Raw genomic sequence first — 129,223 nt, forward strand, 5'->3', positions numbered from 1 at the left:
TGCCAATAACATTTTATTTATAAAAGCAGTTGATGGGCTGAGTATAGGTCAGGGTTCCTCAGAGAAATGGAACTAATAGGGATGTATGTGTGTATATACATATAATGTGTACGTGGGTGGATAAATAGATATTGAAATATAGATATAGGCCTGACCTGTGGTGGCGCAGTGGGTAAAGTGTCAACTTGGAATGCTGAGGTTGCAGGTTAGAACCTGGGGCTTGCGTGGTCAAGGCACATACAGGAGTCCTCCCCCCATCTCTCTCTCTCTCTCCTCTCTAAAATGAATAAAGTCTCTAAAATGTTTAAGAAATATGGATATAAATAGATAAAGATGAGCCAAAACTTTTGGTAAGCTCCAAATTTTTAAGACAGGTCAGTATGCTGAAAATTCAGGTAAGAGTCAATGTTGTAGTTTTAAGTCTTGACATCTGTAGGGCAGACAAACAGGCTGGAAACTCAAGCAATATTTCTATATCACGATCTTGAGGCTTAATTTCTTCTTCCCCAGGAAATCTCCATTTTGCTCTTAAGTCCTTTGACTGATTGGATGAGGCCCACCCACATAAAAGAAGGCTGTCTGCTTCACTTAAAGTCAACTGATTGTAAATGTGAATTGCACCTGTAAAACACCTGCAAAGCAACATCTAGATGAGTGTTGGACCAAATAGCTGGACACCATGGCCTGGCTAAGTGGACACAAAATTTAACCATCACAGGCTGGATTTGATCCACAGGCCATAACTTGTCATACCTGACGTATTAGTTTACCGGAGCTGCTATAGCAAAGACCACAAACTGTGTGGCTTAAAAAATAGAAGTGGACTGTAACACTGTTCTAGTGGCTAGAAGTCTAAAATCAAGGTCCACAACACTAGTTCCTTCTGAGAGCCATGAGGGAAAACCTGACTCAGGCCTCTCTACTTGGCTTGTAGATGGCCATCTACATGTTTACGTGGCATTCTCCACGTGTGCACATCCCTGTTCAAATTCCTCCTTTATACAGAAACACCAGTCATATTGATCATTAGGGCACATTCTAATGACTTCACTTTTAGCTTAATCACCTCTGTAAAGACCCCTATCTCCAAATACAAAGATCCTGTGGCTTAGGGCTTCAACATGGATTTTGGGGGACGCAATTTAACTCATAATACACTGTTATAAATGTGGGTGGTTCTCATTGCTGTATAATACTCTATCTTATGACTATACCTTATTTTTCCATCTGTTCTAGTATGTATGGGCATTTATGTAGTCTCTAGTTTGAGGTTTTTATGAATGAAGCTTCTGTGAACATTCTGGTGCTTGCCTTCTGGTGGACAGATGCGACCTTTCTGCGACAGACAGCTCCTCAGAAAGGATGCCACAGTCCAAACTCACGAGCGCGCGCGCGCACACACACACACACACATACATGCTCCAGATCCTCGCATCCCCACAACCATTTATCTTTCTCAGTTTTGTCTTTCTGGTAGATGTAAAGTTATGCCTGACTGCTGTGCTAATTTGCATTACTCAGGGAGCCCTGCATTTCTTTTCCAGCCTGGTGGTCTTTAGGCTTCTGTCCTCTGAAAATTGCATGTTCATACATGTTGTCCGCTTTGCTCTAGTGGTGCTATCTATCGTTTTTGCAGTTTTGCGAAGCAGGGTCACCATACAGCATACCTCCAGGGTAATCATTCCCATTGGGACATCTTGAAACTCAATTAGACTAGAGTGAGAATGACTCCCCCTGCAATATGCAATACAGCAGCCCTGGGTAAGAGTTTCTTGTATACTCCAGCTATCAGCCCTGCCATTACTTCTACCCTGTCATCTCTCTATTCACTCTGTTCATAGTGTCCTTTATTGGACAGAAATCTTTTTCTTAGTTGTTGAAAATAGATAAGAATGAACTTTAATTGTACAACTTACAAGTAAAGATAAATACCCTTCAAGTTACCGGTTCGACATGAAAGTTGGGATAATTAAACAGGAAAAGAAAAACAGCATAAATATATACATTTTAGAAACAAACACACATAATAAACTTGGGCATGTCAATGAAGTGATTTGTAAACAGAAATAACCCCCTCGCCCAGTATAAGCCAATTAAAATACATATTTCAAACATCCTAACAATAACTCTGTCTGACCTGACCATACTAGATTTGGCTATATGAATAAATAAATAGTAAAAGTAGGTAAGGAGGCACAATCACCAAGGTATTAATCTGGTAAAGGTAAGTGCAGAAGCCTAGTTATGTAATAGTCTCATACACATTCTTTTTTTTAATTTAAATTTTATTATTTTATTTTATTTTTTAAGACTTTATTCAATTTTCAGAGAGGAGAGAGAGAGAGAAAGGGAGAGAGAAGGGGGGGAGAGAGGAGAGAGGACGGGAGAGGAGCAGGAAGCATCAACTCCCATATGTGCCTTGACCAGGCAAGCCCAGGGTTTCGAACTAGCGACCTCAGTGTTCCAGGTCGATGCTTATCCCACTGCGCCATCACAGGTCAGGCCTAAATTTTATTTTTTAATTACAATTTTTAGTCGATATTATTTTGTATTAGTTTTGGGTATACAGCACAGTGGTTAGACAATCATATACTTTATAAAGTGCCCCCCCTGATATTTCCAGTACTTGCCCCTTACCATGCATAGTTATTACAACATTATTGACTATATTTCCTATGCTGTTCTTTACATCCTTGTGACTGCTTTGTAACTGCGCATTTGTAGTTCGTAATCCCTTCACCTTTTCCATCCAGTCGCCCAACCCTCTCCCCTCTGGCAACCATCAGTCTGTTCTTCCATTGAACAGAAATCTTTAATTTTAATGTCAGCACTTTCACACACCTTTTGCCTTCTGGCTGTGCTTCAGAAGTTTTGTTTGAGAAGTTCTTTCTCGCCCCCCAGGTCATAAAACTTCTACACTTTCTTCTATTAACATTCCCGTTTGATCTTTCACATTAAGGTCTCTAATTCAGGTGGCATCCACCTGTACAGGTGATTCAGCCAGGGAACCAGTTTGAGTTTTCTCATGAACGAGCCAGTTTTCGCTGATGCCATTGACCAAACCACTGTCTTTACATACAGCTATTCAAAGATGCATCTCTCAAAAAAATTTTTTTTAACTGGGCTCTCAAATTTTATTATTGATCCAGTTGGTCTATTTGATTATTATAAACATGTTGCCCCACCAGATGCTGTTTGCGAGGTCAGGATTCTTACAGTCTCCATTTGACAGGTGGATGGGGGGTGTTAACATATGTCAAGTGCCTGGTTGGTGCCTGTTAGAGAAGATGGAGGAATAGAATGGTGAGAGGGCAGAAGACTGACAGTTGAAAGGGCCAGGAAAGCTGTGCCCTGCTTGGCAAGACCATGGGGGCAGAAACCCCTCCTGCCCTCTCTCCCTGTTCTGTACCAGTCATGGAGCGGGCTCCCCAAGAGAAGTTGCTGGGTGGATTCAATCACTATCAGAGAATGTGGACTCTGAAGGCTGGGGACAGGTGGCTAAGATGGGACTGAATGGATTGTGAGGTGTAACACACATGGCCACCCTGTGGGACAGTCTGGGGCATATCTGGGGTCAGGACACCTCTATTGCTTCTCTCTCACCTCTGCGGACCAGACACCTGAAAGGGAAAGTGGGCAGCTAGGCCAGGGGTTGGGGGGAGTGCTTTTTCCAGCAGCTCCCTTGTCTAGTCCCACTGCTGCTACTTGGCCAAGGCTGTGACCTTTCTCTCAGATCCCAGAGCTGAGTAATCGTTACCGGAAAAATAACAGCCAGCCTAGTGGCTGCAGCACATCCTCCTGTATGTGTGTGTTTTAGGCCCTCAGGCTTGGTCCCCAGCCTGACCGCTAGAGACAACGGTGCCATGGCCACTGATGTGTGACAGGGCTGAAGTCCCTCCTTGGCTATCTCATGTTTTCCCTTGCATGCTGGTCCCAGAGGACCAAGTGTGGCCAGAAGGAACAAGTTAGCAACTTGGTTGGGAGCAGGGCTGAGTTTGAACCTCAGCTCTGTTGCTTTCTTTCAGGGTTACCTTAAGAAGGTGATCCTCCTTTCTGAGCCTCAGTTTCCTCCTTTGTAAAATAGGAGCGATGAAACCTTCCCCCTTCCTGGTTTTGAGACTCAAATGTGATACTGACTTTCTTTTTTTTTTTTTTTTTTTTGTATTTTTCTGAAGCTAGAAACCGGGAGAGACAGACAGACTCCTGCATGCGCCAGACCGGGATCGACCCGGCACGCCCCAGCACGCCCACCAGGGGGCGACGCTCTGCCCCTCTGGGGCGATGCTCTGCCCCTCCGGGGCGATGCTCTGCCGCGACCAGAGCCACTCTAGCGCCTGGGGTAGAGGCCAAGGAGCCATCCCCAGCGCCCGGGCCATCTTTGCTCCAATGGAGCCTCGGCTGCGGGAGAGGGAGAGACAGAGAGGAAGGAGAGGGGGAGGGGTGGAGAAGCAAATGGGCGCTTCTCCTGTGTGCCCTGGCTGGGAATCGAACCTGGGACTTCTACACACCAGGCCGATGCTCTACCACTGAGCCAACCTGCCAGGGCGATACTGACTTTCTGAGCACCCAGTATGGTCCTGAGTGGCTATGCAATACACATAAATGGCTCAGCTACCCATTCCCAAAACACATGCAGGTTGTCTCCCAGGGCCAGGTCCTGTCCTAGATGCTGGTGATACAATGGTGAACAAAACAAAGATACCCTTCCTGCAGAGCTGGCCTTCCAGGGAAACAGACAGACAACAAACGAAAAAACAGCGTGTCATGTCAAGGAGTGCTGAGCACCATAAAGAAAATTGAAATGATTATGAGAATTTATTATTGTGATTACTGTTGTCGACACCCCATCAACAATGTGAATAGCCCACACTCCAGCTTCCAAAGCCTTCCAAGGTGCATAAGTATTTAGTGCCAATTGTATACCATGCTTCAAAACCACAACCCGCTAGCCCATTTCCCAGAGAAGAAAGCAAGGTCTTCGGTTTGTCTAAGGTCACAAGCCAGCTGTGCAGGCAGAGCCTGGGAGTGGATCTGCCAGATGCTATGGTTTTGGACCCCCCCCCCGGCAGTGCTGGCACCCTCTCAGCTGCACCTACCACCACCCCCTCACTCCAATCTTCCCCAAACAGGGGTCCAGGAGGGCTGGGCCTCAGGAGGGATGTAGCTAAGGCAGGCACTTGGGCAGGGCAGGTGTGAGCAGGATGCCTGCCACCCACCCCCAGGGCTGCCTGGGAAATGCAAGTGCCTAATCCTGGCTCAGGAGGACACGTTGTACTAGAGATTATATAAACCAACCTCTCCCTATGTTTGTTTAATTCTTGCAGGCTTCCCCTCATCTGTCACTCCTTAATCTCCCTGTTAACGGGGCTGGGGGTGGGGCGCTTGGGGCCAGGCATTCTCAAGGAGGGGCATCTTCAGCTCAGTTGTCCCTATCCCCTGTGCCTCAGCTACCCCCTTCCAAATCCATGAAGATCCAGTGGGTCCAGCTGGGGGAAGGAGCAAGAAGCTGGCATGTCTGATGGGGTGTGGGCCAAGACCGAGAGCACCAGTCAGGCTCTGGCCCGCTCTCACCTCAGGCATGTCACCTCCTTGCTCTGCACCTCAGTTTCCTCCTCCAGAAAGTGGGCCCTGGTGGTCCCAGCCTCCAAGTCATTGAGAAGGCCACACAAAAAAAGAGGGCAGTGTATAGTAAGTGTTCAGTTATCGTGGATTATTTGCTGTTAAGATGAACTCCCAGAGGTGCTGGTGCGTACCCTCCCGCGCACATGGGGCACCCGAGCACAGATGATCCCCAAGTTTGGCCTTGGGACACTATGATCCTGGTGACCCTGACCAAGATTTGAGAGGACAATGAGCACCTTCTCCATCATCTAAACCTCAAGGAAGCCCCCACAGAGAGGCCTGGTTCACATCCCAGCTCCTCCTCTGCTAGCTGTGCCATCACAGTCACTTTGATGCTCTGTGCCTCAGTTTCCCTGTCTGTAAAGTGGGGATCATACTAGTGTCCCCTCTTCCTCCTGGGTCTCTGAGAAGATTAAGCTCATTCCTCTATATAAAGCATTTAGAATGAGTGTTGGCACAGGGGAAGATATGTCTACTAAATAAGAAAAAACTAGAACTAAAAAAGAGGTAAATAAATAATCCAGGCCCATTGCACAAATGAACAAATCTAGGCTGGGGTTTTCACATGGTGTATCAAGGACAAGGCTGTGAGTCAAGAAACCAAGTGGAAAGCCCCACCACCACTGCACCCCCATGGTGCCCAGTGGAGGGGTGTCTAGGGCAGATGGAGAAATGGGGTGAGGGTGTCCAGTCCCAGTGAGCCTGGATTCAAATCCCCACCTAGTTGCCTCAAACTAGTGGCCACCCTTCTCTGAACCTCCATTTCCCACCTCGGTCAGACAACTGAGGTGGGCAGCAATGTCAGGGTGCAACCCTCCCCACCTTGCCACTCTGCCTCTTTGCATAACCCAGCAGCAGCACAGCCGGAAATCGCAGTGCCAACAACTCCCTCCCTCTCCAACTGACTTCCTGCCGTTACCCACCTACCTTGGGTACCAGCCACCCACTCCCCACCCCTCCACCCTGGTCCCACAGGGGCAGAGGGTTGCAACCTCTCACCCCAAGGCTCCCAGCCCAAAGAGTGAATGCCCACCCACTTTCCCCACCCCGTGGCAGTGGCACATCCTCCTGGATTGGTTTGTGGGCTGCTGTGAGATTCTGGCACCCTTGGGCCTCAGTTTCTCTATCTGAAGAGAAAGACTTCAGAGAGATGGAAACAGGATTTGGGAGGCCAGCCCTGGGGACTAGCATGTGTGGGCAGGCTCCTGAGTTCCAGGCGGGGACCAAGCCCACACCCAGGTGCTCGCGCCAGGCCCGTGGGCAAGGGGCTGGGAGGAGGCCTCCTCATCACCCCTGTGGAGACTGGATTTGGTTCTGGCCACCACACTCCATGGTCTTGCTGTCCTCGAACATGCCAAGGTTAATCCCACCTCCAGACCTCTGCCGAAAGTCACACAGCAAGTGCCAAGACCAGGATTCCATCCCAGCTCAGCCCAGCTCCAAACCCATGACATCTGGAGACTTTTAAAGGATTCAAGGGCACCAGGTCCCCTGAGAGCCAAGGGTCCTGCTGCCCACGAGCAAGTGGCTGAAGCTTCCTAAGCTGCAATTGCTCTGTTTCCTCTAAAAGGGTAATCACTCACCTGCTCTTGGCTCAGGTTCACTTCAAGGACATGAAATCTATCCATAGGGGGGAGAAAGAATGGGTAAGTTTCCTGCTCCACAGATCTCCAATCCTGGGAAGTGCTAACAGGTCTCTTGCTGCTTTGCTTTCCTCCCAGCTGTTTAAAGGGCTGCAAGGAGGAGCCCAGAGGACCCCTGAGTATGTCAACAGCAGTACACACACCCCCCAGCAGCCTCTAAGCCTGGGACTGCGTCCCATCAAGATTCCTGGGTGCAAGTCTGAGGTGATCTGTGAACCTACATGTTGCATGAGGCCATGGAGCCCTAGAAGAGACATGTACCTCTCTGAGCCTCAGTTTCCCCCTCTGTAAAATGAGGACAATAGTGCTCTCCCCTCACAGTCAGCTTTGAGGATCCATGCATTGAGTGTGCAAGGATTAGCACAGGGTATGGCATCCAGCAAGCTCTCCTTGTTATTATCTATTCCTATTATGATATGAGAGAGTCTATCTACACCATATGCAGGTGTGCCACCAAAGCATTTAACAACCAAAACCTAGACTGAGAATAGATGCTGATTGTGGACCCTGGGAACAGCCTCTGGGTGCGTGAGCAAGTCTCAATTCTCATCTCTTTGTCCCAGGCAAGCATTGGAAGCCTGGGCCACAGGAACACCACCTCCTGTGCGCTCTTGTCAAACCAGGGCAGCCTGCAGAGGCGGGTACAGTGGTCATTGGGAAGAGGACAGAGAGCTCTGTGTAGGATCAGGCATTGGGGTGAAGGGAGCCTGAGTTGACCTCAGGCTCAGTGTGTGACCAGGGGCACATGCCTCAGTTTGCACATCTGTGAAATGGAGTGAGAAGCAATGGCCACATCTGGGTTGTGAGAGATTCATATGTAAAAAAGGCACAGGTGGTGCCTGACACACAGTAGGTGCACAATAAACCTGTCATGCTTTCACTGTCCTCACCTCCCAAAGCTGTCATGAGGATAAATGAAGCTTGCCCTAGAAGGGCCTGGCCCATGACAGCAGGCTGATAAATCCTTGCTGAGTAAATAACAAAATAACCAGGAAGCCCCACCCCCCTTTTTTGTGACAAAGACAGAAAGAGGGACAGATAGGGACAGACATACAGGAAGGAAGAGAGATGAGAAGCATCTAGTGACCCTTTGCTCAAGCCAGCGACCTTGCACTCAAGCACGGGACCTCAGGGTTTCAAACCTGGGTCCTCTGGGTCCCAGAGCCATGCTCTATCCACTGTGCCACTGCCGGATCAGGCAGCCAGCCCCTTTCTTACACACAATGTTCTCTAATTTCCAAACTGCAGAGTTTCTCCCCCTCTGCACTGACATTGGGGCCTGGGTCACTCTCTGTGGGGGCTGTCCTATATACTGTGCAGTGTGGCTGAGCATCTCTGGCCCCACCCACTGGAGGCCAGGAGCACCCCCATTGGGAAAACCACAGATGTCATCCAATGTACCCTGGGGGGCAGAACCGCCCTCCCTAGAACTCCTGCTTTATGGCCTCATTAACATCTACTGCAACAGGTCGAAGTTCTCTAGCAGAGGATAGAATTAAGGCTCAGAGAGGAGCAGGACTTGCTGGGGCACACAGCCCATAGGGTGGATCCCGCCCCTGCCCCAGGCTCCCTCACTGCGCATGACTCTGAGCCACGTGGGATGGGGTGGGCAGTCCACACCCCCAGCCATGCCAGGGTTCCAGGAACTGGCAGAAGGAACTCAGGGCATGCCACAGTTGCAACATCCGAGGGCGGCATGCTGGCATGCCTGGGCAGTGCCACCACCTCGGCCTTGTAGGCACTGCCAGGAAAGAGAAAGCAACTCAAAATTGGGCACCAGGACAAATGGTGGAACCCCAGACCTGCGGGTGGCCGCTGGAGAAGTGCCTAGTTAGAGACTACGCCTTGTTTCGTGGTCTAGTAGGACATAGCTGAGTTTTGTCCTGGCCAATGAGACAGCCCCAGCCAGTCAGGCCACACCTCCAGGTGAAACCCATTGGCCCAATGAAAGGGTTGAGGATGGGTCCCTTAGGTACCCCAAATCTAGCCCTCTTGGTCCCTTACTAGGATTCTCTGCTAGTGCTTAAAAGGTTGGTTTGAGAGCTCTCAGCTCAGATATGTGCCCTTGAGCTGTTATTATCTTATCAGAGCAATATTATGCTTAAAAGGTCAGTAAGTCATTCACTAAACATTCATTGAAGATGTGAAGCTGATTGGAGGGAAAGATTTCCAGGCAGAGGGCACAGTCTATGCCAGAGGTCCCCAAACTACTGCCCAAAGGCTGCATGTGGCCCCCTGACGCCATTTATCCGGCCCCCGCCGCACTTCCGGAAGGGGCACCTCTTTCATTGGTGGTCAGTGAGAGGAGCATAGTTCCTATTGAAATACTGGTCAGTTTGTTGGTTTAAATTTACTTGTTCTTTATTTTAAATATTGTATTTGTTCCCGTTTTGTTTTTTTACTTTAAAATAAGATATGTGCAGTGTGCATTAGGGATTTGTTCAGTTTTTTTATAGTCTGGCCCTCCAACGGTCTGAGGGACAGTGAACTGGCCCCCTGTGTAAAAAGTTTGGGGACCCCTGGTCTATGCAAAGGCCTGGGGGAAGACCAGGCCCTAGTATGTTAAAGAAATGGTGAGGAGGCCCGTGTGGCTGGAGCAGAGTGAGCAAGGGAGAGAAAGGGAGGAAGTGAGGGGCAGGGTGGAGATGGGGGCAGTTTGGGCAGAGTTTTGTAGGCAGCTTGGAGGAGAATGAATGTTATCGGGGCCAATGGGGAGCCTTGGAGGGTTTTAGACAGTGGGGAGATGTGATGTGATGTGTCTCCTAAACACTGTGGGATTTGGGGCAAGGTCCTTTCCTTCTCTGAGCCATAATTTCCTCATCCATCAAATGGGGAAACTGATATAAAGAAAAGGTCCAGCCTGACCTGTGGTGGTGCTGTGGATAAAGCGTCAACCTGGAAACGCTGAGGTCGCCGGTTCAAAACCCTGGGCTTGCCTGGTCAAGGCACATGTGGGATTTGATGCTTTCTGCTCCTCCCCCCTTCTCGCTCTCCCCTCCCTAAAAATGAATAAAGGTTTACAAAAGTTAAAAAAAAAAAAAAAAAAAAAGTCCAGCAAGGTGGTTGGACATAGTAGTAGATGCACTATCTTCATCTGATCCAGCCCTTATCATCGTCCTCCTGGACCAGTATAGTCCTCCCAGTCTTGGTCCCCCAGTTCACGTCCTCACCCCTCGTAGTCTATCCTCTCCACACTAGCCAAAGGACAACTGTGAGCACCGAAGTCAGGTCCCACCCCTCCTTCTGTCCACAGACCTCCAGGGCTCTCACCTTCCTCTGGATAAAAACTCAACTCCTTGTCATCCACGAAGTCTTGCACTGCACAACCTGTGTCCATCCCCTCTTTGCCCTCATTTCCTCCCTCTCTCTTCCTCACTTACTCTGCTCCAGCCACATGGGCCTTCTTACTCTTCTTCCAACATGACAAGCCTGTTCCTGCCCCAGGGCCTTTGCACAGGCTAGCTCCCTCTGGGACATTCTCCCCCCAAAGACCCACATGGCTCCTCCTTCTCCTTCTTCAGGTCTCAACTCCTTAAAATTGTACCCCCAACACTGATCCACACCTCCCCTCCCCCTCTTTCCCTAGCTTTATTTTTCTCAGTTATACTCACCTCTAGCAGCCCTCAACTGCTCTGTCACACTGACAGCCACTTATATGTCCACATGATTCTCTTTCTGAATTAAAAGGGGAGTAAAAGAGGTAGTGACCATGTTTGTGTTTGTGGGAAGTTTCTATGGTCTGGCCAGGCCTTGCTAAGCAGTTGGCTGGGCCTCAGTTCTGGCCATATTAGAAGGTGTTGCCTGGTTCCCAGGGGAACTGAGGAGACAGACCCATGTGGATGTGCACAGATGTGTGTAGGGGTCTCAACCTTCCACCCAGGCCAGACGCCCACCTTGGATCATCAGGGGCCACTGAGGTCCAGGCCAGCCCTCTCCTCATCCATTTCAGACCCAGAGGCCCTGCCATTAGCTCCAGAATCTCTCTGCCAACAAAACCCCAGTGCTGAGGTTTTCCATGATGAACAAACAGATGGCCTCAGGCCGAGGGGGGTGGGGTGTTAAGCTGAGCCCTGGAGAGGACCAGAGGTCCCTGTAGCAAGTCTGCTGTCCTTCCAGAGGAGAAATCAAGGCAGGGAGCATCCCTGTGCCACTGTGCCCAGGTCGGGGGGAAGGTGCCACTCTCTCAGGGTCCCAAGGTTTGGCCACGTAGCACTTGGCAGACCACAGCATGGGGGAGGGCGGAGACCTGGGCCTGCTGCCATGTCAAATTCCTCCCAGCAGCGGCGGAGGTAGAGGGAGAGGGTTTTTGTTTTGTTTTGGTTTTTTTCCCCAACAGAATCAAAAAGAGAGAGGGAGAGAGAAAGAGAGAGAGAGAGAACTGTTGGCAGGAAGAAGGTATTGAGCCAAGCCTAGGCGGGCTCTCTCCTGGCCTCTCCCTCAGAGCTCAGTGGCTGGGAGAGGGGTGGCAGGAAAAGAGGATGGAGAGGCTCATCTTCCATCAGCATCCCCACAATTTGCAGAAAAGGGGTGGCTTCCTTGAAGGACACCAGGCACAGCCTTTGAGGCCCTCTGGCGGTGGCTGCATCCTCTCTCCCACAGTCTTAACTGCCTGCACATCTTTTCGTAGTCTGTTCCCTTCTGCCTGGGATGCTTGTCCCATTTATCTCAACATCCCCCAGGCCACCTTGGATCTGATCTTCCATCCCCGTGAACCTACAGAGCCAATGGGTGCCAGGGTGGAGCCTAAGGTAAAAAAAAAAGAATTAGTAATACCAATCATGTCTTTATTTAAACATGATATTGTGTTCTTCATGGATTTTCTGCCTTCATTTGGATTCTTTAATATATGCATTAAAAGACTCATTATCTTGATGACTGAGGTTTTGGCACTCCCTTAAATGTTGCACCCTCCACAGTGAGTGCCTCATTTGCACCCCTTCATTTCAGCACTGGGGATCTAGTTAGTGTCAGGGCCAATCCAAAGCTGGAATGAGGGGAGGGATACAAGGTAAGAAATAGGAAGATGGAAAGGTCTGGCCCCACCCCTGGAGACAGACCCTTGGGGCTATGACCCAGCAGACCTGATCACACCAACTTACCCACTATGTGACCTTAGGTCAGTCATTTCCTTCTCTGGACCTGAGCTGATGCCTTGTCTATCAAACAAGCTAATAAGGTTTCATCTTCCTGCCTGTCCTGAGGGCAGTGTGTCCATCAAATGGGATAACAGCTCTAAATGGCTGCTTATACAATGTAAGCTGTTATTAGGGCTTCAGGGCCACCCATGGGCCTCAATTTCCTCATCTATAAAATGGGCATAATGATACCTGCTGCTGCTAACCTCCCAGGGCTCTGGAGGATTCAAGGGGTAATGATGGTTTGCAGAGGGGAGATCTGAAGACTAAGAAAGTTCAGACCCTCCTCACCGCATTCCAATTACAATAATACCTCCTGCAGAAACACTGAAAAAAAGGAAAAATGGCCAACACCATGTTGCAATTTTGACCTCTTTCCTCCTTGTCCATCCCTCCCCACACCCCTATTTTTCCTGCCCTTTTGTACAGCTAAGAACTAGAAGGCGAGACTGTCTGGGGTTAGAAAGATTGGCCCTGTGACCCAGGCTGCCCAGGTGACCTTGGGCAACTCCCTCAAACTCTCTGTGCCTCAGCTTCCTCCTCTGTAAATGGGAATGATGACAGTAACTTTCACAAGAGCTGTGGTCATCAGTTAACTTAGGGATCAGCAAACTATGTTACAGGAGCTGGATTTCTTTTGTTCAGCATGTGAGCTAAGAATTGTTTTTATATTTTTTAATGGTTGGAGGAAATCAAAAGAATATTTTGTGACCTGAAAAATTGTGTGAAGTCAAATAAAGTTTTGGGTTTTTTTTTAATTTTTTTTATTTTTTACAGAGACAGAGAGTGAGTCAGAGAGAGGGATAGACAGGGACAGACAGACAGGAACAGAGAGAGATGAGAAGCATCAATCATTAGTTTTTCATTGCGCGTTGCAACACCTTAGTTGTTCATTGATTGCTTTCTCATATGTGCCTTGACTATGGGCCTTCAGCAGACCAAGTAACTCCTTGCTGGAGCCAGCAACCTTGGGTTCAAGCTGGTGAGCCTAGCTCAAACCAGATGAGCCTGTGCTCAAGCTGGCGACCTCGGGGTCTCGAACCTGGGTCCTCCGCATCCCAGTCCAACGCTCTATCCACTGCGCCACCACTTGGTCAGGCCCAAATAAAGTTTTATTGGCCCAGGGTCCACTTGTTGGTTAACATGCCATTTTTGGTAGCTTTTGGCTTTCGAACTACAAGGGCAGAGTTGAATAGGTGGGGTAGAGATTATCTGGCTGGCAAAGCTAAAATATGTACTCTGTGGCTTTTTACTGAAAAACTGCAATTCCTGAGTTACTTTGTTTTTTTTTTTGTTTGTTTTTTTTTGTTGTTGTTGTTGTTGTTTTCATTTTTCTGAAGCTGGAAACAGGGAGAGACAGTCAGACAGACTCCCGCATGCGCCCGACCGGGATCCACCCGGCACGCCCACCATGGGGCAACGCTCTGCCCACCAGGGGGCGATGCTCTGCTCATCCTGGGCGACGCCATGTTGCGACCAGAGCCACTCTAGCGCCTGGGGCAGAGGCCACAGAGCCATCCCCAGCGCCCGGGCCATCTTTTGCTCCAATGGAGCCTTGGCTGCGGGAGGGGAAGAGAGAGACAGAGAGGAAAGCGCGGCGGAGGTGTGGAGAAGCAAATGGGCGCTTCTCCTGTGTGCCCTGGCCGGGAATCGAACCCCGGTCCTCCGCACGCTAGGCCGACGCTCTACCGCTGAGCCAACCGGCCAGGGTCCTGAGTTACTTTGAACAGAGCTGGGCACCAGATGAGCTTGGTGCAAGTGTGCTTGCTATTATTGTTAAATGTATAGTTCGTACAAAAGTCACATGCTATTTTTCCCCTGTAATCATCGTGTCACTAGAATTTCTTCCACAGGGTTAATGATTCTTAGAAGCCTACCTTACTCCCCAAATGTGAAATCTCCAGTCCCACCTTGTTGGGTACTTAGGTTGTTCCTAGTGGCAGAAGTGTGGTGAACAGCTTCAACTTCTCCAGCTGGGGTTTTTTTCTGTTTTTTGGTTTTTTGTGACAGACACAGAGAGAGTCAGAGAGAGAGAGAGACAGATAGGGACAGACAGACAGGAGAGAGATGAGAAGCATCAGTTCTTTGTTGCTGCACCTTAGTTGTTCATTGATTGCTTTCTCATATGTGCCTTGACCAGGGGGCTACAGCAGACCAAGTGATCCCTTGCTCGAGCCAGCGACCTTGGGCTCAAGCTGGCAGGCCTTGCTCAAACCAGATGAGCCTGTGCTCAAGCTGGTGACCTCGGAGTCTCAAACCTGGGTCCTTCACGTCCCAGTCCAATGTTCTACCCACTGCACCACCGCCTGTTCAGGCTTTTTTTTTTTCTTTTTCTTTTTTTTAATGTAACAAACACTTCTCTGTCACTCACTGGGTAATGGTCCTGTTCTAGGCATTTTGCAAATAAGTTATTTGATCCTCCCCATGACTACCATGTACCCCCTATTTTACAGATGGGCAAACTGAGGCCTAGAGAGTTAAGGTGATTTTCCCAGGGTCACACCACTGGGATTTGAACCCAGGCTAGATGGCTTCTGTCTTCGTCTTGGGCCACTCTCCTCATTCCTTGAGGTAAAGACCTGAAAGCTGAATCCTTATATCAAATGAGAAAGATTCAAGGATTCAATCACTAGGAAACTGCCCCCACTGGACATATATAAAGATCATTTAGGGCCAACTTGAAGTTTGATACTCGAGACTTAACTACAGCCTCCCAAGAGCAAGCCCTGGACTCAGTCACCATTAGAATTGAACGTCCCTGCCAAGATTGTTAAGTGGCAAACCCTGGTTAGAATTTAGGTGTAGTAGCTCTGCCCCAAATCTGTAGTCATTCCTTTTCCCTGGGCCTGGGGAGCGGGGCCAGCAAGTCTCTGCATAATCCAGCCACTGCAGGTCCCTCACTTGACCCACACCCTCACCCTCGCTGCCATTTGATTGGCACTCTTTCCATCACTCACTCTAATGATGCGATGTGTCTGTTTCTCCATTTGTTCAGTTTGGGCCACTGATGTGGTGCAGCTGGAACTCAGTCTCTGCTGGTGGGCGTGTCAAATGGTGCAACCACCTAGGAAAACAGTCTGACAGGTTCTTAAAAAGTTAAACACACACCCACCACATGGGATCCAACCTTTTACTCCTAGGTCTTTACCCAAGAGGAATTAAAGGCTATGGCCACTCAAAGACTTTTACATAAAGGCATTTAGCTATTCCCATGCTGGAAATTCACCCAAGAGGAATAAAAACAACTGTTCCTACAAAGGTTGTGCAAGGAGGCTCAGAGCCGCTTTAGTTGTAACAGTATGGCTGCCATATTACACAGCCATAAAAAGACGTGAACTATTGGTACACACCGCCACAACATGGATGAACCGCAAAGTAAGTATGCCAACTGGAAGAAACCAGATAGAAAGAATGTGATGGAGACATAGCCACACCCATTCCTTTACTTACTATGTCCACTTGTGTGCTACCAAGGCAAAGCATAGTAGTAAGTACTTTGGGTAGTTAATAGGTAACTCTGGGCCTCAGTCCCCCCATCTTCAAAATGGGGCTAGATGTCTGCTACTTTGTCCTGTGTGGCTATGTGTTTTCTTACATAAATGCTGGAAGCGTTATCATTCAGTGACTTGGGTTTTCTTTTTTTTCCCCTCCAAAACAAAGTATCTTAGAGATCGATTCATATCAATGCTATGTTTAAGGAAGCCTGGAGTGTTTGTGTGTGCACGCGCGTGCGTGCGTGCATGCGTGTGTGTGTATGTATGTATGATTCTTTTAAATATGTATATTTACCCTGGCCGATTGGCTCAGTGGTAGAGCATCGGCCTGGCGTGTAGGAGTCCTGGGTTCAATTCCCGGCTAGGGCACACAGGAGAAGCGCCCATCTGCTTCTCCATCCCTCCCCCTCTCCTTCCTCTCTGTCTCTCTCTTCCCCTCCCGCAGCCGAGGCTCCATTGGAGCAAAGTTGGCCCGGGCGCTGAGGATGGCTCCATAGCCTCTGCCTCAGGAGCTGGAATGGCTCTGGTTGCAACAGAGCGACGCCCCAGATGGGCAGAGCATCGCCCCCTGGTGGGCATGCCGGGTGGATCCCGGTCGGGTGCATGCAGGAGTCTGTTTGACTGCCTCCCCGTTTCCAACTTCAGAAAGAAAAAAAAAAATTAGAAAAAAAAATTAGAAAATTTAAAAAAATTAAATATGTATATTTACATATTTTATATACTTAATGTATACATATATTATATAGCACATATATTATACTATATACTATATAAGTATATATGTATATAAAATATACATGTGGCATATCTGACATACATACATTTTATATATCATGTATAACATATATTTAATAATTCATAATACATTTTCTATGTGTACATATTATATGTATCACAATACATATTTAATAGATATACATTTTATATAATACATTTTATATGTATATTTAATATATAGATATACACACATATATGATTCTTTTAAAATCAGATTTACAAAGCCTTTGGTTCCTCTGAGACTTTTATTGATTCCACAAATATTTATTGAGCATCTAATCTACTATGTACCACACATTGTTTTCAGTGTCCAGGAGCGCTGTGAATAAGACAGATTCTCCCCACCATACCCCTAATGGAACTGACACTCTATTCTTGGCACATTCTAATTTTGAGTTAATGATTTAGTTATGTATTTAGGCTTTAGATGTTGGAATGAGTGTAATCTCTGTCTGATTCACAACTTACTTTCATCATTGTTTCACTTATTAGTAAATGTAAAATTTTGCTAATAAAATAAATACCCCAAAACTCAACATCACCAGGATAAACAGAACTTTAGCAATAGCCCACACCCTAAAATACTTTTCCTCCATCCTGCTCTCTGGGATTCTCTTCCCAAAGTTAACCATACTTCTGAAACTGAAATTTATCTTTTCCTTTCTTGAAAATAATTGTATGTCCAATTTGTATTTCCCCAAAAATGTTGTTTCACTTTAGTTACTGTAACTTCATAAAGAGGGCATCATGCTGTGTGAAATATTTATAGCTTCTTGTTCCACTCCATGTTATGTTGCTAAATCCATCAATACTGTTTGCCAGTAGCTGAGAACACCACTGTGGCTGCTGGTTAATAAACCCTTGGGTGAGTTTCCCACAATGCACTTCTCCATTCTCTCAAGGATGGGCATTTGGGTTGTTTCTAGGTTTGAGGTCTTCTTCACAGTACAGTGATGGACAGTCTCGGATGTTTCATAAGGCAACAAGCAAGGATTTCTCTTTTTTTCCTTTTTATTGAATTTATTGGGCTGACACTGGTTGATAAGCAAGGGTTTCTTGTGACTATGTATCTGGGAAAGGAAAGGCTATGTTATGTGACACAGGAATGTTCAGTGTTGTGATTAATGTTAGTCTGTCTTTCAAAGTGGTTGCAATGTGAAAGCGTTCTGTGTATTTACCGCCTCTCCGACATTTGGTAATGTTGAACATTTTATATTTGGGGCAATGATACAGGTGATACAGGTGTAAGATGGGGCCTCATTGTGGCCTTGTCATGCATTTGCATGACCCCTAAAGAGATGGAAATTTCTCCATGTACTTGTTGGCCACCCATGTTACATTGTTCTCAATATGCCTGTTCATGCTTTTTGCATGTTTTCTTCTTAAGTAATTGTCTTTTTCTTATTGGAACTTTACTCTTTTTATTTTTTTCTTTATTTTCTTTTTTTTACAGGGACAGAGAGAGAGTCAGAGAGAAGGATAGATAGGGACAGACAGACAGGAATGGAGAGAGATGAGAAGCATCAATCATCAGTTTCTTGTTGCAACACCTTAGTTGTTAATTGATTGCTTTCTCATATGTGCCTTGACTGTGGGCCTTCAGCAGACCGAGTAACCCCCCTTGCTCAAGCCAGCGACCTTGGGTCCAAGCTGGTGAGCCTTTTGCTCAAGCCAGATGAGCCCGCGCTCAAGCTGGCGACCTCGGGGTCTCGAACCTGGGTCCTCCACATCCTAGTCCAACGCTCTATCCACTGCGCCACCGCCTGGTCAGGCAGATCTTTACTCTTTTTAAAGAATTCTATCATATTCCATCAGAAGGCTGTAATTCATTGCATGAATTTTAACTGGGCAAACATTTGTTCTTGCGGAGTGAAAAAAATCTTGCTCTTTTCATGTATGAAACACAGATATACATACAGTATGTAAACTAATATGCAATACTTTTATAGCATTAAATTTTCATGAGTGGTGAAAAAGTATCTAAAACTGCTCTGGGGGAATGATAATAAAAAAAGGGTGAGAAACTTTGATTTATAGCAATTTTCACAAGTATATGGCAATGGAGGTCTTTAAGAGCGTATATACCTTTTCCCAAGTTCAGGATAGACTCCTGGAAGTTGGACCATTTGATCTGAACTTGTCTTAGGCCTCTGCCATACTTGCCAAACTGCTTTTCTAATCCATATGCACACTCACTCCAAGCAATTTATGAAAGTGCTTGTTTCACTACATCTCACCAGCACTGGATTTTATTAATTTAAAAAATCTCTGCCCATTTTAATGTTCTTATTTTTTGTTATCATTTCTTTGGTCTCTGTAAAGCCGGAGATTTTTTTATATGTCTGCTAATCAGTTTGTCTTTGGGGAATTTCCTAGAATGGAATGACTGCAGGCCAACACATCTGGAGGAAACAGGATCCTTATTCTAGAGGGGCAGAAATTTAACTGAGTTGTGTCCCACAGTTATATGGGAAGCAAAACTTATAAGTAAGTGATGAACTTGGATATTTAGCAGAGGGGGATTTCCTGGTTTCTTCTTGCTGCTCATACTAAAATGGCAGGAGGGACTGTTAAGCAAAAAGAAAGCAGGATTTGATGATTTGGGAAATGCTCAGTCTATTCAGATCACAAATGAAGCTAAAATTAGGAGATCCACTGTCAGGAAAGCATCTTCCTGTCCATCGTCGCTTACGAGGTGACCTTGGTCAAGTGTCTAACCTCTCTGAACCTACTTTCCTCATTTGTGAAATGGGGACAGAGATAACAGCACCCACCACATAGGGATGTAAGAGGTGAATTAGTAGACTTGTGTAAAGTGCTTAACAGGATGCCTGCAGGCCTAGAGGTGGCCTCCTAGGGAAAATGATGGGTGCAGGACTGCTTCTGCGTCTCCACTTAGTGCCCTTTGGACCTCAATCCCTGTCTAACTGCTATCAAACTTTCCCTCCCCTCCCCTCCCCTCCTCTCTTCCTTGGTACCTAATTCCCTGAGGCAGGGGTGGGACAGATGACTCCTGCTGGAGATGAACAGAGGCAGATTAGAGGTGCATTGAGAGAAGGGGTCTCTATCTCCCTAACCCTTCCTTCGCCAGAGCTAGAGTAAAATACCCACACTGCTTCCTTTGACTTTGAGTTTGGGAGGGGGGAGGCCGCCTCCAGAACCTCCCCCACTCCCACCAGCGGAGGACCCTAAAGAAGGCGTTATGATTAGGTGTCTTGGGCTTCTGACATGCTGCTAGACCTGGACTTAAATGAGTTTCCCTCTCTGTGCCTCACTTTTCTCTTCTGAAAAATGGGCAGAAGAATGTGCAGATGAAACAGAAAACCTCTGCGTCCTAGAGTGAATGCCCCTGGATTGTTGAGATTGGTTACCCAGAGCCAATACTTAATTGAGCATCTACTATGTTGGTAGGGCTGTTGTCAGCACTATTTGTCTGAGATTTCCCAGTCCCTGAGGGGAGCCAGCATCGCACACAGAACCACAGAATCAACTTCCAGAAGCCCCCAGAGTCAGCCATGGCTCCAGAAGGGCGGTCCAGGGTCAGATTTTCTTCTCTTAGAGTGCTACCTACCCCCACCGTGAATCCTGGCGTCCTCCATGGGGGAGCTGGGAACCACTTCCCCAAAGGGGTCCCTGAATTCCTGGAGGGAACTGTGGTCGCAGGAGAGGGAAACCCAGACATAAGTACTATACAGAATCTTCTCCACCCCACTAGGCTCAGTAAAGCCCACCTCCCATTTTCCCCCAGCAGCGCTAGACGCAGAGTCGGGAGGGGGGAAAGGGGCGGCGCCTACTCTGCGGCTGCCTGAGGAGGGGGGACTGCGGGAGAGCGCTTGGGGGGGTACACTGCGGCACTGCGTCCCAGCCCGCAGCAGCCTAAGCGGCAGGGGCGGGGCACTGACCCTCCTCCGCCCGTCCCTTCCTCCTGCTGCTGGGACTTCGCCATTAATCCTAACCCCAGGGAAGGGGCGCGGTATCCCCCCTCCACCTATGGAGCCACCGTGAGCGCTCCCCGTCTACCGCCCCGCCTGAAGCCCCTGCATGACAGCCAGGGGACCCCCACCCCCTCAGGTCTGTCGCCCTCGGTGTCCAAGTCTCTGTGTCCCCATCTGTCCCTTCTCCCCGCTACGCGTTTGTGACTGTGTATCCAGGACACCTGCACTCACGGGGCAGGGTGGCTGGCGCGGTGGCCTAGAGGAGGGGTCTTGGGGACCCGTGTGTGGGCCCACAGGTATGGAGTGTCTTTCTATGATTGTCAACCTCTGTGTCGATGTGACACCCTGCAGGCTGAGTCCGTGTTAGGTTCTGGGTATCTAGGTGACAACCCAAAGGCCCAAAGGTTGTGAGCATGTGGGCCCCCGTGTGTCTGTCTGGGTGACAGTCGCAGCCTGTCAGTGTGAGTCTGTGTTGGTGGCATCCTGCAAGAGGTGTGCATCCTAGATACCCTATCGACTGTGCGTGGGTCCCCGTGTGCCTAGGTGACACCCGTAGGCTGTCTGTAACACGTTGCAAGCGCCCAGTGTACAGGTCTGCGCGCGTCGGTGTGAGTAGTGACCGAGTCGGAGCTGAGGAGGCCCAGGCCGCAAGTGTCCCCAGCCGTCTGCGGGTGTGTGGTGTGTATGTGTGTGTGTGTGTGTGTGTGCGCGAGTGCGAGCGCGCGCGCGCCGCGGAGAAGGTGGATCCACTCGGTCCGCCGCGAGCTCGTCCCGGGCTCCACGAGCCGTGATCGCGGCCCCTCGCCTGACCTCCCTTGGCGCGGGCCGGGCCAGGGATGGAGCTGCCGCAGCCGGGGCCCGGGAGCCCAGCAGCCTGAAGAGCCGGCGGCGCGCGGAGACGGGGGAGGCGGGCCGAGGGGAGGGTCCTGCGGACCCGGGGGGCGGGCACGGCGCACCCCCTCCCTCGCTCGCTCCCTCCCCCGCGCGCCCTCCCTCGCCGCCTCCTCCCCCCGCCTCCGGCCCCCCCTCGCCGGGGACCGAGCGCGCTCGCTCCGGCGCGGGCCTCGCCTCCTCGCAGCAGCGCCATGGTACGTCGCCACCCCCACTTTCGTTTTCGCTCGGGGAGTTTTTGGGGTGGTGCGTGGGCTCCGGGAGAAAGTTGCCAGGTCTGGGGGGTGCCGCCCCAGAAAGGACTCGATGCGGGGAGCCCCCATCCCGCCCACCGCCGCAGGACCCCCGCCCGCCGATGCCCCCCCTCGCGGCCGGGGGCGGAGCTGGCGCACAGGGCGCAGCAGGGGATCCTAAGTGGGGGGCCCCTCGCGGGCGCGGTGGAATTGGCGGGGAGGGCGGGGCTCCCAAGAAAAGGTCCCCCCAATCAAGCCAAGCCCCCGCCCCCTGTCCGGCAAGGCAAGAGGGCGCGGCTCGGGGTGCACGACCCCAGAGTGCGCAGCTCTTAGGGAAGCGCGGTCGGGTAGGGGTCGCCAGGCGGGGCGAGGGTCTCGGCGGCCCCCAGGGGTTCCTGGGCTAGGGCGAGCGCTGCGAGCCAGCTAGCGGAAAATGGCCGCTGCGGAGAGGGGCGGAGAGCGCGCCACGGTCGCCGCCGGGCGCCTTGAACTTGGAGCCGGGCGGGCGGCCACGCTTGGCGCCACGCAGGGGCAGCCCCGGGGCCTGCCCTCACGCCGCCTGAGCCCCGCCCACAGGCCGACCCCGGCCCCTCCGCAGCGCACTCCGAGTCTCAATCGGGAGGGGTCACCAGGTTTCGGTCCCGAGCGCCTCAGGCCGGCGAGCGTCGGTGCCTGCACTTGAGGTTTCTGGTGTCTGGTCCGCGGGTGTTGGTGGCATCCGCATTCGAGGGGTGCGTTTGGGGGCTCCAGTGCTTCCAAACGGGGCAGCACGGGAATCCGGGGATGCGTTCACGGGTCTGTGTGGCTAGGTGGTGCGTCCCTGTCCATAAGTCCATTGGTCCCGATGCGTCGGGTCCTCTTCTTTATGTGTCTGCGCATCCACGTGGCTGGGTGTGTTGTGTTGCTTGCGTGTGTTGAACATTGTGCAGCTCTGGGACAGTGTGCGTATGTTTAGGTAACTGGGAGACTGTGCCGTGTGTCCCTGTGGAATGGTGCTGTGAAGCTGTGTGGGTGCCAGTGTGTCTTCGGGAGTGTGATGTCCCTGGTGGACTGTGTGGGGTCTCCCTGTGTGTGTGACAGGAGGTTAGCAGTGAGTTGGGAACAGTGTCGTGTGCCTGTATTGTAGGGGACAGTTGGGTGTCTCTGTGTGCAGGTGACTGGTGCTGAGTGTCTACCTTGGAGATGGGTCTACACTCTCCTTCCTGCCCTTCCAGTTCTCTTTTTCCTGCCATGGGGCTGCTCAGTGGAGGGCGGGTGCTTTCTATACCTGGTCAAAACCCTGTCCCCTCATCTCACCTCCACTCTATCCCCTCTAATTCCCCCTTCCTTCGAGGTCTCCAGTGGGCTTGGACCCAAGTGGTCCCAGCTTCGGGTTCAAGCTTGAGATGGTGCGGGGATGCAATTACTGGGTGGCAATGATGTTTCCCACCAGGGACTGTGAGGGGTACTGTGGTGGGGGTTACCACTCTACTGCGGTGGAGGTCCTGAAACAGGGTTGGTTATAGTAGCACAGGGGTTAGTGCGGGGCCCCAAGGGTGTGGCCAATGCGACCCCCTCACCCCTCAGGCTGGGGGCATCCCCCCAGTCCCATTTCCCAGCACTTCCCCCAGACCAGGCCTGGGGTTGGGGGTCCAAAGTGTTGTTTTCTACCTTCCAGGGGAGTCCCTGCTGTATCCCCAACCCCTCTCCCCAGGTCCTCAATATAATTTTCTAAATATCAAAGCCCGAAGGCCAGGCCAAGTTTCTGCTTTTTACTTTAAACCTGCATCCCATTTTGGAAGGGCTGTTTGGGAATGAGAATGAAAAGGAGTTGCACCTTGACACAGGGGTGCATACACACAGCACTCAGGGTCACATGCTCCCATCAGCTCCCCACACTCAGGCTCTTCTACTGCATACTCGCCCTTCCCTACACCAGCTGCCCGCACTAGGACACAGCCTTCTCCCAGCACACTCCTGTGCAGTCACACATACCTGGTCTGCCCTACATCACAATCAACATCCCCACTTGTCTTCAGGTGCCCAGGGGGACACATTCATTATCACCTTCACAAGCATACACCCATGACACACCCTCAAGAGGCGCCCCGTCACAGTTACACGTGTACATAAGTTTGTGCACCCACAGAGGTGCGCACATAACCACTGGGACCCACACTGACACACAGTTACAAATGCACATACACTCACAGACAGGCACCTGCATTTGTGGGAGAGGGAGGGTCCCAGATGTGGGGGAGTTGGTGGGGACCACCAGGAGGGAGGAACAGGGATGTGGTGTGCTATGTGTCATTGCATGCAAGTGCATGCATGTGCCTGGCTATGAATACAGGATACTGTTGTGGCTGTGTGTACTTGTAACATGTGTCATGTTTGAGTGTGAGTGTATGATTATGAGTAAGTGTAAGTGTGTTATGCTTGGGGTTGTGTGTGCACTTGTGTGGGTCTGTGTATGTGTTGGTCTGTATGTGTGTGCATATATTATATATGGGTCTGTGTGTATACCTTTGTGGGTCTGTCTTCATGTGAATGTCTGTGCTGTGTTACTGTTTATGTGTCCATGTGTGACTGTGTCTGTGTATCTTATTGGATCTGTACGCCTGTATCTGAGTCTGAAAATCTATGTCTGTGTGGCATGTTTGTGTGTCTGTGTGAATCTGTGACCCTTTGTGGTATATTGTGTGTCTTTGTGATTGTGTCAGCCCTACTGTCATCTTCACTGCTCCTGACTGAGGATCTGAATGTCCCCTTTTAGAGCCTCAGTTTCTCATCTGTAAAATGGAAATGCACAGCACTTCCCCCTTGAAGGCCAGGGAGGATTGGCAGGTCAAGACAAACCATTCAAGAGGCCTGACCCCATGCTGTGTCTTCTGTTTTGCGGGTGTGGCAACTATGAGATACTTTGTGAATGCCACTCACTTTATCAAAGTTTACTTTTTAATTACACAAGTCATTCATAAATATCTAAGGAGAGTACAAAGTAAAAAATGGAACCTCTCTCATTTTCCTTATCCCAGTGAGACTCCTATCCAGGGAGGCCCTGTCTTCATCCAGCTTTGTTTTAGCAATTTCAGGTGAAACAGATATACATTTTTGTAAACGACACATGTATATTCTTATAAAGGATACATGTATATTCTTTTTTTAAAAATCTCAAATGAGATCTTGAGTCTTTTGGCTGAGTCTATTATAGCAGGGATTCTCAATGAGGGGTGGTTCTGCCCTCAGGGTCACTGGGCAATGTTTGGGGACATTTGTGGTTGTCATGACTGGGGGTATTCCTGGCATGTAGTGGGAGGAGGAATCTGGTCTAGACATTACTTTCCCCAGCATGTCTCTTGGAGAGGTCTCCATGTGGAAGCCCCTGTTCTTCTATGGAGCTGTGTAATATTCCAGCCTGTGCCCACATTGGCAGTGTTGAACTAGCCTCCCACGGACATTCACATGTGGCTGGCTCCAAATTATTGGCATTAGTATTATATGGTTGCTATCAACACTACTGTGCACCTGTATCTGGAACAGTCACAGAGAAGCCTAAGAGCAATTTCTAGGGAGAACGCATTTTAATTTTTTAACAAGTGAGCTAAATTGTCCTCCAAAATGCCAGGAACTAAATCATGCATTCCCCCCAATCCACACACAGATCCAAATCCACCAGTTGCTTTGTTAAGAAACTACTATGTGAAGGCACTGCGCTAACTCCAGTCCAAGCTCTCACTGATTTAACCACAACCCAGGGGTTAGGAACTATCATTGATCACCTCATTTCACAGAGGGGGAAACTGAGGCACAGCTGCTGGCTGGAGATGAAGATTCAGGCTGTAACCCTGCAACATGCAACATAACTGGCCTGCTGTGGACCTGCTAAGTGCACTGAAGGGGCCTCTCCTTCCTGAACTGTGGGATATATATATAAAAAAAGGGTGGGCAAGAGTAGGTTTACACTTGTGAGTAGTGAAACACTTTATTCTTATGTATGTATTAATTCTTGTATTATAACTATAAACCTACTTTGGCCAACATATACACACATATATGCTGGTAGTTGCTATTAGTGAATTTGCAGAAGGTTCTACTGTCCACCACAACTAATATTAACACAGTTCTCACACACATTATCTCAAAGACTCCAATTTCCCCAACCTTCCAAGATGCATCCTAATGTTGCCATTTCATAGATGTGGAAATTGAGGTTCCAAGAGAGCAGTCTGTGCTCCCCAAACTTTTCCTTGGAAAGGAACCTCAACTGCTACGTGAAGGTTGCAGGCAGGGCAGGGATGGGGTGGCAGTCTGAGGAGAATGCTCAGAAATCCACTTTAATTTTTAGATGTCTGTGAATTGGGGATTTGGTCATCTACGTGTTCCTGGAGTTTTAAAAATAATAAAATATTGTTTTGTGTTATGTTGATGTTTGGGCTCCTAGACACCTGCTTTCCCTATTTCCTCTTGGAGTTTGAAATGCCCACCACAGCTGCACACTGGGTTTCTTTTTTAACATTTGTGAAGTGCTCAGGATGTGCTAAGCACTGTTTGAATAACTGTCAGCCACATGCAGTGAGGAGCACAGGGTGACCAGGGAATATGTGCTGCGTATGAATCCTGCTTCCTCTTCATCCAGCAGTGGGGACCTGGACAAGTGGCCTCTCTTCTGTGGGACTTGGTTTTCTCTCCAGTAATACAGGGAAATATCAGGGTTGTTGACATACTTCATGCCCCTGGGCATGGGACAGCTGCCCCAAATTGGTAACAGTGTATCATTGGCCTCAGGATGTTCAGAGAGACTAGTCAAAATGGCCAAACTTTCTAACAATGTCTCCTTGCACATTTGATAGGAAGTCAAGGCTCTACTAAGTAACATCCTTATGTCAACTAACCCCATAGGGTGGGCCACTTTATAGAGCAAGACACCAAGGGATATAAGCGAGGATCCAAGCCCCCCTAGTCTTCAAGGTGGGAAGGAGAGCTTAGGCAGCCTCTGAGACAGATTGGGAGGATGCAGGGAGTGAATCCAGGAGTGGGAGAGTTGAGGCCAGGAGTTGGGGCCAAGGTCACCAGACACCCTGGGAGGGCAGTTCTGTGCTTAGTTAGAGAACAATGGACCTTGAAGAATGTGAGCTACTGGGCCAGATGGCCTGGCTCCAAGCCATTCACTGTGCCTCAGTTTCCAGATCTGTGAAATGGGCACATGGTTGGGGTATGTAGAAATCAGTGCATACCCCAGAAGAGGCTGTAAGGATTTATCTGGCCAGCCTGAAATTCTGTTTGTACATCTTCCTTCTGGGGTACTGGGGAGACATAGGGGGGTGGCTTTGGCCTCCCCCCTCCCCAGTTCCCCTTTGGTTCTGGCGAAGGTGGAAAGAATAGATTCCTGGAGGCTCCTGGGTTAGCCACCGCTCCTCTCGCCAGTGGGGTCTCAGTGGTAGCTAAGCCCCTCTGCCAGGGGGGGAGGAGCTGCACTGAAGCCCCTGTCTGTCTATACAGGGACCAGGGGGAGGTGGTGCAGGGGACCCCGTCTATACACCCCCGGGAAGTACATCTTTAAGGGGAAAGCGAGGCCTCTGCACACGTCACTGCTTCATTCTCCACCCCCCACCCCCGGCTCGTTTCTCCAACTTCCCGGCCAGCTCCAGGCGGGTTGAGGGGGGATCTTAAAAATTCACGTCCGGTCCCCAAATGTCCAGCAACAGCCCAGCTCCCCCACCCCACTTGAGTTGGGCAGGCGGTCCTGGGGGACCCTCTGCGGTCTCATTGAGTACGGCCACGGGTCTCCGTCCTATGTCCGGAGCCGAGCCGCTAGAAATTCGTAATAATAGCAATAATGGGGTTCATGAGGCATAAGGGGAGAGGCTCTCCTTCCTTGTTCGCGCTCTTTTTTTCCCTCGTTTCTTTCAAAGTTGGATGTTGAGAAGTGGGAGGTTCGGGTGGGAGGAGAGAGAAATTGGGGGAGAGGGGGGAGGTTGCCAGTGCCAGAGGGAGGAGAGACAGAGATACAGAGACGGAGGAGGGGACAGGGAGAGAAGGTGGGGGGCAGGAAAAGAAGAGAAAGGGAGAGAAAGACGCAGGAGAGAGGGAGGGAGAGAGCGGGAGGGAGGAGGGAGGGAGACCGAGGGAGGAGGCGGCGAGGAGCGCGCGCCGGCAGCGGCCGCGGTGGGGGGGGGGGGGGGGTTGGAAAAATGACTCAGTAAGTTCAGCGCGCCCGCTCCGGCCGGCCCTGCGCCTCCCGCCGCGCCCGGGATGTATTCGTCCCCGCTCTGCCTGACCCAGGTACGCCCCCCTGCCGCCCGCGCCGCCCGCGCCTCGGCCCCGCGTCCCCCGCATGCCAGCCCAGGAGTTTGGAAGCCCGAGGAGGCGGGACGAAAAAGGCACGCGTCCCTCTGGCCGTCCGGGCCGGAATGCCCAGAACAAGGACCAGGGGCCAGTGGGGGATGGGCTGGTTCGGGACCCCCTCCTAGACCCGACACTCACCTGGGACTTCTGCTCCGCGGCTCCCTCAGTCCCCTCCGACGCCCAGGACCTCCCCCCTCCCGGGCTTGAGGCTCCGGCTGCAGGTTCGCCCCCCGATGCAGGACGAGCTCCCCCACCCACTCGGGAAAGTCTGAGGGGCGCCCCCAAATGCTGGGCTCTGCGTGAACCCCGTGCCTGGACAGGGGTCTGCCTCTAAGAGGATTTGAGGGGGTTCTGGCTAGCCCCTGGGCTCCTCAGCACTCTTGATGTATTCCCCGGACCCTCTCCCTACCAAGGTTGCGCCCCGTCACTCTAGCCTGGGCCGCCTTTTCCCCCATTATTGGCCCACGTGTGCGTGGAGGGGGAGGGGGCGCGCGAACTTGGAGGCACCAACGGTAGGGGGAGGGGTGTTCGACGTCCCGGCTCGGTCTCCCGCTACCCTTCCAATCCCGAGCCCGGCCCCCCACACCATCCCGATGTTCTCGCCGCATCGATTTAGGGATTATTGAGCCGCCGCTGCCGGGAGGAGTCGGGAGGAGCCGGGAGGCCGGCGCTTTGGGGTCTGGCGGGCACTGCGGCGCTGCTCACGCCCTCGCCCGCCGGCACCTGCCCCTTCGTAGCCTCTCACCCCTGGCCGCGCTCCCAGGCTGAGCCCTGGTGCAATGACCGGGTGAGGGAGCTGCCCTTCCCCACGCTGCACCCGGGGACGTCCCAGCTCTCTCTTGGACAACACCCCCGCTTCTGCTGGTTTTACCTTCCAGCTTTGCCCCCTCCCCCACCGTGTCCTTGTGTGTCTGTAGGCCGTTGACATTCTGGCCTCAGTTTCCCCTGAGTTGACATGGGGCTAAGGCAGGTTCTGGAGAGAGCGAGAACATGGCCTCCAAACTGAAGTGTGGTCCTGCATGTCCTGAGGAGCACTGTGTGGAAGTACACTGATGCCCAGCTTGTGCCCCCAGAGACGGTCAGTTTCTGCCAGGGGCCCCCCTCATTCACAGTAGGATCTTTATTACTGGCCCCCTCCAGCACACACTGAGGGGCTTCTGTCTACAGGCACAGACAGTGAGGGCTGCTGCTGAAGGGGTCTCAAGTTTGTCCTACCCATGATCACCTGAGCGACCTTGGGCAAGTCCCTGCCCCTCTCTAGGCCTCAGTTTCCCATTCTGAGCAACTTTGGGGGGAGTCCCTCAAAGTAGTCATCGCTGACCCACCCCAGTCTCCCAGTTATCCTGAAGTTCCCCAATAAAAAACCAGGGTTCTAGTCCAGTTGCTGCATGACCTTGGGCCTCCCTCTCTTCAGCCTTAGCGGGTGGGCGGCCTGGGTGGTGCTGGGTGCCTCTGCCCCCTCTGCCCTTCCTGCATACTCTCTAGAGCAATGGAAGGGGGGTGCAGGCAGAGCAAGGCTATTCCAGGCTAGGAGGTTGGAAGGCCGCCTGTTGTCACTGCGCCCTGGAATTCCCCCATCACGAAGCCTCGGGAGACAGGCCTCCATCCACGTTGCAGAGAGGGGGTGGCGGGGAGAACCAGAGCCCTGGCATCAGAGTATTCATAAACTTGGGCACTCACTGGGCCTGGCTTTCCCCAGGAGCAGGGCAAGGATCAGCCAGGCGGGTAGAAATGTGAAATCACAAAAAATCAGAGGTTGGTGGGTGCAAACAGGGAGACAATGAGACTGAGACAGGCAGAGGGAACTAGAGCGCTCCCCACTGGAGTGGGGAGGGAGTAGCCCAAACACAGGGAGCTCCCCTGCCTCTATTTATTCTCCCATGTGCTTCTACTCTGGAGGGGAGTCGCCCTAACCGCCCTCCAGGTCATGCCCCTCCAGCCTCAGTTTAATCCCTTCAGCTCTTTGCAGGCTCAGCAGGGTCTGAAGTCTCCAGCTAGGGGACCTGGGAGGACCCTGACTGCCCTTGCAGGACCTCTGACTCTCTGGCTCAGTCTCCCTCTCTGACCCATCCCTTTTCTCTCTCTTTATCTCTCCTCTCCCTGTCTCTGTCTCTGCCTCTATCTCTCCTCTGTTTCTCCCTGTCTTTCTCTGATTCTCCTTGTCATTCCATCTGTCTATCTCTGTCTTTGTCTCTGTTGTCTCTCTCTCTCCATTTCTGTTTCTCATCATCTCTTTCCTCTCTTTGTGTCTCTCTCTCATCTCATCTGTCTCTCCCTGTATTGCTGTCTCTGGGCCTCCATCTCCCCCCTTGACTTGACTAATTTTACAACCTGAGTTCAGCCTAAAATAGCTCCCTTTTAGCTGATCCGACCCGGATCCTCCTAGGAGCTGAGATTTGCCTAGGGTGGGGGTGGGGGCAGCTCTGGTGCCAACCACCCTGTGCCCCCTGGCCCTGCCCACCTGAGGGGGGGGTGGCCCTGAAGGATTCTGGGAGCCCTGTCCTTGTTTCAATGGTGGTGACTCAAGCACTTTTTCACTTTTACTCTTAAGAGGAACTGTGTGGAGCAGCCGTTACTTCCATAAATCCTGCCGGCAGGAAGGCCGGCCTCCCTGCGCTTGCCCCGCTCTGGGCCTCCCTCCCTGCCTCCCTCCTGCATGCTGCCACCGCCACGTTAGTTATTCCGGGTTTGGGGCCAAATCCCTCTTGGCTGCAGTGCCCAGGATTCCCCAGGGCCACAGCCAGTGCAGTCACCAGGGCCCCCTCCCTCATTCATTCATTTTTTTCCTTCATTCCTTCACCTCAGTCCTTCTCAGGGAGGTACTCTTTTCAATGCCATTTCTTCAGCAGGGAGACTGAGGCTGGGAGAGGACCCCAACGTTTGTTTGATTTCAGTTGATCTTCATTAAGCACTTCTCATGGGGGTTGGGGAGAGGTAGAAGGCAATGAGTTTTAGGCCTGGTGTGGGCTATGCTAGGGTCAGGCTTCCTCAGCACATTTGGGCTGGGAAAGGGGCCAAGACCAGAGACAGCCGAGGCCTGCCCACTGCAGCACAGCATGGCTGATGAGACTAGGGGTTTGGGCCACTTCACACCGGGTTAGTTGGCCATACCTGGGCAGGTGGGCACTCCCTGTGTGCCCCACCCAGGGTCTGATGGCCTCTGATTAGATCCTGTAAAAGGTACAGCCTTGCTGCATGTCTGTCTCTGTATCTCTCCCCCTTCCTTCCCTCCGGGCAGAGGTGCCTCAGCACAGGGCCCAGCGCCTTGTAGCCTTGTAAATCTCAAAGCTGGAATTCTGGCCTAGTCAGCGTTCTCTCTCTCTCTCTCTCTCTCTCTCTCCCTCCTTCCCTCCCTCACTCCCTTCCTCCCTCTCTCAGTTCCTCCTCCCTCTGTCTCTCTCTCTCTCTCTCTTCCTCCTTCTCTCTCTCTCTCCTTCCTCTTCCTCTTTCTCCCTCCCTCCTATCTTGTCTGTGTCTCTGTCACTCTGTCTTTGTCTTTCTCTCCCTCTAGCTCTCTCTCTACCCCCTCCCTCTGTCTGTCTCTCTTCTCCCTCTTTCTCCCTCTATCTCTATGTCTCTCTTTTGTCTTACTGCCTGAGCTTTCCTCCCTTCCTGTCTCATGACAATAAATGTGAAATACTAAGTCCTGGGGCCTCCTGCCACATGCAACCCCTGCCCGCATTCAGGCACTTGGGTCCATGTTGACTTGCCATCAGTAGTGCAGGGGCACCCCCACACTCCCATGCACACTCATGAGACCTCATCTATGAGTTGGCTCCGTCCACCTCAGATGTACCCTAAGGTTGGGGGATGGGTAGCAGAAACTGAGGGTAGCCTCAGATCTGCATTCAAATCTGGTTCAGGAGCCTCAGAATGGAGTTTTTTCCAACTGTGTGACTCTGGGCAGGTGATCTAGCCCTCCCATGCTTCTGTGTCCTCCCAGTGCCATGAAGTGACTGGTAACCCTCAACTACTCAGACTGCCCAAGGATTCAGGGAAGCAGGACACCTCTGAGGCACAGAGCCTGGCACACAGTTAGTGCTCATAAATATTTATTGCATGAATGGATAGATGGATGAGTAAATGGATGGATGACTCTGCCAGTTGAGAGAAGACACTGAGTCTCTGTGAGCCTTAACCTCTCCTTCTATGTCCCCCAATGGGGAACACAATCATGCTTTCCTCCAATTCTTCCCCCTTCACACAGTGCCTGGTATACAGTAGGCACCAAATAATTGTAGATAGCAGTTGCCCATAAAAGCAGTTACCCCACGAGGGTTTTTCTGTTGACCTTTCCTCCCGGCCCATCCCTGTCCAGGGTCTTCCCAAGTTTGGCCGGACCAAGTGGGTACCAGCAGCCTTTGTCACAGGTGTGTGAATGGGGTCAACAGATAAAGAATGAGATTGTCCCATCACTGATCTGGATCCTGGAGACACAGCAATGAACAAAAAGTTCAAGTCCATCCCCTAGAGGGGCTACAGTTTAGGCAAGAGGATGGGCAGGAAACAAGGTACCAGGCAGGACCAGGCTGCCACTTTGGCTGGGGTGGGCTTCCCCAAAGAGGAGCTGGTGGCAACATGTGGCCCAGGATGGAGGGAGGGATGGGAGCCACACAGAATTCAGAGAGAACATACAGAGCGCAGAGTGGACATTGTTGGGGCCCCAAGGATGGTGTCAGGCCCCATGCTCAAGGGGCCCAGCAGTGGGGCTGATGAGGTCCACAGTCACAGACTTGGGTTGAAGTCCTAGCTATACTCCTTCCTGGTTCTGTGACTTTGGGCCAGTGGCTTTAATTCTCAGTGCCTCAGTCTTTCTTCCGGACAGTGAGCACAATAAATGCTCAGCCTCCAAAAGGCACAACCTTACCCCTTTTGTCTCTCTTGAACACCATGACCCTCTCGCTCAGTCCCCACCCTCTTCCCAGAGAGGGAATTCAGACATCCAGGGCTCATACTCACTTGTCAATTTGGTGGGGAGTTTTCACTGTCTAGTCTGTTTACCCTGTGGCCCAAAAGGCCCTTCACAGCAAACCTCAATTTCTTCTCTGCCTTCACCCCTCCACTCTCTCTCTCTTGTTCACCCACTTCCTCGCTGTTACCATAAAACATCAGGCATGGTCCTTTCTTCAGACCTTTGCATGTGCTGGTGCTGTTTTCTCCACCTGGAAAGCTCCTACCCTGGATTGTCATCTTTCAGGTCTTTGTTCAAGTGTCTTCTCCTATGAGAGGCTCTCCCTGACCACCTCCAGTTAAAAAAAACACCCAAGGGATTTCCTGACCCCCTCAAACTTCTTTAAATTTCTTCAAACCATTTATTCAATCTGGTGTTTTATTACATTCTTGTTGGCTTGTTTAATGTACATCACTGCCCCAGATCAGGATCTGGGTGGGGGCTGAGGCCAGGTCACTGCAGGTCCCCAGCACTGTGCATGGAGCTGGCACATAGTAGGTACTCAGTAAATGTTTGTTGAACAACGGAATGACTCTCCCCCTCATTAGATAAGAGCTGTTCATAAGCGATGATGCTCTGGGGTTGGAGGCAGGAGCAACCCTAGGTTAGGAACTCTAACTACTGCCAGATGGGTCTATGTTTGCATATGGGCTCTGCTGTTTGCCATTTCACACCTGGGCTTAACCTGGAGAAGGGGACATTGGAATCAGGGCTTTGAAGGATGCTAAGGAGTTTGGGATAAGCACTTAGGAGGTGAATAAGATAGATTCTCAATAATGTTTGTTGTTCATTGAGTGAATAAAGAAAAGAGAATCCTTCCTGGAACACTTTTGGGGTGGGAATTGGAGTTCCATGTGCTTGTGCTGGTTTGCTGCCCTGAACTGTCAGGGTGGGAGGGATATAGAGAGGCACAGGGAGGGGCACAGGCCAGTGTATAGTTGTCCAATCCATAGGGCCCAGCAAGGGCTGGGACCCCGATGCCTGTCTCGAAGCTGCTAACCTCTTTGGCCTTGAAGTCCCAGCGGGATTTCTGAGAAATGCCTAATCCTGCTCTACCCCCTCCCCTCCCTGGTTACCAGGGCAATAGACAAGTACCCTCTAATCCCCTACAGATCACAATGTCCCTTTTTCCCATTGTGCAAAATGAGAAACTGAGGCCCAAAATGGAGCAGTTATTTGTTCCTAGGTCATCCAGAAGGTGAAATGGAGGCTGATAACAGCCAGCCTCGTTCCCTCACAGGGTCTGCCTGGCAATGAGGGCCTCAGCTCTGGGACTTAGGGTTGTAGGAGGAGCAAGAGCTGGACTCAGACCCCACGGTTTGTGTGGTCCAAGCTAGGTCTGAGGGAACCCTGAAGAGCGCAGGAAAGGTTGCCTGAAGGAAAGAACACTAGAGATGGGGCTTTGAGGGATGTGTAGGAGTTTGGGAGGATTTTCAGCATCTAGCTTGCCTTGGCTGTCTCCTTTGCCCTATCAGCCAGTGAGGGCATTGGGAGGTGCCTGTGGAAGAGGCCTTAGTTGTTGCAAGTCTTGTTGGACAAAGACAGTGACAGGCCTGCCTTACCTCTGGCCTGACCTCCCAGAGAGGACAAGGGAGGATGGGGCAGCAGGTCCATGACCCAGTTACAGACTGTTTGTCTTCCTTCCTCCAGGACCAGTTAGGGTCACTGGTGACGTGGGCTCCCACCCCTGCTTGCCTACCTGGCACATTTCCCCTGGGGGGTGGAGAGGTCAGAGAAGGGGTGGGGGAGGAGAAGAAAGGAGCTGGAAAAGGTGTGGGGGCTCAGAAGGAGGAGCCCAGACCAAGAAAAGGGATTGAGGAAGAGGGGCTCAGAAGTGGGAAGGTGCTGAGAGGAAGGTGGTCAAGGAGAGGAGAGGAGTCTGGGGACTGTGGCTTGCCCCTGCTCGCTGACACTCCAGCTGCCTGTTCCCAGCTCCCTCTTATCAGGGCCCCAGTAGTCACCAGAACTTGGGTAGCAGCCACAGCCCAACATCCACACCATTGCCTTGGCATCCCCTCCACAGGACAGCGACCTGTGCCTCTATTGATTCCCCACCCCCACCACCCATTTCTCGAGCCAGATGGCCTGGGCTCTGGTCCCAGCTCTGCTGACCGGCGGCTGTGTGACTCTGCGCCAGTGGCTCCCCATCTCCGGAGCTGGCAGGCTGGGTGGTATTCAGGCACAGGACCGGCAACTCAGGCTGGACAGAGACTGGCAGGAGATGGGCCCCTCAATCTTCCCTTTGCCTCAGCAGGCCAGTGCAGTGGGGGCAGCAGAAAAGGGCTCAAGTCCAGTCTCTACAGCAGTTGTTCCAGTGACTCACGCTTCGGGGCACATTGGAGTGGGGAGCTGGGCGCACAAGCCCCTGGTGAGGGCGGGAGGCTATTTTCAGAGCCTCAGTAATAGGTGAAATCTGAGGTCATCCTCCTCCCCCAAGCACCCCATGGCCAGAGATGGCTCACAGGGAGATGAAACAGAGCAGGGAGGGTGTGCTGGTCGGGGGGATGCCATGAGCCTCCAGGTCTAGAGGTGGGACTGAGCCCAGCAGTGCCCATCTAGAAAGCAAACCAAGAGCCCAGAGCAGCTGTTTCTCTCTCTCTCTGAGACCCCATCCTGGTGGAGAGCAGGCTGTTCTGAGAAAGGGGCCTGATGGCCTTTGCAGGCGCTGGGCGTCCTGGGTTCTTAGCATCACACAGACCCTGAGTATGGGACCTAGGCCAGGTCTCCACCCCTCTCTGAGCCTGTTTTGCCATCATGAAATGTATAGCAAAGCCTTAGGCCTTTTCCTGCCCCCTGAAAGATTGAAAGCAACCAAAATAATCATAACAACAATGTCAATAATAATAGTAATAGTTAATTCAGCCTTTTGAGAGCTGGGCAGATAGTGAAGTTCATAAGCCAGGAAGAGCTATCATTCCATTTAAGAAGCCTCGTCCAGGCAAGAGTGGGGAGGTGGGACCAATGTCTTTCTTGTCTTCCTTTCTCCTTGAATGTTTCACTCCTTGAGGATGAGAAACCAGGTCCTGGGTGTTCTGCAGACTGTTCCCTTGCTAAGAAATGGAGAGAATGATGCAGTCCTCCTATCCCCTTAGAAGGGGAAGATGCTTCCCATGTGGCTCTCTAAGGGGCGCTACTGGGGCTGCTGCTTTTGTGGGGAAAGTCAGATAGATGGGCGTGGGTCCAGTCCCAGATCCTCATGACTGGGTCCCCTTTTGGGGCCTCTGTTTTCTCATTGTGGGTCCAGCAGCACCAATTAGGCGCAATGGGAGGGAGGTATTGTAGTCACAGGTTTGGGTAGTCTCAGCCTCCCCAGGCCTCAGTTTTTTCATCTGTGGAATGGCTCTGTGGGGGACAGGGTAAGGTGAACTGGCCCCAGGCTTCCCTCTCTCTAGCTCTGAACCTCCATGGCTGAGCTCCCCTGTCTCTAATGTATTCTGACCTGGTGTCTCAGGCCTCAGCTTTCCTGGTCACATCAATGGGCCTATGTAGGAGCCCCACCCTTCCATCAGCCCCTGACATCTAGGGGTCATAGTCTTGGCCTGTGGGCCTCAGAGAGTCTTGTCTGTACATGTGGTCTTTAGAAACAGCCCCTTGTTCTCATTTTTTCCATCAGTGCCAAGGGCCAATAGAAACAGCCATGGACCCCCATCTGCTGTCAACTTTCTCTGCTGAGCAGTGAGTCTGAGAAAGGAGCCCAAACACTATCTTCCAAGCCTGGTTGACTGCAGTGCTTGGCCCTGCTATCGACATTAGAGCTCACACTATAGCCTAGGGACATGATGCCAACCATCTGTTCTTGTCAATAAAGTTTTATTGGAATACTGCTATACCCATCATTTATATCTCACCTTTGTTGCATTTACAGTGCAGAGTAGAGTAGTGGCAACTAAAATATTCACTGTCTTGTTTTTTATGGTACTGTTTTTAATTTAAATTTTTTACTTATTGATTTTAGAAAAAGAGATTTTATTGTTCTACTTATTTATGCATTCACTGGTTGATTCTTGTATGTGCCCTGACCAGGGATTGAACCCCCAACCTTGGTGTACCAGGACAGTGCTCTGATCAGTTAAGCTACCCAGCCAGAGCTCTCTTTATCATACTTTCAAACCTCAGTGCTAGAAGGCAGAGAATGGATCTAGGACATCCTCATTCTCTTGACCTCAGTTTTCCCATCTGTACAATGGCTCCCCACCGGCTTCCTCCTGGGACCCTCAGCTAGTCCTGTTTTGCGGTTCAAGACAGTCTTCCATACATGTCTTCCTTGGCCTGGGCTTTCCACCTAGTGCAAACCTCAGTTTCTCCATATGGGCAGTGGGTTCTCACCTGTCTTCCACGAACTCCTGCTGGGTTCCTCCAGCTCTCTCCAGGAAGTGGAGAGGTCTACAGTGGCTCACTGCCCACATCACTGCCCTGCTCACTGAGTTTGCCTGGGGGTCTGAGCCCTAGTCTTCTGGTCCAGGTAATGGGTCCCTGGTCCCCATCGCCTCCTGATTTTCCTCCTCTCTCACCTGCAGGATGAGTTCCACCCGTTCATTGAGGCGCTGCTGCCTCATGTACGCGCCTTTGCCTACACCTGGTTCAACCTGCAGGCGCGGAAGCGCAAGTACTTTAAGAAGCACGAGAAGCGGATGTCCAAGGATGAGGAGCGTGCAGTGAAGGACGAGCTGCTGGGTGAGAAGGCCGAGGTGAAGCAGAAGTGGGCTTCGCGTCTGCTGGCCAAGCTGCGCAAGGACATCCGGCCTGAGTGCCGCGAGGACTTTGTGTTGGCCATCACCGGCAAGAAAGCGCCGGGCTGCGTGCTCTCCAACCCTGACCAGAAGGGCAAGATGCGTCGCATCGACTGCCTGCGCCAGGCTGACAAAGTGTGGCGGCTGGACTTGGTCATGGTCATCCTCTTCAAGGGCATCCCCTTGGAGAGCACCGATGGCGAACGCCTGGTCAAGGCGGCGCAGTGCGGCCACCCAGTGCTCTGTGTGCAGCCGCACCACATCGGAGTGGCAGTCAAGGAGCTTGACCTCTACCTGGCCTACTTCGTGCGGGAGAGAGGTGAGCTGGGAGGAGATGGAGTGCTCCAGTGTCCAAGGGGGAAGGTGGGCTCTCACAAGGCTGCAAGGTCCAAAGGAGGAGGCGGCATATGTAAGGTCTGATGTGGTAGGTGGGGCCAGGCATAGTCGAAGGGAGGAGGCAGACCAACAAGAGGTCTGAAGGGGAAGATGAATTTATGGGAGGTTCTGGGGGGTTGGTGGGTTGTGGCAAGGTCCATGGGAGGAGGCGGAAGATGGAGTAGGCAGACCCAAGCAAGGTCCAAAGGAAGAGGCAACCTATACTAGGTCGGAATGGGGAGGCTGACCTTTCCAAGGTCAGAGGGAAAAGGCGCCCATACACTATAAGGGGAAGGTGGGTGCAAATGGGAGGGCTAAGGGGGGAAGTGGCCTACACTGGGGTCAGAGGGGTTAGGCTCATGCGATGTGAAGGTCTAAAGAAAGGAGATATGGTGCAAAGAGAGTCTGAGAGGAGGGTCCAGTGCATCCTGAAGACCTAAAGGCAGAGACAAGCTTGGCTTTGATGTCTGAGGGGGTGGCAGACCCTTGAGGTCTCAGATGAGACCCTGTCCCAGAAGGTCTGAAGGGCAAGATATGGATGGCCTTGTTGGGAAAAGGTATAAGAATGCTGGTGTGTGCACTGTGAACACTGGTTGATTGACTCTCAGATCTCCGGCAAAGGCCTGATGGGGCACACATTTGTGCTATGAGTGGGAAGCTGGGGTGCTATGTGCCTTTGGCTAGGTCACCACCCTCTCTGGTTGTCAGTGTCCCTAGCTCTGGCCCCTCCAGCTGGGTGTTTGCTGGTTCTGTGGTCAAATGCCTGAGGTTGAGACTGGCAGGGTTTTTGAGAGTGGGGGAAAATCCATGGCAACTTGCTGGAAGAGGAGGTATGACTGAGCTGAGCGCTGTAGGATGGCTGAGCAGTGATGGGCATAGAGTATCCCAGGTGGTCAGCCGCCTAGGCTGAGATATGGAGTCCAGATGTGTGGTCCAGACTCTCAAGGTCATAGGTGCTGGTAGCCAAAGCCAGGGCCACTGCTTCCTATCTGTGTGTCTATATTCCAAATGCAGCCCCTGTGTGACTTTGGACATATCACTGTTCTGCACCTCAGTTTCTCCCTCTGTACAATGGGCATAATGGGCCATGCTGACTCATAGGAATGGTTTAAGAATTAGATGAGGCCATGGAGCTCCAGGTCTCCAGGGTGTGTAGATAGGAGAGCCAGGCAGAGTTTCCCTGTCTTGACCTTGATCCATTGACCTTGACCCCATTTACCCACCCCTATCTCCACCCCCACCCACCCCTACCAATTAGCAACAAGCCCACTGGGGCCAGCAGTGAAGCAATGTTGGAGGCAGGTCATGGAGGCAGAGAAATGGAGGAGGTGACTGTCTTAGGCAGGGGGCAGGGGCTGCCTTGGCTCATTACAATGCAGGGCCAGGTTTCCCCCTCCACATTCGTCTTCTGCACCCAGCCCCACCCCCACCTCCTCTGAGCTGAGCTGATAAAATTTTGAAGCAGAGTTTTCTGCCAGCATCAGCACAATCTCTGGGCATCTTCCCTCCCCCATTTGACCCCCTCCCCCATCAGTTCAGCAGGCAAGCTAGGCCTCCAGGCCTCCCCAGACACCTTCAAGCCCCACTGCTAGCCTTTGCTGGCCAGTCTGGTCAACCTCCTTGAATGAGTGCCAGTAAAGGTCATGGCTGCACCCTCCCCTGCTTCCAGCCGACTCCATCATCCCAGGGGAATCGCTGCTCATACTGGGCCCAGCTGACCCAGCCCCAGCTGGCCTAGAGTGAGGGTAGTGTGTGAGAGCTGGACCTGGATTCCAGCCCTGACTCAGCTGCCTACTGCTGAGTGATCTGGGACAAGTCACTTACCCTCTCTGTGCCTCATTTTCTTGTCTATAAAATGGAGCTCAAAAATAGCTGCTTGTAGGAACATTGGATACTCATGGTTGTTGGAGACAAGTACCAGGCACAGGGCTCGGGCTTCTTGGATGGTTGTTGTAGATCTTTGTTATGATTACAATTTCCCACCTCCAGGCCTTTGCCCATGCTGTTCCTTCTGCCTGGAATGCCTTTCCCATGTGGAAAACTCCTATTTATGCTTCAAAACTCCAGTTCCTAGCTCCACTTTCTATATCGGACATTGTTTTCTGAGGGCTTAGCAATTCTATTCCCTTCTCACAGCAGCCCTATGAGTCAGGAATTGTTGTTGTATCTATTTCACAGAAAAGGAAGCAGAAGCCCAAAGAAGGGACTCCCAAGGTCACACAGCCAAGAGAGAGGAGAAGTGGGATTTGGATGTAGGCAGCTTCTGAGCTGACATCGCCTCCTCCAGTCTTCACACTCAGTGGCCAAAAAGGATGAGGGGAAATTGTGGTTTGCAGTATGGACAGGCAGTCAGCATGGCTTAGCCACCTCCAGGCTGAGTCTGTGTTCTAAGCTTCCGGCAGCCAAAGCCTCATCCAGGGTCCGTAGGCCAAGACTGCCCTCCAGGACCCCCTGCTGAGCCCCAGCTCCCTGATATTTATCCCAGGACCCTTGTCCTTATTCTGGGCTAAAGTTAAGTCTGTTCTTGGCCAGGCAGATGTCAGTCCAATGGCAGAGAGAACTGGCCATCACCTCCCTGTACCCACCCTGTGAGTTCTAGGGCTGGAGGGAGTCCCAGCCTAGGCCAGAGCAAGATGTCTACTTCACTCAGCCTTACTGGGAGGTGTAGACTTGATGAAGGGGTAAGGACTGGCCTCAGTTGACCTCTGGAGAGGTTCAGGGTAGATGTTGAGGAGAACACCCACCGTACAGCTGAAAGGAGGTACCACCTCCAACATCAGGAGTGGGGCCTCAGAACTGACAGAGGACAGACACACACAAACAGAGATGCAGACAGAGGAACCCAGAGACATGGAGAGACACAGAGAGAATCAGAGGCAGCACATATACCTGCCCTCTCACCCTTGGCCCTTCCCTGTCTTTGGACAAAGCCTGGCTCTCCCCCTCCCGCAGCTTCCCCATCTCTCCCAGGGGGTGTCAGGTAGACTGATGGGGCCACACCCCAAAGGGGAATCCCAGGCCTCCACCCTTGGGTTTATTTGGGGGGATGTAGAGGTGGGAACTAGCCATGAGAAGGCCCCTTATGTACTGGGGCTGTCAGAGCCTAGGGCATCTCATGGAGCTGAATTTGGCTACTCAGGGCATCCATCTGGTGCCACCATGGCCATAGGAGCCTGGTTCCAGGGACTGGATGCAGTGTGTACTCCAGGGCCAGCCTAGGGGACAGCTGGGAGACTGAGGAGGAGGAGGTGATGTGAGCTTACTCTTGGTATGTTGGGGACTGCCTAATAAATGAGTGTACTTTAGATAGGGGGCTATCGTGAGCAAAAGATGAAGAATAACAAGTCACAGTTAAAAAATGAAGGAAAAAAACCCATAAAAAACAAACAAAAAAAAAAAAAACAAAAGAGAAAACAAGTCACAGTTAAATTAATAAGAATGTGTTGTCGGGGAAACAAAGCAGGGAATGGAGGGGGCCAATGGGGTGTACTCTAGACAGGAAGGAACTCTTGGAGGAGGTGACTTTTGAGACGAGGCGTAAAGGAGATGAAGGAGGCATGGAGGGATTGAGTGAGAGTGTACCAGGCAGGGGCACAGCTAGTGCAAAGGCCCTGGGGCTGGAATGGCCTAGAGGCTGCAGGGAGTGTTGGAGAGGGAGGTGAAGAGGCTACATGGGAGGCCAGGAGCAGGTGAGCCTGCCTTGCATTTGGGAAGGCACCTGGAAGGAACAGGGCCCAGAGATGAAAGCTGCCTGCCCAACCCTGAAGCCCAGCCAGACCTCCCTGCCCCCTCTGGCCGCCTGAGAAACCTGAGGCTGGTGGGCACAGTGCCAGGGGTGGGCGGGGGAAGGGCTGCCAGGCCTGCTTGCTTCAGGCAGCTGCCAGCTCGCCCCAGCCACCAGCCCAGCTGGTGCCCATTTGCTGATGCTGCCATGGGCCGGCCTCCTGCTCTTGCCTTGTGCTGTGCCAACCACCCTGAATGGCGCTGTGGGCAGAGGCCAGTTTGGGAAGCTTGTAGAGGAGAGGGGCTGCTCAGGGCGTACCCAGGAGGGGGCAGAAGAAACTGGGGGGTTCTTCTGCCCAGCTCCTTCTGGATGGAACCAGGAAGCAATAATAGCAAAGTTAATAGTAACTGTGAACACATATGGAATGCCCAGTGTGTGCCCAGTTCTGAGCCCATTCCACATCTTAACTGGTTGAATTCTCTCTACCGCCCTGGGAGGACAGACCTTTTACTGTATTTCCCATAAGGAAACAGAGGTCCAGGGATGGTCAGGCACTTGCCCAAAGTCACACAATTCAAAAGAGGCAGAGCAAAATTAGAACCCAGGGATTTTGAGTTCTTAAAACCCCTAAAAGAAAAAAACTAAAGACTTTTGAAGTTATCAGGTGGGATCTACACCCTCCCAGTTGTACAGATAATAAAAAGAGCAGGCCCTGAGTACAGTGACTAAATGAATGAAGAGGGGTAAACCATATTAAAGTGCCTGCTTTGCCTGAATCTGGTGGCCAAGGTATCCATAGAGGGCACCTTGAGCTGGGATGGCAGGAGAAAGACCCTCAGCCTGGAGTGAGGGGAAATGTTAGCCACAGCTCTGCTCCTAGCCTGCTGTGTGACTTAAGGCAAAGCCTTGCCCCCTCTGGTCTAGGGTTGGTGGGGGCGGAGCCAAAGGCAGGAAAGGAGGGCCTGTAGGCCACAGAGGGAAGCGAAATGGGCCCTGACTGAGGATCCCCCTGTCTTCTGGTCCCTTTTAATCTTCATTCCAGCACTGGGTACTCTACTGAGGAAACAGAGTGGACAGGAGGGTACATGGACACAGTTATGTAATGGACACAGTTCATGTCCATGCTTGCTCCAGTCTGTGAGCTCCATCCCCCTTCTGAGTCTCAGTTTTTTCATATGCAAAATGGGGTGACTATGAACTATGTCCACTGAATTGAGGGCTGGGAGTCAGTGATTCCAGAACAGCACACAGGAGGTCCAGAATAATTGCGCAGTCCATTCCCGGATCCTCTCCCCAGCCGCGGGAGGCAGTGGGGAGACCCCAGTTCTCCTCTGAGACCCTGAGCCTCATTCTGCCCACAGAAAACTCACAGAAGCACCTATGACTCAGGATGGGCACCTTGTCGCTTCTCCAGGTCTTTGGGTGGCAGAGGGGTGAGGGGCTCCTGGCAGCCTAGATTTTTCCAGGACTGGGCAGCCAGGTGGGCCAGCCATCTGTCTATGCGGGGAAGGTGGCTGCATGAGTGTGAGGCCCAGACACCAGCTGACGGTATATTTATAGTAATGGCGGAAGGCTTCTGGGCTCATGGTTAGTGGCCAAGAGGGTCTAACAGGTGAGGATACTGCTAACGCAGCAGGCTAACAATCAGAGCACACAATGTTGGGAAATTAAGGGCATATAAGTGTACTTAACGCCACTGAACTGTGCACTTAAAAATGGTTAAAGTGGTAAATTTTATGTTATCATTATTGTGGAACAATTTTTAAAGTTATTTATTGTTAATAAAAATAATAAGTAGTGGTGCCTTATATATGTATTATGTAGCAAAATAATTCATAAATGTAATATCAGTAATGGTAATATAATAATAGTTACTATTATCACTACCACTGTCATCATCATACGGTGGTTCTAGGCCCAGCTCTGCCTTCTTGCCCACTGGGCAGCCTTGGACAAGTTAATGCCCATCTCTGGGCTTTTACTTTTACACAGTCAGCACAGGGGATATCCAGCAAAGGCAATCCAGATAACACCTAAGAGAAAGAAACCTCTTAACATGTGTTGACTGTGCTCAGATGTGGGAGCTCTTGGTGAGTAGGTCCTACCCACTGTGGACACCCCTGCACATGTGCCTGGGATACACGTGCACACACGCCAGTCCAAGGGTGCCGGGCAGCCCACGAGGGTGCCTTGACCACCCAGGCAGGGCCCAGCCTTCCGAGGAGCCAGCAGAAGCGGAAGGCATCACATTGCACCTGTGGCGGCCATCCTGGCATGGCAGGGCTGCAGTTGGCACCCTGGCCCTGTGCCCAGGGAGCTAAGGGGTGGCTGAGGGCAGCTAGGGACATCTCCGGGCTACCCCTCCCCAGCCAGCTGCCAGGCCAGCCCCTCTCCCTTCAGCTGGGTGTGGGCAGGAAGTCACAGATGGTCAGAGTTGGTGAGGATTAGGGAGGGGGCACTTGGGGACACGGCTGTCTTGTCCACATGGGGAAACTGAGGCCCAGAGAGGGGTGGGGCATTGCCCAGGGTTACCCAATAAGGGCCTTTCCTCTGGTTCATTCTGACCCATCTTCTGTTTCAGGCCAACTTGTAGGGTACCAGGGCAGGGAAAGGGGCCCCTCATATCTCAGAGTAAATGACTTGCAAGTCAGAAGCGATTTCAAGGCTGGCGTGGGGGAGACTATAGGATACCAGAGCTGAGGTGGCTTCTGGACCCTCCAGGGGGAGAGTTTTGTAATTCCCAAGGTCTGAGTTCTAGAGTTTCCAGTGCTGGGGTCTTTACCCTTCAAATGATTTGCTTAGATGAGTTTCAGAACAGCATGGTCCAATAGAAATACAATGAGAAAAAAAAAAAACTGAATTACAATGAGAGCCACATAATTTACAATTTTTCTGATACCTATACTTTAAAGTGTGAAGTATACAGGGGAAATTAATTTTAACAACCTATTCTATTTAACCCAGGACATCCAAAATAGTGTCATTTTGATACATAATCAAATAATGTTCATTTTGATGATGTATCAGAATGAAACAGTTATTGAGATGTTGTATATTCCTTTTTTGTCTTGAGTCTGTGGAACTCAGCATGTGCTTCACAGTCACATCTCCATCCCGACCACACATTTCAGGTATTCAGCTCCACGTGAGGCCAGCAACTGCCTGCTAGGCAGCTCAGCTCTAGAACATCTGAGTTCTAGAGTATTCTTAGACAGAGTTCTAATCTCCTAAATTGGGTTATGAGAATGCAAGGAGTGGGTTCTAGAAGGTCTCACTTTGGGGCTTTTGAGTACAGAAGGACAGAGTCTCCCCCTCAGCACTGCTGACAGTGGGTGGGGTCGTCGCTGCTGGGGATGTCTTAGGCACAGTGTGGTATTAAGCAGTATTCTTGGCTCAATGTCAGGCACATCCCCCAGCTTCCTTCGTGAGCAGCATCACTCCAGTGAGAACCACTGTACTAAGGGAAGCCTTAGAAAGCTCTGAAGTTCGGTTATTTTGCCACTCAAGAAATGGTCCTAGAATCCTGCAAGCTGGTTCCTTGATCTGGAACTCCTCAAGTGTATTCTTGACTATCCAGGAGCAGGATCTTGAACTTCCTAAAATTGGGTTTCTTGGTGTCCAGAAGCAAAGTCCAGAATTTTTACATTGTGTTGGGCAGATAAAATATATTATGCTCACTTTGTTAAAGATGGCGCTGCCCACGTGGAGGCCAGTCGCCCAGGTGATATTAATGTGTGTTGGGGGCGGGCTGTGGGCAGGCAGGATCCTTGTAGCCTGGGACCTGGTTTTAGGACTAAACCTTTCCAACCCTTTTTGATGTGGGGTGGACTTTGTATCAGAGACTTCCCTATTTTGTATATTGGATTAAAGGTTTTGATTTCTGCACTATAAAGTGGGGCAGACCGGGAGCTTGCTCTCTCTCGGTTCCTGAGATTAGCATTAGAGGAGAGAGCAGAGAGGAGAGCAGAAAGAGGCCACGTGGAGCAAAAGCCAGGAGAAGCAGCCAAGATGGTGGAGTGCTGAAGGAGAAGCCAGTTTATGTAGAGTTTGTGCAGAGAGAAGGAGATGGGGAACAGAGGTGAATAAAGCTGGTGAGGTAAAAACCTTTGATTCTAGGAAACTCAGGTAAGTCAGTAGCTTTGTGAGCACTGAATGAGTGGGTTTTGGAGCCCAGTGTGTGTTTTTACTTGCCCGCCGGGTGCAAGCTAGGATTAAAGATGATGGCCCACCAGTTTTTGGCTCCATTGTTTCATTACCGACTGTCCGAATCCAATGCGAACCTGCATGGGTCAGTTGGCTGTGATGATGGCCGTGTATACTGGCCACACACATTGTTTTTTTACTTACCTGTGGACAAGCTCCAGATTTTCATGAGCTGGGTTCTAGAACATCCTGGTTGGGTTCTAGCATTCTTCAAGGTGAGTTTTGACAGTATCTGGGAACAGCTCTCACCTCTCCCACACAGGGTTCTCGAGAATGTGAGGATAAATTGTAAAACTCCCTAGTCTGTCATCAGTGATCTAATCCAGTATTGGTTTTACCAATACCCAAGAAACCCTTAGGTGTCTCTACTTTACCTACGGCTAGTTGCAGACTTCCTCATGCTGGGTTTTTACATGCCTGAGGACAGGCTCTGGAATTTTCTTGAGCTGATTTTTAGAACATCCAGGGACAGGTTCTAGATTTCTCAGAGTCAGGGATCCAGAAAGTTCAGGTCAGAGTCGAACAAACCTGTCCTCAGACATTTGTGACTGAACAGAATATTCCAGAAAAGATGCTTTCACAGGGGGAAGGAGGTAGATCTTAGTTTCTCTGAAGCTCTGCATCAACTGGCTGAGGTAAGTGCTGCCCTCATGGGGGCAGCCAGATGGATAGGGCTGCCCTGTAGGATGAGGTGTTGGGAGCAGGTGGTGGGGATATGTGGCTGTGAGAACCTGGAATAAGTTAAGACTTTATTTAATTCCTGGTAAATGTCTGTTGTTTATTGGATGTGGGACATGAAATCCTAGCTGTGTTTCCATAGACTGTTATGAGGCCATCCATGGGTGCTTAGTAGGTCCTCATTCAAAGGAAGTAGCTGTAATAAGTGGTGGTGACATCTGGTGGGAGACCGGTTGTGTGCCTGTGCGTTTGGGCTGCCAGGAGTGCTTATAGGGAACTGTCTATGACTAGGGCTCCTTGTGTCCACCCCCAGGGATTGGGGCAGATGGAGTAGTATCTGGGCTTACCTAGTTAAACACTTAGTAAATATCAGGAATTATTAGCATCATTTTATTTTACCTTAATTCTACCAATGCAGGGACTGTCATTAACTGCATTTATCAGATGGGGAAATTGAGGCCCAGAGAGACAAAGCCACTAGCCCAGATTGCACAGCCAAGAGACAGAGTTAGGATTCGAACCCAGATCTGGTATCTCTGAGGTTCTACAACATTCCTCCAGAAAGGGGCCTTTTGGGGTGCACCAGGGACCTCCTCAGAATGTCATAGAAGTCCCCCTTCGGGACTAGAGCTCAGTTGGATCAAGGAACACCTTAGGGGGCTGCAGCCTGACTAAGGGGTTGGGTGAGGCTCAAACTCTCAAACTGGGGAAACCAGGGAGGCGAAGGTGCAGCCTAGGCCATCTGTCTCCCTTTCTATCTCTCTGTTTCTGAGTCTCTCTGTCTCTGTCTCTGTTTTCCTTCTAGTCCCTGTCTCTGCTATGTTCACTCCTAGTCTCTTTCTGCCTTTGTCACTCTCCTCCCAGCCTCCCACCCCAGGCCAGCCTGTGGGCTGCCCGGAGGCAGCAGCAGCAGCTGAATGGGCCTCTTGTTCCTGACCACACCCGCCCCTCAGGGTCACCCCGGGACAAGCCCTAGCAGCCTGCTGCCTTAAAGGGCCAGCATCCAGAGAGAAGGGGGAGAAGAGGGACCACCTCTACTTTCAAGCTCCACCCCTTCCAAAGACAGAAGAACTGATATGCATGGTGGGATGGGAGGGCACCATACCCAGATAACCCCCAACCCCATGTGGCCAGAGAGATACCCCCAGGCTGGAGAGGCCTGCCTATGGGAGAAGACAGTACACACAAGGTAGGGCTTAGGTTTGACCTTGGACATATCCCTTCTCCACTCTGTGCCTTGGTTTCCCTGTCTATGACTAGGGCTCCTTGTGCCCACCCCCAGGGATTGGGGCAGATGGAGTAGTATCTGGGCCAGGATTTAGTACACAGTCCGCATTCTTCCCGTGCCCCCTGTGCAGTTAGACAGCACCTGCTGCCTGGGTGTCTCATGAGCACGCATTCACCTGCCCTGTGGACAGGGCAATTACTTCACCTTTCTCGTGCCTCAGTTTCCTCAAGTGTAAAATGAATTCAACCAGCAAGGATTAAGCCAGTTAATAGAATGAAAAAGGTTTGAGAGCAGGGCCCAGCACCAAGTTTGAGGCTTCATTCATTAAGAGCCTGTTGCAGTATCTTTCAACCGCTGGTCCGCAGACCACTGCCAGTCCGCTGGCAATTTCGTGCTGACCCGCAAAAGGGTTAACCACTCTGATGTTGTGTCGGCAGCTGGAAAACACTGAGAAAAGTCCTATTTGCAGCCCTGTTTTAGAGGGAAGAACTGAGAGATTAAGCCTTGAGCTAAAGCTACATACACAGCCCAGATTTCACCCCAGCTGTGACACCTCCAGCCTCCACTCCAGGCTGTGCAGCTCTAGGTTGCTCACTTTCCCTCTCGGGACCTCAGTTTCACCTTCAAAGCAATGGGAATAGCCCCTGTCCACTTGCATACTAGAAACCTTTCACTTTCTTTGCACTTTCTCCCACCCAGAGGATGCTGTGTCTGGGTGTCAGGGTGTCTCCCAGGCTGGACCTGCACCTAGTGGTGACTCTGGGTGGCCTTGGATCTCCAGCACCCCCCGGCCAGCCCCACAGACAGCCCAGGACAGGTTGCTGCTGGATGGACAAGCCTGTTCCCTGCTTTCTTATGTAATCAGGTTATGCAAGGGCAGCTGGCCTGCTTACATAAAGGGAGGCGGGCCAGAGCCCAGCTGGGGAAGGGGAGGCTCTTAAAGGGCCCTGCATGAACCCACAGTGTCCCTCTAGGGCCCTGCATGAACCCACAGAATGAAGCCTGTAAACCTTGGCCAATTCTGCACTTGTCAATGCCATCACTGTCATTGTTACTATTATTATTGATGTTGTTTATTGTCACACTGTTTTTTCCCAATGGCAGTGTGTCAGTAGAGAGGGGCACAAAGTCCTAGCTTGGCCCACTCTGCTTCTGAAGCTCAGTTGATCCCTTCTCTCCCTAAGCCTCAGTTTCCCCATTTGGACAACATAGGATGTGAGTGAAGAAAAGCAGTGGGGCATAATGGGGGTTTGCCCCTGCCACCTGCTCACAATGTGACCTCAGGCAAGTGGCATCCCTCTCTGGGCCTCAGTTTCCCCATCTGTAACATATGCCTGCCTCATGGGGCTGCTGAAGGAGATGTGATTAGGGATTAGGACAGCATTGCACACACATGCTCAGTGCTCAACCAGCAGATCTACTTTGTTGTCAAACATTTATTATGCACTTACTGTGTGCCAAGCACATTTCTAGGTCCAGCCTTCATGGGGCTCACAGTCTACTGGGGAAACTGGATAAAGAGCAAGAAATAAAGAATAAGAAACTAACATCAATTCAGAATAAGGGCTGTGGAGAAATATAAAGGTAGGCAAGGGAATAGAGTGATGGGTTATTTGGGGGAGGTCTGTCTGCGCACTTGACATTTGAGCTGAGACTTGAGGGTTGAGGAGAAACCAGTTATGTGAAGATCTAGGGGAAGTTCACTCCAGGCAAAGGGTATAGCCAGTGCAAAGGCCCTAAGGCAGGAAGGACCCAGCATGACATATCGGAGGAACAGCAAGGAAGCCTGTGTGGCTGGAGGAGAGTGAGCGAGAAGAAAAGAAGGAGTTAGTTTAGGGCCGAGAAGTGATGGGGCCAGGGATAACTTGGGCTCTAACATGGAGGGAGGAGGGCTGTAGCAGAGGAGGGACTGGACCTGACTTAGGGGCTCACAGGCGCCCTCTGGCCACAGCAGAAAGGACAGACTCTGGGGGGTGAGGATGGGAGTTGAGAGAACCAGGCAGAGTTCCCTGCACTGATTCAGGCCAGCAATAATGGGGCCTGCCAGGCAGAGGCAGATTCCAGACGTGTGAGAATTCGGTGGCAATTGTCAGCCTGGTTCTAGTGGGAGAGTGCAAGTTACCCAAATCACACAACTCCTTCTGAAGCTGGCATTGGCCCCTTTGCTTCTTGCTGTAGCAGCACCTGCTTGGGAATATGCAAGGAAGGGGCAAGGTGAGGGCATGGCACCCCAGACACACCCAGGACCACTCCTGGAATTAGAACATTGTTAGCGGGCAAGCTGGGATGTGGCTCTGGTGCCCAGGCGGCCTGCAGGGCTCTGGGCGGGCCAACCAGGCAGCTGCCAGCTGCCCAGCCCTAAGCTGGGTGTTCCACCTGCACAGGCACTATTATTCCCAACCTTGTCAGGTGAGCTTGGGCCAGCTCCTGCCTCCACCCTGCCCCTCTGTTTCCCCATCTGTGAAATGGGAGTGATAGTCTGTAACTGTTCAGTTTGTACAATGAGCATCTAGAAACAGTAAGTGCCAATTCAGTGATTAGCAGCAATAAAGTAGGAGGCTGGAGGAGAGAGTCCCTGTCATGGGAGGCATGCAAGTAGGAACCCACAATATTCACTGAAATGGGCCACTGGGTGACTGGCTTCCCCTCTTTTGTTTCTGTAAAATGAGGATCACAGCTACAGAACTCTCATGGTACCAGATTAAATTCCTGTTTAGAAAGGTGTCTAAGCAGACATATTGCCGTCTCAGCCCCATGTGACAGCTGAGGAAACTGAAACCCAGAGAGAGCTGAAGATTGTCCTGGAGTCACACAGCCAATCACAGACAAAGGGAAGCCATGAGCAGTCTCACCACATGGTTCTTTTACCCCAGGAATAAGAAACCCCTGAAACAGATGGCCTGGTTTCATGCTGTTCACTGTGCCTCGGTTTCCAAATCCTTGAAATGGGCATATGGCTGGGGTTGTTATGAATCACTAGACACCCAGAAAGAAGTTGCAAGGGTTTATTTGGACAGCCTGCCATCCTGCCTGGATGCCATACTCCTGGAGTACTGGGGAGACATTTGGGGAGGCCACCCCCAGTTTCCCTTTGGCATTGGCAGAGGAGATGAAAACAGATTCCTGGGGGATCCTGGGTTAGCTGGGCCCCTTCTGTAGCCAAGCCCCTCAGCACAGGAACTGCAGCCCGTGTCTGGCTCTGGGGAAGCAGGCCTGGCTTCACCTGCCTAGTAGATGAGCTGGAGTGGACAGTCTGTCACACCTCACACCTTTGCTGCACAGTCATTGTGCACTGCCCAGCCCCTGTTAAACTCAGACACATTTAGCCAGGCAGCAGGCAGTGCAGCTCTCTGTCTGCGTGCACTCAGACCAATAGCCTAACTTTCCCAGGGCTTAATCTGCTCCTCTCTAAGTCTGTATATAGCTTCTGGGATTGTGTGTAGGTCCTGGCATGTAATCATTCAGTAAATGGAAATTGTAATTATTATTATTATTTTCATACACTATTCTCTTTACCCACAAGCCCATTCTGTGCCTGGAAAACTCTTATTTATACATCAGTGCCCCAACTCAAATGTCCTCTCCTCTAGGAAGTCCTCCTGGTTCCCCAGGCCAGGTTCCTGTTACTTCCTTGGGCTCCTCTTACCATAGGCCCGTCCCTCTAATATCCAGGACCTGGAGCAGTTGGTTGAGCTTCTCAAAAGAGTATTTCTGCTGATCCTCAAAGGACCAAGGAACAGAGATGGGAAATACTTGGGTTACATTTCACACCTTGCCTTGGGCTGTTGTCAGAAATCCCTTGTGTCACCATTGGTTAGCGTCTACATCCCTCTAAACCTGGTCTTTCCCGCTGAATAGCCCCTGATTTTTCCACCGTTCCTCAGATTCCTTTGACAGGCATTTATTTTTCATGTTATATGCCAGGCCATATCAGGATATCCCAATTATTCATTCAATTAGCATATATTCGGTGCCTACTGTTGCCAGGCTCTGCTGAAATAATCACACTCATTTGTCTTCAAGCATCCAGGTGCTTGAAGCACCAGCTATGTGCAAGCATTTATGGAGCACTAACTCTATGCCAGGCTCCAGGAAGAGAGGCCATGGGGTAGTGGGGTGGAAGGGATCTCCCACTACTCCCCTTCCTTCAGGTTTGGTCCCTTCTAGTGTCCAACCTCCTGCTGCATTTGAGGTAGCAAGTTAAAAATGTGGGCGCTGGAACCACAGCCTCAGGACTCCAGTTCACTTGTCCATGTACTGCCCCCGAGACCTGGGATAAGCCCCTCCATACCTGACCCTTAATTTCTCCTTTTGTAAAATAAAGCATCCAGCAATCTTATGTGTGTGCAGTTCAACATCTACTTTCTGCAGAAAGGGAAACTGAGGCACAGAGAGGGGCCACAATGAATCTGTTCCCCCTACCTTTACAATCAAAACTGGCATAGGATCCCTTCTACTGACCCCACTCCAAAACCAGGCCCAGAGAGGGGCAGGGTTTGCCTAAAGCCACAGAGTAGGGGGCCGACTCTGCCCTGTCCCTGGAGCCTCCTCTTGGTTGCCTGCCTCCCTTGACCAGGCTGCCAGGCTCCAACCTCCCAGCTGCCCTGGGGCTGCTGGGTCAGTGACAAAGCCCAGAAACATCAGAAGGAAGGGGAAGCCGGGAGGGGCCGCCTCACCCCCCCTCCAGGCCACCCCCACCCTGTGCCGTACTTGGCAGAGGTTGTTCTCTGGCGCTTCCGCCTGGTTTGTCCACCATGTGGCCACAAATGGCTTCCGGGACTGGCCTGTCCCCCTCCTGTGGGCCTGCACATATGTGTTCAGCCCATGGGCACATGTGGCTCCTGGAGTTCCCCCAGGCTTGCCCCGTCTCCCCCTCAGCAGCAGCTGAACCAGGCGGGGCTGCCAGGGAAGCAGGAGGAGGCCTTGGCTTAGCTGCTGGAGAAGCCAAGAATTTGCTCCAAATGTAAACAGCGAGTTATTTTAAGTCAGCCCCCCCTCCCCGGGGGGTGTTGACACATTTGACATTGGGGGGGGGGGTGAGGGTGCTCGTGTGGATATTTTTAACCTTGTTTTTCACATCCTTGGTGCCACCCGGAGTTTGGTTTGCACCGAGTGGCAGTGAAGGGGGCTGTGGTGGTGTGGAGACTTATGCAGGGGCGCCGGGAGGCCCGGGCTGGCAGCGGGCATGCACCACCAGGCTGCTTGGCACGGCCACCGCCCTGTTGGCACAAGCGTGTTTAACCCCTTCAAGACTGCAGAGGAAGCTGGAGGAAGGGAAGGCAGGACAGTCGGGCAGTATGCAGGGAGCCCCCCTTCACCCCACCCAGGAGGGGTGGGACTGGCGCTCCAGGCTCTGCCAGCCCGCTCCTCCTGCGTGCACAAAATGGCCGCCAAGGCTAGGAGAAGCATCTGGAACCCAGGGGAAGGAGAGTTGAGAAAATGGCCGCCAGAGCGATGATGTCATAAGGTGGTGTGGCCGCCAAAAGCGTCGTGGGATGGGACGAGTCTGTGCCTGCAGGCCTCAAAGTGGGCCCTGCGGTCTACAGGGGCCTACCCACCGGTTCTCAGGCCGGACATCCCGAAAGAACTATAGCAACGCTCCCCTTGGAGCCTCCCAGACACCCAGGTCCAGCCCAAAGCCACCAGTTGGCACAGCCCAAGCCCAGAGTTTGGGGACTCTGGGGGCTGTGGAGAGCTGTTGCCCTGACCCACTGGTCAGCGCTGTCCACGAGCACACTGTGGGGACTGTAGTCAGGCCATGGGGACCGTAGCCAGGCCACGGAGCAGGCTGGGGTGGGGGGGTGGGGGGGCGAGAGCTGGCTGGGTGGGAAGAAAAAAGAAACTTTTCTTTGAAAGTGATTCCAAAGCAGGTTGGCTCTGGCCCAGGCGGCCAGAGGCGGGGGTTGGGGGGGTTGGGGGGGGTGGAAAGTGTGGTCCAGACTCAAGGAACGTAGCAGGTCAGGAAGGACAAGGCGGGGGAGGCCCTGGTAGAGGCTGGTGTCCAGGAGGTCACCCCAGCCATGCCCTTTTGCCTCTTGGGTTCACCACTTCTTGTCCAGATTTCCCAGACTGTTCCCTAGGGGCAGATTGGTGCCATGAATGTCTAGCATCTGGCCTTTTTCCCTTTGATTTGTCCAAACAGCTCCTGGAGAAGGGCTGGGCGGGAGATTGAGATCCTCTGTACTGAGATATTCAGACTCAGAGAGGGAAAGGACTTTTGCTGAGGTTATACACCACTGGGGATACTTGCAGCCAGTTCTCATTGTTGCTGGCCCCGGGGGCTCATGCTGTTTAGCCTGTGGGGGCAAGATGAGGTGTCTCCAGGGAATTCCTTGAAGCCCAGGGCATTTGGTTCTGGTCTACCTACCACACTACCAGGGAACTCCAAGTTCAGTCTAGCCCAAAGTCTTTATTCCATGGATCAACCCCTGGCCCTCCCCGGGGGTTGGGAGGCAACCTATGACTGTGAACTTCATAGGGCAGGACTTTGTGTCTGTTTTGTTCATTGCTGTGTCACTGGAGCCTAGGACAGGGCCTGGTACACAATAGGCACACAAAACATGTTAAATGAAAGAATCTCAGTTTCCCCTTATGCTTGGGTTTGCACAGACACTACGATCAGATTGGGGTGGAGGCTCAGGGACACAAAGCAGTTTGTAACATAACTGGACGTACACAGAATCTGTTGCCATATTTCTTGGAAGAGACATGAGATAGTAAATTACTGAACTTCCCCAATGGCAAGCTCATATCCAGAGCTGGGTCCTGTGGACACAAACCACGTTTGAGCAGACACGTGAGTAAATGAGGGAGTGATCTAGGCAGGCATTTTCAAGAAAGTTATTCCAGTTAGAGGGAATAGCACATGCAAAGGCCTTGGGGCAGAACTATGCCTGGTGTGTTGGAGAAACAGTGAGAAGGCTCCTATGGTTGGAACAGAGTGAGTTGAGAGGGAGAGAGGGAGGAAGTAAGGGCAGGGAGGGTACAGGGGTGGGTCATGCAGGCCATGTGAGCCATGGAGAGGGGTTTGGACTTTCACATAATTATAGACCCAGACTCAGTCCAGTGTGATAGGGGCCAGGACAAAGATTTAGACAAGGGGCCGGGAGAGGATGTTCCAGAAAAGATGTTAAAGTAGGCTGGGAAAGGTGGCTAGAATTTGCCTCAACTCTTGGGAGAGGGGCAGGGAAGGTGCCTGGGAGGAACGTGGGGGGGGGGGGGGGGATGAGGCCAGGGTCGCGTGTAAAGCATGGCCTTCCAGGACAAAGAAAGTTGAACCTTAGCTGGCTAATGTTTAAAAATGGCTGGTGACACCAGGAGCTGGGAATTCCAGGGCCTGGCTTTGGTTCTCTCTCTAGCTGGCTGGTGTTGGGAGGCAGACGTGGCAGCCCAGCAAAGTCAGCTACATTTGGAAGGCTGCTAAGGTTGGAAAATAAACCAGGTGAGCTCACCATGGCAGCCAATGCTGGTCCAGCAGACAAGCTGCTGGGCCCTAGTGGGAATGCTAGGTTCTCCCATATCCTGCCAGGTTTTAAATAAGTGTAATTATGGTTTCAGCAAGTTCTGTCCTTTCTACATCCCAAAGATTAAATAAATATGACCCCTGCCCATCCCCAGGCCATCACCCTTAGCCAGGCTATTATGCCAACTGGGATGCATGCCCATACCTCCTCCCTGCTCTCCCAGCACCCCAAAATCCAGAATTTACTCAACAGCCAGAGACTGTGTGTGTTTGTGTATGTGTATGGGTCAGCATACTCACATTGTTGTGCAGGAATCACCACCATACATCCTTAAAACGTTCTCATCTTCCCGAACTGAAACTCTGTCCCCATTAAACACTAGCTCTCCATCCCCCTCCTCCTCCCCATCCCCTCCCCCTCCCCATCCCCTTCCCCTCCCCATCCCCTTCCCCATCCCCATCCCCTCCCCCTCCCCATCCCCTTCCCATCTCCTCCACATCCTCTCCTTCTCCCCCATCCCCTCCCCATCCCCATATCCTCCCCATCCCCATCCTCCTCCCTTCCCCTTCCCCCTCCCCTCCCCATCCTCCCCCTCCCCTCCCTATCTTCCTCCTCCCCTCCCCATCCTCTCCTCCTCCCCCATCCCCTCCCCATCCCCTTCCCATCTCCTCCCCATCCTCTCCTCCTCCCCCATCCCCTCCCCATCCCCATCCCCTCCCCCAGCCCTTGGCAACTACCATCTACTTTCTGTCTCTATGGATCTGACTTTAAGGACCTCCTGTGAGTGTAATCACACAGTATTTGTCCTTGTCTTGTTTATGTCACTGAGGTTCATCCACCTTGTAGCCGGTGTCAGAATTTTCGTACTTTTTAAGGCTGAATAATATTCCATAGTTTGAATTAACCACATTGTGTTTATCCACTCATCTATCAATGGATACCTGAGTTGTTTCTACCTTTTGGCTGTTGTGAATAATGCATGCTATGAACACAGGTGTCAAATATCTGTTTGAGTCCTTGCTTTCAATTCTTTGGCGTATGTATATAGGAGTGGGATAATTGGATCATAGGGAAATCCTATGTTTAACTTTTGAGCAACTTCCAAGCTGTTTTCCACAGTGGCTGCACCATTTTACATTCTCATTGATGGCATATGAGGGTTCCACTTTCTCTACATCCTTGTAACCAGACATTTAAAAATACAACATAGATCAAGTCATATTACTCCTCATTGTGCTTGAGAATAACAACCAAGCTTTTCCCTGCAGTCCACATGGCACTGAGTAGTCCAGCTTCTTTACCCTTTGATCCCCTTTGCTCACCATGTTTGAGCCACATGGTCTGTCTGTTCTTCAAACATCCCATGTTTATTCCTGCCCCAGGACCTTTGCACTTACTGTGCCACCTGCTGCAGCTCTCCCCATGGCTGACTTCTTTCCATTTCTAAATCCTCAGTGTTAATTTCACCTACTCAGAGAGGTTCTGCCTGACTTCTATTTTGAAAGTCACCCCCAGAGCCCTTCTCTGTCCCCTCACCCAGTTTTATTGCCTCTGTGGAACTTAGAACCATATGAAATTATCTCAGCCTTCTTCTGTTTGTTCTTTTCCTGTCTGTCTCTCCTCCCTTGGCTCTCTGCCATTTACCCAATGCCAGGCAAGTAGTAGGTGGTCAACAAACATTTGTGACATGAATTCTGGGTGGCATATAGAGCTCCCTGTTACGAACAGTGGAAGTTTTAGCCACCAGGATGAAAGGAGTTGTCAGGTGCGAAGGGGGTGGGTGCTCCAGGACAGGAAGGCAGCACTGGAGGCCATGACAGCACCTTTGTCATGGGCTGAGACAGACCAAATTTGGGCTCATGGCCATGGACAGGAAAGAACAGTTTGTACACTCTGTCAACAGGATCCAGGTTACATTTCTATTGTCACCATGATCATGTGTTTGTTTGAGCAAAAGGCTACAGGGGGTGGTGACATTCTAGCTGCACATGAACACCCCACGGACCTGGGAAGTAGAGAGAACTGGTCCCCAGCCAAATGAGGGTGTCACTTGAAATGCAGCAGCTGTTGAGGGCCAGGCTCTTTCTTATACTAGCGTGAGTGTGGTTAGCTATGCTTCATGCATGGTGCTAAAGAACCTTGTGTGTCTTTCCAAGGAGATCTTTGGGGAGGGTCCTGGAATGAGGGGAGAATGTGAGCCATGTAGGTGTTGAGGAAACAGTGTTCCGTGCAGAGGGAACAGCCTGTGCAAATGTCCTCATGCAGGGCTGTACCGGGTGTGTTGGAGGAATAGTGAGGAGGCCCATGCGACTGGAGCAGAGTGAGTGAGGGAGGAGGTGAGGGCTGGGTGGGGATGGGGGCAAAGTCATGCAGGGCCTTATGGGCCACAGGGAGGGGTTGGGCTCTTTCTCTGAGGGAGGTAGGAGCTCTGGAAGGCTGTGAGCAGAGGATGGACAAAGTTTATTTAACTTCTGAGTTTGGCAAAATGCTCTACCAAAACAGTTTTTATCCCCTTATCTGTGTTCAGTCCCTCCCCTCTCTGAGTTCTAAAAATCTCAAACCCATAAACAGGGAACAATTAAGAATGCCCATTTTACAGATAGGGAAAACCAAGGCTCCGAGGGCAGAGAGACATGAGTAGTCCAAGGTTCAGCGCCAGGCTGTGCCAGAGCTGGGACTCAGACCCAGGTTTTGGGGTATGGCTGTAGTTTCCAGAAGATGCCCCAAGTTCAGATGAGTTTGGGACCTGCTGCCTCTTCTTCAAAACCCTATGCGTTTTACAGACTCTGAAAGTCCCACACTTGCCCTGGGAACTCCACAGCGATTCCTTTCAGCCCTGGAACCCCATGCTCATGTAATATGTATTCGCATCTCTGGGCACCTTTTAGGAATTCCCCAGCTCGACTGCTGACAGCATAAACTTCGGTTCACTGGCTTTTGCGGTCCTGCTTTAGTTTTTACAGTATGTCCATCCACGTTTTCCTCATGCTATTGAGAATATGTTCTGAGCAACACCAAGGGCCAAACTGAGCAAGCTGGTCTGCAAAATGGATTCAGAGTGGGGGATAAGGTTGACCAATTCAGGAGAAAGCTCATGAACAAGCAATGGTTAAGTTCCATAGGTGTCATTTTTATGTTTTTGTTTTTTGTTTTGTTTTTTTTTTATTTTTATTTATTTATTTATTTTTATAGAGACAGAGAGAGATTCAGAGAGAGGGATAGACAGGGACAGAGAGATGAGAAGCATCAACCACCAGTCTTTCGTTGCGCGTTGCAACACCTTAGTTGTTCATTGATTGCTCTCCCATATGTGCCTTGACCACGGGCCTTCAGCAGACTGAGTAACCCCTTGCTTGAGCCAGCAACCTTGGGCTCAAGCCGGTGAGCTTTTGCTCAAACCAGATGTGCCCACGCTCAAGCTGGCAACCTCGGGGTCTCGAACCTGGATCTTCCGCATCCCAGTCCGACGCTCTATCCACTGCGCCACCGCCTGGTTAGGCCATTTTTATGTTTTTAAGAGAGGAACAGATAAAACCAGCTCGGCTTATTTATTTTCTTTGCTGTGTGGCCTTGGGTAACTTACTTACTCTCTCTGGTACAACAAGGTTGTCAGCCTCAGTCAGGACTACTACAAGGGAGTTGGGTGTGTCAGGTTCCCAATCTGGAAAATGGGCATGATAATCACATGTCTCTCCTAGGAGAAGTTTTGAAAATTAATGAGTCAATGGAGGTGAAACTTGCAGCTTTACATAGTCAAAGGAATAACTCACTGTTAACTATTGGATTTGCCATCTGAAAAGGAGTGAACTTGTCAACCTTCTTGGGAGCCAGTCTCAACCCCTCACACACCAGGAGCTGCCATTTGCATCTCAGGGTTGTGAGACCTCCCTTGCACTTGGCAAGGCCTAAAATTATCCTCCCGGCTTATATGATTACTTGTTCATTGACTGTTGCTCCCTCCATTAGGATGTCAGTGCCACAAGGGCAGAGATTTTTGACCATCTTAGTCACTGCTGTATCCCCCAAGTATTTGGCACCCAGGAGGTACTGAGTGATCAAAGGAGAGAGGTAAATGGTAGTGTAAGTCCACTACAGTTTATGGATGAGGAAACGGAGGTTCATCGATGTAGAAGTACTTGCCTAAGAACACACAGTAAAGGGCCAGATAGAGAATGTTTTAGACCTGTCAGGTCACATATGGTTTCTGTCCTTGTTTTACAACCCTTTAAAAATGTACATGACCCTTTTTTTCTTTATTGCCTGCCCCTAAAGAGACTTTTTAGACATTTATTCCCTAATCCCTTTACCCATGAAATGTTAATGTCATGGGTATATTATATAACTATTTGTGTAGTGTGTGTGTGTGTGTGTGTGTATGTATGTTTTATACATAAAAAAGCAAAATTCTTTAGTCCCTTTATTCCCCATCACCACCAAGAACCAATTTTTGCCCCCTCTAAGAATGGATAGATTTACTTTTTTTTACTTTTTTTTTTTTTTTTTCATTTTTCTGAAGCTGGAAACAGGGAGAGACAGTCAGACAGACTCCCGCATGCGCCCGACCGGGATCCACCCGGCATGCCCACAATGGGGCGAAGCTCTGCCCACCAGGGGGCGATGCTCTGCCCCTCCAGGGCGTCGCCATGTTGCAACCAGAGCCACTCTAGCGCCTGAGGCAGAGGCCACAGAGCCATCTCCAGCGCCCGGGCCATCTTTGCTCCAATGGAGCCTTGGCTGCGGGAGGGGAAGAGAGAGACAGAGAGGAAAGCGCGGCGGAGGGGTGGAGAAGCAAATGGGCGCTTCTCCTGTGTTCCCTGGCCGGGAATCGAACCCCGGTCCTCCGCACGCTAGGCCGACGCTCTACCGCTGAGCTAACTGGCCAGGGCAGAATGGATAGATTTAGATCAGGTCTCTCCCCATGGCACTGCTGAAATTTGGGCTAGGTCATTCTCCATGGGGGGTCATCCTGGACCCTGAGGGGTGCTGAATATACCCAGTGTGACAAGCACAGATATTCCCAGACATCATCCTGGGGACAGGATGCCTCTGTGCTAAGCAGGCAACTTTTAATTGACATCAGCTTTGGGAAATAGACTCTCTGAGCTGGGCCACAGTTAACCAAGCTCATCAAGTGGGCGGATTTAATCAGATGGTGCCTTGGAGCTCTTAACACAGTAAGAACTCAGCAACTGAAAGCTGCCCACTTGGAGGCTGGGGCATTTGGGGCATTGGACATTAGCCGGCCTTTTGACATCATCTACTGTGGCTACATCTATTCAGAATAAAGGAAGATCCGTTTTAGGACTGGATGTATGAGTACATGGGAGGAGGAGGAATTATCTGTTCCCCACCCCACCCTACCCTACCCCGATTTTGCATGGAACATCCAGAGCAGCTCAGCCCAGTAGAATGTTCAGTGATGATGGCAGCATTCAACACTGTCCAGTTAGGCCGCCACCAGCCATATAGGGCTATTGAGTATTGAAAGGTGACCAGTGTGGCTAATGTCTTGAAAGTTAATTTAATTTCAATTCAGTTTATTTTAATGCCAAGTCATATGTGACTAGTGGCTCCCACACTAGACAGCTCTAGAAGCTGGGAGTTTTCAGGAGCCAAATGACAGGCAGGTGGTCAGCAAGTGAATGAGAAATATCTTGAGGTTTTAGAGATGATTAAAAATAAGATGGCATAGTAAAAAGGAAGGAAATTCTGACACAGGTTACAACATGGAGAGACTTTTAAGGACATTATGCTCAGTGGCATAAGCCAGTCACAAAAGGACAATACTGTGTGACTCTACTCATATGTGGTCCTTAGAGGAGTTAGATTCATAGAAACAGAAGTAGATGGTGGATGCCAGGGGCTGGGGGAGGGGTGGCAAGTTAGTCTTTAATGGGGACAGAGTCCTAGTTTGGGGAAATGAGAAAGTTCTGGAGATGGACAGTGGGCATGGTTGCACAAAAATGTGAATGTATTTAATGCCACTGAGCTATGCACTTAGAAATGGTTAAATGGTCAATTTTATGTTATGTATTTAACCACAATCTAAAAATTAAATTAAAAAAATTTAATGAGATGGCATATAAGTACAGTATCATATTACTTAAAAACTATACTTATTTAAATTACAAAGTATTTCCCGGCCCTGGCCTGATGGCTCAGCAGTAGAGCGTCAGCCTGGTATGTGGAAGTCCTGGGTTCAATTCCCAGTCAGGGCACACAGGAGAAGCACCCATCTGCTTCTCCACCCTTCCCCCTCTCCTTCCTCTCTATTTTTCTCTTCCCCTCCCACAACTAAAGGCTCCATTGGAAAAAGTTGGCACAGGCACTGAGGATGGCTCCATGGCCTCCACCTCAGGTGCTAGAATGGCTCCGGCCACAACGGAGCAACCCCCCAGATAGGCAGAGCATCGCCCTCTGGTGGGCATGCTGGGTTTATCCCAGTCGGGCGCATGCGGGAGTCTGACTGCCTTGCTGCTTCTAACTTAGCAAAAATTTAAAAAAGAAAAGGTACTTCCTAGGACTATGGAAAAGGAAGAGATCTTTTTTATTATTATTGATGGATTTTTTAGAGAGAAGAAGGGAGAGACAAAAGAGAGAAAGAGAGAGAGAGAGAGAAAAACATTCATTTGTTGTTCCATTTAGTTGTGCATTCATTGGTCGCTTCCTGTATATGCCCTGACCGGGGATCAAAGCCATAGCCTTGGTGTTTTCAGACCATGCCCTAACTGACTGAGCTAACTGGCCAGGGTGGAAGAGATCCTTTTCAATCCAATAAAGGGATACAGAATCTCACAGCTAATGTCATACTTACTGGTGAGAGATTGAATCCGTTCCCTAAGATCAGAATCAAGGCAAGGACACTTCTATTTAACATTGCCCTGAAAATCCTAGCCAGTGCAGTAAGGCAAGAAAAGGAAATCAAAGGCATACAGATTGGAAAGGAAGAAATAAAACTCTTCTTTTTTAAAAAAAAGATTTTATTTATTAATATTTTTAGAAAGAGGGATGAGAGAGAGAGAGAAATAAAGGGGAGGAGTGGGAAGCATCAACTCATAGTAGTTGCTTCTCATATGTGCCTTGACCAGGCTGGGTTTCAAACCAATGACTTCAGCATTACAGATTGATGTTTTTATCCACTGCATTACCACAGGTCTGGCAGACTTCCTATTTTATTTGCAAAAACCATGGTCTACATAGAAAATCCTGAGGAATTCAGAAAGAAAAAAGCTCTTAGAACTAAGAAATAAGTTCAGCAAAGGTTGGAAAATACAAGATTAACACACAAAAAACCAATCACATTTTTAAATGCTAGCAATGAACAATAGAAACAAAAATTAAATTAAAAAACAGTATTGTGGCCTGACCAGGCGGTGGCACAGTAGATAGAGCGTCAGACTGGAATGCGGAAGACCCAGGTTCGAGACCCCGAGGTCACCAGCTTGAGCGTGGGCTCATCTGGTTTGAGCAAAAAGCCCACCAGCTTGAACCCAAGGTCGCTGGCTCCAGCAAGGGGTTACTCGGTCTGCTGAAGGCCTGCGGTCAAGGCATATATGAGAAAGCAATCAATGAACAACTAAGGTGTTGCACCGCGCAATGAAAAAGTAATAATTGCCCTGGCCGGTTTGCTCAGTGGTAGAGCGTCAGCCTGGTGTGAGGGAGTCCCAGGTTCGATTCCCGGCCAGAGCACACAGGAGAAGCACCCATCTGCTTCTCCTCCCCTCCCCCTCTCCTTCCTCTCTGTCTCTCTCTTCCCCTCCCACTGCTAAGGCTCCATTGGAGCAAAGTTGGCCCGGGCACTGAGGATGGCTCCATAGCCTCTGCCTCAGGCGCTAGAATGGCCCTGGTTGCAATAGAGCGATGCCCCAGATGGGCAGAGCATCGCCCCCTAGTGGGCATGCCGGGTGGATCCCAGTCGGGCGCATGCGGGAGTCTGTCTGACTGCCTCCCCGTTTCCAACTTCAGAAAAATAAAAAACAAAAAACAAAAAAAAAATACTAATGATTGATACTTCTCATCTCTCTCCGTTCCTGTCTGTCTGTCCCTGTCTATCCCTCTCTCTGACTCACTCTCTGTCTCTCTAAAAAATAAATAAATAAATAAAATTTAAAAAAACAAACAAAAAAACCCAGTATTGTGTATAGCCTGTCCCCAAACTTACCATATATTGATTGTCAAGTTGGTGGCAACTCTTTTCCACTTAATATTGGCTGACTTTGGCAACTCAACAAATCCTGGGAGGTGGGATTTATTATCTTCCCAATTTTACAGATGAGGAAACTAAGGCTAAGGAAGGTGGTTTGGCTGGCCTGAAGCCACAGAGTGAATGAACAATGAGACAAGGGCTCCTAGAGCCAGCCATAGCCTACTAGTGTAATAATTGCTTTTAATGGATACCAAGCAACTGAGGCACAAACAGCAGAGCTCATAAAAATAGTAATAAGGCCCCTCCTCCAATTGGTAAAATACTTACTACAGCCCAGCCTTTGTTTCAGGTACTTTATTGCATGCATTATCAGCTTTTCCCTGATAAGCAGCCTTTGAGGGAGGTGCTGTGTTTGTGCCCATCTCACAGATCAAGAGAGTGAGGCACAGAGAGAAATGAGGCATTGCATCTGTGGCCCACAGCCTTGTCTGCCTAATTCCAAAGCCACAAGCGCAGAGGCAGTGCTCAAGAAACATACCCCTTTCCTGAGTGCCAGCCGGGCACTGCTGCCTGCTGAGTCCATGTGGGCACTGGTTCCAGAAGAGGGTCCTGTGGCTGAGGCCTGGAGCCGAACGGATGATTGCCCAGGCTGGGCACTTCCCAACAGAGTAGCCACCCGTGCCCAGCTGTAGGGCCATCCAAGAGGGACTGGCTGACTCCGAGGGGCTGCTGGCTGCCCAACCTTGGAGTGGCCAAAGGGCTCAGGGCCGAGCCGGGCACACTCCCTCGGCTGCTGCCCAGCCATGCCTAGCCCAGTCAGCCACGGCTGAGGCTGCAAAGTCAAGTCAGGAAGTGGCTTCCCCATCTGCTCCTGGATAGGAAACTGAGGCACAGGACCTTGTATGGGTCCCGCTCCTGTGCTGTTTATGGCACCCTTAATCTTGGCAGCCAGTAGGTGTACAACACACAATGTGTGCAAAGCCACCAATGTAGTGCCAAGCAAACAGCAAAGGCTTGTGACTGTTTTAGGAAGTATAATCATTATTATTATCTCCATGACAACACCAAGGGAACTGAGGTCCCCAGAGGGGAAGTGACCTCCCCACGACCACACCTCCTTTGAGGATCCCAGACGGATGGGAATTCAAACATCTGATCCCAGAAGCCAGATGGCTCACGCACGCGCAGAGTGTTGGATGTCTGGCTGCCTGCCCAGGAGAATGAACGAAATACAGTTGACCCTTGAAAAACATGGGTTTGAACTCTGTGGATCCAGTTATACGCAGATTTTTTATTTTTATTTATTTATTTATTTTTTTAACAAAGCATTTCTTTTTTTTTTTTTAAGTAGGTTCCATGAACCTACTTTTTTTTTTAAATTTTTTTTAAATTTTATTTATTCATTTTTTTAGAGAGGAGAGAGGGAGAGAGAGAGGAGAGAGAGACGGGGGGAGGAGCTAGAAGCATCAACTCCCATATGTGCCTTGACCAGGCAAGCCCAGGGTTTCGAACCGGCGACCTCAGCATTTCCAGGTTGACGCTTTATCCACTGCGCCACTACAGGTCAGGCCTATACGCAGATTTTAAAAAAATAAATATTGTAAATGTATTTTCTCTTCCTTATGCTTTTTTGAATAACCTTTTTTTCTTTAGCTTACTTTATTGTAAGAATACAGTATATAATACATATAACATATAAAATTGTGTGTTATTGACTATTTACATTATCAGTAAATCTTCTGGTCAACAGTAGGCTATTAAGTTTTGAGGAAGTCAAATTATATAGGGTATTTTTTTTAAGTGAGAGGAGGGGAGATAAAGAGACAGATTCCCGCATGCCCCCTGACCGGGATCTACCTGGCAACCCCCATGAGGCCAATGCTGTGCCCGTCTGGGCCAAATTATATAAGGATTTCTAACAGAGCTCCTAATCTTCGTGTTATTCAAGGTTTAACTGTGACTCTCATAACAGAGCACAAGTGGCATGGGGTAGGAACCTTTTCATCATTCTAACCCTGCTTGCCTTCCCTATAAAATGGGTACAATAACAATGCCAGCTTTGTGAATAGCTTAAGGATTTAAGGGAACATATAAACTAGGAACAATAAGGTGTCATATCTGTGGTCATCTTAGGGACTTTAATGATAATACTAACAATGTGATGGACATTACCATGTAAGCCCAAGTGACTCATATTTATTATCTCCTTGTCAACTTCTGGCAACCCAGTCAGGCTTGGGTGATGCTCATACCCATTTGAAAGAGAATACTGCAGCTCATAACAGTTAAGTGACTTATTTGAGGTCACACAGCAATAACTCTCGCTCTGGGGCATGGCAGGTACAGGGGAGAGAGGCAGATTTTCTTTCTCTCTCTCTCTCTGGCATTTGATGGTGACCACCACCTTTCTGTTTGACCTGAAAGATAAACAGGTAGGTCCTGGCTTCTGTCTGGTCAGGCCTGGCCCTGTGCCCCATCAGCCTGGTCCTGGGTGGATGTGGAGGCTGCAGGGGAAGCTTGCATGATCACCCAACACCCAGGCCACTGGAACCAATAAAAGCTGAGCTCACTGTCTTATCTACTACACCCGTCTTCCAAGGAGCCTGATTATTTCTATTTTTATATTTATTTATTTTTGTGTGTGTGTGTGACAGAGACAGAGTGAGACTGAGAGAGGGACAGATAGGGACAGAGAACCAGGAAAGGAGAGAGATGAAAAGCATCAATTCTTCATTGTGGCTCCTTAGTTGTTCATGGATTGTTTTCTCATATGTGCTTTGACTGGGGGACTACAGCAGAGTGACCCCTTGCTCAGACAGAGACCTTGGGCTCAAGCCAGTGACCTTGGACTTCAAGCCAGCAACCATGGGGTCATGTCTATGATCACACACTCAAGCCAGCGACCCTGCACTCAAGGTGATGAGCCCATGCTCAACCTGGTGACCTTGGGGTTTCAAACCTGGGTCCTCAGTATCCCAGTCCAATGCTCTGTCTACTGCACCGCCACCTGGTCAGGCGAGCCTGATTATTTTTAGATAAGATGGATAGGTGGGTGCTGGGGCAGGAGGGAGCCCCCAAGCCAGGCAGGTGGGTGGGGGCATTGCAGCTACAGAGGAACACCCTTCCGCCCCCTCCTTGGGGGCCCTAATTAGCACCCCAAGGCCAAGCCCTCAGGACTTCAAAGGCAGAGGCCTAAGGGAAGGGGCCCAAGGGCTCAAGGACTCATCTTCCTGGCCCTCAGTTTCCCCATCTGTAAGATGGGAAGATAGCTACTACCTCCTGGGACTGAGGCAGGATTAAATGAGCTACCCTGTTTCACGGATGAGGGGACTGAGGCTCAGAGGGGAAGAGCTCTAACCCACAACTGAGCTAGCCCTTGCACATGGCTTCTCGCCCTGTGTGTGAGGCCACATTTCAGCCTGTGGGTACACGTGAGCCCCAGGGACCTGCACCTGGTATCTGCAGGTGACTGACTAGACATCCATGACTTTCTGGGGCAGCAGCCAAGGGAGGGGCCAAGCAGAGACCCCTAGGCCTTGCATGTGCAGGGGCCATCCTGTGTTACCAACTCTTGCCTTTCTTTGCAGATGCAGAACAGAGTGGCAGTCCCCGGACTGGGATGGGCTCTGATCAGGAGGATAGCAAGCCCATCACTCTGGGTGAGTCTGGGGAAGGCGAGGGGTAGAGTGCATGGCCCTGTCCCCATCTTTTATATGGGAGTCATTTTCTGACCACCCCTACCCGTTGTGTGCTCCGGTGGCTCTGTGTGTGTGCTTCACATATATGATGGTTCATTCCTCATAGCTATGCTATGGGGTAGCTGCTGTGTTGTTTTATTTTATATTTTTTTAAGTGAGAGGAGAGGAAATAGACTCCTGCATGCACCCTGACCAGGATCCATCCAGCAACCCCCATTTGGGGCCAGTGCTCGAATCAACTGAACTATCCTCAGCGCCTGAGGCCAACACTTGGACCAACTGAGCTATCCTCAGCCCATGGAGTCAACAGTCAAACCAATCGAGCCATTGGCTGCAGGAGGGGAAAAGAAAAAGGGGGAGAGAGAGGGGAAGAGAAGCAGATAGTCACTTCTCATGTGTTCCCTGACTGGGGATCAAACCCGGGATGGCCACACTCTGGGCCAGTGCCCTATCCACTGAGACAATCGGCCAGGGTCATTGCTTCATTTTTCAGATGAGGAAACTGAGGCTCAGACAGGTTAAGTAGCCACCCAGGGAGCATTTGGGCTCCAAGATTCTCATCCCACAAGAGAGGCCCTAAAGGGCTTTGCAGCCCCATGGGACATTTAACAATAAGTAGGATAAGTCAGTTCTATGTTGGGAGGTGGGAAGTGAGAATTTATCTGAAGCAGGACTAGGAGCAGAGCCCTAACGAATGGAAAGGATTTGGAAGCTGCTCTGCCCTGCCCTCTCCCCATCCCGACACCCTCAGTCTGTCCTTCCAAAAGTAGCCAAAAGGTGCCTGGGAGCACCTGAGTCAGGTTCCATCCCTCCTCTGCCCTAAGCCCTCCAGGGTATGTGGGGGGGGGCGGGGGGTATCGAAGTCTGTCCCATAAGATCCTGAATAACCTGCCCACCCTTCCCCTCCCTGCTCTCCCCTCTTCCCCACTCTCTCACTCTGCTCACGCCCTCTGTTCCAGCTACATGGGGCTCCTCTTTGTTCCTCCAACATGCCAGGCATGGTCCTGATTCAGGGCCTTTGCATGTGCTCTGATCTCTGCCTGGACAGCTATCTGCTCTCTCTCTCCAGATCTCCTAGGTCTCAGCTCAAATGCCCACTCCTCAGAGAGACCTTCCCTGAGCTCCTCAGCTCAAGCAGCCTCAGCCACTCTGGATTGATCACCTCCCTCTGTTGTATCTCCTTCAGAGAAAGTTGGTGATTGCATATGTTTGCTTATCTCCCCTACTGGAACATCACCTCCTCGAGGGCAGAGGTTTTTGTCTGTCTTGATTATTGTTGTATCCTCAGTGCCTAGAATAGAACCTGGTACACAGAGGTTGCTGAATAAATATTTGTAGAGAGAGAACAAGGAGGCAAGAAGCAGAGAGAATAGAAACTAGAGAATGGTACATCAGGGATAAGGAGGAGAGATGAAAAGGAAGGAACAGCCAGTGTGTGAGGGCATTCTGTTGGATGGACCGGCACAGCCATACCCAGGGAGGCTGGCTGGCTCCAGGAGGTTCACAGGCCCCCAGGCTGCTCCTTACTGGCCATCTGTGAGGAGTCCTCCTTGGCTTCCTGAGATCCCCGGAGCCTCCCTCTAAGCCAGATGTTCAAGGCAGACCGGGGCAGCTGTACTTGGTTGGCCTGGTCCTCTGAGGAGCTCCAGCGTCTAGTGGAGGAAATCACTTCCTCCCCACCCGCTAGGGAGTCCCCTGGAGATGGAGCTGGGCGAGTGCTGCACAAACAGGAAACCCCGGTGGGGGAGGGCAGAAGGGCGTGCTGACACCAGCTGGCCAGTTTGGTTGGCAGGAAGCAGCCTCAGCCGTTTGTCTGAACACTGGGGGTCCACTGCCCTGTATTCTCTGGGATATTGTGACCCTGTGCTTCCCAGCATGAGCCTGGAAGATAGTAAGTGCTCAATAAATGGTGGGCACAAAACTTATAACCTGGAAGGCTGGGGTTCCTGGCCTATCCAGGGTATTAGACAGTTAGAGCACCAAGGTGAGCTGCCTGCGGCTGGTGCTGCCCCCTGGGGGCCAAGAGAACTATTCTCAGCACATACAGTACACCCCCTAAAGCCTAGAGATTCAGGCCTGCCAGTCCATTGTCCTCTCTGACCACTCTCCCTGAGGCAGGGCTGGGAGCAGAACCTTGAAGAATGGAAAGGATTTGGAAAGTCCAGATCCAGCCCTGTTGGCCTCCAACTTGCCAAGCGTGTTCTAACCATAGGGCCTTTGCACAGGCTGTTCTTGCTGCCAGGAACTTTGTGGCCCCCAGGGAAATGGTGAAACATCACCTTTATGATCATCCTAATCAGAGTAACCAACACTAACAAGGTGGATACCCTATGCCACATGCTGTTCTTGGCACTTCCCAAATTTTAACTCCTGTATACCTATTATTCACTGGTAGGTACCCTGAGGTCTTGATAAAATGTAACCCTCTCAGAGAGACTTTCTCTGAGCTCTTTGTGTAAGATAGGTCCCAGTAAGCTCCCCCAACCTTGCCTGCTTTACCCCTGCCCGCCACACCTCACATTGGACTTTGTGATATTAAAAAATATTTTGTATTGTGATAAAAATATACTAAGATAAATTTTATCATTCTAACCATATTAAAATGTAAAATTCAGTGACATTAAGTACATTCACAATGTTGTGTAACCATCACCACTATCTAGTTCCAGAACATTCCATCACCCCAAAAGAAACCTCATTCCCCCTTAGTAGTCACTCCCCATACCGCTTCCCCAGCCCCTGGCAACCACAGACTAACTCTTGTCTCTGTGGATTTGCCTGTTCCGGACATTTCACATAAATGGAATCACACACAGTGTGGTCTTTTGTGTCTGGCTTCTCTCACTGAGCCTCATGTTTTCAAGGTCCATCCATGTTGTAGCGAGTGTTGGTGGCTTCATCCTTTTTTAGGATTGAAAAATATCCTATTGTCTGGATGAACCATATTGTGTTTATCCATTTATCCATCAGTGGACACAGGGTTGTCTCCAGTTTGGGCTGTCATGAATCATGCTGCTCTGAACATTTGTGTAAAAACCACCCCATCCTGGAGAGGAAAATCCATCTTCCTTTAACATTGGGTGGGAGTGGTTCTGAGGACACAGAATTTTAACTGCTGCCTATAGACTCTCCACTCAGCCTGTGATTCTGAGCGTTTTTGCTGGGCTGTGGTCTAGGCACTGGGGACAAATCAGGGCCTGGGCAGAGAAATCCCTGCCTTCATGGAGCTCCCAGTCTGGAAGAAGAAGAATACTAAACAACAGCATTGCCTGGAGTGATGATTGATGCAAAGAAAGCAAGCCTGGCCCTGGCAGGTTGGCTCAGTGGGTACAGTGTTGGCCTGGCATCCATCCAGGGTTTGATTCCCGGTCAGGGCACATGAGAGGCGACCATCTTCCTCTCTTCCCCTCCCTCTCCCCTTCTCTTTCCCTTCCCCTCTGGCAGCTAGTGGCTTGATTGGTTCAAGCATCCACCCCAGGCACTAAGGATAGCTCAGCTGACTCAAGCATGGGCCCAAGATAGGGGTTGCCAGGTGGATCCTGGTTGAGTAGCATGTGGGAGTCTGTCTCACTATCTCCCGTCCTCTCACTAAAGAAAGAAAGGAAAGAGAGAAAGAGAGAGAGGAGGAAGAAGGGAGGGAAGGGAGGAAGGGAAGGGAGGAAGGGAAGGGAAGAAGGGAGAGAGAAAGCCTGCCCCTCCTAGGTAGTTTGGATCCTATCTCACAACTGCCCAGACAACAGGGTATAATGGTTCCCATTTTCAAGATTAGGGAGCATGGAGGGGAAGGGATTTGCCTAAGATCACTACCAAATGGGCAGCTGAGTCAGGATTTGAACCCACGTCCAGCCTCTGCTTGCAGCCTGCTGCAGTTTGGGGAGCCCTGCATGAAGGTGAGGTTGGATCCGGGGCCCACCAGGTGAAGGGGAGACTGGCTGCAGATAGTAAGAAAAGAATGTCCATTCCTGCTGTGTAAGAGCAGAGGCACTCCCCCATCCGACTGGAAGGGCTTAGCTGGATAGCCCCACCACTGCAGGGGTGGAGGGGGTGACTCCCCAGGCTGGGTCCAGCCCCTGTTGTCTGGGAAGCGCGGGGGTGTCAACGAGGGAAACACCCGCGGACACCCATTCTCTTTCTGTTCCAGACACAACCGACTTCCAGGAGAGCTTCGTCACCTCCGGTGTGTTCAGTGTCACTGAGCTCATCCAAGTGTCCCGGAGTGAGTGTCCCCACCCACCCTGGGCGGGAAGCGGGGAGAAGGGAGGGGCTTGTACAGGGGAAGGGGCGTTGAAAAGTAGAACTGGCTTCAGGATGGACACTCCAAGAGGGAAAGGATCTCAGGGTGAGGGGGGAGGCAGGAACCCATCATCACCCTCTTTCCCCCTCATGCTCTCCAGACACCCCGTCACCAAGCCAAGGTTCCTAGGAAGGGCAATATCGAGGCCTTTCCCAGAGCCCAAAGTGAAGGTGGCATGCTCCTCCCCAAGAAATAGACCCCAAATACTGAGTGGAGAGGCTAAAGAACCTTATTCCCAGTAACCCTCCTTCCTGGAGCCTACCCCACCCTGTCCCAGGAGGGGGCCCTATTGGGCCCCAATCTCCCCGTTTTGCTTCCTGCCCCCCCCTTGTCTTCCCTTTGAACCTACTGGGGACTCACCCCCACTCCCTCAGGCACACCCATTTGAATCCCATCCCAGGGAGTTCTGCTTAACCCTGACCATCATCTTCCCATCCAGATCAGCCTCTGGGAGTGCTGGAAAGCTTGGGTTCCAGCTCTGGCTATGCCTCTGCTTTACAGCACTACCTTGGTCTTTCTTGATGGCCTTGGTCTTTTGATCCATTGAATAAAGCCAGTTTCAGCGAAATAAAGAACTGGGCCAATTTGGGAAGGGGGTCTCCCCACCCTCCAGGGCAAATTGCAACCCTGGACTTTGCCCCTTCCCTCATTATCTTGTCACTCTCTGCAGCACCTGTGGTGACTGGAACAGGACCCAACTTCTCCCTGGGGGAGCTGCAGGGGCACTTGGCATACGACCTGAATCCAGCCAGTACTGGCATGAGAAGAACGCTACCCAGCACTTCCTCCAGTGGGTACGTGCCTGGGTCCCCATCTCTGGGCATTTCACGACCCCCTGCCCTCCATCACCTGGCCCCAGCTGATTCATTCTTTTTCCTGGAATGCCTCTTTTCGTGGTCCACTTTGGGAAATGCCTACTCATCCTTCAAAACCCAGCCCCAAGTGCCTCTTTCCCCAGCTCTGACACCCCACTCTGGGCTTGTGTCCTATAGGCTCAGCCCTTGAAACTAACTCCATGAGAATGAAGACACCGATTCTTGCTGACATGTTTTGGGTCTATGAGCTGCTGGTCACCTTGTGCTTGCCTTTGTTTCCTTATCTGTAAAATGGGATCATAATCTTACTGTTTGAGGATTACAGTAGGCCAAGTGACCAGCCAGACCTCGGGGCTTTAGTCAGCACTATGCTAGTTTGCTGTGTGACTCCTGCTTCTGGACCTAGATGTCCCCCGTTCAAGCAATAGGCAGGTTGAAACAGGTGTTAACAGAACTGGCTGAAAGACTGCGGCTTCCATGACGTCTCGCGAGAGTACCCTTCTCGCCCCGCCTCCTAAAAACCGAAAGTTGGCAAAGCCTCCGCCTGCGTCTCCGTGGTAACCGGCCTGCCCTCTTCTTCCCTCCCCTCTTAGGAGCAAGCGGCACAAATCGGGTTCAATGGAGGAAGACGTGGACACGAGCCCCGGCGGCGATTACTACACCTCGCCCAACTCTCCCACGAGTAGTAGTCGAAACTGGACGGAGGACATGGAAGGAGGTGGGGCTGACAGTGGGAGTAGAGTAGGTTTACCGATCGGTGTGACGTGGCAGGACTACGTATTCCGGCAGGCATTGCGTGCGCACTAGGGAGCAGGAAGCAGGCCTGGATCCATGAGACCTCCTGGGAATTGTAGTCAGTCGGCTGCGCGGGCTGAAGTAAAAGTCCGGACTCAAGTTCCCGGAGCTTTTTGGTTCCGCTCAGGCGGGGAAGGGCGGAGTCTGGCCCGATTTTCCTGCCCTCTGCCGGTCAGGAGCCAGTGTGTGGGGTTCCTGATGTATAGACTGACTAAATAGTGATTCTAATCAACAGGGTGTTTCTTCCCGGGGTTTGCCACAGATTCATCGAGAGTCCTGAGATGTAGGATCCCTTCCCACCGGATTCCTCTGTGAAGTTCCTGTAGTTACAAGATTCCCGTCTTCTTGGGATTTTTCCCGTTTGATTCCAGTTCTGTAGGAGCCCCGTCTCTTTTTTCATAGTGCCTCTTGCAGCGGGATTTTGTTCTGTTGCTCTTCTATCTTCAGACCCAGATTCTTTTTCATGGGGTTCCTAGTGTATAGTGTCAGCAGTCCCATAGAGTTTCTTTTCTATTGAGCGCTAAGCTTTTGGGGGGGGGGTTGTTTACATATGGTCTCCCCAAGTGCTTTCTCCAAAGAGTTGTTCTTTTGGGTCCCCGTTTCCACCTCGGTTCTGATCTAAAGAATCCCTTTCGCCTTAAGGTTCTCTCCAGTGTGTCAGCATCTGTGACTCTCAGGAAATGGTGAGGAAAGTGTCCCACAGGCTTGTGTTACACTGGGGCAGTTGTCCCTGTTATTCCTCAGATTCTCAACAGGCTTGTGACCCCCAGTTTTAGAAGCTTCACTCTATCCAGTACCACTTTTCAAAGGTTCTCCCCATGGGATAGCCAGGAGTTATGCACATGGACTCTGAAGTCCACCAGTCCTTACAGCTCTCTGGTAACCCCATCTGAGTTTCAGTTTCCTCATCTGTGAAATTGGGATATTAATACCTGCAGTACCCAACCTTTAGGGTTGTTGTGGGGATTAAGTGAATTAATACATCTGATGTCCCTAGAACAGGCCTGGTACGTAATAAGCACCCATTAAACCTTAGAATTTGTTTTCTCCTCCCCTCCTTCTCTCTTCCTCCTCCCTATCCCTGGAGAGCCTGCTTTCTTATAAAGATCTGTCTGCACAAAGTGCCATACCTGCAGAATTCTTGAAAAGCAACATTACAATAAAGACTGTAGGTTCAGGCATCAAAGAGAACTGGGTTTGAATCCCAGCTCTGCCTTTGACACTCTCTGTGGGCTGTGTAACCTTAGGCAGGTAACAACTTATCTGAGCTTCAGTTTTCTCATTTCCTAAAATGGAAGTGATGAGATAACTCTTCTTTTAAAAAGTTGGAAGGAAAGAATGGTAGAATGTACATAGAGCAACTGTCAAGCACAGATAAATGCCCAGGAAGTAGGAAAATTTATTGTTACTCATGTCTTTATAAAATTCCTATCTCTTTTAAGTCTCTGACACATCTGGTTGTGACTTGTGAAGTCCTAAGGGTCCTCCCTCTTCCATGGTGTGGGCTCCAAGAGCAGGTACCTAACTCTGGGAGAACCTGTCTCTGTATCTGGTAGGCTCTAATTTATGGGCCAAGTAGTCTCTATGGTTCTGTATCTCTGGGTTCCCTGTCTCTGTCAGATTTGTCTCCATGAAGACCCTGTATTCAACAGGATTTAAGTTTGTACAAAACAGAAAAGACAGTGTATTTCTCTTACAAGTAAATGTTCAGCTATCAGCAGCCCTGGGAAATGTGATGTGAGGGACTTAGGCTCCTGCCTTATACTCCGCTGAAAGAGATTTTCATTTCTACCTCATGGTCCGAGACAACTGCTGGAGCTCCAGCCATCATGTCTGTATTCCAGCCAGCAGGAAGGAATGAGGGTCAAGACTGGGTATGTTCTCTACCTTTAAGAATAATTCTCAGAAGATGCACTTATCTCTTCTGTTTCTCTATAACCCCTAGTTAGTCATGTGGCCATACTCGGCTACAAGGTGCACTGGGAACTGTAGTCTTATTTGGGGCAATTATGTGCTCATCTCAAATTTAAGAGTTCTGTTACTAGGGAAGAAGGGTAGAGCAGATATTGGGAGACTTCGGCCCTGTCATTTACTGATTGAGAACTCAAAAGCACTTCTCATTAGTGCTGGGATTGAAGAGACTGTCTGCATATAAGTATATGCTATTTAGAGCTGAAAGACACAGCCTGTAGTATAGCCACAGCAGCCCTGAGAGAGAAAATTATAGCTTTAAATTTATTGATTAGGAAACAAGCAAGGTCAGTAATAAAGAACCTAGCTTTCAATTCAGGAAGCTTAAAAAAGAAAAAGTTTTAGCCTGACCAGGCCATGGTGCAGTGGATAGAGTGTCAGCTTGGGATGTTGAGGACCCAGGTTTGAAGCCCAAAGGTCACTGACTTGAGCAAGAGGTCATTTGCTCTGCTGGAGCCCCGTGGTCAAGGCACATATGAGAAAGCAATCAATGAACAACTAAGATGCCAGAACAAAGAATTGAATTAATACTTCTCATCTCTCTGCCTTCCTGTCTGTCTGTCCGTCTCTCTCTCTCCCTTTCTATCTCACGCTTGCTTAAAAAAAAAAAAAGACGTTTTAAAAGCAGGTAAATGTTAGAGGAGTGGCTTAGTCTAACTTTCCAGCCCTGAGAATGGAGTGGCACCCATGGAGGAACAAGGAGGAAACCAGCTTCTGTTGTGTGATGGAGAATTATGGAGCTAGAAGGGAAGGTCACAGGGGGTCTGTCCCCGTCTAGCTCCCATTGGTTGCCTCCAGTGATGGCAAACTCACTCCCTTCTATGGGAACCTCAGTAAAAACACCTACTGTATGCCAGTTGCTGCCCTGCAGGTGCCCACAGCCCATATGTCCTCCACCCTCTGCTCCACTTTCTCCTTCTCCTGGCTTCTTCCAGCTTCCTGTTTAGACAGCCCCAATTAGCTGCTCATTTAGGGGATTAAGCTGATTGGAGCACTCTCTCCCTTCTTCTGTTCTGGCTGCCTAAGGCTGTGCTCAGCTAACCTCCAACCCCTGGCAGCCATACCCTGTTGCTTGGGAGAGTCAGAGGTCTAGGGGGATAATGCCACCCCTACTCAGGCAAGACATCCTGCAGCCACGTCTTTGAGGCCCACTAGCCAGCCTCTAAACCATTGCTCTGTCCACATCTGGACCAGGAGTGCCCTTTTTCCTCCTGGCCACCTCTTCCTGAGGCCTTCCATGATTACCCATCCAAGTGGGGCAGAAAGAGCACACCCTCTGCTCAGCTCCCAGGGTGCTTTGTTTTTGCTGCTTCTGTGGCCCTTCTGGAGACATAGGCCCTTCAAATAGGCAGTTATTATCATGGTGAAACAAGCAAACTCTCCCCCTCCCAGGTCTCTCCTCTACCTCCTGGGTGGCAGAGAGTGGCCTGTGGAGTTAGAGTTAGATTTGAATCCCAGCTTTACCACTTGTTGACTCTGTGGTCTTGGGAAAGTGACTTGTGCCATCAAGCCTCAGTCACTACATCTGTGAAATGGGGGTGACTCATCTAAGCTCTGAATGGGATCATTGTGAGGATGACGTGAGGGCAGGTTCAGAGTGCTCTGCCCAAGACCTTGTAAAGGGTCCTCAGCCAGAGTGACTCTGCCCCCAGGAGATACTAGGCAGTGTCTGGGGACATCTGTGGTTGTCTCTGGTGTCCACAGTGCCAAGGTGGAGGCCTTCCTGTGTAATAAATACTCACTGAATGATGGCTGGTCTCAGCAGAACCAAGCACTCTGTTCACCACATACTCTCATTGACCACCCTATTCTGGGGCCCTGGAGATCCAGCAGTCAGCTAGAGTAGGATTCCTCCACAGCCTTTGGCTTGCCCCTCAACCTGCTTCTCTTATATCACACTTGGATAACCCACAGTGGAGCTGGCATTCCAGTGGGGCTTGGCCTTGTTTGTTCTACAGATGGATGCTCAGATGGGCAACACACAGGCCTGCCTATTCATTGACAAGTATGTGTTTCAGTGGGAACAGACAGGCATGTGTATATCTTCGATGAGGGTATAAAGGATGCTCAGATGGGGACTTGTAGATGTGTGTGTTGAGAGAAAGATGGCTGCTCAGATGGGGGATATTACAGGCTAAATGGAGAGGCAGGAGCTTAGATAGAGGACACATAGCATGTGTTAACTGGCAGCAGTGGCTCAAATGGGGTATTGCAGGCCTGTTTGCTGAACAAATGGGGGATATCCCAGTGCAGGGGTGCAGGCTCAGGGCCCTCCAGAGCCTGCTCAGGAGCACGAAGGATTATTCTTGCAGTCTTGTGGCACCTGCCAGCCCCCCCCCCATGCTCTGCCCTGCTCCCAAAGGCCCCATCTCAGGAAGTTGGGGGGGGGGGCAGGAGGCAGGTCCACAACAGGCTATTTCCATCCAGGACAGGCTGTTCTAGGAAATCCTCCTAAGTGAGCGCCTGGTTCTGCTGCAGCCCTGAACCAGCAGAAAACCTGCCACCGCTCCTGCACATTCACACACACACACACACACACACACACACACACACACAGTCTTCAGGGCCAGCCTCCTCTCTTGCCGACAGCCCTCTATGAAACCAGCTCCTCCTGTTCCCTGGAAAAACCCTGGCCTGGCTCCCAAGGCCCTGCTGTCCCACAGGCAGCAGGGTTTGTAACAGCAAAAGCAGTAGCCATCAGGGGGCCTGGTTCCCAGGAAACCACAAGGTAAATGGTACAACAGCATGGTGGGTGGGACAGGGCTGGGGAACATGAACAGATGCCCACCCATAGAACCATGGGAAGGAGATCCCGGAAACAGTGACATTGTGCTTCGGAGGAGAACAGAGGTTCTAACTGAGGTGACTCTACCCACAGGGGACAATGGCCATGGCTAGAGACGTATGGGGTTGGAGGAGGACTGCTGACATTGAGTGGGTGGGACCAGGGTGCTTACTTAGCACCCCACAGTGCCCAGGACAGTCCTGATATCAACAGTGCTGAGAAGTTCCTGAAGCAGGGGTCCTTGTGCTAGGTTGCAGGAAAGTCAAACCTCATCATGGTCTCAACAGATGTATTTCACCCTAAAATAAGTTTTAAAAATAATTTCTAAACACATATTTCTGGGCCCCACTTCTTTGAGATCCTAATTCCAGGAATGGGGCCAGGCCCAGGACTTTGTATTTTTTCAGGCACACCATCATCCTTAGCACTCACATTCGAAGGATGGCAGAGGTGGGTGTTCAGGGAAGAAGGCAAGGGGCATTTACAGGCAGGGCTAATGTGTGCCTAGCCCTGCTGTGGTACATCCTCTGTATCATGATGACAGCAGCTCCTTCCTGAGGCAGTGTTTGGTCTGTGCCAGGGTCTCCATGGATTCTACATGTGTCTGTTTTATACCATTAATTCGTTCATTTATTGAGAAGGTGGGAGGGGCTGAACTATCAGGATTCCTGAGGGCCAGGGCAGGGGAGGTAGTGAGGCCCCATCTTCAGAGGAATGACAGCAAGTAATTCTAGCAGGTAGGTGTGCACCAGGCCCTGGTCTAATGGCTTCATGTGTTGTATTTCATTTAATTCTTGCAATGACCCTGCAAAGAGGGTTCTCTTCCTTCCCCTGTAAGGATGAGGTAGTGCAAGCACAGTGGCTCAGGTGCTTGTCTATGTTTTAGCTCGCCAGGGTCTGACCCTCCTGTATGCACACCCTGCTGACTTCTCCAAGGCTCTGGCATCCCCTGGGAGAACCTAGCTCTGGAGAGAGAAAGGTGGGGGACCAGGTTGGGCCATCAGGAGCCTGTGTTGGCATCAAGGCCGTGGACCCTGGGCAGCTCCCTTCTCAGGTCTGAGTCTCAGTTTGCTCCACCTGTAAATTAGACCCACAGGCTGCCAGGGGAAAGGGGCAGGGGCTCGGGTCGGGAGGATGGGATCCTGGGCATGGACCCACCCTGCCTGTAGCCCTTTGACCCTCTGGCCTTTTCCCACACAGGCATCTCGTCCCCGGTGAAGAAAACAGAGATGGACAAGTCACCTTTCAACAGCCCATCTCCCCAGGACTCGCCGCGCCTCTCCAGCTTTACCCAGCACCACCGGCCCGTCATAGCCGTGCACAGTGGTGAGCACCATGGGCCACAAGTGGGGAGGTGTGGCTGGGTACTCTTTTCTGTCCCTTTGAGGCCAAAGAAGTCCCACCGGCTGTCTGAGAATGAGTCCTATTGCATAGTCTCTCTGCCAGGCAAGAAACCCTGGCGGTGCCATGGTGGAGAGCGCCTGGGCCTGACTTTTTCTTTGGACTTCAGTTTTCCCTTTTGCATGAGGAGGCACAGCCTGTGGTGTGCCCCTCAATCTGCTTCCCTTATGTCTCATTCAAATAAACAAGCCACAGCCTGACCGGTGGTGGCGCAGTGGATAGAGCATTGACCTGGGACACTTGAGGTCTCAGGTTTGAAACCCCGAGGTCACTGGCTTGAGCATGGGATCATCAACATGATCCCATGGCCCTGATTTGAGCCCAAAGGTTGCTGGATTGAGCAAGGGGTCATTGGCTCCACTGGAGCCCCCTAGTCAAGGCACATATGAGAAGCAATCAATGAGTAACTAAAGTAATCCAACTACAAGTTGATGCTTCTCATCTCTCCCTGTCTGTCTGTCTCTTTATGTGTGTGTGTCTCTCTTTCTCACTAAAAAACAAAAACAAAAAAAACAACGAACCCACAGACAGATGACAGTGTTGGGTGGTTGCAGAAGGAGGTAGATACACCTGGCACATAGCCAGACATACATAGGGCACGCGGGTAAAATGGGCACTCCCGGCCACACAGACAGTAATTGCCACATTAAGAGGGAGACAAAACTCCAGCAACCACAGAGTGTAAGTTGAGCCAGGCACTCTGCACTAGGCCCTCGCTAATGTTACCTGTTAATTGGGGCTCCCCCCCCCCAGGGCTGTCCTTAGGACTGAATGACTTAAATTGTGGTAATATCACCTGTTACCCCATTATTCTGTTGATAATGACTTGGTTCCATACAAGGGCAGACATACATACGGGGAGACAGGCAGAAGTCAACACAGCACAGTAGTTTAGATCAGCGGCTGGCAAACCATGGCCCTCAGAGCCTCTTCTTATAAAGAAAGTTTTATTGACCCATAGCCATAGCTTTTAGGTCAAGTGGTGGCTTTCAGGCTGTGGCAGAGTTCAGTATCTATAACAGAGAACGTGTGGCCCAAAGAGCTAAAAGTATTTACTATCTGGCCAGACGATGGAGAAGGAGAGGAAGGGCGGGTGACAGTAAACGGGCACAGGGCTTCTTTTAGGGATGGTAAGAATGTTCTGGAATTAGAGAATAAATATACTAAAAGTCATTTAATTATTTAGAAAAAGAAAAAAATCAGATACCATAATGAAATATTTGGTTATAAAAAGGAGTGAAGCACTGATACTCGCTACAACATGGATGAACCTTGAAACCATGCCACTGAGTGAGAGAACCAGACACAAAGTCCACAGTGTGATTCCATATGCAAGATGTCCAGAACAGGCGGATAGATGCACAGAGACAGGACGTGGTTGCCAGGGGTGGGGGTGGCTGCTGATGGAATGGGGCTTCTTTTGATGATGGTGAAAATTTTCCAAGAGAGGTTGTTGTGATGGTTGCACAGCTCTGTGAATGTGCTAAAAACCATTAAATTATATACAGGGGTATATTTTATGTAAGGAGGTGGGCAAACGTAGGCTTACAGTTCATGTGGAAAAAAATACTCAGATTATGATTATAACAGTGGCTTTATTAACTCAAAAGAATGTCACAATGGCACAGTGTACTAAGTACAACCTCGTAAATACTCAGATTGCTGGCCCTCATAATTTACACATTCTTGTAGTATTTAAAAATCAGTAAACAAACCTGAATTTTAGTCACCTGCTCAGGTTAGCCCCACTGCCTCCTAAGGTGGTTGAATTCAAACCTACTTTTGCCCACCCCTGTATACTATGTAAATTATATCTCAATTTTTAAAAATATTGACCACCCAGCTCTTTACAGAAAATGCTAGCCAAGCCCAAGGTTAGGGTGTGGGCCATGGGGCCAGAAGACCTAGGTTCCAACCCTGGGTCTGCCATCTGCTTGCTCTGTGGTGTGGAGCAGGTGACAAAATCTTTGAGAGCAACCATGTCATTCTCTGTTTTAAAAAAGCCCTGGCCCTAGCTGTTTGGCTCAGTGGTAGAGCATCGGCCCAGTGTGTGAAAGTCCCAGGTTCAATTCCCGGCAAGGGCACACAGTAGAGGCGCCCATCTGCTTCTTCACCCTTTCCCCTCTCCTTTCTCTCTATCACTCTCTTCCTCTCCCACAGACAAGGCTTCATTTGAGCAAAAATTGGCCCAGGCACTGAGGATGGCTCCATGGCCTCTGCCTTAGGCACTAGAATGGCTCCAGTTGCAACAGAGCAATGCCCCAGATGGTCAGAGCATCACCCCCTGGTGGGCTTTCCGGGTGGATCCTGGTCGGGCATATGTGGGAGTCTCTCTCTCTACCTCCCTGCTTCTCTCTTCAGGAAAAAGAAAAAAAAACAGCCCTGGCCCTGGCTGATTAGCTCAGTTGTAGAGCATCAGCCAGGGGCATGTGGAAGTCCCAGATTTGATTGCTGCTCAGGGCATACAGGAGAAACGCCCATCTGCTTCCCCCCCCTCCCCCCCTCTTTTCTCTCTTTTCTCTCTCTCTCTCTCTCTCTCTCTTCTCCCTTCCTGCAGCCGTGGCTTGATTAGAGCAAGTTGCCCCCAGGTGCTGAGGATGACTCCATAGCCTCTGCCTCAGGAGCTTAGAGCTTGGTTGTTAAGCAATAGAGCAACGCCCCAGATGGGCAGAGCATCGCCCCATAGTGGGCATGCCGGGTGGATCCCGGTTGAGGCACATGCGGGAGTCTGCCTCTGCCACCCTTCCTCTCACTAAATAAAAAATATATATTAAAAGAAACAAACAGCCTGGCTGGTTGGCATCAGCCTAGCACTGAGGATAGCTTGGTTGGTCCAAGTATCAGCCTTAGACAGGGTTGCCAGGTGGATCCTGATTGGGGTGCATGTGGGAGTCTGTCTCTCTATTTCCCCTCCTCTCACTTAAAAAAAAAGCAAAAACAGGGATGATATCAGAACCCTGAGGGTTTTTCATGAAAGTCAATAAGTTTGAGCATGTGAATGACAACAGGGCCTGGCTATAACAGGCACTGCTGGGTCCTGCTGCTGTCATTATTGTCAAATGCACCGAGATACAGTTGCAACCTGCAAGTGCATTCACAGGGAGAAAACAGACTTCCCAGAGCCCTCCAGTAACTACTCCTTTCTATCTCTGCAGGGATCGCCCGGAGCCCTCACCCATCCTCGGCCCTGCACTTCCCCACCACCTCCATCCTGCCCCAGACGGCCTCCACCTACTTCCCTCACACAGCCATCCGCTACCCACCTCACCTCAACCCCCAGGACCCACTCAAAGATCTCGTCTCACTGGCCTGTGACCCGGCCAGCCAGCAACCTGGACCGGTGAGTTTGGGGGGTACAGAGTTCCGCTCCTGCACGGGGCTCCAGGTGGCCTCCTGGGGCCTGGGCTTCTCAGGGCTTTCTGGCATGCATCCTCTATTTGAAATGGGTTTATGAAGGCGGAGGTCAACGGTTTTCATCTGGAGCACTTGGAACGGGGCTGGTGCAGAATTTGGGCTTTTCAGATGTTAGGATTGACAGCATGTATTTTATGAAATGCTTTGAAATCAAACATGGTCCTGTGGTTGCAGCTTAGGCCCACTTTTGCCAAACTTCCACCAAAAGCTTTTGGTGTTCAGAGCTTTCCAGACTTTGAAACTGCTGGCAAGGCGGTGGATGGCTCAATCGTGTTAGTGAATGAGGAAAGCATATGGACCACCCATAAGGTTGACCCATGTTGTTTAAGACCCGGCTGCATCTTGTGGAAGGAAACCAAGTGGGTATAAAGTGGCTTAAGGAGGAGACGAAGGGAGTGCAGTCTCAGGATGCTGGAGGCCCACTGGGCCTGTGGTACCCACCAAATTCATCCAGCCATGCCAACCTCATCCCCCAGCAGGACCGTGGACAGCAGCCCAAGGCAGAGGGGGTGCGGCCACCTTAACCACCTGTCTCTCTGTTCCCCTCAGTTAAATGGAAGTGGTCAGCTCAAAATGTCCAGTCACTGCCTTTCTGCTCAGATGCTGGCACCCCCACCCCCTGGGCTGCCGAGGCTGGCGCTTCCCCCTGCCACCAAACCCACCTCCGAGGGAGGAAGCACGTCACCGACCTCGCCCTGTAAGCACTCGGGAAGCGGTGCCTGTGGCAGGGCGGGCATCCCCAAGGGGCCCCCTCCACTCCCCTCCCCGACTGCTGGCCTTGGGGTCTCAGGCCCATTCTGGCAGGCACTGGCAAGTTCCGTGGGTCCCCAGATAGAGGCCTAGGGGAGGCCACAGGGGCAGGCCCACATGGGGCCAGGACAGCCTTAGGGGGCAGCAGGGGCAAGTTTGTAGTCTTCCCCAATTGGCCAAGTGGCCTGGGGTCCCATGTGCTCACTCCAGACCCCTAAGCCCTCCTCTATGCAGCAAGCAGCTTACAAGAGAAGATCTCTAACTGGTAGCCCGAGGGCCAGACCTGGCTCCCAGCTGCCCTTTATGAAAATGAGACTGTTGTTGTGTTGAAATCAGGACATTTCACATAAGAACTCCAGAGTTTTAAATTCTTGGGGAAAAGCGACTACAACAGACCCTGTTCCTGCCAGTGACCAGGGCTGAGCCATACCTGTAGATGGGACAGTTCCCACTTGACCCCCCAGAATGCCCTGCGTGAGCCTTGCCTTCTAGAACTTTCCATTCTTGAAGGGGTCCAGGTGGTAGTCTGGCAGAAACCCCTAGATTGGTCTCTTCACCTTCTAGAACTTTTCTGTCTCTGGTTATGGCTGCAGATTACAGTTCACTGGCCCTATATGCTCTCCCCCCATCTGGGTCGGAGTTAGGCTTGGAAGCCACTTCCAGGTTCACTGTCCTGGGGTCTGCCCATCAATGGATTCTGAGCCCAGACTCTCCCTGGACCCCAGAGTTGGCTTGGGTGGGCCGTCCACATTTTTCCAGGCTGCTTTGCTTGGGGTCACCGATCCCACCATCCTCCCAGTGCCCAGAACATCTGCCCTTCCCCCTCTGGCTGAACAGTCCCAGCTGGGCAGTCTTAGAGCCCCCAGGCTTCTTCTCAACGTCTCATTCCACCCCTCACCTCCTTTTTGAGTGTCATTCTCTCTCTCTTCATTGCTCCTTAAATGAGATTTCTCTCCCCACCCAAGCCAGAGGGGCCAGCAGTTTGATCTGGACCCTGTGGGCCTCCTTCCTTGCATGCAGCACCCCCTGACCCCAGCATCCACTGCCTTTCAAGACCCAGGGGAGCCTCAGGTACAGATGGGCTTTGTCTGAACACCACATGCAGTGCGGGACGCTGGGTTCGAATTCTGCCTCTGCAACTCACTCCCTGTGTGACCTTGGGCAAATGTCCTCCCCTCTCTGAGCCTCAGTTTTCTCAGCTGCAAAATGGGACAGTCACAATACCAGACTTGTAGGACAGTAGAGAATGAGTCAGTGAAATAGATCGGGGAGCACATTTATTGTGACAGGCACAGAGTAGTCAGTGTGTGGTCATGGTGATACCAGCTACCCGCTTTCTTATCTGTGAAATGGGGAAAATAATTATGTTGGTTTCATTAAGGCCACTGAGGGTTAAATTGAATTATGCCCAGTGCCTGGCATACAATAGACACTTAAGGATGCAGAATAAATATGGATTCCCTTGTCTTCCCAGCACCAGGTTCTTAACTACAAGTTTAGCCTGCTTTCTCCCATAGCCCCCTGAGCCTCACTGCTTACCATTTACCTTCACCCCAACCAAGATCACACAGGGACCCTCCACCACTCCAATCCCAGCCTGTCTGAGGCCCCTGACCCATGGCGGCACCCAGCCATGAATTATTCACTTGCCCACAAAATGTGATGGGCGAAATTAAAATACAAATACATACATATATGTGGCTGCATATACCCAGTCTTCCCCATGCCTCTGCAGGAGGAAAATTAATAAATAAAATAGCCTCAATAATTGATGGCACCCCGCGCGGGATGCAGGCTGCCGTTGCAGGATGGACCAGGCAGTGGAACACCCTGAATAATTCATAGGCATTTTCTGAATTATGAATCTTTCATCCTGCGCCTTCACTCCCAGCAGACACCCCTCCCGAGTGACCCTGGGGTCCTGCAACTGTGGGCTTTTCTGGGTTCCCGGATTGGCCAAGGGAGGGCACTGGGTACTCTGTGACCCTGGGCAGCAGCCACCCTCTCTGGGTGCTCCCGTGTGGCCCCTTTCGCTAATGGGCTCTCGGTCTCTCTCCTCCCTGCAGCCTACTCTACGCCCGGCACGTCCCCTGCAAACCGTTCCTTTGTGGGATTAGGACCAAGGGATCCAGCGGGCATTTATCAGGCACAGGTAGGGGCCAAGAGGCCGGCTGGTGGCGGGGAGGGAGGGCCAGGGCAAAGGGGCCAGCCTGGGTGTAAAGGGAGAGGCCAGCCTGCTGGGTCCCATGCCACACACCCAGCCCCCCTCCCTGTCATACCCATGGCATAGTGGCCATTAAGCATGGCAGAGGGACCAGCCTCCCAATACCCTTTCAGGGCCTTAAGTATGGCTGTAGCCCCAGACCCTGCTTGCAGCTTGCTTGTGGGAGACCCTCAAGGGCTATTGCAACCGCAGGCCCATTTGTACAGATGGGGAGACTGAGGCCCACAGAGGTGAGGGGATTTGCCCAGGATCACACAGCACAGCAGCCCAGGCTTTCAACCCCCCCCCCCTCATTTCTTCCATGTATCAGCCAGAGGGACCATGGGGGTGGAGGACTCCAGGACGCCAGGGACAGGTGGGAAAACTGAGGTAGCCTGTACTAAGTGATGGGGCCTCCCAGGAAAGCGTGCACACCCCCACCTCAGGCTACAGCCTGTGAGGCAGGGAAGTTGGCAGCAGGGGCAGAGTCAGCAGCTGAGTGTGCACCAGGGTGTGGAAGGAAGACAAGCTGAGCGCACCAGGAGGCTCAGCGAGGAGGAGCAAGTTGCCTGAGACTGCACAGTGGTGGAGGACAGAGCCTCGATGGACCCAGAGCTAGGACTGGCTCCCAGCATCTGGTGGAATGGGAAGTGGCCTTAGCCCCCCTGACCCAGCCCTCGGGTTAGGGTTCAAGTCTGTGCTGTGTGCAGGCCAGAAGTGTGTTAGCAGATGTTGTCCGAGGCTGGTGGCTAGACCCCAGAACCCAAATTCCCGGTGCATGTTGGGAAGATTACAGACTGTAAAATAGACCAAGGACAGCAGTAACTTCCACAGGGCCCCTGTGGCCCAGATGCACAGAGCAACCCACCCAGGGCTCCCCAACAGCTCTGAATCACCAGAGCCACGGAGCATGGAGATAGACCCTCCAGCCACTGTGAGAGAGTCCCTTGCAACAGAGTCCACTGGCAGGGATGGGGAGGAGATGGAGAGGTAGCCACATCTCCCATTCTCAGCTGAGATCAGAGTCAGCCATGATGACCAGGCCTAAGGAGCTGCCTGCCATGCAGCCTAGCGTCCTGGGGACCGTCCGGGGCTGGCCTGGTTACAGCTCAAGGGGTAGAATGTGTGGGAAGGACCTGACCGTCCCCCTCCCCACTGCTCAGGTCCTCACACCCAGCCCTACTTTGCCCACTCTGAACCTCTGTCTCTCCTGACCGTGGGCACCTCCAGGGGAGCCTCTGAAGGGCATGGAGTGTTAGGGGACCAGTTTCATCCAGAAAGGGCACCGAAAGGCCAAGGCAACCCAAACCCTCCTATTAAGCTTTCAGCTTTGCAGAACCCTAGCCGGAGTCCAGACAGAGGACTCACTTGGTAAGGGTCACCCAGAAAGCTGAGGCAACCCCAGGACTCTGCACTTTGGGTTGGGCCCCCCATAGCCACCTTCTCTAAGTCCCAGCAGTGTGGATGCCCCGCCCCTCCAGTGCTCAGGGGGCCAGGCGTCTCCTCTCTTCCACCCCACCCCACATCCCTCCCCACGGGAGGCTGGGAACGTCCTGATTGCTTCAGAAACCAAATAAAAACAACAGGGAAGGGGCCCTGTCTGCCTAACCCTTCCCCAGCCACCCTCCACCTCACCTCCTCCATTATCAATCTCTACATGAGAGGGCCACCGCAAATGGACAGCCTGAAGGGGAGGGAAACCGAGGCAGGCAAGGACAGGCACCTTTGCTTCTACATGCTTCTCGTTGTCCTCTCTTGGTCAGGGAGATGATGAGGAGCCAGAGAGGGTGGGACAGGGTTGGTGAAGCTCCAAGGAGGAGGCCTTCAGGGTGCTGCCTGGGTGGAGAGGGTTTGGATCCCAGTAGCAAAGGCTGGCGAGGCAGAGAAGGATAAGGGTGTCTAGACCAGGACTCATCACTAACAAAGGCTGGAGGTGATGCAGAAATAGCTGGAATGTGGAAAACTTTGCGCGCTTTGGCTGGGGGCTGGGGGGAGCCAAGGAAGGGTTTAGAGTGAGGGAGGGGCACGCACAGTCAGGTCTGGAAATTGGAAAGAATTTTCTGGGACTGGTGTTGTGGGGAACAGGGAGGCATGGAAGTGAGATGACAGATTGATGAGAGACTCCCAAGAAAGCCTGGGTCATGGGGAAGGCAAGACCCCAATCTGGGTGAACAGGAAGGGCAGTCCTGGAGGGCTCCCCACCGGCACCAAGCTGGCTAAACCCTGGGTCACTGGACTAAGGTTACCCCAACCCCCAGGTGGGGTCATATCCTCCCTTCCCTCACAGAAGGGAAGGAAGGGGGGAGGAGGAAGCTGTAAGACCTGACTCCCTCAGAGCCCCCGCACAATGGCCTCAGAGCTTAGAGGCCTCTGGTTTCTGGCCCAGTCAGCATTTCTGCCTCCGCCTTCATTATTCCTGGCGGGTTTGCTTTCCTCTGCCCCACCACCCCAGCCTGCTGTGGCTTCTCTCCCTCCCCACGAACCCCCCTTCTGTCTTCTACTTCCACCTCCTTCCCTCCCCCAGCAATGCCCCCTCCCCTTGATCAATATTTCCTCTCTTCACAGTATCCCTCCCCCTGATCAATATCCCCTCCCCCAAGCAGTGCCCTGTCCCCCTGATCAATATTTCCTCCCCCATCAGGGCCCCCTCCCCTTGATTAATACTCCCTCCATTGGTCCCCTTCCTCTGATCAATATACCCTCCCTCTATTGGTCCCCTCCCCTGATCAATATTTCCTCCCCCAAGAGTGCCCCCTCCTTTTGATCAATATCCCCTCCCTCCATCGGTGCCTCCTCCTGAACAATGTCCATTGATCTCCACCTGGCCAATTACCCACCTTCTCTATACCCCCCATTCCCCATCCTTCACCATCAATCCCCAAGTCCTGAGCCTTTTATCACTTTGGCCCCCTGAGGAGGTTCCAAGGCCTCTGACACCACGCCCCCTCCACTGTGTGATGGGATACCCCCAGGCCAAGCATTTTACACCAGACCTTTCTGTTCAGGAACCCATGAGACCCCTTCAGCAGATGAGTAAACAAAGGGTCAGAGGGGTTAAGCCACCACATCTCAAAACCACATTGGTGGCTCCTGCCGACCCAGGGGCTTGCCAGAGCCCAGACCTCACCCCTGGCACTACACTGCCTCAGTCTCCCTCTCAGCTGAGGGGGAGGATGTTGAATTGAGGGTGCCGCCCCCCGTTACTGGGGCCAGAGAAGGGCAGCTGGCCTAGAAGGGGAGGAAGGAAGGAGGGAGGAAGGGCCAAAGGGAGGCCAGCCACCACTGGAGAGGGCCACACCCAGAGTCTGTCTGGTTGCCAGGGGAAACCAGACATGAGGTAATGGCCAAGATGAACTTGAACTTGGTTGGAGGTGGGGGGCTGGGAACCACAGCGCCAGTTTGATGGGATGGCCCAGCCACTGCAGGACAGTTTGGTTGAAGGCTGGAGGGATTGCAGTTGATTTACAGCAGGGGTGGGAGACCACACTGCCCTGCCCTCAGGGAGGGGGTAGTGGTCCCTGGCCCACCTTACACTGGCAGGTTGCGTTTCCAGGGGGTTGCTCTGTACAGCCGCTTCCCTGTGGAGACGGATACCAGAGCTGTCCAGTGCAAGCCTGGCCTCCCCTCCGGGAGCCTCCGTCTCCCACTTTGCAAAATGGGAGTCTTAACTTCCTGGAGGGCCAGACTAAGGGGTCAGTCCTTGGCAAAGCACAAATCAAGCACTGGAGCTTCTCAGGCCTGAGGGCAAATTCCAGTTTTCCATTGTCCATGCTGATGGCCTTGGGCAAATTACTTGACTTCTATGATCCTCAATTTTCTCCACTGCGAAACAGGGTTGCTCCTCCTTCACAAGGGTTTGTGGGGGATCATTAAATGGAAGAATGTTTGTTTAAAAAAAAATAGGAAGCAACCCTGGTCACAGTGCCTGAATAGGATGGCAGTAAACAGGATTGAGTTCCTGTTGCCAGCTGAGTGAACAAAACTTACAGGATGCTCAGGTAGATTTAAGTTCCAGATAAATGAAGGATTAAAAAAATTTTTTTTGGTATGTAAGTATATTCCAAAAGCTGCACAGTGTATACTTATACTCAGTTACTGTGTTTTGTCTAGCAGCCCTGCTCACAAGGGTCCTTTACCCGTGGTCATGTAGCGAGTGATGACAGCTCTGAGCTGGGGGGAGACAGAGGTCCCAGGTTGGTGGGTGTGAGCAGTGGCAGAGCCTGACCCCTGTTTCTTTCTCTCTCCCTCTCTCTCTGGGGCCGGCTAGTCCTGGTATCTGGGATAAAAGAGTTCTTCCCATGCCCTGCTCCTTCATCCCGGGGTTGCTGCACAGCTGGCCCCCCGCCCACGTTTTCGGTGGAAAGTTAGAGCAAGCAAGAACATCTCGCCGACTCCCAGCCCAGCCGAAAAGACAAAACACATAGACACATATACACAGGAGAAAAAAAAAAGAGAAAAAGGCCAAAAAAAAGACAAACGGGAAAAAAAATCATAAAAATAAACCCACCCAAGCAAGAAGACAAAAGGTAAAGATGACAACGCTTCAGACTCTCGGGACGCCACGTTTAGACCTATCACCCTCGGCTGGACCTGCCACCCCTTGGCAGAGGGCACAAGGACATGACAGTGCCACAGGGGTCTCTCTAAGTTACTCATCTCTCCCTGCTGCTCTGGAAGGGCAGACGCCTGCCTCCGCCTCCACCAGGACCAGGTGAGCGCAGCCTCATGCCTGTGCCCGGGCCCCATGGGGCAGGACACCCAGCAAGGTGACCTCTCCTCCACACCCCCATCGTCACCACCACCAAGATGTCAACCAGGCTTCCCGCACTGCTATTGGTGTTTCCAAGCACGAAGGCAGGTGCCATGAGGCTGGGGTGGGCAGGGAAGTGACAAGGGCAGAAGAGGGTTGTGGGAGACCCCAGGCATCACCAGGGGACAAAGACACGTGGCAGATTCTTTCTCAGGAGTGTCCTGCAATCCGTCATGGGTTCTCTACCTGCCCCAAAGCGTGCACATGTTGGGCTGGTTCCGGACTTGGTCTTTCAGCCCCACGCCTGTCTGTTTGGGAGGAAAAGTCTCTATGCAATTGCCCCCCAGCCCCACCCAGCGGCATAGAAGGCCACCCCCCACCGGCACCCAAACGCCTGCGGCTGCATACCCCCAGGGGAGGGATCCACGTTGCACACACTGTAAGAAATGCACTTTCTAAGGAAGGGGCTGGGGGGCAGAATGGAAAGACCCAGAACTCCTCAAGAAAGGGGGTCATCTGGAGTTTCCATCCACTTACCCAGAGGAGGCAGGAGGTGAGAGCGAGTGGATTAAGTGCCTGATTCCCACCACCCACCCCTCTTTGTCCAGCTGAGACGTGAGAGTGGCCGTGGGCATCCCCACCCCTCCCCCATAACCCAGCCACCTCCAGCCCCTGACCCCTCATTGCTATGCTCCCCTCAGAGAGATGGGGACTCCCACAGTGGGCCCGAGGGGCAGAGCTGGGTGTCCCCCAAGCATCCTGCCATGCTGGGGCGTGGGGGTGGGATCTGGGGAAACCAGTGTGCCCCCCCACACGCCTCCTCTGCCAGTGCCTTACATCCTGGAACGACACCCCCTCCCTGGTGCCTCTCAGCCCAAAGGGGGACTACGGTTTGCACTTTTATCTCCCCCCAAAATGGGCGCAGCCGGGGAGGTGCATTGTAGCTGGGCCTTCGGAAGGACTGCAATCCATGTGATCTTGGATGGGGTGGGGGTTCTGGTGGAGGGGGGTGCCAGTGCCTCTGGGCCCCTGTGGCTGCATAGGGGACCTCCCATCTGCTAAGCATTTTCCGTTGAGCCGCTCCAAAAACACTAAGCTGGGGACACTGGGTTCCCCCCACCCCGGCTCCCCATCCCCATCCTGCCCTCACCTTAGGATGGCCACCTTGGGTGGGGGGCCTGGGAGGGAGTGTTAGGTGTTCTAGGGTCACCAGGCCCAAACACAGGGACTCTTCCCAGTCCATTCACCTAAGCCCCCACTGGCCGCCTCCAGCCTCCATGCCTGGCGCTGAGGAATATCTACCCCACCAGAACCCCACCCTGGGCCTAGGCCAAAGCTGTTGCCCTGGGCAAGGCCTCCACCTCATCTCCCAGCCTGGCCCCCTGCTCCTTCTCTTGGTACCCCCTGGCCTGGCCAGCTTCCCCCAATCTCCAGAAACCGGACTTTCCTCCCAAACCATCCCGAGGGGCTTGGTGAACCCACTTGATCATAAAGAGAAAGACCCAAGACCCTACTCCACTGATGCCCCCTCCCATTATCCAGAGGGGTTCAAAACCCGTGGTCTATCCATGGATCCCCAGGGCCCTTCCAGGTGGCCACTGGGGACCAAAGCATGGGCCGGTCTTCGGGAGGGCAGGAAGGGTGGGTCATGCAGCTAGGGTATCCAGAAGCTTCTCAGCTGGTAACCTTAGGGTGCAGGTTGGCGTGGTAGGGGAGGGGGCGCCTGGCAGCCCCCAGCGACCTAACTTTGCATGGTGCTTAGTCGAGGACTCCTGTGACCTGGCTCCTGCTGTCAGCTCGCGACAGCTGACATTGCATGGCAAACTATACCTGGCTCTGTCTCCCGCCCCAGCCCCACTGCTCCCCCTCCTCTTAAAAAAAAAAGATACAAAAAAATACCTTTAAAAAAGTCCCATGTTTCCTAATTTGCACGAAATTTTCTACCACATGATGTGCCTTGCCTTCCGAAAATAAGTATTACCTTTAAACAATATCAGCGCAAAGGTAGCTGCATGCCCTGCTCGTGTAGTTAAAAAGACAAAACAATGACATGAAATAAAAAGTAAAAATGGAAAAGGGATGTATTTCTATTTGTAAAAAAATAAGAACTTTATAAATTACACACTGAAAAAGCAATCCACAGAGCAATTGCCCCATGATCTGCCCCACCACTCACTCCCCACATGCCCTGGGCTCTGTCTCCATGGCTCCTGCTGCATTGGGGTGCTCCCTGGTGCTCCACCAACCCCGGCCCCACCCCTGGGCTCCAAGGGGTCATTTCTGAAGCCCCCACCCACAGCAGCAGACAGACCTCAGGAGTGTGCCCTGGCCCGTGTGCCACTGGCTAGTCCTCCAAATGCCAAGCATGCACACACATGACCCCAGGCAATATCCCCATGGGGTGGCCGCCCTGCTGACAACCACACTCCCCATCCCACTTCTCATGCAGGCTGGCATCCCTCTGGCTCAGGGTCAAATTGCTCACCCATCCCCAAAGAGGCCCCCTGTCTCCCCGTGTCCCCGTCCTTCTTGCCAAAGCACCCACTTGTCCCCCATCCCTGGAGATTGGCCTTGGGTGTCAGTTCCCTCCTGCCCTCTCCTTGTGCCCCAACACCCAGTTCTAAGTCTTCCAGCTGTGACTGTGGAGGGTATCTGGTATGAAACAAACAAAAAAACAAAAACCAAACTTGATATATGCAATATCTGTCTGTCTGTACCTGTAGGTCTAGCCCAGCCATCAGAGGCCCAGTTAGGGAGGCCAGTGGGATCAGGGACAGTCAGAGGGACACCCCCTTATAAGCCTCTGTCTGGGTGGCTGGTGTCTTTTACATGCTGTTGTCGTTTCCTCATTTTGTTTTTCCTTTTCCTTTTTTATAAGTTTCAGTTTCCTCTACTTTTAACTCAATCAAAGATGACACAGTGGCAGACACTTAGCAGGGTGTCCTGGCAGGGAGGCCTAAAGGGCTGGGCTCTCCAACCTCAGCCCACCCCCTCAGGACCCTAACTGGACCCCCCACACACAAGCATCTCCTGTGGGGACACACCAGTTGGACGATGGTCTCCATTTATTTGGCTGCCCCCTTGTTCTTGAGAATTGTCTCCAGAGCAGGGTGGGACTTAGCAGAAAGGTCCCGGCTTTCATCAGCTATCATATATGCTCATCCATGTTTTCTTCCTAAAAGATACTTCAGCAAGCCCCAAGGATCAGAGGGAGAGCCCAGACCTTGGCCTCAGCTGATCAAGACAGTGCCCTTAACTATCACTTGGCCAGAGAGACCAAGGCCATGAGTTAGTTTTCATGTGTCTGACTTCTGGTTTTTATTCTCTCCACCCGTCCTTCCGCAAGAGCTTTGCTGGGACCATTTTGTCCCTTGGTGGACTGCACCCCACAGCGTCACCCTCCCTTGCCCCTTGTTGTACAATCTCGCCCTTCAGCATGTTGCTCTGTACTGTCAGCAGTCCTTCCAAGTCTGTTGTTATCCTGGGGTTGTTTGTTCCCATTTTTTGGAAAAGCTGCGGGGTCCTCATTGGAGAAAACCCCCAGGCCCTTCACTGCAGGCAGAATAAGGCAGAAACACCAGGAACCAGACCCCTGACACACCTATGCAGTTTGGGTTTATGCCCTGGGGTAGCAATGGGAGACTTTGTTGGGTTCTTTTTTTGTGTATTTTCTTTTACATGTATGAAACTGACATCTCAAACCCCATACCCCCAAGCCCATGTCACCCACCACTCATCATCCACCCCCATCCATGCGAAGCCCCCCAGCCTGACCATTCGGTCAGCTCATGCTGTGAGAAAGAATAGGGACACCTTCCAAACATATGCAGATTCCCCCATCCCCCTCTTGGGTAAGGGCACCAGATACCAGCCAGGGTGGACAGGGAGGTGTGAGTCATCCGGCCCTATCTGACTGGGAACAGTGAGCAAGGTCTCGGAGCCCAGGTCTGGAACTCAGGTTCTGGCTGAGTTCTGAGCCCTACCCTGAGCTAGACAATCAGACCTGAAAGGGACCCCAAAGGACACTCAGAGGGGCTACTGCAGCTGCCCCAGGCAGCAGACAATTTCAGCCTCAGCCCCACAGATACCTCTCCCTGCTCCAGAACCTTCTGTCCCTGCAGACAGCAGTGTTCAAGGGACAGGCAGATTTGACTGGACAAAAGCCATTTAGGCAGGAGGACCCTGGGGCAATAAGCAACCGTCCAGCCCCCCTAGAAGAGGCAGCACACAGGACCCCTTCCCCACTCCAGCTTCTTCAATGGTACTTTGACCTTCAGTATAGGGATATATATATATATATCTATATATATATATATATATAGATATATATATATGAATTTTTTTTCTTATTATACAGTGGCTACTTTTTATTTTGGCCTGGATTCTCTCTCTGAGACCCTGATTTTTACTTTTTAGACAGTGTTGGGAGAGAGGTTCCAGAGATCCAGCCTCTACCACCTCCTCCCATCTTGCCCCATTTCTACACCTTTGGACACTTCCTTAAGAGTCCCACTTCCAAGCTGACACAGCCTCCCTCCATCCACCCATCCTAAGCATTTCAGAGAGTGTGGGATCGAACTGGCTCCAGAGGCCCACCCCCACGCCCAGCAAGGCAGGGAGACAGACCCAAAGCCATACCAGCAGGACTTGTTGCCAGTGATACCAAAACAGACTTTTTCCAAGCAGTGCCTCACATGTCTGCTGGTGTGGCTTTGGGGTTCTCCCCAGCTCCCGGAGGCGGGGGCAGGCCTCAGGAAAGAGGAGGCAGGATATAACAGGAATAAGGGCTTCGGGAGGGGAAGGAAGTCACACACCCCCAAGCTACCACCCTTTCCACAGCCCTTCATTCACAACTCCTGGATAGAAGGAGAGCCACTGGAAAGGGGACAGGCGCTTTCTCCAATTAGGAACCCCAAAACCCGCTCCCAGGATGCATCAACGCTTTTGTCTGTTGATCCTCCTATCTTGGGTCCCAGCCAGGCTCCCTGAAACCAAAGCTTCTTCAAGTCAAGGGGTCCTGGCCCCTGCCCCCAGCTTCCTGCCCTCTCACCCCCTAGAACCCCCCATGGGGGAAGGACAAGCAGAGTCTCTGAGTGAGGGACAGAACACAGTGGGGGGGGGGCTACAGGGAGAAGGGAGAAAGACCCATTTTCCTCTGAACTTACTTCCTCCCTCCCTCCCTTCCTCCCTTCCTTCCTTCCAACATTTTTGGTGGTGTTGTTCATTTTCTTTTTCCTCCAAGATATTTTTTGAGGTTATTTTCCCCTCGTTTTGTATTTTACTGATATTACAGGATAGTTTACTCCGTTTCTCGCTTTCCGCTTGCCGCCACACCAGGTAACACACACACACACCCCGTGCTCATGAACCTAAGTCAGGAGTGGCTCTGGCTGGGTCTGCTCCTCCTCCTCCCCAGTGTGGGGACCAGATGGGGGACAAGGGGACATCTGGGCAGACCTGAGCCCAGTCTTCTCCCTTTCCTGACTCACCTACCCTGCTCCCTCACATCATACTCTGATCATAACCTTGTATATTATGCAGTCATTTCGGTTTTTGCAGATGCGCCTAAGTACCATTTACAGAAAAATACTCTGGCTGTTATTATTTTGTTTCCCTATGCAAAAAAAAGAAAAAAAGAAAAGAAAAAGGGGGGGTTCCATAAAAGATTTAATAAAAGGCAAAAAAGAAAAATGTATAAAAATTAAACAAGCTATGCTTCGACTCTTTCTGGCTGCCTTGGGTGCTTTCTGTGTTGTGACCTGTCCTGTGCCAGTGAAGGGAAGAGGCTGGAGGGGTGCATGGCCACAGGAAACAGGGACCCCAACACTGTGGGTGAGCCAGCAGGTTTCCTTTAGATCAAATGTCCCCAGGGGACATTTCACAGTATCTGGGAACTTGTCTGGTTTTAACTGGGGGAAGTTACTGGCATTGAATGGGTGGAGGCCAGGCTTCTGATCAACACCCCATAGTGCCCAGGACGGCCTCCCACAGAGGAAGATCCAACCTGAAAGGGGGAGAGACCTGTTTTAGACGGTGGGTTTGGGTGAGCTCTGGGTCCAGGCCTTGCCAGCTGTGCCTCTGATGGCTCCAGTCATCTTCTGTGATGGGATGCAAAGGTGCTCCTGCTCTCAGAAGCAAGGTTCTGGTGCCACCTTGTGGACTGATCGAGGACCTGACCAGAAACCAAGTTCTAGGCGGAGGAGTCAACAGGCGGCTCCCAAACACCTCCCACCCCATCCCCACTATCTGGTCCCTCCCCGCATCTGAAAATGGGGGCAGTAGCAGGAGCTTCTTTCGGGGGGCTTATCTGGGGCGAGCTGAGCTGAGGGTGGGGAATCAGCTTGGGTGAAGACCTCTACTGGGGTAGGGGGCTCAGCCTGAGGGAGCTCATTTGGGTTGGGGGTCTCAGAAGGGTTGGACTAGGCTAGGGACTCAATCTGGCCTTGAATCTCAAGGATAGCCTCACTGTTTTTCAGCCATTGACCCCAACAATGAAGCAGTTATTGGCGTTAGGGGGCTGTCCTTGCTCTGCAGGCTGTTTACCATGTCTAGGTCCTCACTAAGTTCCATAGAAGGGAGGCAAACTTGTGACAACGCAAAAAATGACCACTAATGGGAAGTCCTGCCTCCTATGGAAGGGGAGGAGTCCAGACAATTCCTCCCTTCTCCCCTCCTTCCCCAGCACCCCACCCACTGGGAACCTCTAAACCAGCGGTAGTCAGCCTGGTCCCTACCGCCCACTAGTGGGCGTTCCAGCTTTCATGGTGGGCGGTAGTGGAGCAACCAAAGTATAAATAAAAAGATAGATTTAACTATAGTAAGTTGTTTTATAAAGATTTATTCTGCCAAACTTAGCGAAAATCTGACATAAAGTACTTGGTAAGTAATTATTATTATATGCTTTAATTTGCTGTAACTCTGCTTTATAAATTTTATAAAGTTACTTCCCTACTTTATAAATCACCATTACTGTGGAACTGGTGGGCGGTTAGAAAATTTTACTACTAACAGAGATACAAAAGTGGGCTGTAGGTATAAAAAGGTTGACTACCCCTGCTAAACTGTGCGCAGAGAGGAGGCAGAAAATTCCTGCACTCCCAGAGCTGCAATCAGAAAACAGCCTCTGACCTTCAGAATTCCCCTAGTCTGAGGGGGAAGCCTCATTCGCCCTGCCCCATCATCACTATTCTGACATAATGACAAGCTAACCTTTATTAGCTGCCTTTTGGGTTCTGGGTTCTGTGCTCAGGAGTTTTGTAGACATTATTTCATTTAATTCTCATGAAGACTTGGGAAGGATCTCGTCATTTCCCTCCCCTTTTATGGGGCAGGACACTTAGGCACAGAGAGATTAAGTTACTTACCTGGGACCACATAATAAGGAAGCTGGGACTCCAACTCTTTCTCCATGGAGCCTCCACCAGGAGTACAAGACAAGAAGAGTGGGGTGATGATGATGTGCATCCCCACACCCCAGCTGCTACGTGAACCTAAATCTGGTCCCTCTGGCTTCCTGGATTTCAAAACTGTGTGAGAGTGGATGGGCAAAGACATGAAGGGATGGACCAATTGATGGATGCATAGGTAAATGAGTAGATGAGTGGGTGAGTAGATGGATGAACAGATGGATGTGTGGACAGGTGGTAGGAAGACAGACAGGTGAATGGTGAGTGGATGGATGATGGATGGATGGGTGGATGGATGGATGGTCAGATGGATGGACAGACAGAGGGATGTATCATATGAAAGGGAAGAAGGAAGAAAGGAGGGAGGGATAATGGATGGCTGGAAGGAGGGAGGATTGGATGAGGTGATGATAAATAGATGGATAAGGATGTGAACAGGTGGATGCATAAGTGAATGGGGGTAAGAGGGGAGGTTATAAAGTCGTCACAGATCCTCACAGAAGCACATCAGGGACAGGGTTCACCGTGCAGAAGCCAGCTTGTTTGGCAGGTAGGTAGTCAGGAGGGAAGTCAGCAAGGTAATGTGAGGCTCGCATAGATTCTGAATCAAAGAATTAATTACCCCCTGGGCCCTGTTCTGCCTCCTCTGAGGAAACTGAAAGGGCTGGGGCTCAGAGGGGAGAGGGTGAAAGAGGTGGGGCTCAGCGGATCGCGCCCACCTGTCCTGAGAGTGGCTGCACCAAATCACATAGACCACGATGAGGACAAAGATGGGGAAGAAAAGGCTAGTGCGTCCCCCAGCCCCACCAGCCATGGCTTCCTCTGGGCCACTGAGGGCAGAAGCAGCACAGGGTCAGTTGCCTGGCTGCCAGGGTGTTGGAGCTCTCCCCCTCTCCCTCCCCCTACCTGTCCTCCAAGGCCTTACAGAGTTGGGCCTAAACCTGCTGTGGGACCAGAGCTACCCTAAGGGAGAGTTGCTGGGGGTCGTCTAGAATCTGTCCATCCTGGTCTGTCTGTTCTTGCCCCTGTCCAGCAGGTTCTGGAGTGCAGCCCTGGCCAAAGGAGAAAGTGCAGGGTGTGGCTGGTGCTGCAGAGAGTAAGAGATGGGGCTCCCTCCCCTTGGTTCTGGGCTCCCTGGGGAGGGGTCCAGGGTTCCAACCATCCCAGTGGCACCCTGGAGTTCACCCTGACCCGTTCACTCCCCACAGCCAGAGCCATAGAAGGGGGGAGCTCAGGAAATTCATTTCCTGGGAACCTACTATGTGCTAGGCCTTGCAATGGCCTAGAAGCCCCAGTATCTCCAACAAGCCTCAGGGTCTGATGGTCAGAATTCTTGTCTTCATGTTGCAGAAGAGCTGACTTGAGGCTCAGAGAGGTCAAGCCACCTCCCCTGGGGCCACACAGCACTGCAGAGGAACACAGTTCTTCCAGGTAGGAGCCACAGTGAGGAAAGAATAACCCCCATCCAATCCCTACCACCACCCTCCTCCAAATTTGACCTTAGCCACAGCCTGCAAATGCGCCCACATTTTGGGCAGCCTGAGCTTCAGTCCTGGCTCTGCCAACAACAGCCATGGAGACCTGCCCCAGTGTCTTCCCTCTTTCTAAGCCTCAGAATTTCAACTGGAAAATGGGGCTAATTAGGTAGTGACAGAGACTTAGAAAGGAAGAAGATGCCAGGCGTCTAGTAGGGCGTTTATTTCATTCATTTATTTATGGTTTTCCTTCCTACTTGGTGGGTGATACTGGAAATGTTCTTAGAAGCCTTCTGGGATGGATTTTACCACCCCAGGAATAGGCCTCAGAGTGGAGCTCCAAATGCCATGCATTGTCAAAGTCCTCACTGAAGAATATTTAACTATGAAGAAATAGTTAATGCCCATAGCCCAGAGAAAGTGAGAAGGGGAAGGCTGGAAACCCAGAGGAGAAAATGCTAGTGTCACCCCAAGAAAATGCAGGGTCCAGTTCTCAAAAACCTAGTTACAGTTACCCAAAACATGGGGGAGGAGGGAGCAAGAATTTCCCAGGAAACAGCCCTGGGGGCTCAAAGTACAGGGCTCAGGGCAGCATCTACTCAGCCCAGGGCGTCTGCACAGCATGATCTTCCATACCTGCGGGGGCACTGCCTATAAAACCAAAAGCTTCCTCTCCCAGGGGGGAACTAGTCCCATGAAACAACAGGAACCTTTCTGAAGGGCTCTGATCAATTCTTTAATACAGGTCCCCAAGAAGCAGCTCCTGGCCCATATTGGACTTAGAGGAGGAGGTTCTGACCAAAAGACATCAGACAGAGGGAAAAGAAATCAGTGGGTAGAGGCAGCAGGAGCCATGAGATTCAGGAGAATTGAGGGTTCTTCATAACCAAGTGCAAAAAGAATCACCAGGCAGGACAAATCCAGAAGGAGGTGCACAGAGCCCATGGAAAGTGCAAAGAGCCCTCCTGAAGGGGGTGAGGCGGGTCCCAAGCCCCTTTTTTGGGCACTGTAGTCCCACTTCAGGTGGAGCTATTTTGGTGGTTTCAGGTCCAGGTCATTGGTTATAGGGTGTGGAAGGGGTATCTCTGGGGGTCTGCCTGGAGTAAGTGAGCAAACAATCTTCACATGGCTGTGATTTTGGCTTTCTCCTGGTCTCTGAGCTCCTCTTTCTCCTCCAGTTCCAGTCCCAAGTTGCTCTCTCCTTCCTTCTTGAAGGCCTTTTTCTCCTTCTTCTCCCTCTTGCCTTCTTTACTATAGAGACACAAAGGCCCCAGACCACAGTAAGAAACAGAGTCCTCCCATTTAGTGGACATTTACCTGTGCCAAGCCTTGTGAAGAGTATTTTACAGAAACTATCTTCATTGAATCCTCAAAACAACCCTAATAAGGCAACTTTATCGTTCCCAGTTTACAAAGGCAGAAACTAAATCCCAGTTGTCCCATGGAGGAACAGGTGAATGAATAAAGGATGGATGGATGGATAGATGGATAGATGGCACATCTTGGGCTCAGCTGAGAATCTTTCAGCCAGACTCCTGTACTCCTGTCCCCAAGCCTTTGCCCCCTAAGTCCTGACCTCATGGCTGTGGGACACAGTATCAGGAAGTCTGGTGGTCAGAATGGGCTTCTGTGAGGAGAAAAGATCTAAGCAGGTACTGAAGGAAAAGGAGCCAGCCAGAAAGATATGGGGAACAGGGTTCCAACCAGAGCCCACAATTAAGTGCAAAGGCCTTGGGGCAGGAAAGTGCTTGAGGTATTCAAGAACATAAAGAGGTCATTTGTGCACACCCATTTTCCCCAGGTGGGGACTCACACAGACCTCCTGACCTTCCTCCACACACACACACATCTACACACACCTATACACACTCACACAGGCAGTACCTCAGGTCCATGTCCTGGTACAGGTTGGTCTCCATTCTGAACATAGATTCCTCGTCCTCAGCCCTGTAGGAGAGATGGAGACGGGGGTGTGAGGGTGAGTTAAAGACAGGAAGTGGGGATAGCCTCATTCGAGTCTTCCCAGGGTTGGGGATTGTGAACTCCAGGAAGCAAGGAGGGGTGGGATGCATGGCTATCCTGGTCTGTGGGATGGGGATCTAACAGCAGGGAAATGGGAGAAGGGGAATGGGACCAGAGTAAGTCACAAAGTGGGAGGGGGGTGCCCAGCACTTTGGGGGGGTAAGACAAAAAGGGACAGACAGCTGTGGGGGTGGGGGTGATGGTCTCCCACCTCCCTTTAGAACACCAGATGCGGTTGGCCAGCAAGAGGAGGAAGACTATGAACAGGAATCCCACAACGGCAGCCAGGCCCCTCAGCCACGGCTTCAGGCGACGTTCTGTGGCTGTTGGAAGGTGGGGGGAGATGGGACTCAGAGATGGAGGATGTTAGGGCCCCCACCAAAGTGAGAGGGAGAAGGGACCCAGGGTTTCTTGACAGATGGAATGGAGTCTTGGACAGGGGCTGGGTGTCAGAGAAGGGTTTTATGGAAGGGAAGGGGACGAGGGACTCGGCCTAGGGAGGGGCCTGGTCCCTTTCATCTTCTGCTTGGACCCCTCTCCTCAGGGGATATGGTGAGCTCATCCCCGCAACCCCTCCCCACCCCAGAAGTGGGACCCCTACCCTGCTGAGCTGCAGCAGGCGAGAGAAGCAGAGCACTGAGCAGGAGAAGGGTCTCCAGGGTCTCCATGGCCGCGGGGGAGCTCGGCAGCTGGAGTGCGCAGTTCAGGAGAGCACAGTCCTCTCTGGCGGGGCGAGGCCCAGCCCAGCCCTTGATAAGCCTTTGATAAGGAGGGCCTGGGGCAGGGACAGGCCCTCCCTTCACCCCACCTGGTTGGCATCCCCACCTCCCCCAGGAGGGCAGACTCTGGACCTGGTGTAACAATTAACCCGGGACGTCTGGCACCTGCACCCTGTGCCCTCCCCGGGCCGCCAACCCTGAGGTCCCCCAGGCTCCCGGCCACAGGGGAGAGGCCAAGATGGCCCTGATCTTCTTTCCTGCACTTTTATGTGTCATGTTGTTTCCTTCTCTAAACACCCCACAACATTTGCTGCCTCCATTTTACAGAAGCTCAGTGAAGCCAGGAGTTCTGAGGTTGTGTAGAAATAGCCAGAGCTGGGATTTGACTACACCACCAGCTTATGCTGCATCATCCTGGCTCCCTAACCCCTGGGACCCACAGTCACTGATAGACTGAGCACCTAAACTGGAAGGGATGGGCAATGTGCCCACCAGCCACCACCAAACCAGCTGCTCCTATGTGGTCAAAGAACGGAGCACACTGGGCAGCTCAGATGACTCAGGCCCCAGGCTCTCCTGCCCATCAGTCTTGGTCCCCGGGTTGATTAGATAAGGGGCCCTGCCTGGGTGAAGGAGGACCTCACCCCAGCTGCCACGGGACAGCCACAGCCTAGGCACATGGCAGAAAGGCTAGGGGTGTGGGGGACTGGCACTTCTCCAGGCCAGTGAGATTGCCACAGGGTCTCTTGCACATGCATTTATGGACTGCCACTCTATACCCAGAGTCTCTTCCTCTCGTGAAGTCTAACTATAACCACTTTGCAGATGGACCACTCACGTGACATTACTGAGGAAACCCAGCCCTAGGACAGATCCACTTCACCAGCCAGCAGGCATCTATGAAGCTCCTACTGTATGCCCTGTCCCATGAAGCTCGGAAGGGAAGGAAGCTACAGGCACTGTCCTCTAGGGGTTCTCAGGCTAATTGGGGGGTCAGGACACCCAGAGACCGGTCCAGTGGCAGAGCAGCAGAGCTGGGAATGAGGTGGGGAGTGGGTGGTGGGGGTGGAGAAGATTAGGAGATGGGGGTGCCCAGCAGAGCCAGGGGGGGCCAAACCCCAACCAAGTCATTTCTGGGCTGTATGCCTTCATTTCCCCATTTGTTAAATGGGGGCACCGAGTCCCACTCAAAAGATTAAATGAGATAATACACAAAAAGGGCTTGTTTAGCACAACAGCACATACTAAGCACTAGCTAAGGGCTGGCTACTATTATTATTATTTTTAAAGTCTTGGCATTCTTGGTTTACAGATTGCCGACCACTTGGCAGAGGCTGGGCGGGGTTAGATTCTGGAAGTTTGAGGGAGCAGGAGTGTAGAAAAATACTCAGTGTCCAACCACCAGAACCTGGCAGCCAAGAAAGAGCATGTTCTTTGCCAACACAGGGCAGAGCAGTGAAGAAAGGGCTTTGGTGAGCACAAGTTCAGTCTGTACAACACAAAAGGGGTTGGCTTCCAGGCCTTGGGTCCGAGGGCAGCGCCAGGCTCAGTCCAGCCTCCAGAAGGAACTTCGGATGGGTGGTTCCTTGAAGGTGATGGAGGGGCGGTGGGGGACCTGGGTGGGGGCTGCCCCTTCGCCACTCCCACCAGTGTCCTCATCACCTCGCCAGGCCAGGGCAAGCTGCAGGTCTAGCTCCTCCAGATCCTCACCCTCCAGGCTTGGGCGCAGCGGCCGGGGGGTGTCCTCCTGGTCTGGCTTTGGGCCAAAGGCCCAGTCTGTGGCAGGAGGCTGGTAAGTAGCCTCCCCAGGCCCTTCCCACCCTCCACTCCCTGAAATGAACCCATGGAGGCCCTCAGCCTCCCCAAGTCCCCTATCCACCCTCCTACCCTCCTACACTCCCTCACTGGGAGAGGTCTTGGACCCCCTCCCCCCAGTGACCCAGCACTAGCCTAAGCCAGGCTCATGGTGGGTTTGGGCTCACCAGCCAAGTCGTGGGCGAGGTCCTTGATGAGATGCCCAACAATGGCATAGGCCACGGCCACCACCAGGAACACAGCCAGCAGCAGGTACAACACGTACCTAGGCAGGAGGATGGCGTCCAGAGGTGGCGGTCGGTACTCTTCAAACAGTTGCGGGGTCTGGCTCCAGCTCTCAGCCCTCTCCTCATCTACCAGTCCCGGCATGGTGGCCACCTGGAGCAGAAGAGGCCCAGAGGTGACCCGTGCAGCGGAACTATTAAGGGGCTTTGGGTAAGAAGATTGGGGCTTTGCTACGGCCACCATCTGCCTGGATGAATCACATTGCAAATCACTTCCGCCCACTGCCTTCCCCCCAACCCCGCCCTCGCTTGGCTTCAGCCACGACTGCTGCTACCCTGACATCTCCACCTCAGGGCCTTTGCATGGGCTGTTCCATCTCCTGGGACAACCCCTGCCCTCATGGAGCTGACATTCAAAGTGGGGAAATGGACTGAGAAAAACATAACCTTAGAGTAAATGATGTATTGTGTTAGAAAATGAGCCCTGGTCGGTTAGCTCAGCGGTAGAGTGTCAGCCTGGCGTGTGGAGGTCCTGGGTTCGATTCCCAGCCAGGGCACACAGGAGAGGTGCCCATCTGCTTCTCCACCCCTCCCGTTTCTCTGTCTTCCCCTCCCGCAACCATGGCTCAATTGGTTTGAGCACATCAGCCCCGGGCAGAGGATGGCTTTGTGTAGCCTCTACCTCAGGTGCTAAAAATAGCTCAGTTGTGATCATGGCCCCAGATGGGCAGGGCATCATCCCAGACAGGGGTTGCCAGGTGGATCCTGGTCAGGGTGCATGCAGGAGTCTGTCTCTCTATGCCCTCTCCTCTCACTTAAAAAAAAAAGGAAGAGACCTGTGGTAGCACAGTGGATAAAGCGTCGACCTGGAAATGCTGAGGTTGCCGGTTCAAAACCCTGGGCTTGCCTGGTCAAGGCATATATAGGAGTTGATGCTTCCAGCTCCTCCCCCTTCTCTCTCTCTGTCTCACTCCCTCTCTCTCTCCTCTCTAAAAGTGAATAAATAAAATTTTAAAAAATTAAAAATAAAGAGCTCATTACTGAGTAATACAAAAAAAAAAAAAAAAAGGGAAGAAAATAAAGAGGGTAGCCGAAGCTATACTATAACATTTGAGCAGAGGCCTAAAGGAGGAAGGGAACTAGCCATGGGAGTTCCAGGAGGAAGAGGTTCCAGGCAGAGAACAGTCTGTGCAAAAGTCCTGAGGCCAGACTGTGCATGGCATGTTGGAGGAACAGTGAAGAGGCCCCTGTGGCTGGAGCAGAATGAACAAGGAGAGAGAGAAGAGGTGAAGGTAGGGAGGGAATGGGGCATGTTGTGCAAGGCATTGTGGGCCTCAACGGGGACTTGGGTTTTTCCCCAGAGAGAGGTGGGAGGCCTGCAAGGACTGTGGACAGAAAAGGAACCTGACTCAGGTGCTCAATGGCGTCCTCTGGTGGATGCTGAGGAGAGGGCAGACTGTGGGGGATCAGGCTGAGAGAACTGAGCTCATCATCCAGGTTGGCCATGATGGGGCTGGACCTGGGTGAAGGTAGAAGAGAGGAAAAGAAGTGGGCAGATCTGGAAATAGGTTTTAAACTGGTCACACCAGAATGTTTTTAGGCTGAGCACCTAAAATGATGGAGCTTTCATTTCCTGTAAAAGGAGAAACTTCAGAGGTAATACAAGAAAATGTAAGGACATACTGGTTTTGGGAGTGCCTCACCAATTTAAAAGTGCATAGAGCTCAGGGGAGCCCCAGCTAGAGACAGGACTCAGCACAGATGAGGTTAGATTCCCTACAAACTATGCACCAGGACGCCTAGAGAGTGTGGCCTGCAGAGGGAAGATGTCCTGGGCCCAGCCCTAAGCAATGAGGGAGCGGTAAGGTGAACTGAGGATCCTGGAGGGCAGAGGGAAGCTGGGCAAATGCAGGATCCCTGAGGAGTTCCCAAGAAGAGGGGATGCCCGTGACACTGAGATAATAAGTGTATATTTAATCTTTGTCAAGGTTTCCTGGAACTGAGCTCCTGAAACTATCATTTTCCAAGGGATGAGGGTGAGAAGACCCCTTTGTGCTTCCTTTTTTTTTTTTTTACAGAGATAGTCAGCTAGGGTCAGACAGACAGGAAGGGAGAGAGACGAGAAGCATCAATTCTTCATTGTGGCACCTTAGTTGTTCATGGATTGATTTCTCATATGTGCCTTGACAGGGGGCTACAGCAGAGCGAGTGACCCCTTGCTGAAGCCAGCGACCTTGGGCTCAAGCCAGCAACCCTGTGCTCAAGTTGATAAGCCCACACTCAGCCGGTGACCTCAGGGTGTCAAACCTGAGTCCTCCATGTCCCAGTCCAACACCCTATCGAATAAGGCCTATCCACTATGCCACCACCTGGACAGGCCCCTTTGTGCTTTTTTTTTTTTTTTTTGTATTTTTTCCGAAGTGAGAAGCAGGGGGAGGCAGACAGACTCCCGCATGTGCCCAACCGGGATCCGCCCGGCATGCCCACCAGGGGGCGATGTTCTGCCCATCTGGGGCGTTGCTCTATTGCAACCTGAGCCATTCTAGCCCCTGAGGCAGAGGCCATGGAGCCATCCTCAGTCAGTGCCCAGGCCAACTTTGCTCCAATGGAGCCTTGGCTATGGGAGGGGGAGAGACAGAAAGGAGACGGGGGAAGGGTGGAGAAGCAGATGGGCACTTTTCCTGTGTGCCTTGGCCAGGAATCGAACCCGGGACTTCCACACACCAGGCCGACACTCTACTGCTGAGCCAATCGGCCAGGGCCACCCCTTTGTGCTTCTTAATTTGCCCCTCCCACTATGCCTGAGCAAGGCTAATGAGTATGCTCCAGGGCTGGGAAAACCAACCACAGGTGAAAGGGAACTTTTAAGTGGGAGGAGGGGAGCTAGAGAGACAGATTACCCCATGCGCCCTGACCAGGACCCATTTGACAAGTCCCATCTAGGGCCAATGCTCAAATCCAGAGCTATTTTTAGCACCTGAGGCTGACATGCTCAGACCAACTGAGTTATCCTCTGTGCCAGGCAGATGCTTGACCCATCCAGCCCCTGTTGCGGGAGGGGAAGAGGGAGAGAAGGGAAAGAGGGAGGAGAGAAGCAGATGGTTGCTTCTCCTGTATGCCCTGGCCAGGGATCAAATCCAGGACATCCATACTCTGGGCCAATACTCTATCCACTGAGCAAATCAGCTAGGGTATATAAAGAACTTTTAGCTCCACCCCCGACACTGACTGCACCCACCAGCAGTGATTTCATCAAGTTGCCAAAGTGATGGACCCTCTATAAAACCCCAAAATGAAGGGGCTCATGGAGCTTCCATGTGCCAAGAAGATGGTATGTCCCAGTTCCACGGGACCTGTTCTTGGGACCCTTCTAGACCTAGCCCTGTGTGTCTCTTCATCTGTGTCCTTTACAATAAGTAGGTAAGTAAAGTCCTTTCCTGAGTTCTTTTCTTTCCTTTTTTTTTTATTTTTATTTTTTATTGAGAGGCAGAGACAGACTCCCGCATGTGTCCCAACTAGGATTCACCTGGCAAGCCCCCTATGAGGCGATGCTCTGCCATCTGGGGCCTTTGCTTGGTTACTTGGCAAAAGAGCTACTATATTTTAGCACCTGAGGCAAGGTCATAGTGCCATCCTCAGCACCCAGGGCCAACTTTGCTCGAACGAGCCATGGCTGCAGGAGGGGAAAGGGGAGAGAATAAAGAGGGAAGGGTAAAGCAGATGGTTGCTTCTCCTGTGTGCCCTGACCGGGAATCAAACCCAGGACTTCCACACACTGGGCTGACGCTCTACTGCTGAGCAAACTGGCCAGGGCCCTTTCCTAAGTTCTGTGAGCTGTTTTAGCAAATCCTCAAATATGAGGAGGGGGTGGTGTAGGAACCTTAGTGGGTCAAAAGTATAGGCCAAGGTTTGGAACCTGTTTAAAGTGAGGCAGGCCTTGTGCTCTGGACCCATGAGGTCAGTGCTAATTCCGTGTCGTAATGTCAGGACTGAATTGCAGGACACCCAGCTAGTATCCACAGAGAAACAGAAAATTGCCTGCTGTGGAAAACCCACACATTTGGTGTCGAAGAGTTGTGAGCAGAAATGAAATCATTGTGGAAAATGGGTCATAGTCGTATCCATGCCCTCATGGAATCTCCTCACCTGCATCAGGTTGTTGTTGACTCACAGAAGTCAGCAGAAAGGTGAAACTAGGTTGTTGGTAGGTTCATTTTACAGAGTGGTAAATGGGTTGCTCAAGGCTATACCTGGAAGCAGGGGTGTGGGGGCAGGAGCTGGGATAGGGGTCCATAGCCCAAGCTCTTAGCCATACCAGCAAACCCCTTCCCTCAGGCCTACAGAAGGGTCTGCAGAGGACCAGGCTTGGGGGGCTGTTTCCCCAGCCCTTTTGGAGGGGGCTGACTACGTCGATGTTCTGCAGAATAGGTGATGAAGCAGGGACACGGGCCTGCACTGGTCACAAACTGTCTGGTACAGGACAGATCACAGAGCTGAGCTCTCCAAATGCACCACACCTCTCCCATACACACAACTTAGATGTTCCTTGACAGTAGCCAACTTAACCCCTGTAGCCCCCAACAAACACAGAGTCAATTCTTGCCAAAAATAATTTAATATTCCACTTAAGCAGTGACCTGGAGCCTTTGTCCCGGCCTGGCCTGAGGCCCAGCCCACCCAAGGACTGGTGTGGGAAGTTAGAGGTCCAGACCCTACCCAGACCCACTGGATATAGGTTTCTCCACGGTGCCTTTTCCTCACCCCCTCATTCCTGAAGAAACTGGGCCACCCAACCTCCCCAGGGCAGAGCCCCACCCCTGCACGCCTGCAGAGCCTCCCAATCTGATAGCCCACCTGGTGCACTGCAGCCCTGTGCTAAGCCCTCAGTAGGGGAAGGGGAGAGCAGAGACCTCAGCCTGGCCCTGGGGGGACTCAAGATACAAAAGTGGCTGGGGTCTGGCCAAGCGAACAAGTTAGGGAGCCAGGGAAGCAAGATCGATTCACACCAATTCAGTTTACATGCTGAGTCCTGTAGAGGAGAGGCCCTGGGCCAGGTGAGCAGTGGCTCTAGGAGCGGGACAGTCGCAGCTGCTCCAGCCCATCGGCGTACTGGAAGGCCGGCCCCATCTCATACTCACACATGTCCAGTGCCACCTCGCAGCTCTCCCGCACCACACGCTCAGGGTCAGCCATGTGGGCCCGCAGGGCAGCCAGGCAGGGTGGCCGAGCAATGGCTCCCAGGGCCTCAGCACACTCATGTCGCACCATGGGGTTCTCAGTCCCTTGGGCCAGAGCCGCTGCCAGCTGGGGCACAGCCGCCTCATGCTGCAGCTGGCCCAGAACGTAGCCGATCTCATGGCGAAAGAGAGCACTGCCACAGCGCAGGCCTGTGGGAGGGAGTGGCGGCAAGAGTTGAGTCACTGGCTGGACAGTGCCATCAAGGCAGGTGAGGACATGTGAGGATATGGGGCTAACCACCCAAGGGGCAGAAACAAGTAAAAATAACAGGAAGAGGTTAAGGACACTAGAGCCAGGCTGCTGAGGGTCAAATCCAAACTCTACTAACTGACCAGCTCGCTGTGTGATCTCAGGAAAGTCTCCTTGCCTCTTGTGCCTCAGTTACCCCATGAAGAATGGAGGTAATAGGAGTGCCCACCATCTCTAGGATGAGTTAATTTGTGTAAAGCCCATGGGGAAGTGTTGGGGGTAGGCCCAGAGTACACGTTCCCTGGGACAAGTTGTTCCATGTCAGAGATACAGCCACTAAGCCTCACCCCGGGGCCCCTCCTCACCTTCGGCCAGCACCAGGGCAGCCTCCTCACCACCAACATCTCGCAAGGCAAACATGGCTCGGTATCTATTGAAGAGTGGCTGGGCCTCGTCCAGCAGCACTTCCCGCAGCTGCCCCACATCATGCTCCTTGGCGGGCGGGGCTGGATCCACTGAGAGGTAGGGCCCTGCTGCCACTGGCTCCCTGCTGTGCTGCTGTAGCCACTCCAGCCGACAGATGGCCAACTGGCACGTCTCAGCCACCTACACAGAGAGAAGTGGCAGGCGGCCATTGTGGACATAGCGGTAGCCCTAACAGGCCCCCTTCCCCATCCTCTGGGAGTAATTAGGAAAAGGGAGCTAGGGAGCAGCTTATCAGAACCAAGTGAGAGATGGAGTCAGGTAGAAACAGCCAACGCAAAGGCCCTGAGGTAGGACCACTGGACCTGTGAGGGGAGACCTAGCCACACAGGTCACCTTCCTACAGGTGGTCAGAACAGACTATTTAGAGCCTGTGCGCTACAGTGAGGACTGGAGATTTTATTCTAAAGGTGATGAGAAGCCATGACAGGGATGAATAGTGGAGGTGCAAGAGAGGTGAATACAGCTCCTCAGTGGCTCACGGCCCCGGACAGGCTGGTTTAGCCAGGTGGGTTTTGATGGAAATGAAGTGTTCAGTTTTGCCCAACTGGATAGCAGCCTGTACCCATCCTGACTGCCACCTCCTTCCGGTAGGCCAAGTAGTCACCATGGCAAATAGACCTATGGTCTGGGGCTGGTCCAGGCAAGAGCAGAGATGGAGAGTGCCCAGCCAAGTTACCTCCACAACAGGGTCAGTGGAGTACTGCTTCAGGATCTCCAGAACTTCTGGGTCTCCAATGGCCCCCAAGGCCTCTCCTAAAAAGAACCAGGCAGAGAGAGCTCACATTGATTTGTGGGGAGGACATGGGCACCTCAGGAGATGCTCATAACACTCAAAAAACATTTGTCCAATGAATGAAATGAATAGATGAAATAAGTTAACAATCTACAGCCCACCACCTGTTTTCATATGCACATAAAATGGTTTTTATAGTTTAAAAAAATTGTTTTAATCAAAGGGATAATGTTCCACAGCATGTGAAAATTATATAAAATTCAAATCTCAGCATCCACGAAGTTTTACTGGCATGTGACCACACCCTGTTAACTCTGGTTTATGGTAGCCTTTATGCTACAATGGCAGAATTGAGTTGTAGCAACAGCCTGTCTGGCCAATGGGACGGAAAATATTTACTACCTACCCTTTACAGAGGTATGCTGAGCCAATTTGGACTGTGTATGAGTGGAGTGGACACAAGAGGCAGAAGGGCGCATGCCCTCACCTCACCACTCACCTGCCTCATGGCGCACCATGGGCTCCTGGCAGGTGTCACGTAATACATCCACCAGCACAGGGATGGCCCGGCGGTCCTGCATCTGGCCCAGGCAGTAGGCCAGCTCATGCTTGAGCAGGGCAGAGTCATCGCTAAAGGCCCGGCTGATCCAAGCAATGGCTCCCGGGCCACCAAGCCCTCTCAGTGTGAAGAGCGCCCGGAAGCGGGCCTGCAGTGGCTTCTGGGGGTCCACCAGCATCTTCCCAATGTCCTCTACCTCTTGCTCCGTCACCATGGTGCACACCTTTTTCCTTCCACAGCTCCTTTCAGGCACAACAACCTTGCCACAGAAAACCAAAAGGCAGGTAAGATGTGTTCTTCTGCTCACTGACTTGTTCATTTAATTTAGAACCTGGTGAGTGGTTTTCTACCTGTTGTCCAGTCTGGGTATCTAGGTTGCAAATCCGGCTCTAGCCCCATCTACTTACTGTGTGGATCTCCCTAAGTTGCTTTCCCACTCTGGGCCTTTGGTCTATTGTATATATCAGCAATGACCTCTGCTGGTCTGCTCTTCACACAGCAGCCAGAGGAACTGTGGTAGCTCGTCCCCAAGAGACCCTCCAACGATGTCTTGGTATCTCTGCCCTATGAGGCCCCCTCCCACAATGAATAGGACTGACCTGTGTACACAATAAGATATGGAAGAAATGACAGTGTGACTTCTAAGGGTAAGTCATAAGAAACACTGTGCAGTTTGTTACAGAGCACAGGTAACTGATACAGGAATACTTTCCGCATATAAACTGACCGTGTGACTCACTTGCAAAATCCTCCTATAATACCTCATTATTCCAAACACCTTGAGTGTCCCATGTGACCTGCCCCTGTCCCCTCCCCATCCTCACTTCCTCTCTCCCCTCGCTCATTCCATTCCACCAAACAGGCCTCCTCACTGTTTCTCCAACACACCAGGCACAGTCTTGCCCCAGGGTCTTTGCATGAGCTGTTCTCTCTCTCTCAAGAGCACTCTTTCCAAAATGCCCCATGCTTACTCTCTCACTTCATTGAGTCTCAAATGTCATCTCTTCAGGAAAGCCTTCCATGGTCATAGTCTTCAATGTTACTCCTCCATCACTTTTCCCTTGTTCTGCTTTATCGTTCTTTGAAGCATTTACACTACTAGATACTATACTGTATTTCTTTATTTTTATTTAAGTTTTTCCATTGATGAGAGAGAGAAGTATCAACTCATTGTTCTACTTAGGTGTTCCATTTTGGGTTGTGCACTCACTGTTTTCCACATGTGTCCTGACCAGGGATCAAACCCACGACCTTAGTGCTTTGGACAACACTCCACCTACTAAGCCATCCAGCCAGGACCCATATTGTATATTTACTAGTTTAGCTGACTTCGTCCTTCTGATCCCTCACATGAATAGGAGAACTCTAAAAGTAGGGATCGAGTCTCTTAGTCACTGCCATAGTCCCAGCACAAAAAAAGGTCCTCAATAAGAACAATAATCCTAACAGTAACAGCAGCTGACATCTATAAAGCATGTGTTATAAGCCAAGCACCTCTTCTAAGCCCTAATGGTCATAAATTAGTTTAATCCTCACCATAACCAGACGAGACAGGCACTATGATTGTCACCATTTTACAGGAAAGGAAACAAGCACAGAGAGGTTAGTGACTTGCTTAGAAACATGGAGAGTTATACGCCTGTCCAGGTGGTGGCGCAGTGGATAGAGCGTCGGACTGGGACGCGGAGGACCCAGGTTTGAAACTCCAAGGTCACCGGCTTGAGTACAGGGTCGCTGGCTTGAGTGTGGGATCACAGACATGACCCCATGGTCGCTGGCTTGAACCCAAGTTCGCTGGCTAGAGCAAGGGGTCACTCGCTCTGCTGTAGCCCCCTCACCCCACTCATCAAGGCACATATGAGAACACAATCAATGAACAACTAAGGAGCCCCGACGAAGAATTGATGTTTCTCATCTCTCTCCCTATCTGCCCTTCTCTCTGACTCTGTCTCTGTGAAGAAAAAAATAAAAGAAAAAGAAAAAAAAAACATGGAGAGTTATAAATCCATGTGGTTGGGCTCCAGAGTCAAGCTCTAAACCAGACACGGCTTTGAATGGTTGAAATAAAATAAAATCCTCCCTATCCTCTTAACCAACGTGGACCCGATGGCCATGTCATAAACCTGACAAGCAGGCTTTGGCATGCCAGCAGCCCTTTGGCTCCCACAGCACAGCAGGGCCCACCTCAGTTTAATGAGGGAGGTGCAGATGCTTGAGTACAGGTGACCATCAAAGGAGGTGACTCCTGAAAGGATTATCAGAATCCACAGAAACCAGGAGTGAGCAACAGTAAATCAAGGACAGATAGAACCCAGTACTCCTGACAGACCCTTGATAAATACTTGTCAAATAAATTGAACATCTACTGCCTACCAGGCACAGTACTAAACACTTTATATACAGTATAAATCCACTAGTATCTGTAAAACAGGCCATTGGGGCACAAGGACCTCACAGAGTTACTGTGAATGAAATGACGCTTACCGAGCTCAGAGTACAAGTGCTGGCAACCCAGTGCGCACTTAATAAACCTAAGCTAGTATTAAATATTTCTGCACGGAGCCCCACACCCACCTTGTGCTCAGAACTAGGAAGGGTACACCTACTACCTGAAAGCCCGCAGCTCACACCTGAGGCCCAGTTTTCAGTGGGAAGAGAGGACCACAGTGTGCGAGTGGGGGCTGACGGAATCAGCCCTCAACCAAGGCAGAATGTGGGAGTCCGCTCACCCCTATGATCTCAGAGTCAAACAAGATAAATCAGTAAGGGATGGAGAAAGAGGAGACCTAGATCCTGGAAATCCCTGCCCTCCTAGAGACCTCTCTATACCAAAAATTCCCAACAAAAAAGTAACGAGGCTCCCCCCCCCCCCCCGAGAGGTCGCCCCACACGGAATCCCAAAGGGCTGCTCGCAAAATTCCTTTCTTTGGAAGAGACTCCTAAGAACCAGATGCCTCAAGACCTGTCTACGCGGGTCCTTCACAAATTGGTTCTCTCAGGACCCGGAGAAAGGAGTCGTGTGATATAAGACCCCCCACCCCCACCCCCAACACGTGCTGGGTCCCCAGCAAAGGGGTCCCGGGAAACAGGCTCCCCAGAACTCGGGTGAAAGAGCTTGCCGGGACTCAAGACCCCTCAGGAGGAGGAGCCTCAACCCGTCAGCCAACGAACCCCAAAAGCGGGACTTCCCACCTCAACGAGGCGTCTCCCCGTGTCCGCCCGCTGGGTCTGGGCTCCGTACCGTGCTCCCTACCGCCGGACTCCCGAGCGAGTTCCAGAAACGCAGAACCAGCCCGCCTGGTCCGCTCCCGCAGCCGCCGCCGCCGCTCCTTCACAGACAGCAAAGATAGTAGTGTGCTCTAAGGGCCGCCATCTCGCCGCCCGCGCGACCTGGATGGACAGCACCAACGCAGCGCTGGAGGGGAGATGTAGTCAAAGGCTCCGCGGCGGAAGAAGGCTCTGAAGTGCTAGTCGGCACCGGTCCCATAGCTCACACTCCCACACCAGGCGGCTTATAAGAGCAATCCTTAGCGAAGGGGGAGCGCGTGCCTGTTCTTTCCACTGAAGAGAGTCTCTGCGAACTCTCCACCCGGTACGACAAGTGAAAATGGTTTGTGCCGATGGAGGGGGTGGAGGGAGCGGTGGTTAGCGACAGAGCATGCGCAACTCCCTACGGGCGATGGACTCTTGGGAGACTGGGAACTGGGGGGTTTAAATACATGGTAGCTGACACTTCTCGTTCCTTCCTCTCCCCTGCCTTTTTCTCTCTCCTCTGTAAATCAATAAATAAAATATTTTATAAATAAGTAAATACACGCTTTACCCTGATTGAGTAGCCTGGTTGTTTGGAAGGTCGTCCTGATGCACCAAGAGTGCGTGTTTGATCCCTGGTCAGGGCACATGCAAGAATCCATCAATGAAGGCGTAAATGAGGTGGAACAACAAATGGATGTTTCTCTTCTCTCCCTTCCTCCCTTTCTAAAATCAGTAAGTAAAAACTTTTTTAATAATAAAAATTTAAAAAGACACGATTCATTTACTGAATGGGCGGTGCTGAGATCATGACAGTCTGCAGGCTTTACCATCGGAATAACTTGGAGTGTCATAATCAGTAACGACATGCCCTGACTTAGGTATTAGGAGGATCATTCAAGTTGGTGTGTGAAAAAAAAACCACAGTAGTATTTTGGGTTAATTTTGAAGGTGAAGCAAGCAGGATTCACAGATGGATTGGATACAAAATTTGGGTCAAAGAGTCTTATCCTGTTAAGGATAAATACAAGGATGTTGACGTAAGTAACTGGAGGGATAGAGTATCTTTAACCATTAACCTCCCCACCTCATCATTCCACAGTCCTCTTGACTCTACTTCTAAAACAGAGTAAGAATTTAGTCACTTCACTCATCTTTACCATGCTCATGATGGTCCAACCCACCACTGGCTCTCACCAGGATAATGTCCACACAAGAAAAAAAGAGTTTTTAAGCAACTATGTCAAATCACTATGGTAGTTCCTCAAAACTACCGTAGGAATACACCCAAGAGAAATGAAAGCAGGGACTCCAAAAATTGTACATCAATGTCCACAGCAACATTTTCACAGTGACCTCAGGTTCTGTTAACCTCCATTATATTTTTTCTGTCTCTGTGAATTTGACATCTAGGGATCTCATAAAGTGGGTCCTTTTGAGACTGGCTTATTTCACTGAGTGTTACGACCACAAGGTTCATCCACGTTGTAACATTTGACAGAATTTCTTTCCTTTTCAAGGCTGAATAATATTCTATTGTACTCAGTGGATCACATTTTGTTTATCTATTTACCTACTGATAGACACAGATTGTTCCCACCTTTTGGCTATTGTGAATCATGCTTTGGTGAACGTGGATGTGCAAGTATCTATTTGATTCTCTAGTTTCAAATTTTGGGGGTAGATACCTAGGAGTGGAATTATTGGATCATAATTCCAATAATGATCCAATTTTGAGTTAAACATATCTTAACTCTATGTTTAACTTTTTGAGAAGTGCCAAACTTTTGCATAGCAGCTGCACCATTTTACATTCCCACCAACAGTGCACAAAGGTTCTAATTTGTCCACATTCTCACCAGCACTTATTGTTTTCTAATTTTTTTTAAAGATTTTATTTATTTATTTAGACACAGAGAGAGGGATAGATAGGGACAGACAGAAACGCAGAGAGATGAGAAGCATCAATCATCAGTTTTTCGTTGTGGCACCTTAGTTGTTCATTGATTGCTTTCTCACATGTGCCTTGACTGCGGGCCTTCAGCAGACCGAGTAACCCACTGCTCAAGCCAGCGACCTTGGGCTCAAGCTGGTGGCTTCTGCTCAAACCAGATGAGCTGGGCTCAAGCTGGCGACCTCAGGGTCTCGAACCTGGGTCTTCCGCATCCCAGTTTGATGCTCCATCCGCTGCGCCACTGCCTGGTCAGGCTGTTTTCTAATTTCTGATAGCCATTATAAGTGTGGCTTATTCTGAGATACATAAAAATTGGATATACTGGCCCTGGCTGGTTGGCTCAGTGGTAGAGCATCGGCCTGGTGTGCAGGAGTCCCAGGTTTGATTCCCGGCCAGGGCACACAGGAGAAGCACCCATCTGCTTCTCCACCCCTCTCCTTCCTCTCTCTCTCTCTCTTCCCCTCCCGCAGCCAAGGCTCCATTGGAGCAAAGATGGCCCGGGTGCTGAGGATGGCTTCATGGCCTCTGCCTCAGGCGCTAGAATGGCTCTGGATGCAACAGAGCGACGCCCCAGATGGGCAGAGCATCTCTCCCTGGTGGGCATGCCGGGTGGATCCCGGTCGGGTGCATGCGGGAGTCTGTCTGCCTCCCCGTTTCCAGCTTCGGAAAAATGCAAAAAAAAAAAAAATTGGATATACTGTAGTTATGGATAGGTATATAATAGAGCAAATTAGAAAATGGCAATTGGAGAAAGTGCTCTGTGGGCATATGACAATTCACTGTAAAATTCTTTCAATTTTGCTATACATTTGAAAGTTTTCATATGAAACCTTTAGATAAATTGATGGAAGGTGGGGAGAGAAAGGCTACTTCTATTCTCAGTGTTAGAACATTCCAAACTTACACATTTGAAATGTGTTTTAACCTTTTTCTTACTGTTTATTTTATTCAGTTTAGTGGGAGAGGGAGAAAGGAAGAGGGAGAGACAAGAACATTGGTCTGTTCCTGTCTGTGCCCTGACCGGGAACTGGACCAGCAACCTCTGTGCTTCAGGATGATGCTCTAACCAACTGAGCTATCCAGCCAGGGCTGTTTTAACTTTTAAAAAATATTTTTAGTTATTGATTTTGGCAAGACAGAAAGGGAGAGAGAGAGAAACATCAATTTGTTGTTCCACTTATCTATCTCTTTCTTGGTTGATTCTTCTATGTGTCCTGGCTGGGGTTTGAACCTGCAACCTTGGCATGTTGGGTTGACACTCTAACCAAATGAGCTACCTGGCCAGGGCCTGAAATGTGTCTTAACATTTTTTAAATGTATTTATTGATTTTAGAGAGAGAGGAAAGGAGAGAAGAGAGAGAGAGAGAGAGAGAGATCTATCTGTGCCTGTATGTGCCCTGACCAGGGATTGAACCCACAACCTTTGTGCATCAGGAGGATGCCCTAACCAACTGAGTTATTTGGCGGGGGCAATGTGTTTTATCTTTTAAATGTGGAACCTTTGAGTCTGCAAATTCATTTTGACAAATTTATGATAGCAGTGTTTTTTAAAAAGTGAAAATGGCTCGCCCTGGCCAGTTGGCTCAGCGGTAGAGTGTCGGTCTGGCGTGTAGGAGTCCCGGGTTCGATTTCCGGCCAGGGCACACAGGAGAAGTGCCCATCTGCTTCTCCACCCCCCCTCCTTCCTCTCTGTCTCTCTCTTCCCCTCCCGTAGCCAAGGCTCCATTGGAGCAAAGATGGCCTGGGCGCTGAGGATGGCTCTGTGGCCTCTGCCTCAGGTGCTGGAATGGCTCTGGATGCAACAGAGCGACGCCCCAGAGGGGCAGAGCATCGCCCCCTGGTGGGCATGCTGGGAGGATCTCGGTCGGGCGCATGCGGGAGTCTGTCTGACTGCCTCCCCGTTTCCAGCTTCGGAAAAATGAAAAAAAAAAAAGTGAAAATGGCTCCTTGCTACTTGCTGTAAGTGCCTCTTGGGCAGTAAGCTGGGGAATAGTGGGCTAATCCGAAGTGCCAGCCACATGTGCACCTGCCTCGTTGCTATGCCTCACAAAATTGAGGAAATCAAGAACTGTCTGCTCACAGCCAGGCGAAAGGATGCCAAATCTGTCAAGACCAAGAAACATAATGTCATGTTTAAAGTCAAATGCAACAGATAGTACCTTTATACCTTGGTCATCACAATGAGAAGGCAGAGAAACTGAAGCAGTTCCTTCTCCCAGGTTTGCCAGTTAGGAGCTGAAATAAAATAGACATGCTAATCTGAACGGTTATACAATGTTAAAAAGTCAAAAGAATAAAACAAAATTTTAAGTGAAAATGAATCACTCGTTGCAACATTATTTGAAACGGCAAAATAAAAAGAAGGAGAAGGAGGAGGAAGAAGGAGGAGGAGAAAGAAGAAGAAGAGAAGGAGAAGGAAAAGAAGAAGGAGAAGAAGGAAGAAGAAGAAAAATGGGAAAAACACTAACAGCCCTGCGTCTGCCTCCACTGGAGTCCGGCCCCCATCATTAGTTACCTGAACCAGTGCAAGTCCCCTCCACCCTGTATCCTCGGCTTCTGCCCTCTTCTTCCACAGTCTGTACACTCCCCAGCAGCCACAACAGGGCGCCTGTGAGCACCCATGTCGGGTCCTATCTCTGCTCCGCCCACAGCCCTCAGGGACTCCCAACTCCTTTGGGGTAAAAGCCCAGGCAAGACTCTGCATAACCTGTCCCTGTCTCCTTCCAGCTTTTACCTCCTCCCTCTCTCCCCCTCGCCCGCTTGTTCTGCTCCAGCCATAGGAGCCTCCTGCAGTTCCTCCTTTGCACATGATCTTCACTCCATCTGAAACATTTTTTCCTCCAAATATCTCTGTTCAATCCCTCACTGAAATTTGCTCCTTTGCTCAAATGTTACCTCCTAAATGAAGCCTTCCCTGAGCACTTTAATTCAAATCATAACCTCGCCTGCAGCATTCTTTTATCCACTTCCCTGCTTTATTTCCCCCCATAGCATCTATATTTTACTGTATGTCTAATTTTTTTGGTTACTGTCTGTCTTCCACACTAGAATATATACTGCTCACAAAAATTAAAGGATATTCCAAAATGAATATGAAGCAATTTAAAAAACCATTTGATTTTTTAAAATTTATTTATTCATTTTAGAGAAGAGAGACAGAGATAGAAAGAGAGAGAGAGAAGGGGGGAGGAGTAGAAAGCATCAACTCCCACATGTGCCTTGACCAGGCAAGCCTAGGGATTTGATCCGGCAACCTCAGCATTCCAGGTCGACGCTTTATCCACTGTGCCACCACAGGCCAGGCTGATTTTTTTTTATTAAACAAAAACATCAGAAAAGCAAACGAGCCTGACCAGGCGGTGATGCAGTGGATAGAGAGTCAGACTGAGATGTGGAGGACCCAGGTTCGAGACCTTGAGGTGACCAGCTTGAGCGCAAGCTCATCAGGTTTGAGCAAGACTCACCAGCTTGAGCCCAAGGTCGCTGGCTTGAGCAAGGGGTCACTCAGTCTGCTGTAGCCCCTCAGTCAAGGCACATATGAGAAATCAATCAATGAACAACTAAGGAACCACAACAAAGAATTGATATTTCTCATCTCTCTCCTTTCCTGTCTGTCTGTCCCTATCTGTCCCTCTCTCTGTCTCCGCCACAAATAAATAAATAAAATTTAAAAAGCAAACGACAAGTCAAAGAAAGTTGTTTGACTATGCAAATGAGATGTAAAACCAGTTTTTATTTCATTGGTGAAAATGCACTATACAAAAGGCTGAAAGTACTGGAGTATCTACACATTCTCTGATCCCCTAATTTTTTTTTTTTTTTTGTATTTTTCTGAAGTTGGAAACGGGGAGGCAGTCAGACAGACTCCTGCATGTGCCCAACCAGGATCCACCTGGCATGCCCACCAGGGGGCGATGCTCTGCCCATCTGGGGCATCGTTCTGCCGCAACCAGAGCCATTCTATTGCCTGAGGCAGAGGCCACAGAGCCATCCTCAGCGCCTGGGCCAACTTTGCTCCAATGGAGCCTTGGCTGCTGGAGGGGAAGAGAGAGATAAAGAGGAAGGAGAGGGGGAGAGGTGGAGAAGCAGATGGGTGCTTCTCCTGTGTGCCCTGGCCGGGAATCGAACCCGGGACTCCCGCACACCAGGCCGACGCTCTACCACTGAGCCAACCGGCCAGGGCCTGATCCCCTAATTTTTGTGAGCAGTTGTAAGTACCATGAGAGCAGAGGTTTGTGTCTGCTTTGTTCTCCATGATCTGATACAGCCTAACAGGGAAATAAAAATAGAGCCCTGATTTGTAGTGTTTGCCAGTTCCAGTGGTGCAGATACTCATGAAATTCCTGCCAGTGACTCTTGGGAGTCAATACATACGGGCTCTAGCACATCACTATGTGGACCCGCAGCAGCTGTTACACAACACACCTGACATATAGTAGGTGCTGAATAAATATTCGAGGAAAGAATAAATGAATCATCCATCAGTAGGAGGACTGATTAAGTAATGGATTAAATATGCCATGTGTAGCAACAAATGCACTTTGATAGGCCAACTATGGGTTTAAGACATTCAGTCATTCATGTAAAAAATACTTGTTGGGTACTGTGTGCCATGCATGTCCCAATCAAGAAGGACATAAAATGAAACACAGTCTATGGCCTCATGAAGCTAACATTCTGATTATTTTTATTATTATTTTATTGTCTTCCTGTATGTTCTAAAGTTGACTCTGTATGACTGACTTTGTGGCTGACCCTGGCTGCACATTTTGTGGATTATGATTCTAGAAGGCTACAGGGCAGCAGGCCAGGAGTGATTGGCCCCAAGACTGCCCTGGGGGAAGGAGATAGGCCCAGGGGTGCAGGAAGCAGATATTGAAGCCACACCCAAAAGCAAGGTCTGTACCTGCCAGGGACTTGGAACCTTGGACCTGTAGACCAGTGATAGCAGGAGAGAAACCTGCTTCCCATGCCTTCTGTTTTCTAGGCCTCCTCTCTACTTGAGCAAAGCCATGGAGGTCAAGAATCCAAACTCAAGATCTCTCAGCAGGACCACGCTCCTTCTGAAGGCCCAAGAAGAGGTCCTTTCCTGCCTCTTTCAGCTTTTGGTGATGGCTGGCAGTCCTTGGCTTATAGACACATCACTCTAGTCTCTGTCTTGTCTTCTGGTGGCTATCACTCTGTGTCTGTATTCCAATGTCCCTCTTCCTATAAGGACAACAGTAACTGGATTGGGGGCCCACCCTACTCCAGTGTGATCTTACTTTAACTTCATTCCTTCTGTCAAGATTCAGTTTCCAAATAAGTTCTTATTTCCAGGTACCAGAGATCAGAGAGTGGACATGTAATTTTGGGGGACACAGTTGAACCTATCACATTTAGTTATATTTCTGATCTCAGCGTGGGCATCTAGCCTAGCCTCCTGCCCCAACCCATGTAGAGTGAGAGACTTCCTGAGCTCTGATCCCGTTCTCTCTCTGCACCCAGTGCAGAGCCCAGGAACAATTTATTGAATGTTTACTGGGCTCTGTCACCCCTTTGTCAAAACGTGAACCTCTGCTAAAAAAGGGCAAAATAAGAATCAAATGATATTCTTTACAAATGGGACCAGAGAGGACACAATTTTCAGCTGTGTGGATGGGGGATGAGTACAAAATTGAAAAATTGCCCCCCAAATTCAGTAAATATGATTAATAATATATATAAATTTTTTTTTTTTAGTGAGAGGAGGGGAGGCAGAGACAGACTCCTGCACTGGGACCTACCAGGACCTGACCGAGACCCACCCAGCAAGCCCACTAGGGGATGAAGCTCTACCCATCTGGGGCCCTTGCTTCATTTTGCAACCAGAGCTATTCTTTAGCATCTGAGGTGGAGGCCATGAAGCCATCCTCAGTGCCCAGGGCCAACTTGTTCTAACCAAACCTTGGCTGCAGGAGGGAAGGAGAAGAGAGAGAGAGAAAGGGGAAGAGAGAGAGAGAGAGAGAGAGAGAGAGAGAAGAGAGGGGGAGGAGTGCAGAAGCAGATGGGCACTTCTCCTGTGTGCCTTGACTGGGAATCAAACCTGGGACATACACACGCCAGGCTAATGCTCTACCACTGAGTCAACCAGCCAGGGAATACTATTTTAATGCAAATTTTAATCTTTTAAAATTGTCATTTATATTGAGATCATTGTAGATTTACATGCAGTTGTAATAACTAATATGGAAAATGCAGTGTACCCTTCACCCAGTTTTCCCAAATGCTAACTGGTATAAAACACAGGCAAAACTTTAGTATAATATCATGACCACGATATTGACATTGACACAACACACCAGTTTTATTTGGGCTTCTCCGATTTTCCGTATACCAATTGTGTGTGTGTGTGTGTGTGTGTTAAGTTCTATTTAAGTTCTATACAATTGCCCTGGTCTGGTAGTTCAGTTGGTTAAAGCATTGTTCTGCTACACAAAGGTTGTGGGTTTGATGAGAATCCACCAGGGAATGCATGGATGGGTGAAACAGTAGTAGTTTCTTTCTCTCTCCCTCTCTCTTTTTCTCTCTCCAAAATCAATAAATTTTAAAACATTTTAAGTTCTATACAATTCTGTTACTCTGTAAGTTTGTGTGTCCACACCACAAGTGATGATATAAAAACAACGATGGCCTAGGCTGGTTGGCTCAGTTGGTTGGAGTGTTGTTTTGAAGCGCCAAGGTTGCGGGTTCGATCCCCAGTCAGGGTGCATACTGGAAGCAACCAATGAATGCACAACTAAGTGGAACAACAAATGAATGCTTCTCTCTCCCTCTCTCTCTCTCTTCCTCTCTCTAAAATTAATCAATCAATAACAATTAAAATTAAAACAGCACCAACACCACAAATATGGGAGGCTGAATAATGACTTCTCAAAGGACATTTGTGCCTGCATCCCCAGAACCTATGAATATGTTATCTTTCATGATATAAAAGATACTGGCCCTGGCCAGTTGTCTCAGTGGTAGAGCATCAGCCTGGCATGTGTATGTCCCAGGTTCGATTCCCAGCCAGGGCACAGAAGAGAAGCGCCCATCTGTTTCTCTACCCTTCCCCTGTCTCTTTTCTCTCTATCTCTCTCTTCCCCTCCTGTAGCCAAGGCTCCAGTGGAGCAAAGCTGGCCTGGGCTTTGAGGATGGCTCCATGGCCTCCACTTCAGGTGCTAGAATGGCTCCAGTTGCAGCAGAGCAATGCCCCAGATGGGCTGAGCATTGCCCCCTGGTGGGCATGCAGGGTGGATCCCAGTCAGGTGCATGCAGGAGTCTGTCTGTCCACCTCCCCACTTTTCACTTCAGAAAAATAAAAAAAACAAAAAAAGAGAGAGAGAAACTTTGCAGGTGGGATTAAGTCAAGGATCCTAAAATGGGAATGAGATGATCCTGGATTACCCAGGGGTTCCAATATCATCACAGGGTCCTCACAAGAGGGAGGCAGGAGGGTCAGAGACAGAGATGGAAGAGGTGCTTCCGTGAGGATGGAGGGAGGGGCGATGAGCCAGGGATGTGCTACCTCAAGAAGCTGGAAAAGGCTGGAAATATTCTCCCTGGAGTCTCTGGAAGGACCAGCCCTACCTACACCTAGGTTTATCCTCGTGAGACCCTTGTCAAACTCCTGACTTCCAGAAGGTAAGATAATAAATTTGTGTCATTTAATGCTACTAGGTTTATGGTTATTTTTTATAGCAGCAATCAGAAACAAATGTACCATGAGTTCTAATATTGTTATCTTATAAAATGTCCTTCCCTCATTAATGCAGTATTAAAAATTCAAAATTAGCCTGACTGTGGTGGCACAGTGGATAAAGCGTTGGCCTGGAATGCTGAGGTCGCCGGTTCAAAACCTTGGCCTTGCCTGGTCAAGGCACATATGGGATTTGAGGCTTCCTGCTCCTCCCCCCTTTCTCTCTCTCTCTCTCTCTCCCCCACCTAAAATGAATAAATAAAAAAAATTCAAAATTAATGCAAAAAAATTTATACTTTTAAATAAAGACAGGAGGCCCTGGCTGGTTGGCTCAGCGGTAGAGCGTCGGCCTGGTATGCGGGGGACCCGGGTTTGATTCCCGGCCAGGGCACATAGGAGAAGCGCCCATCTGCTTTCCACCCCCCCCCTCCTTCCTCTCTGTCTCTCTCTTCCCCTCCCGCAGCCAAGGCTCCATTGGAGCAAAGATGGCCCAGGCGCTGGGGATGGCTCCTTGGCCTCTGCCCCAGGCGCTAGAGTGGCTCGGGTCGCGGCAGAGCAATGCCCCGGAGGGGCAGAGCATCGCCCCCTGGTGGGCAGAGCGTCGCCCCTGCTGGGCATGCCGGGTGGATCCCGGTCGGGCGCATGCGGGAGTCTGTCTGACTGTCTCTCCCCGTTTCCAGCTTCAGAAAAATACAAAAAAAAAAAAAAAAAAAAGACAGGATCCACTTTGGCCTGTGGATAACTTCCACCCTAGCCCTGTCAATGCTGTTTTTATTGGAAAGAAAACAACCAAGTCAGCCTGACCAAAGAGTGGTGCAGACGATAGCACTTTGGCCTGGAATGCTGAGGACCCAGGTTCAAAACCCTGAGGTCGCTGTTGAGTGTGGGCTCATCCAGCTTGAGCGCAGGCTCACCAGCTTGAGTGTGGGGCTGCCAGCTTAAGTGCGGGATCATGGACACTGGCTTGAAGCCCAAGGTCATTTGGCTTAAGCAAAGGGTCAGTCACAGGCTCAGCTGGAGCTCCTCAGTCAAGGCACATATGAGAAAGCAATTGATGAACAATTAAAGTGTGGCAACTATGAGCTGATGCTCCTCATCTCTCTCCCTTCCTGTCTGTCTCTCTCTCTCCTTTGCTAAAAAAAAAAAAAGAAAAAAGAAAAAAGAAAAGAAAAGAAAAGAAAAAAAGCCAGATGGCAGAGGTGGAATTCTGATTCAGATAAAATTTGCTCACTTTCTTTTGTTCTCTGAGTGAGCACCAAGTTTGGTCTGAAACCAAAAACAGACATATGTGGATTTGGACTCTTTCATCACCATCAGAATTTTTTTAAAGTGTAGTGCCCCTGAATCATTTTGTTTAGTTCCACGTGTCATGTTTTAGCTGGAATGTTGATAATCTGGGTTTGGGGAGAAGAGCAGTAAATATTAGACATGTGTTTATTGAGTCTGGTACAGGATCTGAAGAAAGAGATAAATCAGACCTAGTCTGGAGGGGCAGATAGTGAAGAAGCTTCTTCACTTGACATTTATTGATCTCCTACCCTATGCCTGACACTGCCCTTGACCTTCTTTGTCCAACAGAATTTTCTATGATAGACACAGTCTATATCTGCACCATCCAATGTAGTAAATACTGGCTAGCTGTGGCTACAGAGCATTTGAAATATGGCCACTACGGACTGAATCTTTAACTTTTAATTTTTTATTATCTTAGAGAGTCAGGGAGATAGAGAGAGACAGGAACATAGAGCAGCTACTGTATGTGCCCTGACTGGGGAATTGAACCAGCAACCTCTATGCTCCAAGCTATCTGGCCAGGGCTTAATTTTAATTGATTTTTAAAGAGTCAGAGAGAGGAAGGGAGAGAGAGGGGAGGGGGAAGAGAAGCATTCATTTGTTGTTTTACCCAGGCGTCCATTTTTTGGTTGCTTCCCATGTGTGATCTGACCGGATATCAAACCTGCAACCTTGTTGTTTCGGGACGAGGCGCTTAAACTGAGCTAATCTGCCAGGGCCTAACTCTTAAAATTTTAAATGGAAACAAAGAAATTCTGATATTTGATTCAGTTATGGAAAAAACTCTAAAGCATTCTTGGAACACCTTGGGTCTGTGAATCTAGTTTTTCACCATAAAATTTTATAAAACATAAATAGATATCAAGTATTCCCAGTGAAAATTATAACCCAAATCGAGATAAGCTGTTAATATTCAATACACACTGGATTAAAAAAAATATTTTATTGTTAGATTTTATTTGTTCATTTTTAGAGAGAGAGAGAGAAGAGCTAGAGACAGAGAGAAGGGAGGAGGAGCAGGAAGCATCAACTCTCATATGTGCCTTCACCAGGCAAGCCCAGGGTTTAGGACCAGTGACTCAGCGTTCCAGGTCAATGCTTTAACCACTGTGCCACCACAGGTCAGGCCACACACTGGATTTTAAGACCTAGCATGAAAGCCCTGGCCAGTAGCACAGTGGATAGAGTGTTGTCCCAGAGCATCAAAGTTGCTGGCTTATCCCAGGGGTGCTGGCTGGAACCCTCAGGGTTCATATGAGAAGCATTCAGTGGGTACACAACTAAGTGGAACAAGATGATGCCTCTGTCTCTCTCCCAAAAATCAATGGAAAAAATCATTTTAAAGAAAGGACCTATATTGGCCCTGGCCGGTTGGCTCAGTGGTAGAGCATCGGCCTGGCATGCAGGAGTCCCAGGTTCGATTCCCAGCCAGGGCACACAGGGGAGGTGCTCATCTGCTTCTCCACCCCTCCCCCTCTCCTTCCTCTCTGTCTCTCTCTTCCCCTCCCACAGCCGAGGCTCCATTGGAGCAAAGTTGGCCCGGGCGCTGGGGATGGCTCTATGGCCTCTGCCTCAGGTGCTGGAATGGCTCTGATTGCAACAAAGCAACGCCCCGGATGGTCAGAGCATCGCCCCCTATTGGGCATGCCGGGTGGATCCCAGTCGGGCACATGCAGTAGTCTGTCTGACTGCCTCCCTGTTTCCAACTTCAGAAAAATACAAAAAAAAAAGAAAAAAAAAGAAAGGACTTATATTGATTGGGACACTTGAAACCATGTCAACACAATAAATTATTATTATTATTATTATTAATTAAGAGTAGGGTAGGCAGAGACAGAATCCTGCGTGCACCCTGACCGGGATCTATCCAGCAAGCCCCCTATGGGGGGATGCCCTGCCCATCTGGGGTGTTGCTCCATTGCTCAGCAACCAAGCTATTCTTAGCAGCTGAGGTAGAGGCCCTGAAACCATCCTCAGCACCAAGGGCCAACTTGCTCCAATCAAGCCATGGCTGCGGGAGGGAGAGAGAGAGAGAGAGAGAGAGAGAGAGAGAGAGAGAAAGAGAAGTGAGAAGGGGAAGGGTAGAGAAGCAAATGGTCACTTCTCCTGCGTTCCCTGACTGGGAATCGACTATGACATCCACACACCCAGCAATGCTTTACCACTGAGCAAACCGACCAGGGCCAACACAATAAATTTTAAAATAAAAATTTTTTAGAAAGGACCTAGTATGAGAAAAGTTACATAAAATATCTCATTTATAATTGTTGATTTTATTTTGAAATGTAAATACTTTTTGACATATCAAGTTGATAAAAAATATATTATTAAAATGAATGACACTGGTTTTTATGTACTTTTTAAATGTGCTACTAGAAGTTTTAAAATTATTTATGTAGCTAATGGTATGTTTCCATTGGATGACACTGCTCTAAATCCTACAGTGGTTGCAGAGTTCACTGAAATCAGATGAACAAGTTATATAATTTCACACTGAATGAATAGAAGTCGTGCACCACAGTGTGCTCTTTTTTTTCCAATCTTTGCCCAAATGTCATCATTACAGTGAGACCTGACCTGATCACTGCGTTTGATACTGTGTCCCCTCACTCTCCATTTCCTCACTCACTGTTTTGAGAAAAACAGAGAGAGGGACAGACAGGGACAAACAGGAAGGGAGAGAGATGAAAAGCATCAACTCATAGTTGTGGCACCTTGGTTGTTAATTGATTGCTTTCTTGTATGTGCCTTGACCCAGGGGTTCTAGCTGAGCAAGTAACTCCTTGCTCAAGCCAGCGACCTTGAACCTCAAGCCAGCTACCATAGGTCATGTCTATGATCCCAGGCTCAAGCCTACATCATTGGGGTTTCAAACCTGTGTCCTCAGTTTCCCAGGACCATGTTCTATCCCAGTGGTTCTCAAAGTTTTTGAAGTCGGGGCGCATTTAAAATTCTACAAATAATTGTAGGAGCACTATATACAAATTTCTGAGAAATAAGTTATAATAATTAAGTCAAATATTAAAGAAAAAAATAAAGTCCAAGTGTGCTTTTATGGTAATTAATCAAAATAAATATGACAAAACTAAATTTATTCTGACATTAAAAAAACATTTTTATGTTATATTTTTTGAGTTATGCTTTTTAGAATTTGTAAAAAAATATTAAAAATTACAAAAATGTTATTTTTTAAAATATATAAATACATTCTTAGTAAGATTTAGTAAATTTGTCAGGTCCTGGTGCAAATGTGTTGTTTCATTCTTGTGTTTATGGGAAACATGAGCCTGACGTGTCCTAGCGATTTCTTCAATGTTTGGGCATATATTTGAAAGGCACATTCTCATTTACTCGTCAATACATTGAAGAATTCCTCTCTTTTTACTCTTAACTGTGTTGAGGGTAGAAAATCCTAATTCATATAAATAGGATGTTGAAAATTGTAGTAAAATGTTCAAAGCTTTTTTAGATATTGCCTCATATTCTTCTTTTATAGAAATCCAAAAAGCTTCAAGAGACAATTCCTTATGTTTAATCATCAATCCAAAACTCCCACCATACATATCATCTTAACTTGACACCGAAGGATAGAAGAAACTTGGCTCCAGCTTTTCCAGGGAACATGGGGGGAGGAGTGTAAACAATCCAGCACCACAGTTTAACAACCTTTTGCAACCTAATCAGGCAAGTGAGGTGGGGGGTTGGGCAGACTAGCAGCTTACAGCCAA

At 50.7% G+C, this 129,223-nt stretch overlaps 4 protein-coding genes across 9 annotated transcripts; 1 reads left to right on the forward strand and 3 right to left on the reverse strand.

Annotated features, from left to right (window-relative positions):
* The first annotated feature begins 21,300 nt into the window (after positions 1 to 21,300).
* Positions 21,301 to 96,078, forward strand: NFIC (nuclear factor I C). 4 transcript variants are annotated; one of them, XM_066343497.1, is made up of 11 exons: positions 21,301 to 21,694; positions 37,526 to 38,057; positions 67,143 to 67,214; positions 71,395 to 71,469; positions 72,218 to 72,341; positions 72,956 to 73,080; positions 79,114 to 79,239; positions 82,470 to 82,654; positions 83,278 to 83,425; positions 85,545 to 85,630; positions 89,949 to 96,078. In XM_066343497.1, the coding sequence occupies exons 1-11, from the start codon at positions 21,692 to 21,694 to the stop codon at positions 89,964 to 89,966; spliced, it is 1,494 nt and encodes a 497-aa protein (XP_066199594.1). In that variant the 5' UTR covers positions 21,301 to 21,691; the 3' UTR covers positions 89,967 to 96,078. The 4 variants fall into 4 exon arrangements, with proteins under 4 accessions (XP_066199594.1, XP_066199585.1, XP_066199604.1 ...); XM_066343488.1 differs by lacking the exon at positions 21,301 to 21,694 and adding an exon at positions 27,842 to 27,994; XM_066343507.1 differs by lacking the exons at positions 21,301 to 21,694; positions 83,278 to 83,425 and adding an exon at positions 27,842 to 27,994.
* A 3,447-nt stretch (positions 96,079 to 99,525) lies between these two features.
* SMIM24 (small integral membrane protein 24) lies at positions 99,526 to 103,116 on the reverse strand. Of its 2 annotated transcripts, XM_066343571.1 has the most exons (4): positions 101,936 to 102,139; positions 101,546 to 101,657; positions 101,197 to 101,259; positions 99,526 to 100,563 (listed from the first exon to the last, which is right to left on the reverse strand). In XM_066343571.1, exons 1-4 carry the CDS (start codon positions 102,000 to 102,002, stop codon positions 100,434 to 100,436), a joined length of 372 nt encoding a protein of 123 aa, XP_066199668.1. In that variant the 5' UTR covers positions 102,003 to 102,139; the 3' UTR covers positions 99,526 to 100,433. The 2 variants fall into 2 exon arrangements, with proteins under 2 accessions (XP_066199668.1, XP_066199659.1); XM_066343562.1 differs by lacking the exon at positions 101,546 to 101,657 and having other exon boundaries at positions 101,936 to 103,116.
* Positions 103,117 to 103,266: 150 nt separating this feature from the next.
* SMIM44 (small integral membrane protein 44) lies at positions 103,267 to 104,237 on the reverse strand. Its single transcript, XM_066343548.1, has 2 exons — positions 104,036 to 104,237; positions 103,267 to 103,829 (listed from the first exon to the last, which is right to left on the reverse strand). The coding sequence occupies exons 1-2, from the start codon at positions 104,235 to 104,237 to the stop codon at positions 103,600 to 103,602; spliced, it is 432 nt and encodes a 143-aa protein (XP_066199645.1). The 3' UTR covers positions 103,267 to 103,599.
* A 4,451-nt stretch (positions 104,238 to 108,688) lies between these two features.
* Positions 108,689 to 114,704, reverse strand: DOHH (deoxyhypusine hydroxylase). 2 transcript variants are annotated; one of them, XM_066343534.1, is made up of 5 exons: positions 114,490 to 114,704; positions 111,238 to 111,556; positions 110,682 to 110,758; positions 109,885 to 110,125; positions 108,689 to 109,479 (listed from the first exon to the last, which is right to left on the reverse strand). In XM_066343534.1, the coding sequence occupies exons 2-5, from the start codon at positions 111,509 to 111,511 to the stop codon at positions 109,160 to 109,162; spliced, it is 912 nt and encodes a 303-aa protein (XP_066199631.1). In that variant the 5' UTR covers positions 111,512 to 111,556; positions 114,490 to 114,704; the 3' UTR covers positions 108,689 to 109,159. The 2 variants fall into 2 exon arrangements, with proteins under 2 accessions (XP_066199631.1, XP_066199624.1); XM_066343527.1 differs by having other exon boundaries at positions 114,539 to 114,703.
* Between the last annotated feature and the right edge of the window lie 14,519 nt (positions 114,705 to 129,223).

The sequence above is a fragment of the Saccopteryx leptura genome, chromosome 1, assembly GCF_036850995.1.
Source record: "Saccopteryx leptura isolate mSacLep1 chromosome 1, mSacLep1_pri_phased_curated, whole genome shotgun sequence".
NCBI classification, from domain to species: domain Eukaryota; kingdom Metazoa; phylum Chordata; class Mammalia; order Chiroptera; family Emballonuridae; genus Saccopteryx; species Saccopteryx leptura.

Bases quoted from the DNA above. Each gene is read 5' to 3' on its own strand.
- DOHH (XM_066343534.1), bottom strand. From the start codon at position 111,511: ATGGTGACGGAGCAAGAGGTAGAGGACATTGGGAAGATGCTGGTGGAC. The intron at 110,759-111,237 runs GTGAGTGGTGAG...GGTTCTTTTTAG, and splicing joins CATGGTGCGCCATGAGGCAG to GAGAGGCCTTGGGGGCCATT. The intron at 110,126-110,681 runs GTAACTTGGCTG...CTCTCTGTGTAG, and splicing joins CCACTGACCCTGTTGTGGAG to GTGGCTGAGACGTGCCAGTT.
- NFIC (XM_066343488.1), top strand. From the start codon at position 27,965: ATGTATTCGTCCCCGCTCTGCCTGACCCAG. The intron at 71,470-72,217 runs GTGAGTGTCCCC...CACTCTCTGCAG, and splicing joins GCTCATCCAAGTGTCCCGGA to CACCTGTGGTGACTGGAACA. The intron at 83,426-85,544 runs GTAAGCACTCGG...TCCTCCCTGCAG, and splicing joins CACGTCACCGACCTCGCCCT to CCTACTCTACGCCCGGCACG.
- SMIM44 (XM_066343548.1), bottom strand. From the start codon at position 104,237: ATGCCGGGACTGGTAGATGAGGAGAGGGCTGAGAGCTGGAGCCAGACC. The intron at 103,830-104,035 runs GTGAGCCCAAAC...CTCCTGCCACAG, and splicing joins CCTCGCCCACGACTTGGCTG to ACTGGGCCTTTGGCCCAAAG.
- SMIM24 (XM_066343562.1), bottom strand. From the start codon at position 102,153: ATGCCAACCAGGTGGGGTGAAGGGAGGGCCTGTCCCTGCCCCAGGCCC. The intron at 101,260-101,935 runs GTAGGGGTCCCA...TCTCTCCTACAG, and splicing joins GCCTGCTGCAGCTCAGCAGG to GGCTGAGGACGAGGAATCTA. The intron at 100,564-101,196 runs GTACTGCCTGTG...GTGTCTCTATAG, and splicing joins TACCAGGACATGGACCTGAG to TAAAGAAGGCAAGAGGGAGA.